Source organism: Amborella trichopoda, chromosome 5 (assembly GCF_054954075.1).
Source record: "Amborella trichopoda isolate Santa Cruz 75 chromosome 5, AtrichopodaSantaCruz75HAP2 v2.0, whole genome shotgun sequence".
Classification (NCBI taxonomy): Eukaryota; Viridiplantae; Streptophyta; class Magnoliopsida; order Amborellales; family Amborellaceae; genus Amborella; species Amborella trichopoda.
In genome coordinates, this window is record NC_142340.1 from 23,459,910 (window position 1) to 23,604,088 (window position 144,179).

The following is a 144,179-nucleotide window of genomic DNA, read 5'->3' on the forward strand; positions in this document are numbered from 1 at the left end:
ATGATGAGATGCAGGTTGGGAGAAGGATGAAGAGAGAAGAAAATAAAAGACAGAGACACTTGACCGAGTGACTAGCCTGGCACAGTGGCTAGATTGACATGATGATCGACCTGTCGTAGTGGCAAGACGGGCATAGTAATGAGACCGGCATGACGAAAATACTACTCGATGATAGAACACCAACCAGCCTGGCACAACGGCAAGTTCAACGTAGCAGCAAGACACGCACGGTAACATAGACCAACACAGTGGCAATATTGCTCGACGATAAGACTATCGTGGCAGTGCTAAACTTGTCCCTTGGCCAAATGAAAGAGGAAGAAAAAAAAGAAAGAGGGAGATAAGAAAAGCAGAGAGAGAAAGAGTGAGAGAAGAAAAGAGATAGGAGAGAGAAGAGAAGAGAGAGAAAGAAGAAAGGTGAGAGAAGAAGAAGAAGAGAAAAAGGAAAGAGAAGAGAAGAGAGAGAAAGGAGAGAGAAGGGAAGACAGAGAAAAAACAAACGATGATGGGTTCTGTTGCCCATAACGGAAGAAAGAGGAGAGAGAAGAAATATGGACGGTGATGGGTTCCACCCCCAAAAATGGAGAAAAGAGGAGAAAGAAAGAACATAGATAGCGATGGGTTCCACCGGCCATGACAGAGGGACATGGAGAGAGAAAAGACATGGATGATGATGGGTTTCACCACCCATGATAGAGGAAAGAAGAGAGAGAAAGAGAAAGGGGAAAGACACACGTGGCGCTAAGCATCGCTGCTCGTGTCGTAAAGGACTTAGACACGACCCAACCCGCCACTCAGGAAAGGACCCGGTTCAGTGTCCTTGTCAAAGAATGAGAAGGAATGTTATGCACAGCGATGAGCATCGTCGTGCACAACATGGGAAAGGGGAAACTTCGACGAAGGCCCGACCTGCCACTCGGGTTAAGGCCTAGCTCACTGTGTATGTTTCCAGAGGTTAAGGGAATAATGAGAATGTCATGCTTGGCGATGAGTATTACCGGGTACGACTGAAGAGCAGAGAGAGAAAAGAGATAACAGGGTGAGAGAGAAAATAAGAGAGGAAGAAAGAGAGTTTAGGGAAGAGAAAGAAGAAAAGAAAGTAGAGAGAGAAAGAAGGTGAACAGTGAGAGATGAAAAAGAAAGACGAAAGAGAAAAGGAAAGTAAGGAGAGAGATTAGGAAAGAGTCAGAGGAGAAAGAAGGAAAGAGATAGAAAGAGGCATGCACGGTGTTGCCACCGCCTTACGTGTTAGAGAGAGAACATAAAATAAAGAGAAGTTCGTGCATGGCGTTGCCGTTGCCATCGCCATGCACGTTCAAACAGAGAGAAGCAAAGGGAAATATAGAACAGAGAGAGAATAGAGGAAAAAGGAGAAGAGAGAAAATGAGACATGCATGGTGCTTCCATCGTCGTGCGTGTTAGAGAAAGAGAAGGAAGAAGGAGGCATGCACGGCTCTGTCACAGCCGTGCATGTTCACAAAGAAGAAGAGAGAGAAGCTAAGAAAAAGAAGAAGAACAAGCAGAGAGAGAAAGAGAAGGAAGAATGAGGCATGCATGACTCTGCCACATCTGTGCATTTTCATAGAGAAGAGAGAGAAACAGAGAAAAAGAAGAAGAAAGAAAGAGAGAGAGAGAGAAAAAAAAGAGAGAAAATGGAGGAGAGATAAGAAAGGAAGAGAGAATTACCTTAGGAAAGAGGGGTACCGGCTTAATTCTTCTCTCCCCTCTCTCTCCAAGACGTGCCTATCCAACTCAATGCAAAAACATAAACTTTATTGATGAATTGAAAATATAGGGGAAATCAGGGAAGAACCCTTTATAATTAGGTTTAGCATGTACTTATAGAATTGGGCCCAAACATGGGTGGATGCCCAAAAACTATCTTAATTAATGATAATTACAATTAAATTGAATTAAAAAAAAATTCTAAAAATGGGTGTAAAATGACTGCTTTGCTCCTACCTAACAATACATGAAATTTCAAAACAGTCCCCACTGCTGCCCTAGAACGTAGGTGATATTCCATGGATGATCCGGGGTCGCTCTGGTGCCCGTTTGTCAAAAAGATGATTTCTTTATAGTAGGGCTCATTAAGGATTGTGTTTTAAGCCACGATGATGCGACTTGAAATTTAGATAGATCTTGAAAACTTTCGATCGATAGTGTGCTCATATTTTGATGTTTCTTTGTGATTTTTTTTTTGTATTGCACTGAGCATGCCGTCACGATTCCGTAGCAACGAACGCAGCTCGATTTCGTGCCCGGATGAAGATTTTGTAGCCTTGGGTTTTTTACTATAATATGAATTTTGGCAGCCGAAATTTACAACAATCTTATCGGCTTCGTATGTAAAATCCAACCGTCCATCATGTGCAAGGTTCGGACCAGATGTAGACTCGGACCTTGTGCACACGATGGAACTAGTTTCGCATCGAGCCGTTACGCGAGCACCGTGATTTGGCTGCTTGAACGAGACATGTCGCAGCTGAATTTCTTGCAACTTACTTCGTGAATCATCAATTTCTTTCTAGCGTTTCTCCCTGCTTGGACGTCGTCACGGGGCGTGCCACATATCAAAACGCTTGTCTTGATGACATGAACACGCTCACAAAATTTGAGCATGATCTGACTAGGGATGAGTACAATATGGCTCCCACAAATCACTTTTCGAGACTAGTCACCATTAATGGTGATTTGGTGCAGGGAGGGCGCACGGGAACAGTGTGCGGCATATCCCTTTTCGGTCTTTTATTCATAACTTTGTCTTGAAGCACCCAATTAAGCTGAAACTTGACCCATAAGGAATTTCCACCGTGCTGGATCCAATGGCGGTGGTCTTATAGAAATTTGACACACCAAAAATAGAGTTCTAGTTACGAGGTCCGTTTCAATGTGCTATTGACTGATTTTTTTGAAATTGTTTCTTTGTCTGCACTACCTTGGACATGTCGGATTGCCACAAAACTTGGCAACTGACCTTTTGAAGTTCTAATGAACATTTTTACTTGTTTTGGAGTAATTCTAAGACTGTAGAGAATTCTACTGTAATTCAGGCTTTATTGACCGGCTTCTCTCTTTATTCTGCATCGGGGACCCATGGTACTGAAAATATCTTCAAACAAATAGAAAAATAAAATTCAATGAGGATTTAGTTCATCCCATATGTAAACTTCATGGACATCCCGCTTTTCTATGCCATATAGACCTGCATGTAACTATTGAGAGTCTGGATATTATACATAAAGTGAATATTCCACCAAAAAGTTTTCTTTTGATTCAAAATAATCAATATGTTGAATCAGAATAAGTGATTGTTGAGATTCGTGTTGGGACATCCACTTTAAAGGAGAGGGTTAAAAGACATATTTATTCTGACTCAGAGGGAGAGATGCACCGGAGTACCGATGTGTACCATACACCCAAATATACACATGGTAATGTTCATCTCTTACCCAAAACAAGACATTTATGGGTATTATCATGAAGTCCATGCAAATCAAGTATAATGGCTTTTCAACTCCACAAGGATCAAGATCAAATGAATCTTCAGTCTATGTTGAAGAGAGATATATTTCTGACCTCCCAATAAATAATTATTGAGTGAGACACAAATTGTTTGAGTGGAATTAAAAAAGGGGGAGGGTTTCTTAATATTCAGGACCTAATCGAATCATATCCAACAGGAATTGGGATTCCATAAATCTTCTTATTTTCGACTAGAATTCTGATTTATTGGCGAAGAGGCGAAAAAATAGATTCATCATCCCATTCCAATATGATCAAGAACAAGAGAAGGAACTACAGCCTCCTTGTATTGCTCTTAAAATACCCATAAAATGAATTTTACATAGAAATAGTATTCGTGCATTTTTCGACAATCCCCGATATAAAAGAAGTAGTTCAGGAATTGCCAAATATGGGACCATAGAAGTTGATTCAATAATAAAAAATAAAAAATAAGATTTAATTGACTATCCAAAGACAATAGAGTTTGGACGAAATTACCAAATCCAAATAAAAGTAAATTGAATTTTTTTTCATTCCTAAAGAAGTGCATATCTTACCTAAATCTTCGTCCATAATGGTACAGAATAATATAATTGGAGTAGATACACGAATCTCTTTGAATATAAGAAGTAAAGTACCGGCTTGGTCCAAGTGGAGAAAAAAAATGATTGAATTGAAAATATCTTACGGAGATATCCATTTTCCTGGATAGACGGATAATATATCCCGGTACCTACCCTGTGCTTGTAGATCAGGTCTACCGAAGCTTACGAGTTGTCAATTATATTCTTTATGGAGATGGCAAACCAATTTGAGGAATTTTTCATACAAGCATTCGATTAGTTCGGACTTGCTTAGTATTGAATTGGGATCAAGATCGGGATGGTTCTATAGAAGAAGAAGAGGCTTATACTTCCCTCGCTGAAGTAAGGGTAAACGATCTGATTCGAAATTTTATAAGAATTGATTTGGTGAAGTCTCCTATTTCATCTATTAGAAAAGAGAATGATATGGCAAGTTCAGGATTGATTCCTAATAATGGATCAGATCGCATCAATACCAATCCTTTTATTTACTAGGCGAAGACTCAATCACTTAGCCAACATCAAGGAACTATTTGTACATTGCTTAATAGAAATAATGATGGCCAGGGAGAATCTCTTATAGTTTTGTCATCATTCAATTGTTCTTGAATTGGTCCACTCAATGGTTCAAAATATCACAGTGTGACAAAAGAATCAATTCAAGAGGATCCCATGATTTCAAATAGGAATTTGTTGGGTCCGTTAGGGACTATACCTAACATTTTGAATTTTTCCTCATCTTATCATTCAATAATTAATAATAAGATCTTCTTAAATAAATATACAATTCAAGAAAGACTTCCCTAGGACCTAAATCTTATTTAATGGATGTAAATAGAAGTTTTATAATATTGATCCATGCAGTAACATCATTTTGACTCCATTCAATTTGAATTAGTGCTTTCTCCATCACGATTATTGGGAAGACATATTAACAATAATTAGCCTTGGACAGTTTCTTAGTGAAAATATATGTATATCCAAAGATGGACCACGCGTAAAATCTAGTCAAATTAAAATTGTTCAGGTTGCCTCTTTAGTATTAAGACAAGCTAAGTACCATTTGGCTACCCGCGAAACAACTGTTCATGGTCATTATGGAGAAATCCTTTACGAGGGAGATACATTAGTTACTTTTATATATGAAAAATCAAGATCTGATGATATAACTCAAGGTCTTCCAAAAGTTGAATAAGTGTTAGAAGTTCGTTCGATTGATTCAATATCGATGAACCTAGAAAAGAGGGTTGAAGGCTAGAATGAACGCATAATAAGATTTCTTGGAATTCCCTAGGAATTCTTTATTAGTGCTCAACTAACTATAGTGCAAAGTCTTATCTCTTTGGCTAATAAGATCCAAAAGGTTTATCGATCCCAGGTGGTGCAGATCCATAATAGGCGTATAGAAACTATTGTATGACAAATAACATCAAAAGTCTTGGTTTCAGAAGATAGACTGTCTAATGTTTTTTCACCTAGAGAACTAATCGGATTGTTGAGAGCAGAAAGAATATGTTGTGCTTTGGAAGAAGATATATGTTACCAAGCTATTTTATTGGGAATAACGAGGGCATCTCTGAATACTCAAAGTTTCATATTAGAAGCAAGTTTTCATGAAACCACTCGGGTTTTAATGAAATCCTCTCTCCGAAGTCGTATTGATTGGTTGAAGGACCTGAAAGGGGATGATACCTGTTGGTACCAGATTCAAAGGATTCGTTCACCACTCTAGAGGACACAACAATATTTCTTTAGAAATAAAAAAGAAGAATCTATTCGATAGGAAGATAGGAGATATTTTGTTCTACCACAAAGAATTTTGTGGTTCTTACATACCAAATAATTTTCATAATACATCAGAACAATCATTCTATGGGATTTAATGATTCATAAGAGCATATTCATTATTTTATCTATATTATATCATAAGGTTACAGAATATATAGTCTAATTAATTTAATTTAATTTCAATGTAATAAGGAATATAAAGGACTGAATAGCTTAGACCATGTATCAACGGTCCATCTCAGGTAGAAGGTTCCATAGGAACAATTCTATATTTCAGATTTCAGGGTACCTCATTCCTGAAAAGAAAAAGAGGAAGTATGGGTAAAAATCGCAAGAAGATATTGGGACATCAATTTGAAAGAGATGACATGAGCAGGGGTTCATTTTGGTCATGTTACTAGGAAATGGAATCCTAAAATGGCACCTTATATCTTTGGAAAGTATAAAGGCATTCTTATTACAAATCTTACTAGAACTGCTTGTTCTTTATCAGAAGCCTGCAATTTAATTTTTGATGTAGCAAGTAGAGGATAGCACTTCTTAAGAGTAGATACAAAAGATAAAGCAGCCAATTCAGTAGCATCAGCTGCGGCTCGTTGTCATTAGGTCAATAACATCAGGGAGGAACAAAAGGTGGGTTGGTTTAATCATTTCCCAAAAAGAGATGTGGCAATATTGAAGAGACAAATATCTCACTTGCAGACATATATGGGAGGGATCAAATATATGATGGGGTTACCCAATATTGTAATCATTGCTGATCACCAAGAAAAATATATGGCTATTAGAGAATGCCTCACTTTGGGTACTTCAACGATTTGTTTAATCGATACAGATTGTGATTTGAATCTCACAAATGTTTCGATTCCAACCAACGATGATGCTATAGCTTCAATCCAATTGATTCTTAACAAATTAGTATTGGCAATTCATGAGAGTCATTATAGCTATCTAGGAAGTCATTGATTAAAAATAAGATAAGTCAAATATAATAAGATAAGTCAATTATTTCGATAAATCAAGGATTATTGAATCAGTTACTATTCCTAAATTTGGAAAAAGAGATTCAAATCAATAGTCATGATATCTGATTACTTCTTATTAGGTATCCGGAATATACTATACGATTAAAGTAAATTCAAAGCAAAGTCAAAGCCAAAGTAGGAGAGTTGAGAAAGAGATGATTGAATCAAAATAATTCCTTCTTAAGTTTCATTTCTGTAAGGGGGTAATATGAATGTTCTACCATATTCCATCAACACACGAAAAGGGATATACGATCTATCCGGTGTGGAAGTAGGCCAACATTTCTATTGGAAATTGGGGGTGTCCAAGTCCATGCCCTAGTAGTTAAAACTTCTTGGGTCATAATTACTATCTTATTAAGTTTAGCCACTATAGTTGTTCAGAATCTGGAAACCATTCCGACCGACAATCAGAATTTCTTCGAATATGTGCTTGAATTCATTCGAGACTTGACCAAAACTCAGATTGGAGAAGAAGAATATGGTCCTTGGGTTCCCTTTATTGGAACTATGTTCCTATTTATTTTTATTTCTAACTGGTGGAACTATGTTCCTATTTATTTTTATTTCTAACTGGTCAGGCGTTCTTTTACCTCGGACTATCTATACTGTGTAATTTTCTATTTCCCACTTCGCACCAAACCAAATTAGATAGATTCTGATATAAGCTCTTCGTGTGACTGTAGATTGAATGAAGAAACAAATCAGATAAAATCAATCAAATCATATGCATATAAAGGAGAAAGAGCGAAGAATTGAAAGAAATGTTCGGGAACAGAACAAAGAAATAAGAACTAGAACCAAATGGATTTCCATATGACAGTAATATTATTACTTCAATTCAGAGTTCGTAGTTACTTCTATCATATATATCTTAGTGATGGAATAATTAGCAATAAAATAATTAATTAGTTGATCATATCATTAAGCATTTCCTAATTTTGGTATCAAGAGCGTACCACGAATCCCTTGATTTCTGCTACTGGATTGGCCGTAGGACTTGCTCCTATTGGACCCGGAGTCGGTCAATATACTGCTGCGAGTTAAGCTGTAGAGGGTATCGCGAGACAACTAGAAACAGAGGGTAAAATACAAGGTACTTTATTACTAGCCTGGCTTTTATGGAAGCTTTAACAATTTATGGACTGGTCGTGACATTAACGCTTTTGTTTGCGAATCCCTTTGTTTAATTCTATAAATACATAATATATCTATTACCCTGGCCTTGCCACTTCTTGGAATTATATCAACACTTCACTTCTACAATAAATTATTCATTTTGAGACAATCTTCCCTGGGATAAGGACTGATTCGAGGAATTAGTCGAGTCGCCCATTCTCTTCCTTCCCGCTCTTAGACCAAAGGAAACATCTTTTTGGAGTGTTGCAGCGCGCGAGGTATTTCCAAAATGATACGAGATCGGGGACCTGACCTAACCTAATAAAATATTTTATCGCGAACTTAAATTAAATAAAAATAAGATATGGAATGAAGTGATACAAAAAGAACTCCGTTTGGTTTTGTTAGTCCTATCTAGAAGAGGACAATATATGAAAAATGTAACCGACTCTGTCGTTTCCTTGGGCCACTGTCCATCTTCCCGAAGTTTTGGATTTAATACCGATATTTTTGTAACAAATTCAATAAATCTAAGTGTGTTTCTTTGGTGTGTTGATTTTTTTCGGAAAGGGGGTGTATGCGAGTTGTTTCTTTCAAGAACAGGTTGGATCCTACCAGCTGCACTTTACTCATTCTCATTTATATTAGATTTCTAGATTTTATTTCTTTACTATACTATAACTATAACATATAAAAGAAAAAGAAAACTGTAAAATAAAAGAAAATCTATAAAATCTTATTTTCATATAGATTTTTTTTTTACATTTTACATAATTAATTCTAAATTAGATTAGAATTCATTTCTTAATTTGTATTAATTTTTAGAATTTAAGTAATTTATTTTATTTATTTCTTATTTTATTTGTATTTGTATTTGAATCCATTTTATTTTTCAACTGATTTTCCTTTATCTTTTATTTGATCTTTTACTTTTCTATTTTATTTATAAATTTCTATTATATTTTAGATTGATATTCTATCATTTTATATTTGTAGATTATTTCTAAACTAAAATTATAGAATTATAGAATAATTCTCAAATTAGAAAAATAAAAATGAAATAAAATAGAATTAAAAGTACAATTAAAGTTTAAATTCATCTAAAATATGTAAAATAAAAATATAGAAAAGTGGATTGAAAGACCGCAACGGACTTACTATGTCTGTTGCGATAGCATGTCTGTGGCGGTCTTTTTTCACGCGAAAAAAGGCAGGAAACTGCCACAACTCCCGTAGATCTATAGCGATTTTTAAGGTAAAACCACCATGGACATAACATATCCGTGTATGTCCATGACGGGGTAAAACACTATTCAATTTCGCCTATAGCCATTTTTAGGAGTTTTCTATATATATATATATGAAATTTTTTTTAAAACATTTTTCATAAATATGCCAACATTTTTTTTAACTATTTTTTCTTTTGAGCCAAACAACATGTTTTTTAGTGTTTTAATGAAAATATAGCACTTTTTCCCCAAAATTTCAAAAATATGCATATTAAAATGGTTATAAAGAGTGGCAATATTTTAAAACAAAATGTGTTTTTAACACAGACTTGCTAGTTATGATGAGAACCATCTACCTATCACGTCCCCACCCCCTGACCCCTACCGTACTTGTCGGAGGTGGCAAACGCCACTTAAGTGGAGTAGCTCAACGCATTTAGAAATGTGGGATCAAAACAAGCCACGAAAGAAAAAAAAAAAAACTCATTCACCAAGCTCCACAAAACTGAGCAGAATATAAAACCATAAAGATTATATATATATATATATATATATATATATATATATATATATATATATATATATGACAAATACTATACAACGCCTATAGGCGAAAATGAATAGTGATTTCTCCTACCCCCATCACCATCCAAGTTCATCGCACGAACACGATTGTCCCGTAGTATTTCATTTTTTATTTTTTTTTTACGAATCGGAATGACTTGAAATTTGGAGCATGTATTCATCAAAAATAGGGGAATCTTCGAAGATTATAAAAACAATATTTCACAAGAAAATATTGATCAAAATACCCTCGAAAATTTTCGGGGGTATTTTGGTGAATTTATTTTTTTGCAGATAATTTGTTTTATATTGTTATTAGATGCGCCTGAGTAATATGTACATAGCTTCCAAATTTCAAGTCATTCCGATTTGTAGAAAACAAATGAAAAATAAAACACTACCAGACAATGGTGACCGCTCGATGAAATTTCGATAGTGATGAGGGTAGGCGAAATCACTATTCATTTTCGAGGAAAGAATTTTCCATATATATATATATATATATATATATATATATATATATATATATATATGATCTTTATGGTCTTATATTCTATTCAGTTTTGTGGAGCTTGGTGAATAAGTTTTTTTTTTTTTTTTTTTTCCTTCGTGGTTTGCTTTAATCTCGTAATTCTAAACGCGTTGAGCCACTCCCACCTGAGTGGCATTCGCCACCTCCGGTCGTGATCCCGCACGATAAAGGTCAGAGGGCGGGGTCGTGACACTACACAATATGTAACACAATATATCCAATCAGAAACCTTGTTCAAAGAAATATGGCGTCTAAAGCAATGATTTTTATTTCTCTAAAAAAACCTCGAGACTTTCCAAAAATATCATGTTTCTTTTTTTTACCCTTTTTTTTTTTTTTTTTTTTTTTTCTTACTAAGTTGTTAGCTTTGTTATACATGGTATTATTTCTAACCCACGATATGTACGGCATATTTGGAAATACTAATTTTTATGTCTTTTGAATTATCTAAGTCCAATTTCTTTTTCAATAAAAAAAGTTTCTTTTTTTTTGTTTGTGCTTAGTGGATTTGAAATCCATCAGTTTAGTATGGATATCTCACCAAATCCAACCCAAAAAAGGTCTACTTGCTTTCATATCCAAAAGAAATAGTTTTTTCTTTTCTTTTTTATGAAAAATATATTTTTTCACAAATTTGAAACCCATCAATTAGGACATGATTTTTAGCCAATTCTTGCCCAAAAATGGAGTATTTGAGTTTTTATAAATCAAAATTTACATTTTTTATATTTTTATTTATCTTATTTTTTGAAAAATTATATTTTATTAATAAAAATGTATATTATGAAACCATTTACCATGATTACAAAAAAGTCAAAATCACCCCTAATCATTGGATGTCAAATAAAAGACTTTCATAAAATTCGAGATCTTTTTTTATTTTTGACAATGACATAAACAGCCCCTTCAAAACCCTGACTAAAATCATTGCGACCTCGTACTAAAAAGTAAATAAGAGTATATCATATTTTTTGTCTTTTTGTGTCGCTTTGTGGGTGCATTATCAAACACTGGTTATACAAAGCACAAATCCAATTGGATTTCTTACTCAACTTTTATACACTTGGTGCTTAGAGCCCTGTCAAGCATACAAATTCCAATCTAAGTCGCAAATGATATGGAAGCATCCCTAAACCCAATTTTGATTCATTTGTTCATAGATACAAATCTACTCCCCGTGCAGAGTTCCGAAAGTTTCACCATCTAGATGCAAAAACTGGGGCACGGATTACGTGTGGAGACGCACTTGTTCCAGTGAAACACCCTTCCAAAATCCATCCAGGTCCGTCCAAAATCTTACAGCAATAGCTCAATCACCACGGTCATTAATTTGAGAAAAATGATAAATTCTAAGCCTCAAAGATAACCTAATGTTGCATTATACATTCTCTGGGCGTTACTGTTATAAAAATGTATATAATAAGACTAGTTACTTTCGGTACAAGAGATCACAACTATAATTGACCATTAGATGTGAAATCGGGTAATTGGAAATAGTATTTCTGAAATAAAATTTCTCAAATGTTGCGATACACTTCAATCCATTAAACATCACATCCAATGGCTAAGAATAATGAGACATCCTTGTACCAAAAATAAAAAATCTCATAACCATTGGTGTCTTTATTTCTTCAAAGATAATCATATCTACATGGTTGTTCTCGAAGCTCCAAATTCATAGATCTGATGCAAAAATGCATTTGTAGTGATTTGCGATGCATTTCTGGTCCAAAAACCATTCAAAAGGGCAGACCGATGAAATCTGCTGGCTCACCAAATACATTCCCATAACAGAAAAAAAGGCAATCAATAAGACCAATGACTTGGCACATCATGATCTTTCTCAAATAAAAAATGTACTATACTCATGGTTCATGAACAAAATTAAACCTCAAAGGGGGCGACAAAAATCCAAGCAGGGATAGTGTAGACAATAAACCTGGTTAGCTAAATAGTAATCCCGCTATGATTTACATCTTAATGTTGAAGTAGTCGGCATCAAAGTGGTGCAGCCTCACGTAGCCATCTTCTCCACCGCTTGAGAAACTGTGGAGACAAAAAACAACCAAGTGAAAATGGAGTCAAATCCTCATTAAGCAAACATGCATCACGCACTAACACAGTCCACCAAAATGCCAATGGGAAATAAGTAGCTTACAACGCCCTCAAAAGTTGAACACAGGGTCTCGATCAAATTTCAGTATTGTCATAATTTTATCGGCAAGAAATCCACCAAGGCATAGAAGAAAAACTATATCGTTCTCAAAACCAGCACTAAGCTTTTAACAATAACAAACCAAAATAATGTATGCCCCCTGCACCTTTACCCAAGAATAGCCCTATCCTCTTAAGAGTACATCAAACTTGCAGATTGTGTTCTTGTTTCCTTTTTCTTCTTTCATTAAGCAAAGCAACCCACAACCTTGGGGAAGGATAACTCCTCCCAGGTAGTAAAGACAGGAAGTCCATTTCCCCATTTACACAAATGGGTAGCTATGGCAACTAACTGGAGGGGCTGAGTGTTAACCCCATACATGTCATGCAAAAACACCTTTTTTAGAAGTCCAGTATTTTTTATTTTTTACCAATAGTTGTTCATGTCTGGTATTTGTATGGTGTTTCCCTTCTCTTTTTCCCTGTCATATTTCCACTAGCTTTTCCCAAGCATTTCTCTTCCCATTCCCATTTTCTAGTTCCCCCTGCTCTTCAACTCAAATTCAATTTGTTTCCCATTCTAATAATTGTGCATCAAAACCCATATTACACCAGAAACCCCCGAGATACTATCTTTTTTCTTTTATTTTAGTTTACGTGAGGATATATCCTCTTTTTTTAATTGTGAACCCTGCAATTCACTTGAGGATATTAAGCTTAGTCTAAAACCAGGAACAGCTCAGAAATCATAAGCCAGCACTAGAATGTCCAAAAGAAGTGCAAACGAATTAAAGAAAGGGAAGAGATGAGACCTCCTCCCATCAGGATTGAATGCCAATGCATTTATAGGTCCAAAGTGCCCTTTCACTCCTCCAATTTCCTCTTCAAGAATCTGTCAAACAAGAACCAATTGGTGAGCCATCTTTTGATGTGTATTCAAATCAAATAAGTATTATATATAAGGAATGTCATTTAAGAAACAACAATATTCAATGGTAGGAAAAAACACCTGGTGAAAGAACTTGGCTTCAAACTTCCCAGCACGACGATCAGTTGTTGTCACATGTGATGCTTCCTGACCTCCACCAATCACAACCTGTTTAAAAATACAGGGGACAGAGTGAGCAAATGATATCTCTTTTTTCACATGTAATGCTTCCTGACCACCAACAGTCATTTCATGTCAAACAAAAAGTGACGGCAAGCAAGGTAAGCACTTGATGTCGTTCATTTACAGGAAACCATAGTGCAAGGCCAATTCCAAGTGAGTTGCCTCCACTAGAGTCCAAATTCCTGACTCTCCAAATTCCTGACTCTCGCATCCTATGAGACACCACAAGATGCATAAGACCCCCAAACACACCAATGATGGCCAATGATGGATGTTGGAGATGATCTCCAGCTCCTCTAGATGAACAAGATGGACTTTTGATGGAGTTACAGATCTTCTCTAACATCCATGAAAGACCACCGACAGTAAAGATCAGAGACCTACTCAATTCCCATATGAACATTTGCCAACAGTAGATCTCCCATGGAGAAGGAAAACTAGAAAGACTACACATCTTGTAAACACTCAAATCATTGGTGCAGTTATGAGTTTTGAACAATTTAAAGGAATCATAATCATATTGTTATGCTACAAAAACACAATGATGAAATAAGAATCCCATTACTTGTTCCTAGCCAACTAGTATTTGGATTGTATACAATGAAACTATTTACTTTTTGTATAAGGAGATCACAATTACTTACAACCAACCGATGTGAAATCTGATAGCTTGGGTGTGTCACAAAGTTCGAGAAAATTCCTTTTGAACTTTGAGCTTGGTCAATGAAATAAATGCAGCCACCCAATTTCACATCCAATGGTCAAGATAATTGTGACCACCTTGTACCAAAGGTAAATGGTCTCATCATATACTTTCCCTTGATATAAAAGATGATAACTATAGGTTCTATCAAAGGCACAAAAATTTCGTTAAGTGTCCCAATTTGATAGATTAAGGGTGTTTGGATGCTTCCATCATTTTCCAATATACCTTACATCGGTCTCAATTGGATGCAAGTGGCTCACTCAAATTTTTGACAAAGTGGAATATTAGAGCTAGTTTTGCAGGAATAAGTCTGAAAAAAGAACAAGAATTATCTGATGCATGTCTTATATATACGTGATGAACGCACCTTGAATCTTGAAAAAGTAAGAAGAGTTCACAAAGTCAAATTCTACAAAATTAAATTTCACAAACTTGCCCTTTGAATCTTTGTCATGTACAACTCTAGTTCTACAGATTCTTCGTCCTCCTATTTTAGGGTTACCACAGACTAATCATTATCAGTTTCTTTTTTGAAAAATGACATTACATAGGTGTCCTAGAGAAACAATTTTACTTTTAGGAGGTGGCTCTTCCTTGTACAGACTCAAACGCTCCCTTTATTAAACATATTAATAACCTGAGAGCCTTCAAGGATTCTGCATAAACAAATCGTATGAACATTTGCAATTTAAATTGCAATTGAAACTAATAAAGATTAATAAAACACAAATAAGCCAAACACTCAGAATGAGATTACCATCATGAAGACTGCCAAAAGTAAAATTTTGATGAGCACCCTGACTTTCTTTTATGACAAGAAAAAAACAAAAAAATAAGCCTGCATGATTACATACATGATCAAGCAGTGGAGAAATAGCACATGCATTGACTGGACGTTCTGTCACATAGGTCTTGATAAGGGTAAGGGTTCTGACGTCCCAGAGCTGAAGAAAAGAAAATATAAGCATAATGTCAGACAAAACAGAAAAATAAATGTTGCACTGTATTGCCACAAAGACCAGATCTAATACCTTGGCTGATTTATCAAGAGAACCTGTTAGGAAGTGTGAACCGTCAGAGGATTTAGATAGTGAGGTGATAGTCTTCTGGTGACCAATTTCCTTATCAGTTTCCTTGAGCAGTTTTCCAGTCTAAATTTGCAAAAACATTTCCACAGTATTAGACGCAAAGACAAACACAGAACATAATTATCACAAGCATCAAGGAAGATATAAATGGTTCAGAAGACAACATAAGGAGCATAAAATCATTCCTTATACGAGATAGCATCTCACTTCAGCAGTAATGCAAGTAATGACTTTTGAAGCTCATTCCTAACTGTACTTCAAGGTCTTACACAAATCAACTTCAAGAATTATATCACAAAAAGACAAAAGCCGGTACATATCATTAGAACTACAACACAAAGTCATCAGATGCTGCATAAAATTTCCAAGCTCAAGTCCCTCTAGTCCCAAAATTATCACCCCTATTCTTCTGAAAGAATAGGTATCATCATCTTGCTGTAGAAAGACACCAAAATTTTATCTACGCATTCAAGTGTCATATCAAAAAGGAAATGTAATGATCTGTAGCCAAATTTCAGAGTCTTGCTAAAGATATTAGCTCAGGCACCTTAATGACATCCTAACTCTGATCACACTTTGAAAGTATTTATTAAAAAATGAGATTACACTCCAAAAATAAGTCTTTGGATTAAGCTTTGACCAACTTTAAGACCCAGCCGTCTAAACAATATCCCAAACCTGAAATGGGTAGATTTAATGATTCTTGCCCTTCATTATAGTAGTAAAGCGAGTGACAATTTACAGCCGTACGAACTCTGTGTATTGCATTGTCCATCCCATCCATTGATTAGAGGAGCAGGCCATAAAGAGTTAAAAAAAACATGACTACAACTTGTTAAGTCAAGAAGATGCCCATACATTAAACTCAAAGTATTTCAGAAAGTACATTTATAATATCCAAATAAGAAGTACCATCCTCATGATATGTACAGCATGACCTGCCAAACTGAAACCATGTTTCAGAAGCCACATTACATGTAACTCAAGTATAAAAACTGACATTTGTAACAAAAGTATCTAATGCATAATATAACTTCAAATTTTACCAAAGTAAACCACTTCCGCCACATAGATGTCAAAATATAAACAATGATGGTGTGAAAATCAACTAAGAATTCAAATAGGAGAACATTCTGACAAGGAAATTACTAGAAAACATACACCAACTCACTTTGTAACCTCTAACAGAGGAATATCAGCCCATAACCATAACCAACAAGGGTACGGTGAGCAATGCTTTGAAATTTACAGTTCACACCATAGTTACCGGGATCTCTTACTTTGGTAGGCGATCCCTTCTAGAATCTCGATTATGTCGCTCCCGGAACGGATATCTTAGGGATCTCGAATTTTAAATTTTCGGATCTCGTACCCCACAGATAATAATCCCAATTCTACCTGTTTGGGATCTCGATGCCAACCTTAAAGACTAAGACGCCAACCAAACTGATGATTTTCTTTGTTTATAGCCAACTAGCAACACAATATTGCTTGCTTGTTATAAATAATGAGATCCCTACTTTAAAGAGTATACATAATCCTTGATTATCATACACTTTAAGGTTGGTAACAAGATCCCCAAAAAGTTGGGATCAAGATCCTAAAAGGTCGCGATCAAGATCCCTAAAAGGTTGGAATCTCAATCCCTAACATTTGGGGATCTCGATCCCTAACATGTGCATTGTACGGACGGCGTTCCCAACCATAGGGATCTTCTAACATTTCACGATCCCTAGCTCCCGATCCCGATACCATTCCCGCTCCCGATCCCAACAACTATGGTTCACACTATCAACAGACTCAAGTACTCCACTGAAGTCAACTGCTCTTGTGAATCAACCAAGTCAATAACCAGCTCATATGAGTTTCTAGTTGATATTTTGTAACATATTAACAGAAAATTTAGGTCCAAGATGATGGGGCAACCTAAGTTCATAGGTCGCTAAATGACCCAAGTCTCAAGCTTACAGAACTATAATCAATGCAAGACCTTATGAGTCCAACATGTTATTCAATCATGTAAGAAAGGTTCCTAGCTGAGGTAAATTGTTCACAAGGTATCTAGGGTGTAGGGAGGATCTATACTGGCTATCCAGGGCAAGGTTAGGTTCCTATAATGTAATCCTTTGGAAGTCCATTGAAGTTTTACTTGATGTAAAACATCAAATCCAAGTAAAATGTCTTTGTTTGGCAAATAGGATCCTAAGAGTTTATGTTGGATAACTACTTTAGGAAACAGTTTAATCAAAATGGGCTTGCTAATTTGGGTTATGGAAAATTTCTCTCCATTAGCAGCTCGAAAAGTTTGGTTGCATGTTTCCCAAAACTGTTTTGGTAGTAAATCAGGTGTCAAAATAGTAGCTGATGCTCCTGTATCAAAGAAGGCAAGAAGGTCAAAGGCTTGGAATAGTGTTCTTGGAGTATCTGAACAAGGGCTATTGAGGTAGGCTGAAAGGGTAAACTGCTTATGTCTGAAATTTCATCTTGTAGAGACAATATCTCTGGAACACTGGTGTTGCTTATCTCATTGAGCTCAAAATCATCAGCATAAGAAATGGATATCAATGTATCTGGGCTTTGTTCATCATCAAGAGAAAACACAGATTCTAAATCATCATCGATTTCTTCTTCTAAAACTTGTGACAAAAGATGTTTATCTTTTTTTTCTTTTTCTGGTTTGGGCATTCTTTTGCAAAATGTCCTTTCTTTTCACAGACATAGCATCTATCTCCTTTTTTGAGTCTTCGAAATCTTGATCGTCGAAGATATTTGAATATTTTGAATTTCTTCCTTTTTCTCTTTTGGTCAAACTTCTTTTTCCCTTTCGAGGCAGGTGGACATGAACACTGTTTTTTTGCATCACATTTAATCTTGAGATATGGTTTATCACAAGATGTTCCAAGTAAATGCTTATTCTTTTCTATTTGTTTCACAAATTCAACTTGATTGCAAAGTCTTTCAAGAGCATGGAGAATAAACTGATATAATTCACCAAAGCTGGTGTTTTGAATAGTAAGTCCCTGATTTTCCATCGTCTTTGTTGCTTCCTTACCAAGAGTAGGAGGTATAGATTCAAGATAAAATTGTTTCAAATTTATATCATCAATTCCTCCTATTTTATGGTATCTTTTGTTCATTTCTGAAAATGTTTTTCAAGATCTTGTCTCTTAAATGAACAACATTTGAGCTAAAAAAATTCTTCTCGGGCAGCAATTTGTTCATGTTTAATATGGCCTGAGAATTCAGATACCAAATAATTAAGAAACTCAACAATGGACTGACTATTTCTTAATTGTGTTTGCTGGTATTCTCCAAGACTTATGTACCAATCAAAAAGGCATCCTCTTAGCCTTACAATGACTTTAGAAATGGTACTGGCTAAGGTATTTGCAGCATTAAGCATTTCTGAATGCATCCATCCTTGAATTTCTCTGAACCTGTCATTCCATCTTGAAGGTGGAATGTCATCAATAGTAAACCCTTTAGATGAATCTCCATAGGTTGGGGTAGGTTCAGGTTCTTGGTGGTCCGAAGGTCTAAATTCTTCTTCCATAAAAGGGTCTGGTTCTTGAGGTGGTTCAGGAGGGTTCATCATAAGCAAATTGTAAGAATTTGAAGAAGAAGGAGAAGATTTACCTTCAAATGTTTCAGAGGAATCGGACAATTCTTCAGAGATTGTGTTTCAGTTTGAAGGTTTACTTCAGGCTGTTTGGGCAGGTTTTTTAGGAATGAACTCATGTTGTTCAAGGGCTCAGAGGAAGTTAATATCTGAGTTGGGACTGAGGAGGCTATAATATCTGACTCAGTATCATAATACTGAAACATTTGGGTTTCATCTTAGGTATTTGAGGACTAGGATGTGGGTGATCTGTTACAGGTGGTGAAGTAACAGAAGGTTTAGGTTTTGGGGTTTGTGAAGAATTAGGTACTGAAATATTTAGTTTTTTCCGCAAGGGGAAAGAACATTTCTTTAGGGAAACGTCTTTCATCTTCAAATGAAGTTAAAGCTCTAAAACCAAAATTCCTTGGAGGAATTAAACCGATAGGTGGGTAAAGGGTTCGAGTGGGTGGAAAAAGGTCAAGGCTTCTTAAAGCAGGGTAGTTATGAGTGTATGGATTGGTAAGTAGAGGCTAAAATTGGGAAGGATATTGTGGTTGAGGGTATTGAGACTTCATCCAAAGATCTTTTTCAAGGCTCTGCAACTGTTTTTCTAAAAATGCTTTTTCCTTTCCTTTCTGATTCAATTAAAATTGGGAAGGATATTGTGGTTGAGGGTATTGAGACTTCATCCAAAGATCTTTTTCAAGGCTCTGCAACTGTTTTTCTAAAAATGCTTTTTCCTTTCCTTTCTGATTCAGTAAAAAGGATTGTTCATGAATATCTTTTACTGTATATAAAATCTGCATCAACTCTTCATGCAACAGTTGAATTTTTTCTTTCAATTGAATAATTATACCAACCAATCCTTGTAACTGTGAAAACATAACATTCTGTTTTTCTTCAGGTCGAAGTAATACTAAATTCTGTGATTTAGCATTTTCAACTTGCCAATTTAGGCTTGCTTCTGCCGGAGAAATAGTCTTTTGTGCTCCGGTGACATCTCTTATACTGGGATTTTTTATCTTCCATACATGCTTTTCATTGTCTTGGATTTTTTCATAGACATGTAATGGAGGAAAATTTGAGGCATAATTTGAACTTTGAGGGTCAAAAGCCAAGCATTATGGAATGTGATTTTTTCTTCAGAAACATCATTCTGATCATCCCATCCTGTAGGGATAATTTCTGAAATTTCTGACACAGAGGCTTTAGGTTTCTGACTATCATAAGTCACATAATAATCCCATTTTCCTGAATTCTCACCAAGTAATCCAACAGTTGGATCACCTTCAATGTATCTCTGATGAAGCTTTTGTTGAGATGAAATCTTCTTTTTATTTTTCGTTTTTTGGTATTTCATCAAAATCATCTTGAAGACAAGTGGAACAATTGCAAGTATCAAACCAATTATGACCATCAGAAGTTTTCTGTTCGTAAATTGGTTTCCCTGTTTTGTCAAATGCAACCACTGGAACTTTTTCAAGAAGTCCTTGAAATTGGGTAGGGAAAATTTCGCTGGTTTGATTTTCAATAGGTCTTGGAGTTCAAAAACTTATTTGTACTGTTCCATCAGGCATTCTTGTCATTCTAGAATCTGACTGCATCACTGGCTGACTTTGATTTTGAAAATTTTCATAGTTTGTCACCCATGTGTATGAAATCAATTCAAGCAACCTTTCTCGAGATATTTGTCTAGGAATGTAATGATAGACAGGCTGGGAATTATTGTCAACTTTAATGAACAGTGCAGTATTTTCACATTCAGGGGGTAAAGGGGTAACGATATCAAAAACATGGTTCTGTAGTCTATCAATGAACAAGAGTGACGTGTGAATTTAGACTCTAACCCCTCTTTTCAAGGAGAATCTAGCATCTTAAAATCAAGGTCAACATGAAGCCAACATTAAGGGTTCATTTGACAGGGATGCATTTAATGCAACCCCACCAATCTGAAGCCAACATTAAGTGTTCATTTGAGAGGGATGCATTTACTGCATTCCCACTGATTTTGACATGTTGGTTAGCCTACAAGGACTCAAAGAGAGTGCCTACAATATGCCACAATGGATTCAGGGATAATGGATGACAAAAGACTAGATCGCAGGAAGTCAGAAAATACTAAAATGACATAATGGAAGGAATCACTCATTTCATGATAAAAGTCATGAAGTCAGATTCCTCCAGCTAATTCAGTACTGCCAGAGACCAAGATAACGGAAAGAATCATGCATTACAAGGTCAAGATACACTATGATTTCACATACCCCAAGATAATTCAATATAGTTACAGTCAAACATACCTCTGAGTCCCACATACGAATAACTGCATCTTCACCACCACTTATTATAGTACGGTTCAAGGGACCCCAAACAGCTCTATTTATTCTTCCTTGAGGCCCCCTAATAACAAGCACTGACTCCCCAGTCTCTGCAAAACATCACATATTAGGTCAACCACGTGCATAGTTGGTAGTCTTAGCAATGGGATTCATTTGCTGTGATACGATGAATAATTCAACATGTTTTATAGCAAAAGAAATCAACAAGGATGCAGCACATTTTATGGAAAAGTTTCATTATCGTGGTATTCAAATCCACTTTTTTTTAATTACACCATCCAACCCATAACAACAGTTGCATGTGAGAAGTATCTAACTTTATTCAACAAGTTAAACTTCAACATTTTTGGAAGGTCTAGATCTTCCGAGACTCTGAGCCATTACCGGACGCCCAAACACCAATAGAGATTTAGAGCCTCTTAAAGGCCAAGAAAAGGGAACACCACCCGAAGGAACTTCAGGCGAGCGCATTCAGATGCACATTTTCTAGCATGCACTCTTTAGATGCGAGAAGAACTTATTTTACACCTAATTTCACTTTTAAACAGTTAGTAAAGAGGAATTACTGCAGTTACACTTTAGAAGCAGCAGCCACACATATATGCACGTCTTTAGCAAGTTGAATTTGATGTAGGCACTAATCTTTCTAAGAACCTAATCTTGCATTCCTCCATCCAAACTTTCCCTCATGGCCCTACATATATTCTTGAAGAAGTTAGTCGTTGACCACTTTGTGAAGACCATCACCCCACCAGTGATCACTAGATGCCAAGTCTCAAGCAATAGCTCAAACCTAAAGGTCACCAGGACAATCATGAAAAGGGCTAAATATAGATGCAATAGCTTAAAATAGCATTTGATAGCAATGGGTATCCAAGAACTAGGTGGTGGAATTTAAAAAATGTGAAAATAGACGTATCAAGGGACAAATTAGTTGAAGAAGGAAAATGGAACTCTGAATCTAATATAGAATGAGATGGCTGAATGCATCTAGAAAGTGGCAAAAGAAGTTTTAGGAGAATCTAAAGGGAAAAGAGACTCTGATAAGGAAACTTGGTGGCTCAGTGATGAGATTTAGAAGGCCATTAGTAAAACATGATCATGTTATAAAACTTGACAGTGTAATAGAAACGATCAAAACTTACAATAATATAAAAATGCTACGAAAGACGCCAAAGAAATAATAAGTAAAGCTAAACTTAAGGCATATGATAATCTATATAATAAATTGGGAACAAGAGAAGGTGACACATATGTCTTCAAATATGCAAAAATAAGAGCAAAAGTGTAGATATCTAAACCATATTAAATGCATTAAGAGTGATGATCAAAAGGTCTTGGTGGAAGAATGACGAGATCAATGAAAGGTGGAGAGTTTATTTTCAAAAATTATAAAATGACGAACACAATGGGAACGTAGCAGTAGAAGGAACTGTTGGTACAAATGAGGACAGAGGTCATAGATACATTCGTAGGATTAGGATGTCCGAAGTGAAAGAAGCATTGAAAAGAATGAAGATAGAAAAGGGTTTGGGACCAAATGGTATCCCAATTGAGATTTGGAAATACATGAGGGAAATTGGTATTGACTGGCTGACGAAGTTGTTCAACAAGGTGTTGAGAACAAAGAAAATGCCAGACAACGGAGGAAACATATTATAGTACCTATTTACAAAAACAAGTGAGACATGCAAAATTATACGAACAATCGAGGGATCAAGCTTATGAGTCATACTATGAAGCTCTAGGAGAGAGTGACTGAGCAACAACTAAGGAATGAAACGAGTGTTCTGAAACAACAACTGAGGCTATTTTTCTACTTAGGCAACTGATTGAGAGTTTAGGGCGAAGGAACTTCAAATATCCTTATTAGATAAAGATTATAGAATTAAGCATAAATCATTACCCTTAGTGCACCAGCTGCAAAAGATTATCTAAGCAATTTTCTTATTAATAATATAGGGGGAAAATCCTTCATTTCGGGGGCCGTAGGAGCATTTGTCTCACCCAAATTTGGTATAGACATTATCTTGGACTTGTGACGAAGCTCATGAAAGAAATTTAAAAAAAAAATCCAAAAAATAGTTTATTTTAAATAGAGACAAGACAATGAATACAGGTCATCAATTTCGAGAATGAAAAAAAATAAAATGGGTGTTAGATCGAGGCACTAGGAAGATTTGTTTGACTCCAAAATTTGTAGCTTGCCTCACCATCACCATATCAGCATTGAAACATAAAGGGTTGTATCTAGGTCGGCCTTTAGATGGACAGTCTAAGGTCATCTAGTGCAGTAGAAAACGAAAAAACATTGAGGTTATTTTTTCAAACATTCTTTTTTTGTGTGTCGAAGAGGATGTGTGCATCAAAATTGTGGCAAATGAAATGTCACTGAGACCCGCAAAAATTGAAGCGGTATTTTTTTTTTTTTTTTTTTTTTTGTGGTGGGGGGGGACGTGTGGGGTTTGACAGCTGGCCTTTAGGGGACCAATGCTTTTCCATGATATAAATCTTTCTGGAGTCCTTGAATGTATCCATCTCATCATCATACAAAGGGCCCCCTCTAATATCATTTTCTTTTCTTTGTTTTTTAAGTGTTAATGGTGGGAATGGAGCCTAGGACATTATGTCGACACACCAGCCCCCCAGCCATTGGTGCTCGGACCCCATGCCATCTAGTATCATATTCTGTCCATTGTGAACTCTTAAATCCTAATGAAAATTGATAATCTCTATTTGTAATTGTAGACACCCCATTTTTGGAATTGGTTAATCTTTCCTAAATTCTTGCACCCTAGGAACCACAACAGCCTAGTAGACCCTAATCACCTTTTTATATATAAAACACAAACTTCAAACCTATTCAAGCCCTAAAATAATCATCCTAGAGAGTCACGAGCCCAATAAACATAGAAAACCAACCCGGACATCGATCTGACACCTTGAGACAAAGACTCGAAACAACAGCCTAGTAAGTGACCTTTTTAAATATAAAACACAAACTTCAGACCTATTCAAGCCCTAAAATAATCATCATAGATAGTCCCGAGCGCAATAAACATAGAAAACCAACCTGGACATCTATCTAACACCCTGAGATAGAGAGTCGACTCCCAAAAGTCCTATCCCTTTAGACCCCTCTAAAATCAACCAAATTGGGTTCAATATGATTCTAAATTGAAGAAGAGATCATATGCTTTCCAACAATCCAAGAATCGCCTATATCCGATTCACCAATTGAGAGTTATGGTCTGGATAATATTATTTACCAGAAATTCCAGAATGGTCCCTACAGAAATTCCAGAATGCCCCAAGATTTTCTGGAAGCTTCTTGAAGCTGTTGTGGTGAGTTATGACTTTTTGAGAAGTATAAATATTTTTTGGATAACTAAAGCCATTTTTTAGAATTATCTTTAACCTACTCCTATTTACCCCCTTAACAAACACCAAATCATGCCAAAAAAAAATACATTAATGAAAATCCAAAAATTCCAAAAAAAAATGAGAAAACCCTAATTCCAGTAAACCCTAGTTTAGGAAACCCTTAACCATACTTCCAATCCTAAACCTTCAACCCTAGAAATCTAGGAGCATAGATTTAGGCCATTATACCCTAGAAAAGCCAATCTCAAAATAAATCTTTCTTAGTCAAATTTCAAGCTAATTTCCAATAAAAGCCAATATCAAAATAAACCTTAGTCAAATTTCAACAAATTTCCAATGTGAAAAGAGAACGCAATGGCATAAACAACCCACGACCCTGATAAGGGCCCCAATTCCGAGTTTCGTTGTCCCAGGTCAACTAGCCTGGGCAAGTTAGTTCTCCATCTCCCTCTCTCTTTCAGTTTTTAGTTATTCTCAAATCTGTTTGCATTAGTTTAGAAGTGTTTTTGACGTAAAAAATCAGTTGGCGCTGCCAGCAATCTAAGGAGGACATCAATCTATCAAGACAGACTGTTCTTCTTTAGATTGTAATTCGACCAGCCCTACAATCTTTACTGATTGTCAATATTTTAACTAGTTTGGAGCTCATAATCAAAGAGGGTCTCTCCATTGGAAACTCTCTCAGATTTGGTTGTAAATAGTTTGGTGCCCACCGTAGGGCAGTCGAGCTGATTTTCGCGGCCAAATCATGTTGTATTGTCTAAAAAAAGAAAGTTGTCATTCTAAGTTCACAGGATCAAATGAGTAAAGGTGAATTAGGAAAATCACTTTCATAAGGGGGCATTGCCATAATTCCTAAACATAGTCTCTAAGCACTAAATCTGGCTAAAAAAAAAGGACCGTTTCAGGCCACCTCTTTTCTCAAGAAAGAAAAAATCACCTTTAGTCATTTCATATTCAAATAAAAAAATAAAAAAAAGCATTTCAATATCTTCTAGGCGTCTTTGTTAATATATTGGGAATCCGAAAGAGTTTCCAATGAAGAGACCCTTTCTGATATAAGCTCCAACCTAGTTAAAATATTGAAAATTAGTAGAGATTGTTGGGTCAGTCGAATTACAATCTCAAGAAAAAAAGTCAATGTCGATAGATTGATTTCCACCTCAGATTGTTGGGTGCCAGTTGATTTTCTACACCAAAAACAATTCTAAACTTAATGCAAACAGATCTTAAATAACTAAAAACCAAAAAAAAGAGATAGATGGAAAATTTACCTGCCCAAGCCAATCTGCGTAGGCCACCTGAAACCCAGAATTGGGGCCCATATTAAGACCACGAATTGTTTACGCCATTGCGTTCTCTTTTCACACTGCAAATTTAACGAAGAAAGGTTTAATTTGATATTGGCTTTTAATTGGAAATTTGCTGAAATTTGACTAAGAAAGGTTTATCTTGATATTAGCTTTTCTATGGTTTAGTGGCCTAGATCTAGGTTAGGTTTTATGCACCTAAATTTCTAGGGTTGAAAGTTTAGGCATGGGAGTAGGGTTTAGGGTCTAAAGAAACAAGGGTTTATTGGAATTAGGGTTTTCTCCTTTTTTTTGGAATTTCCAAATTTTCTTTTAGGTATTTTTCAGGCATGATTTGGTATTTGCTAAGGAGTTTAAATAGGAGTAAGCTAAGGATAATTAATAAAAAATTCTAAAAAATCGTTTTAGTTATCTTAAAAATATGTATACTTATCCTAGGGAAATTTGGTTCGAACAGATGCTTATCAAAAAGTCAAAACCCACCACAATAGCTTTCAGAAGCTTTCAAAAAATTCTACGGGGTTCTAGAATTTCCACAGGGACCATTCTGGAATTTTTGATAAACAATATTGTCCAGACCATAACTCTCAAACAGTGAATAGGATTCAGACAATTCTTAGACCATTAGAAAGCTTATGATCTCTTCTTCAATTTAGAATCATATTTAACTCAATTTCGTAAATTTTAGAGGGATATAAAGGGATAGGACTTTTGGGTGTCGATTTTAAGTATTGGGTTTTATGCCTGGAAGGTGACTAGGGTCTACTAAGTTGTAGTGGTCCCTAGGGTTCAAGAATTCAGGAACGATTAACCAATTCCAAAAATGGGGTGTCAACAGTAATATAGAGAGATGGTGAGAAGCTAGAAGCACTAAGCGCTTTTAGAAGTTTACTGCCTCTTAAATTGAAAATGATAGTTTTGAAATAAAAATTGATCTTCACATCTAGAGACAAAACAGAAAAAGGGACCTGTTGTTTCGAGTTTAGTTCTAAATTGTTTTATTTTGACATTGAATTACATATAAGTGTGATTTTTCTTTTCTTAATTAAATAGCCATAAATATAAATTTTTAAGTAGCAAATTGGAATTTTACTATGTTTTTGAGGATTCTTTTTTTTTTTTGAGAAAAGGATTTTGACTATTTGGTCCATGAATTTGAATAAACCATTTTTTCCATGAAGCGATGTTTACAATGTAAAGAACGAATATGATTAAAAATCTTTTTGGAATCCTTGAATGTATCCATCTCATCATCATACAAAAGGTCCCCTCTAGTATCATTTTCTTTCTTTTTAAGTGTTAGTAGTGGGAATGGAGCCAAGGACATTATGTCGACACACCAGCCCCCACACTACCAATGCCCCGACCCCAACCCATCCAGTATCATATTCTTTCCATTGTGCGCTCTTAGATCCTGATGAAAATTGATAATCTCTATTTGTAATATAGATAGATGGTGAGAAACTTGAAGCACGGAGTGGGTTTTAGAAGCTTATTGGCTCTTAAATTGAAGATGATATTTTGAAACAAAAATTGATCCTCACATCTAAAGATAAAAAAGAAAAAAGATCCTGATGTTTCGAGTTTAGTTCTAAATTGTTTTATTTTGACACTGAATTACATATGAGTGTGATTTTTCTTCTATTACTTAGATAGCCATATATATAAATTGTTAAATAGAAAATTGGAATTTTACTATTTTTTATAGGATTTCTTTATTTTTTGAGAAAATGAATTTTTACTTTTTTGTCAATGAATTTGAATAAATCATTTTTTTCCATGAAGAGATGATTACAATGTAAAGAAGGATTTTTTTGGAAATGAAATCTGAAGACAAAATATTATACTGTTTTATATTGTCTCTTCTTTTCTTGGATTTGGTTATTTGAAAAAGAAAGACAAAGTCCTCCCTTGAAACAATTCATGCACTACTCATCCCATATTATACTTGAGATGCTTCGAAGAAACCATGAAGGAGGACAGTGACTGAAAACTCAAACACAGGCATTGGACCAAACAAGGCCGGAGCATGAGTCAATCGGACTAACTAAGGTGAGACTCAACAAGACTTATCAGGGTCTATGGAAAAACATAAACAACAAACTCAAGAACTGGTGACTAATGGACCCAATGTTTGGCCAAACCCAAGTAACCCAAATAAGTCCAAGTAGGACATGCTGAGTTTTAAACCAGTGACAAAGGAGATACTGAACCTTTGGATGGATTGAAATTGATCAGTAAAATGAAAATTCCAAGAACCAAATACTACAATAATTTTTTTTTTTGAGAGAATTATTAACTTTTGATTGCATAGCAAAATGTTACATTACAGAGCAAGACAGTAAAGACCATGAGAAAGGGTCCAGCAGGAAAGAAAAGAGGAAAAAAGGAGACCGGGCTTATAAGTTGCCCTTCACATGTACATCATGAAGAGAAAATAAGAGTACAAAAAGGATAAACGAACAAAAAAGAGCTGCCATTGGAATAGTCTAAGGCCCAAAACCCGAGATATCTATGGTAGCTTAGGTGATGCATGTGAGCTACGGAGTTTTCCTAGCTCCGTCTTTCACTAGTAGGTCTGCAAATTCGTTTGACGTCCTCCAAATATGCGTCCAAGAGGCGTCGATATCCCTGCATAGTTGAACAATTTCATCAAAAATAGGGGTTAGATACCAGGGTGGAGGCGTGGTCCCATTAGCCCAAGATATCATGTTTTTGGAGTCTCCTTCAATCCGTAGTAGTTGCCCCATGTTGTATTGAAGGATTTAAGGCCCATAAGTAGGGCCGATGCTTCCGCAAAATGTGAGTCCTGGTATCCAATGTGTTCAGAGACTGTAAAAAGGATCTGGCTGTTATGGTCTCTGAAAATCCCTCCCACCCCTGCATGGATAGGATAACCTAATGAGCATCCATCAAACTTAAGCTTGATGGTGCCTTCAGGTGGGGGCTGCCAATTATTTGCTCTTTTTGGTTTTTTGGGCCTGTGTCTGAGGATGTTTTGCCAATGCGAGTGAAAGTAATTTGCTTGGAATTCCTTTGAATAATTTATGATTTGATACCCAGAAAATTACTTGGGTCGTGATATTAAGGAACAATGCTTGGGGGCTATGGAATTGTCCCTAAAAAATCCTGTGGTTTCTCTCTCTCTCCAGATATTCCAAATCGTTGCAGCTGTTGTCGCCCCCCACAAAGCCTTCCCTGCTTTCGGCCAGTGAGCCGCTATGTCCATGGGAGTAAAGGACTTTTAGGGATGGACCAGTGACCCATGACAAACCGAACAATTGCAGTACTAAGGACCATAGTTCATGAGCCAAGCTACAGTGAATGAAAAGATGGGGGTTGGTTTCTTCATCATCCTAGCACATTACACATCTGTTTGCCAAATGGCATCCTCACTTTTGCAGTTGGTCCACAGTTAAGGCCTTCTAAGTAATAGCAATCCAATTTAACATCTGGATTTTGGGAGGGGGATATAGTGGACCAAGCCTTCGAAAGCACTGATTTGGGGTCGAGGGGGTAAGTAGGTGGCTGGGCGAGCTTTCTATAAAAGGATGAGATAGAGTATATTCAATGGGGTCTGGGGTCCAAATTAAAGTATCCCTCCCTTGTATTGGAATAAAGAAGGAATCAAGAAGGGCCAAAAGAGAGGCAAAAGATGAGGTTTCCTCCTCATTGAGGCTTCTTCTGAAGGTGGGACTCCAAATCCTTCTACCATCGAGGACAAGCAGTTCCTCCGCCATAGTTGCGTCGTTGTTAGTGGCAGATGCAAACAGTGATGGGTAGGAGTCCTTTAGAGGTGAGGGTCCTATCCAAAGATCATACCAAAATTTAATTCTTGCGCCCTCCTTGGTTTGGAATCTGGTATGTTTTTTGAAGGAAGATGGGACAGTAGAGAGGCAGTTCCATACTCCCGAGGCATGTGGAGCTTTGTGGGTATCTGGTAGCCAGGCATTATGGGTACGATATTTGGTTCGCAGAACCGTGCCCACAAAGACTGGTTGTGTTGTGAACCTCCACCACCACTTTCCTACAAGCGCCAAGTTTTGGTATCTCAGGATTTTGATCCCTAAACCCCCTTGAGATTTGGGAAGGCAAATAGTGTGCCATGGGATTAGGTGGTACTTTGTTTTCTCTGGCTGGCCAAACCATAGAAAGTTCTGCATTAGTTGTTCTAGCCGGTCTATCACAGAGCAAGGAATCTGAAACAGGGACATCATGTATACTGGGGTGTTCGCAAGGGTAGCTTTGATGAGGGTGGCTCGTCCTACCATTGATAGGTATCTCCCTTTCCATCCTGCTAGGCGCTTGTCAACCTTATCTATGATGGGTACCCATTGCCTCTTTTTAGGCTTCCCCAGCCCCAATGGGAGTCCTAAAAAGGAAGTGGGAAGCTCTTTGATTGGGCATCCCCAATTAGGGATAAGAGCTTTGATTTTTGCAGGGGATATCGCAACTCCCATCATTTTTTATTTTTTCATATTGACTTTGAATCCTGTTGCCACTTGGAAGCAGTTTAGGAAGAACATGAGATTTTGGGTCTCTTCAATAGTGGCATCCAAGAAGACCAGCATATCGTTTGCATATTGCAGGTGAGATACTACTGGGCCATGGCTACTGCTTTGGAAGCCTGATCAAAGGCCTGCTTGGTACAGTCTTGAGAGGGAGCGACTGAAGCATTCAGCCGAGATGGTAAACTGGAAAGGGGAGAGGGGATCCCCTTGGCGTAGACCTCTCTATGAAGAGAAAAAACCTTTTGGTGTTCCGTTGATGAGGATGGAGAAGTCAGGGTGGGAGTAACAGCCTCTCATCCACTTCCTCCATCTATCTTGGAGACCCATTCTCTTCATGGTTTCTTCAAGGATAGCCCAATCAACATGGTTGTATGCCTTTTCCTAGTCAATTTTAAATATCAGACCAAGTTTCTTGGATTTGTGGCGTGAGTGTAAGCACTCATGGGCCACCAGTGGCCCGTCAAGTATTTGCCTTCCTTTGATGAATGTCGTTTGGGATTGGGAGATAACTAATGGTAGGACCTATTATAGTCACGAGGCGAGCACTTTGACAAGGATTTTGTATGAAGAGTTTAAGAGGCTAATAGGTCGGAAATCAGAAATGTCCTCTGCCCCTTCTTTCTTAGGCACTAGAGCAATAAAGGTAGCATTAAGGGCTTTATGCAAGATGCCTCTGTGGAAAATTCCTCAAAAAAGCTTAGGAAATCTTGCCAAAACAATTCCCAGAATCTTTGAAAGGGAGCTACCAAAAAGCCATCAGGCCCCAGAGCTTTATCATTGGGCAACTCCTTGACAGCTTTGAATATTTCCTCCTCGGTGAACGACCTTTCTATCCAGAGCGCCTTCTCGGTCAGGAGGGATAAAAAGTCCAAGTCAGACATGTGGGGCCTTCAGACCTGGGGGTCCGAGTAAAGGACTTGGAAATAATGTAAGATTGCTCTTTCTATGCTGGCTGATTCAGTGAGGTAGTTATCCCCATCTTTAAGGACGAAAATTGTGTTCTGCCTCCTGCGACAGTTGGCGATCCTATGGAAGAAGCCTGTATTCAGCTCACCGGATTTCAACCACCAAGTTCTTGACCTCTGGTACCAGTAGATTTCCTCTTTCCTAAGTACAGATTGGTATTCTAGTTTGGCAAAAGACCTTTGGTAGGCTTCAGAGACTGCAAGGGGTCTAGTTTCTTCTAGTGTGTCTAAATCCTTAATGGTATTAAGGAGGGAGCTTTTAGTTTGTGTGAAATTGCAACAGACCGATTTCCTCCATTCCTTAAGAGAAGCTTAAGAAGCTTGTATTCAGATCACCGCATTTCAACCACCTAATTCTTGACCTCTGGTACCAATAGATTTCCTCTTTCCTAAGTACAGATTGGTATTCTAGTTTGGCAGAAGACCTTTGGGAGGCTTCAGAGACTGCAAGGGGTCTAGTTTCTTCTAGCATGTCTAAATCCTTAATGGTATTAAGGAGGGAGCTTTTAGTTTGTGTGAAATTGCAACGGACTGATTTGCTCCATTCCTTAAGAGAAGCTTTGAGGAGTTGGAGCTTCGATTGTAACCTGTACCCTGCTCTTCTAGCGACCCAATTGGACAAAGAATTCCACCAGTTAGGAAGGAGTGAGGACAAGGATTCCTCTTGGAGCCATGCCAATTCAAATCTGAAAGGCTTTGGGCCCCTGGGGGTTGGAAGGGTGTCAATCATGATGGGGCAATGATATGACACATGCTTGGGGAGAGCCGCCGCATGAGAGCCAAGGAAGCTCTCATCCCACTGGGTGGAAAGGAGGAATCTGTCGAGTTTGGATAGGGCGGGTTCAGTGGAGTGGCTGGATCAAGTGAATCGATTTCCTTGGAGCAGAATGTCCAGGAGATCATTCCTGAAGATGAAGTCTAAAAAGGCAAACATACCACTAGACATATAGATGGGTTGTGGTTCCGTTCATGAGACCATCTAGTGATGTTAAAATCCCCTCCTATACACAATATTGGATGAGGTGCAATAGCTACCCGGTCCAATTCCTCTCAAAGAAGAGATCTTACAGAGGAAGAACTTGGGCCATATACAGCAGTGAACTTCCATGGTAGACCGTCATTGTTTCGAATCAGAGAGACAGTGACTGAAAATTCCCCTACAAGGGAGGATTTTAGAGAGTGGGTTCCAAATGAACCAAACCCCTCCCGATGCTCCCTGTGAAGATTTTGCCAACCATTAGCAGGGCGCCCTTCCCCAGACTTGTCTAACAAAGCAAAGATTTGGTTCTGGAAGCTTGGTCTCCATTAGGGCAAGTAGAGAAGGCCAATGTTTCTATGTTAGGTCTCTGACCGCCTTTCTTTTGGAAAGGTGTCCCAGACCTCTGATGTTCCATGAAATAATCTTCATGGCGTTAAAGCAGAGATTGAGGATGAGGCCAAATGCATTGAAAAAATTACTATACATTCATCACTAGATATGAGAGCACTCGTTATTCAGTAACGATATATGTCTAATTATTCTTATTTCATCAATCGACATATAAGAACCCATTGGACCAATCTTAAATGCCCAACAACAAAAATAAAGGCTTTCATTCCTCATAAGTTTATAATTGAGAATGTAATAAACTGAAACTAAAAAACATAACTTGCAATGGGGAAATGAAAGAGAACTTTAACCCAAAATTAAAACAATAAAAAAAAAAGGACCTTCAAGTGAATTATCAGGCTTTTATAACAAGTAAAAGGACTATAAACACAACATATATAAATTTAACAACACAAAGAGATACATACGCTGGCTAGGGTCTCTAGAAATCCGTTTAACATGGATGGCAGAGGGCAGCTCCATGAATGGATCAGTTGTGATTACAGCCAGCTTATCACCTTCCGCAAAGTCTACTGCTCTTGCTGGTGAATCAAAGTTAAATGAGTACAGTTGAGCACCAGTCTCAACATTCCATAACTTTGCAGTCTGGTCTGCACTGCCAGTAATAAGACGCATGGAATCCCCTGTTCACAAAATACGAAATTCCCCAAAGTGGTCAGACCCAACAAAAAACAAGCGTGAAACCTAAACAAGTTCCCCCTATTCTCAATAATAGAAAAAAAAAAAAAAAAATATTGCCTCCAATCTCGAATTTCCAACCAAATCCAATATGTGAGTGTGAAACACCATTGTGATGCACATTCTAGAGAAAATCAAAGGCATCACGAACCCTTCTCTCATGGGTAAAAAATATCACAAAAGCTCAAGAATCAAGACATCCCAAATTAAACACGATCCGATTAGTGAGTAGTTCAAAAGGCATAGACTGGAAGTCGAACATTGCATGTATGTGAAGAGAAACCATAAGTGCCCAACCATTCAAAGAGAACAACCAGTCTATACGAAAGGCAAGGCAATTCCACCAAACCATTTAGAGAAACACCAGCAGAGTATTAAAGTAATCATGACAAGGGCACTCCAAAGTAACCAACTGATGTCACAATAGAAGTTCTGAAGCTATAGAAACTATAAAAAAATCAGCTGCTCCAAAAATACATGAATGTATGATTAAATTCAGAAAATCGGCGATTTCATGAACAACTAATCCCAGAGAGCTAACTTAACAATACCACAAAAACCATTAAAAACAGTATTTTAGGGATAATCCAGCTAAAAGGGAAACACGAAACACATTCTTCATTGAGCCAGGGCCAAAAAAAAGAAAAGGAAAAAATGAAAAGAAGGATAATATAACGAGAACATCGATATGGATGGTTGAAGCTTACTGGAAACGTCACAGCACCAAACTGCACCATTGTGGCCCTTGTAAGTGCCGAGTCTCTCTCCATTATCAGCGAACCAGACAGTAGGAGTGTGATCCTTTGCACAGGAGAAGAGCAGGTCCCCCTCTCTGTTGTATTTGAGGAAGGTTAGGGGCCTTTCATGGCCTTTCATCAAAATCGGCCTCATCTCTGCAAATAGAAAAAGGAAGGTTTGGGTTCGACAAGCCCTAGAAACGGGCGTGTGAGCAAATAAATAGGAAACCCTACTACGAAGAGGACCGTCGGACCCGTACTCCATTGAGGCTCTATCTAAATTATATTAATAAGCCAAATTAATCCTTTACCTGAAGCACCGGGTTTCCATGCGGTACGGATGCCGTAGAAATGCCGCTTGGCAATAAATATATTTTTTTAGCCGGATTCAATTTTGGTACGTACTATTTGTATTTTATTTTTAATTTTTTTCTATAAATTTAATCATGTCAAATTTTAGCCGTCAATTCTTCTCATCAACGTGCATAATAAAAATATTAAAAAAATAATTCATTAAATATAAATTGACCAAAATACCTTTGAAATATTATAGATATATTTTGTTAATTTATTTTTCACAAAATTATTTTTTGATATTTTTATTAGATTTTAATATTTTTAAATAACACACACCCAAAATTTCAAATGATTTAGATTTATAAAAAAAAATTAAAGTTTAAATACAAAATGCAATCGTGATTATTGGATCAACTCTTATTGAATCTGGGCCATTGGGCCTATATGTAGGTATAAACTAGAGGGCCTACATCAGCATTTCTTATATTTTTTAAAAATAATTTGGTCGTAATTTTTAGAGAATATTTAATTTTTAATATAGAGATCACGAATATGAAAAAAAAAAATTATAAACTAAAAATAATAATTATATAAGTAAAACATTTGGACAGTTAGTTATACTTATTTTTAGATGGACCACCTATTTACATCCATCTTAAAGATGGATGCTTTATACCTTTGAATTGCATATTGTAGAAATGCGGTCCGGCTTGCATGGAACAATTTTTCTTGCCTAAAGGTATATTTGACAAAACAGGATTTACATATTCAAAATCTAAAAAATTTGAATAAAGGCACTGCCTTCCATTTTATATATTTAGATTTTACAATATCTTGACATGTGCTTTTTTTGTGCATGTTTGGCTGTCTTATTGTATTTTCTCTGATCGTCGAAATCCATAGTATGTACCTCTTAAAAGAATTATTTGTTAGAAAGATTACGAACCAAAACCCTTCCCTATAAACCTCATCTAGCAACTTGTTGTCTTCTGCCATTTTACCCTCTTTTCTTTTTTATACCATTTGAAAAACCTAAACACCGATTCTTCATCTACTTTCTATTGAAACAAAATAACAAAAATCAGCAACTCAACAAGTAGAACAAACAAAACAACATAGTCATCGAATGGTCAATCACTCGCTGCTTGATGTTTGCCTGATAAAGGACAGTCTTTGCTTCCGGTTTATTTGTCTCCAAAACTCCGACTACTCTGTCAATCATGTAGCGAAGTTTTCCAGCAGCTACAAGCCACGAAAGTGTGTCTTCCATTTTTTTAGAGTGAGAGAGAGAGAAATAGTTCCTCAAAAAGTACAAAGAAGGAGAGACAGGGCCATTCAAAGCCATTCAAGCTCTAAGTAGTTTCTTCAATGGTGGATTCTTTTGCTCACATGGCCCTGCTCTAAATTAATTTGTCTTCTAAGGCTCATGAAAAACAGAGCTAGACAAGCCTTCTTCCATCTAGGCTCACATGCCAGAGAGAGAGGTGTTGTCTCTGTTGTGAGAGAGACTAAGTGGATGAGAGAGAAGTAAAAATTTTAAACAGAGAAATTGAAACTTCAAATATTCAACTCATAATGGAATTATTAAGGATTTTGATATTTGGGAGTTACTTGGATATTAACAGATATAGTTTGAACCTATCAAACATGACATACAAACTAACATAATTAAGATCATGAAATATTTTACATTATTCTGAAATATTAGGATATTAGCATGCTATCAAACAGACCCTAAATATGTTATATTTTTTATTTCTATCTCAATTAGAGATAGAGAGAGTCTATCGGATCGAGTTTAGAATGTGGGAAAGGTCTATGTGAATATGTTTTTATTTTCCATATCTCTAATCTAAGTAAACTCCTATTTATCCTAAAGGTTGGGCAAAATCACTCCTTATCTAAACATACTACAATTTTTATTTCTATATCGAGATAGATAGAGTCTATTGGATCGAGTTTACAATGTGGGAGATAGGTCTACGTGAATATGTTTCTATTTCCCATATCTCTAATCTAAATAAGTTCTTATTTATCTTAAAAGTTGGGCAAAATCATTCTTTATCTAAACATACTACATTTTTTATTTCCATATCCTAATCAGAGATAGAGATAGCGATAGATAGAGTCTATTGGATTGAGTTTAGAATGTGGGAGATATGTTTATGCGAATATCTTTCTATTTCCCATATCTGTATTCTAAGTAAGCTCTTATTTATCCTAAAATTTGGGCATAAAACGATAATATGTAAGCCCCCTAGAACATCTCTCTCTCTCATCGCTTATTTATTTTTTCTCTCTCAATCGTTTATTTGTTCAAAGTGTTTATTTGATTTTGATATTTCAATTGTTCATGTGATCTTACATGTTCCTTTATTTGATTTTCAGGATGCAATATTCTCATATGATATTTGGGAATAGGTATCAATCAATCTAATTACCTTCTTGGTTTTGTCTAATCGCCCATGTGGGACTTTTGTTAGTAAATATTGATGAAACATATATAAGATGGTATCGTGAGACTGATGATCGCAGAGTTCGAATTTTCTATCCCTTCACTTTTGGAGAGATGTACACCTTTTTCTTATTATACGCATCATCTCTCTGGCTTCCCATTTTATAGGGAGAAAAGCGTTCCCTAATCTCTAATGGGTCTCTGAGAAAAATGATGGGTTACGATCATATGAACGTTGGACCATATGACCGTTGGATATATTAGATTCTTACATTGTAGGCTAAGACACGTAAGGCCTCATAGCCATACGTGTCAACATCTCCCACTTGGCTATGACAACCGAGCATAATAAGTCACATGCATACTCTTATTTTTAAGTATGACCTTTAAACAAATATCTTGTCATAAGGTTTTTCTCATATTTTTGCGAATATGCCTCTTATAACAAACTTCTATCATGAGGATTTTCATGCTAATGCGGATTTGTCACTCATGAAAACTGACCGACTTAAATATTTTTAAGTCTCATTAAACTAGTGTGCTTAGACAGTAGTTCAACACTTAGACCTTTTGTTAATGGATCAGCGATCATATCTGATGAGGGCAAGTAACTAACAATTACTTCACCTTTCTCAACTACATCATAAATGTAGTGATATTGGATATCTATATGTCTTCATTTGGAGCTATTTTCTTCACTTTGAATTAATTTAATTGTGGCTTGATTATCACAAAATATTTGGATCGGTCTGTCGATTATTTGCAGCTTCAAGTTATCTATGAAGCGCTTTATCCAAACGCAAAAGTACAAGCAGTGCTACATTCAATGTATTCAGCATCTTGTGTGTACCTAGCTACACACCCTTGTTTCTTGCTAGACCAAGAAACAACTGCTCCTCCAAAGAGGAAAATATGTCTTGAGGTGGGCTTACTATTATCCTTATCCCTAGTAAAATATGCATCTAAATATCTTATAATTTCAAACTTATCTGCTTGAAAACACAATTTTAGATGTTTTGTTCCCTTAATGTATCGTAGAATTCTTTTTACTGCTTTCTAATCTTTTAAGAAAGCCATAAGTGTCAAATGAAGCAAAGCCAATTGCATTAAATCGCACCTAGCAATGAGCCAAGTATGGATCAAATATTTCCTTCTCTTGAGGTGGACTTACTATCATCCTTATCCCCAATAAAATATGCATCTAAATATCTTATAACTTCAAGCTTATCTGCTTGAAAACACAATTTTAGATCTTTTGTTCCCTTAATGTATCTTAGAATTCTTTTTATTTAGGCCTTCTTTAGTGAAGTTTGATATCCAGGGAACATCTTTCTTAATAGAAGTACACGGAGGTTCACCAATTGTGAGCTTCCAATTAACAGAATGTTCCATATGAGAGGTTATCAGAAGAGATGGCATCTTCTTCTTATAAGAAGTAGAAGTTAGTTTGTTCCCTCCATTCCTCTCCATATATATATATATATATATATATATATATATATATATATATATATATATATATATATATATATATATATATATATTAACAAAGAAATTGTCATCCTTTCAAAGACAGGAACTTTGTCGATGAAGATCATCAATGACTTAGCATATGAAAGCTCATATGACGATCTGATCCTTATAAATGTCACACTAGTAATCATAAAATGGAAACCTAAGCACAACAACTTGCACTTGATTGAGTGAATTATCACTTCCAATGTCTCACTAAGATGTCCTTCAAAACAAATACAAGTTCAAAGACTCTTTAAGTGAAAATGACTTCCAAGGTTGTAACTTTCTTATCTCATTACTAATGAGATGGTTTACAAGGAAGGAGTGGTGTGCTTGAAATTTTTTGTTTCTTTTTATAAAGGCTCTTAGAGGTGTCAAATGATTGTAGTACAATAGTTTTATTGGGCCCTGGACACACAAGGTTGGCTTAGTAGCAATGGAGGCAAAACACCTTTATGAAAGATGACACCATCTCTAATATATCCCATTCTTGGCACCAAACAACCTGCACATATAAACCCCCGCTTTGTTTGGTGCTCATATGCACATCCAATTAGGACCTTACTTTATGTTACAAGAATAAAAAGAAAGTCCTCTTTCATCAAAACAAAATTGGGTTATGATCATGTGTGTTTTAAATACACTATGTTATAGTGTAAAGAGTCCCTTTCACCTTTTCTTATAAGAAATAACTTTTTACTGTCACCATAAGCCCCTACTCTCTCTCTCTCTCTCTCTCTCTCTCTCTCTCTTTACAAGTCCCAATCTATATCTTGTTGTACTCACTGAAATTTCTCTTTAGTCTCTCCGTGTCTCTCTCTCCCCCTTCATAACCTCTATTTTTTCCTCTCTCTCTCTCAAATTGATTCTTTTTTTTTTTTTACGAAGCACATAAGTAATCTATCTCTCAAGCCACACGCCCAAGTAATCTCTCCGTCAAGCCAAGGGGCATGTGATAATCTCTCCCTCAGGCCAAGGGGCACATGATAATCTCTCCCTCAAGCCAAGGGGCACGTGATAGGGACGTATCTCTCAAGCCAAGGGGTGTGATAGGTACCACTTGGGGAACGCAACAACTTTCTCTCTCGTGTAATTCCCTTCAATTGCAGGGAATGAGATTAGTTTGCTCGAAAATAAATAAATAAATTAGGTAGTCAATCCCCCTTCAATTGCAGGGAATGGGACTAGTTTACTCAAAAATAAATAAATAAATTAGGTAGTCAATCCCATATCACATAGTATAATATATCCATATCACCACTTATCAGATAAAACAAACAACATAACCGTAACCGGAGCCAAATCACCCTTAAAATTCAAACACTAAACCAAACCCATAAAAAAAATGGGATAGAAGTGATTTGAAATTGATCAATATAAAGGGAGTGCACATATACTTATCCTTTAATTAATTAACACTGTGAACCAAGATAAGATAGCAACATATGATATTTTGAGGCATGATTAATGCACAAAATTTGGGCATAGATCGTAACAAACAAATAACATAAACTCTATCGTTAAAAAATTTAGAGTAAAAATAGGGAAGATGGAACCTGGTCGCTCGGATACCATTGTTAATAAATATTGATGAAGGGTGTATAAGATCAAACCCAAGATCAGAGAAGGGTTGGTAGCGTTTAAATATAAAACCCATCATAAAGAGTAAGAAATATTTAATTATTATAAAATTAATGATTAAAAATAGTATAATTAATAAAAATTAATCAAATTGTAATTGAAAAAAAAAAAAATGTAACATTTAAAATATAAATATTTTAAAAATTATCATATTGAAAAAAGACTAACTAATTTATTTAATTGAATTAAAATTACGAATAATATTAAAGGGAATAAAAATAAGAGGATTGGATATCAAGAAACTTTAAAGCATAAGAAATCATTAAAAATGGTATTTAAAAAACATAAAGTAATATTGATAACTAATTCATAAAAAACCAAAAAAAACAAGCTTAAGATAGTTTAATCTTATTGTTGATTTTTGTCATTTGTATCTTAAGCTACGTAGATCGCTTTTCCTCTCTTATTTTTATGGTTTTCAAAGCAGCACTACCGTCATACTTAAAACATATTGTCTTATATTTCAAAGATTTATATCATGTTATATAATCCAAAACCCACATAAAACCTAACATTCTATTATTTGAAGATAGAATTATGAAATATAGTTGAACTTGAGAAAGAAGATAACACACTATATATGAGGGTAGTACATCCTTCTCTCTTTTGGTTATCTAGATTTCTCTAAGGCTTAAGTGGGCATATCTTAAAGTGAATGTATTTATTTTTTGTATCTGTAGATTATTTTCTCTTAAATCTAAAGAGGTATATTTTTTCATATTTATTCTTTATTTTTTATACAACTTCATATAAGCCATATAACTTGATAAGATCTATAGTTTATAAAAATGATTAAGGGCCTACATAGATTGTTGAGTTTCATTTTTCTTATATGATGTTCACCATTGTTTAATACTAGCATTTTTTTATGGTCATGTATTGACAATTAGATTTCATAATTTCTTTTAAACATTTATTGCTTCTTTATGCATAACATATTAATAACACATGTAATACAATTGCATGGTACTATTATATGGAAAAGTATACAATGAAACCATGTATCTTAGGTACAAGATTGTCATAATTAATCTTGGCCGTTAGATGTGAAATTTGGCAGCTACATGTATTGTATTGACCATGTTCAAAGTTCAAAAGAAATTTTCTCGAAAATTGTGACACATCCAAGCTATCAAATTTCATATTGGATGGTTATAAGTAATTGTAAGCTCCTTGTATCAATGATTAATGTTGTCATTGTATATAATCCTTATACACATATGCACACGCTACATTATTAAGCTAAAGTTAAGGAGTAGACACGTATCGCAAAAATAAGAAGGAACCCTAATTCTATAGAAGCTGTAGGAGACATTCACACCTTTAATGGAAGAGAGAGAGAGAAAGAGAGAGAGAGAGAGAGAGAGAGAGAGAGATTGGAATTTGGCAAGTAGAAAGAGATAAATATCCAAACCTATTCCAGAATAAAAAGAAAAATATGTTTTAAAGTGTATGTAGGGCACATAACTTCCAAATTAAAAAAGCCTAGGTGCCTAATCCTTATCTTTAAGAGAGAGAAGTGAGAGACACGTGAGAGAGAGAGAGTACGTAAAGAGGATTTGCAATGTAGTAAAACCATTTGGAGAGAGAGAGAGAGAGAGAGAGAGAGACGAGTAGATTAGAGAATGAGAAGAAGAGAAAATCAAGGGAAAAAATTAGGTTTCTATTTTTAAGAGAGAGCGATGGGTACGTGAGGAATGGAAAGGAGAAACTCGGTGTGAGGAGAGGGAGAGAGAGAGAGATATGTTGAAATATAATGGAGCCTTTGTTGTGTGACCGCCACCTTCCCTACAATCAGCTTGTTTATCTCTACCATCCTCTCTAAACCTTCTCTTTCTTCTGGTTTCTCTGTCTCGACCATCCTTTCTTAATCTTTTCTTCCTTCATGCTTCTTTTACCATTACCTTGTTTTCCAGTGTTTTCACCTTTTGTTACCTAGCCTTCTCTTTCTTCTTAACTTTTCTTTTTGCATCTTTGGGGCTTCATCTTTGCCTTCTACTTTTATATCCAAAGCTTTTTCAGCCATAAGATTCAATGCTCAAGGCTCTTGGGTTTATGGGGACTCATCAAGTTCTTCTTTCGGTGGTTCGGTACGTAGGTTTGACTCAAATGGTGTTGCCTCTTTTTCTTCTTCAAAAGGGTCTCTCTTATCTCATCTCCCAAGATAATTGATATTGCGCCCCAAGCTTCGATTCACTAGCTAGCTAAACTGAAAAAAGTGATGGTGGAGTCTTTTTGTTCTTTGATTAAGGATTTAAGTTGTTTTGAGTACTGGGCGACCAAGGCTTAGAGGTGCAACGTCCTTAGCAGAACCTTCCCGGGCAACAAGTTGTTGATTCTCTTTCAGAGTGAATAGGACTTTAACACGGTGACGAAACATAGATTTTGGCATATGCATCGTGCCCTCCTTTCTCTTGAATGGTGGAACTCGGGTTAACCCATCATTCATCAAGGTCATGGCGACTTGGCTTCGTATAAAAGGTATCCCCATCCAAAGCATGGACAAAGGATGTCTTTAAGACGATAATTGCTGAATGTGAGAAGCTTATGGAGATTGGTTTACCACCTCTGGTCCACATAATAGCATTCTCTGAGCTAAGGTGCAAATCACTTCAGAGTCCTCTATATCATAGACTTTGATACTTAAGTTTTATCGGTGAATTCTTTCGTGTTACCCTTGCCAAGGAGTTTGCGGGGATTCCTCACATTGATACACCAAGCTTTGTTTCATCGGTGGCTCTTGCAAAGGAGTTTTCCTCAAAAGGGAAAAAAGCAGCTTGCTTGGAAGAACAATGACAAGTGATCACCAATAATAGAAAGAGGAAAAACAACCAATGGAAATTTTTGAAAAGCAAAAATGGTAACCAAGAAAGTTTGGAAAGAGAAGGTTTCCCGCCCAGACATTTGTTCATCGGACGCTTCTACACATGGCATGGTCCCACCAAGGAAAGCAAAATCACCAAAAAAGTCGACGATCGAAAAGTCTTTTCTGATTGAAGTATCTAATGACTACAAACCTCATGGTAAGTGGGAAGTTGGTGAATCATTAGGATTGACAGCGAGAGAGGCCATCTCAAAGAATGGTCACATGATAGGAATGACATTGGGACGGAACATACCTTCTCCAAATGTTCACCCTAAGATTTCGTTGGCTAAGGTGGTGCCACAGGCCTTACGTGGCATCATAAAAACAGAACCTCCTATCCTTCACTTTGATGGTATTTTGGGCATGCCTCCATCTCTACCAGTGACTGTTGCATCTCCTCTCAAAGCAATTGATCTGACAGTCACAACTCATCAGCCCAAGATTGCTTCCCCTTATGAGGTGGCACCTTCAACAGGTATGTCCCTCCCCTTTGTACGTTTTAGTATGCCTAATGTGCTTATATATAGTGATTGGAGGGAGGTAGGACGACCATTAGACCCTCTAACTCTTTGGTTGATTCTCTCTTCTCTAGTCTTCCTTTCCAATTCTAGACGTTGCTTCCCGTGTTTTAAGCCTGCTAAGATAGCTAACCAAAGGATTACCATTACTGAATTGGCTCAAGATGAACCATCGAGATTGTGAACCTAGCCTTGGTTGAAGAACTCCTTGAGGGGACAGCAGCAATGAAATTCTCCCAGTGGGACAAAGGTTTTACATGGGCTATATTTTGGTTTCAATTCCATCTATGGATGCTAAGCCTGAAGATCTCTCTAAAGCACTCTTTGTTGCTAAGTCTCCATATATCCTGCCCATTGTGGTCACTGAATCTTCTTGTTCTTCTTCAAAAGAACTCTTTCCTCGTACCCGTAATTGTCTTCCTAGCAAGGTAGAGAAGCAAAGAGTAGTGAGGGAGAAGGCTGCAAATATGGTACAGAGTATGGGAGTTAATTTCAAGGGAACCTTCAAAGTCGTCGAGGAGGCGTTAGAAAGAGGTGAGATGGACGGGTCAATGCAAATAGTCCCAGACGAGTGCGCTCGATGTTAAAAAAAGAGGCTCAGGCTTTCGTTACTAAGCTTTCTTTCGCCCCTTTTATTGTTAGCCCTTCGGGGGTCACTAGGGGAGGGAAGGACTATATGTCCTCATGAAGGTGCTCTCTTGGAATGTTACGGGATTAAGGAGGGTTTGAGGAGAAGATCTTTGAAGCGGCTGATCGCTTTACATCAGCCGCATATCTTGTTCCTCTAGGAAACAAAGACTACTTCCCCTAACTTAGCTCTTTTATGCTGTTTTTGGGATGGTGGGTCCATAGACTTTCTTTTTTCTACTTATCTCTAGAGGTTCATTGGTTGTTTGGGATCCTTCTATTGTGAATGGATCTTTAGTTTTATCTTCTTGTAGGTGCCTTTCGGCCAACTTTTTGTATATTGGTCTTCGAGCCCATGGATCTAGAACAATTTATATTGCCCCAATGCAATGAATGAAAATTCTAGATTGTTATCATCAAGCACTTTACCTTGGTGTGGTACAGGTGATTTTAACCAAATGAGATACCCCTCGAAATGCTTAGGGAGGAACCAGAAATCTGCTTAAAATGGCTAATTTTATAATTTCATTATCTCCAATGGACTCTTGGATATCAATATAAATGGTACTTTTTATATATGGTCCAACAATTCTACCACACATACTCAAATGTCAAAGAAAGATAGGATTCTTGTCATTAATATTTGGGACTCTTTTTTTCTGAAAGTTTTTACAAAGTCTATCTTGTGTGATTTAGTGGGAAGGGCTTTTGGGCCCTCACCTTTTTGCTTTAAGTAGATGTGGCTAGAAGATTCTTCAATTAGATGCAAGGTACTTTAGGTGTGGCATAATATCTTAGTTCAAGGATGGGGAGGACATATCGTTACTCGTAAGTTGCAAATACTATACACCGTTTGAAAGATTGGGGTTACAACAAATTTGGTTCCATTAATGATATAATCTTATCTCTGGAGCTTCAAATTATAGATCTTAATATTAAGGAACAATCGGATGGAGGTCTAACTGTCGAGGAGAAAGGTCAAAGAGAGACTTTCGAAGCTTCATTGGAGGAACAATTGAGATTTCAAGAAATCTTTTGGTGCTAGAGATCTAGATCTAAATGAATCAAAGAAGGGGATAATAATACTAAGTATTTTCATGCCACCTCTAACTTCAGAAGGAGATCGAATAATATTGAAGGTATTCAGCTAGTAGGGGTTAATGATGGCAATAGAGAAGATAAGAAAAGCACTATTATTGATTTCTTTAAACGAGCGTACTTCTCAGCCTAGACTTCCTTTCTCTTTGGATGGTTTTCCTTTTAAGAAAATTGATTGACAAAGCATTACATCTTGTGATCCCCTTCTCTCTTGAGGAAATTAAGGATGCAGTTTTTTCACTCCCAAGAGATAAAGCACCGGGACCCAATGGTTTTCAGATGGCTTTCTGTCATTGCACTGATCCCTGAAAAATAGAATTTGGAAGTGTTGCAAGACCTACGACCAATTAGTCTTTTGACATATTGCTATAAGATTCTGGCAAAGGTTTTAGCTAATAGGCTTAAAAAAGGTCAATTCCCTAGTGATCCAATGGCCCCAATCAACTTTTATTAAAGACCGACAAATTACTGACAATATTCTTATTGCTCAAGAGGTTATCCATTCCACCAGATTTTAGGGAAGTAAAAACATATAAAATTGACTTTGAAAAGGCTTGTGATAAAGTTGAATGGGATTTTCTGGATGATACTTTGAGACTCATGGATTTTGGTGATATATGGAGAAACTTGATTAAGGGGTGCCTCTCCACTGCTCATTCTCAGTACTTATCAATGGCAAAGTTTGTGAGTATTTCAAAGCAACGAGGGGCCTTCATCAAGGGGATATCTTATCACCTTTCTTTTATACTTTGGTAGGGGAGTCTTCCAGGCTTAGGATGTCTTCAACATTAAGGGCTGGTTTCTTTGATGGGCTTAGGATTCAAGGGTATGAAGAACCTATTTCTCTCTGCAATATACATATGATAGCTCCTTATCACTTGGAATAGGTGCAGAGCTTGTGGTTGTTTCTCAAATGTTATGAACTCATCTCAGGCGCAAAATTCAATCTGCACAAATCCAAACTCATTGGAATTATTTGTGACTATATTGATTTGGAAAATTGGGCAGCTTGGTTGGGTTGTGATGTAGAAGAACTTCCCTCAAAATACCTTGGTATTCCTATGGCAGATGGTAGACTTCCCCTTTCAGCTTGAGATCCTATAGTGGAAAGATTTGAGTATAAGCTTGATAAGTGGAAGAGTAGATGTCTTTTTTTTAGGAGTAGAAATACTCTCATCAATTCCACTTTAGCCAATACATCAATTTACTTTCTGCCCATGTTTAGAGCACCAGCACTAGTGACCAAGAAGCTAGAATCTCTTATGCAAACTTCATTTGGAGTGGTTCACTGATACCACAAAAGTATAATCTGGCCCGATGGGAGAAGGTGTGCAGACCTAAGAAAGAGGGAGGTTTAGGCATTCAGAAACTCAGGCATATGAATGATGCCTTGCTAAAAAAATGGTTGTGGAGAGTCTTTATACAGTCATGCAGTCAATGGCAAGAAGTCACTTTTGCAAAATATGGAACTGATGACAATGATTTTATTTCTAATAAATTAAGCACCGATTGATAAGCTTCAATGATGTGTAAAGGATTAACTCTGTGCAATCTCATTTTCTGGTTTACAACAGGATGAAGGTTGGGAATGGAGTGAAAACCAAATTTTGGACTAGTAAGCGGTTAGGTGATTTACCCCTTTGTATACAATTTCCAAAAGTTTGCCGATGGGCTACTACAAAACACGCTATGATATCAAATATGGTAGAAGGTGGAGGCTCCAACTGTGAATGGAAGGTCAAACTGATGATTAGAAGAGTTTACGAAGTCATAGAACATCAATACACTACTTTGCTTTAAACGCTTAATGCCTTTTGTTTCTTTCCTCACAGACGTATTTCTTTGGTTTGGGAACTTAATCCTAATGGTATTTTTTTGGTAAGTTCTCTGTATTATGAGGATTTTTTATGCAAGTAACAGAAACACAAAAGTCTGGGCTATTAAGATCCCCATAAGGCTAAGAGCATTTTTATGGATTTTGGAGCAAGCAAGAGGGCTTACGAGAGATCAATTAAGAAAAAGGGTAAATTTCTAGTTAATGTGTGTTTTCCTTTGTCTTCAAGCTGATGAGGATTGCCCCCATTTATTCTTGCATTTCCCTTTTGCAACTTTCCTATGAATTTCTCTCTCAAGCTTGTCAAAGTGACAGTGAATAATTCTTAGTCATATTCAAGGTTTTTTTGCTCAAGTGCTTAATTCACCTTTCCCTAAATCAGGCACTCAATTGTGGCACATTCTCATTGCTGCTATTCTTTAGGGTTTTAGGAAAGAGAGAAATCATAGGATTTTTTTAGGGGATAAAATATGATAAGGATGTCATTCTTAAGAGAGTTTTCAATGGACCCAGGACTTTCGATGCTACAAGGACTACCCCAAAGAAGCTTTTTTTCACCAATTTGGGGGATCTTCTCTTCCACATGTAGGTTAAATGCATCAAATCCTCCATTTGGATACCTCCTCCTAGTGGCTGGCTGAAGCTCAGCTTTGATGGCGGTGTTAGACAAGCTATAAGGCAGGTTTTGGGGGGTTGCTCAGAAATCATGAAGGCAATACTATTTTTTTTATTCCAAGGAGTTTCCTATTTGTGATATCAATGAGGCTGGGTTAAGATCGGTCATAGCAGGGGTTTCTCGGCTTTCAATGGAACATGGTCAAATCCTTATTGAAGGGGATTTCCGCTAATGTTATTCAATGGTGTTCACGACCCTCTTCAATCCTATGGGAATGGACCTCGATCATGGATGGATCAGACACAAAACCAGTTTTCAAATTTGGCTCATAACATGTTAAAAAAACACCTTATAATTACAACCCTATCACCAAAGCCTCAGATGAACACTAGATCACTTCCATTGGATTCAGAAGGTCCGAAAACCTACATATATCAAATTTCAGCTCATTTGGACGATTCTGGACCTTTATGGAGTAAAACTTACCTAAAAAGGGTAAGTTACATAATATTCTAATGCATCCTCGGTGAACTAGTTTCCATTTATGGAAACTGTATCTTATGATTTCGGTATCACCTTCAAAAGGCCATAAATTCTCCATCTTAAATCAGATCAAGCCCAAATTTAAGGAGGCTTTTCATCTCGTCGACATGCACATTTTGATATATGGCCTGTGACATGGCCCGGGATGGAAGAAATCCTAGAGAGAAGTTTCTTAAGAAAACTCATGCGTTGCAGATTTTTGCAAGAAAGATATCGCCTCAATCAAATGGTCATATCACGAAACCTCGAGCTCGAATCGATTTGAAAGTGAGACCGTTGCGACTGTGACGTTGAGGGCGTCAATCCGAAGTAAACATCATATATGATGAATGATTGAAAAAGTTGTATTTTGAGGTTGCAAAAAGAGGTATTTTCTGACAACCAGAATCCATATTTTGACAACTTCCCGAATTCAAAAAGTGATGATCTAGTCATCAAATCGAGCCATTCTTCCATGAATCATCACGATAGCCCATGGCCACTTCGGGGACTATCTCGTCATGTCCAACATTGTGGGTAGGAGCAAAATGGTCATTTTGCCCCCAAAACGGGATTTAATTTTAAGTCATGAAAATGTAATATTCAACAATTTAGGTTGTTTTGAGCATCTACTCTAGTTTCAAGGGGATGTTACATAATCATTATAACCCTAAGTTCAAAAGGCTAATGAGACCATAAGTTCATAAGTTCAAAATTAATGAAATTGGCTTGAGTTTCCCTTGGTTTGCAATTATCTCTACCCTTTTCCTCAAAGAGAGGAGAGATAAAATTTTCTCTACAAGCCACTACCCCTAGAACTTCTCACTCCCCACCAAGAACTACTTATTTGCCACATGGAACTCCCCACTCCCAACCTAGCCCCTAGCCTGGTTCAAGGGCCAAACTAGGTAACCCCTCCTCTCTTTCTCTCTCCTCCTCTTCCTTTCTCTCTCGTCCCCTTTCTTTTCCCTCTCCCCTCCTCTTCTCTCTCCTCTCTTGCTCTCTCTTCTCGATCTTCTCCTCCTCTCCATCTTTCTCTCTCTCTCTTTCTCTCCTCTCTTTTTATTCCCTTCTCTCCTCTCTCTTCCCCCTCTCCCTTCTCTCCCTTCTCATTTCTTTTTCTTCCCTTCTCTCTTTTCTTCTCTCTTCATCTCCCCCTTTCTTCTCTCTCCCTCTCTCTCTCCCTCGACTCAATCGAGCCGACAGCTAAGCCGCTGTCCAGCTTCTCTCCTCTCCTTTTCTATTTTTTTCTCTCTCTTCCAACCCAGTCGGGCCTACGGCTCCGCTTCTCTCTCTTGCACTCTCTCTCTCTCCCCACAGCCAACTAGGTCGGCGGCCTGCCTCTCTTTCTCTCTTCTTCTTTTCTCACTCTCCCTCTCTTCCTATGCTCAACCGGGTCGATAGTTAACCCGTCTCTCTTTCTCCTCTCTCTCTCTCTCTCTCCCTCCCTCTCTCTCTCTCACCCCATGCCCCTTAGCTGCCGACCTGCCACTCCTTCTCTCTTCTTCTTCTCTCACTCTCTCTCTCTCTCCCTCTTCCTCTTGCCCTATCCCTAACCGGGGCTTAACCGCCAGCCTGCCTCTCTTTCTCCTTCTCTCTCTCCCGCTCTCTCACCAGCCTACCTCTCTTTCTCCTTCGCTCTCTCCCTCTCTCTCGCCATCCTGCCTCTCTTTCTCTTTCTCTCTCCCTACGTTAGCCACAGGCCCCTCTCTTCTTCCCTTCGATCTCTCTCCCTCTCTCTTGTTCTCGCTCTCCCTCTTTATCTCTCTTTTCTCTCTCTCTCTCTCACTCGCGCGCTCTTTCTCTCTCTTCTCTCCCTCTCTTTCATTCTCTATCTCTCTTATCTCTCTCCCTCTCTCCTCTCCCTCTTCCTCTTCCTCTTCCTTGCTCTCCCTCTCTTTTCCTTGCTCTCTTTCTTTCTCATTCTCTCTCCTCTTTTTCGATTCTTCGCTCTTTCTCTCTTTCTTCCTAACTCTCTCTTTCTTCTTCACTCTCTCTCTTCTCTCTCCCTTTCTCGTTCTCTATCTCTCTCCCTCTTCCTCGCTCTGCCTCTCTCTTTCTTCCTCGCTCTCTCTCTTTCTATCCCTCACTCTCTTTTTTCTCTCTCTCTCTCTTCCTCTCGTACTCTCTCTCCTTCTCGCTCTCTCTTCCTCACTCTCTCTCTCCTCCTCTCTTTTTCTCTCTTTCTCTTTCTTCCTTGCTCACTCTCTTCCTCGTTCTCTCTCTCTCGCCTCCTCTCTTCTTCTCTCTTCTCTCTCCTATTCTCTTTTCTCCCCCTCTCTCTTATTACACTCTTTCTTCCTCTATCTCTTATAAGCTTATTTTTCTTTCTCCCTTGATCCTCTACTTCCTCGGCTTTTATTCTCTCTCATCTACCATTATGTTACCTTTCTTTTAACTACATGAATCATCATCTTCTAGAATCTTTTTATTTATTTATTTATTTGAGATAGTTTTCAAGGCGGCATCGAAAAGCTGTCAAATTAACAAATAGTCTCTTGTCGTTCCCACCTGTTTTCTTTTTCAACTATTCTTCCAATAAAGAACCTTGAGGCAGAGTGGGGCGACATACCTATGTTTCGCTGTTTTACAAAGATTAGAAGAATGAGGGGGCGTTACATGTTTGGAATAAGTAAGTGTTTGGTCGGGTAAGTGAATCTATCTCAGTAGTTTGGGAGAAGTTATCCGCTATGCATGATGCTCTGTGTACTGATCATTCCAATGAAATTTTGATGGTGGAGGAGAAGGACTGTACTAAAATCTTACAGCAACCATTGGTTGATGAAGAGAGTATTTGGACACAAAAGTCTACGGAACTAATTAAAGGATAGAACTCCAATACAAGGTTTTTTCATCTATCTACTGTAATCTAGAGGAGAACTGATCAGATTATTTCTCTCAAAAATCAAAATGGGAGCTCTTTGGTTTCTGAAGCAGATATCGACAATCACATGATATGATTCTTTGGGGATTTCTTTGTACATAAAAGTGATGTTAATACACATATGACTGAGCGATTTTTGCCCCCATCTTTGCTTAGTCCTAATCAAAAGGTGAAGTTGGTTGAGGATGTTACTATGAAGGAGATAAAGGAATGTATTTGGGGAATGCAATGTGAGAGTGCTTTGGGACCTGATGGTTTCACGGTGGAATTCTATAAATTCGGGTGGGAGGTGCTCAAGAAGGATCTGTTTCTAGCTCTCAATGATTTTTTCAAGAAAGGTAAATTTCTCAAACAAATCAACTCTATCTTTATTTGTCTCATTCCTAAAATAAGTTCCCTACTGTTATGAAAGATTTTTCCCAATTGGATTATGTAATGTACTATATAAAATCATTAGTTCAATCATCTCTAATCCCTTACGGGTGGTGCTCAATGATTTGATTGATCCTAAAAAACTGCTTTTCTGAAACGTAGACTTATTATAGATAACATCGTAATGACAAATGAACTTGTATATATATATGCAAGAACTCCAATAGGCCCAAAATGTGTTTGTAGCTAGATTTGAGTAGTGCATATGATAGAGTATCTTGGTCATTTATTATTGCACGTATGAATGCTTTGGGATTTCCGGATATGTTCATCTCCTAGGTCCAATATATATTTCTTCTCCTTCTTTTTCTATGTTGCACAATGGATCCCCTAAGGGTTATTTTATGGGAAAAAGAAGTCTTAGACAAAGGGATCCCTTATCTCCCTACATCTTTATGTTGGTGATGGATTTTCTAAGTAGGAAATTGGACTATCCTACCAAGCGTGACATGATTCCTAGGGCTTTTCTTTCGGTATGTGATTATGGAGTGTCACATTTGTTTTATGCAGATGATGCTTTGATTTTTTATGATTCTTATATTACTACTGTTGTTGCTATAAAATCAGTGCTCTCTATCTTTGAGGCAACTACAGGTCAGAAACTTAAGATTGTAAAAAGGAAATATATTTTTCTTTTTGGGTTTCACAGGGTAATCAGTCCTTAATTTTGAGGAAGCTTGGTTTTGGTGAAGGAACCCTACTAGTGCGATATCTAGGGTTACCTTTATTTCATAGTCATTTGAAGTATCGTCACTGTCATAGCTTGATTAGCAAAGTTATTAGAAGGATAGGCTCATGGCAGGCTTTAACTTTATCTTATATGGGGTGTCTTCAGTTGTTGAAATCAGTTATATTTGCTTCATCTATTTTTTGAATTCTCTCATTTATTCTAGCAAAACGAACCTATAATACGATTGAACAGTTGCAGAGGAACTTTTTATGGGTAGATGTAATTAAGAAAAAAAGAGTGCATCTTGTTAAATGGAAAACAATATGTTTACCTCATGCGGAAGGGGGACTAAGAGTCTGTAACATAGTGGACTTCAATATTGCAGGGATGATGAAAATGGCATGGAGACTCTTAGTCCCCCTTCCGCAATATTGAAGTCCACCAATAACATAGTGGACTTTCAATAATTATATGGAATTCTCTATTCTTGAAGAGGGTTTGATCGTAGCAGTTCAATTAAAGTGTTTTCCTCTTCAGATTGAAAGTGATTCAGCCTTGCTCGTTAATATAATTCATGAAAGCTGTCAATCTCCTTGGAAGTTGTATACAATTGCAGCAAATTGTGGACAATGTCTTTCTAATCGTGGATGGTCTATCACTCACATTTTTCGTAAGGCCAACATGGGGGCTGATATTCTTGTAAAGAGGACTACATCTCTACAAGCCATTGTTTGACGTTCTCGTCTACCAAACTTCATTTATCTTGCTTTACTCCATGAATTATCACAAGTGCCCTATTCCAGGGTTGTTAAGACATGGGTTGTAACCTTTTTTTTAATTATCAATGAAAAATGGGTAGAGGGACCTTCTCCCCCATTGGCTTACCCAAAAAACAAAAAACTTGGGATAGTTTTGGGTAATTTTGTGACAATATTATATTAGGTTTAGGTTGCGGATGGTTCACTAGGGTTTTTGTAGTCCTTCAAGCTCATAATCGAGGTTTTTAAGAGTTTCCTTAGCTAGAATTTCGATAGGGTGTCTACAATTTCAAATCTTAAATTTTAGAAAGAGAAAGTATATTAAAATTTTAGAGATAGAAACAATATCAAATTTTAGAGATAGAAACTACCTAAAAATTTTTAGAGAGATAAATATCTCAAAGTTTTCATAAATTTTAGAGAGAGAAACTACCTAAAATTTTTTAGAGAGATAAATATCTCAAAATTTTCAGAGAAAAAGTATATCAAATTTTAAGTTTCAAAGAGAGAAAGTATCTTTAAATTTTAGAGATAGAAACTATATCAAGATTCAGATATTGAAACTACCTAATAACTTTATCTAGAAAAACTATCTCAAAATTTTTAGAGAGAGAAACTATCTCAAATTTTTTAAAGAGAAACTATCTTAATTTTTAAGTATTAGAGATAGAGTATCTTAAAATTTTAGAGAGAGAAACTATATCAAATTTAGAGAAAGTACTTAAAATTTTTAGATAGTTAAACCATATCAAGATTTAGAGAAAGTACTTGAAAATTTTTAGAGATAGAAATTATCTCAAAAATTTTAGAGAGATAAATTATCTGAAATATTAATTTTTAGAGAGAGATTATTCTTAAACTTTTATAGAGAGCGTATGATAAATTTTAGAAAGAGAAACTATAAGAAAATTTTTAGAAATAGAAATTTCTCAATTCTTTAAAGAAAAACTATCTCAAATTTAAGTTTTAGAGAGAAAATATATTAAAAATTTTGAGATAGAAATTATATGAAATTTTAGAGATGGAAACTACCTAAAAATACCTAAATTTTTAAAGAGAGAAACTATCTCAAAATTTTTAGAGAGAAAAACTATCTCAAATTTTAAGTTTTGGAGAGAATGCATATTAAAGTTTTAGATAGACAAATCATATCAAATTTTAGAGAGAAACTATCTCACAATTTTAAAAGAGAGACTACCCCAAATTTTGAGTTTAGAGTTTATAGAGAGATTGTATCAAATTTTGTTACCAAACATTGGACATGGAAATGATTGTGTGGAATCCATGAATTTTGTATAGTTTACATAAACAAGAGATTTGAGGAATCCAAGACCAGAATCCTTGATACGAAAAACTATAGATTTTCTTGGATTTCAAATCTCTAAGATTCTTAATTTCTTCCTATTTACACGGGCTCTAAACGAAACAAAGTTAGTACACGACCTTTGTTGATAAAGCAAGAAATTTTGTTAAAAAATTAGCTGTAATTAATTTATGAAAGTGTAAAGTTATTAATTAAAATTAGAAAAAGTATAAAATCAACATCCTATCTATATAGAAATTAAGTGTAACCTTTAATATATATTCAAATATCATAATTTTTAAACTAAAATCTGGTCATAAACATTTTCTAATAGCACAAAAAGAAAAAAAGAAAAAGTATACAAAGAGACCATTTACTTTTAGTACAAGGAGGTTACAACCATTTTTGTCCATCAAATTTCAAATCAATTGGTTGTAAGTGTACTTGTGACTATACTCAAAGCCCAACAAAAAATTTCTTGAACTTCGTGATACACCCCAAGCCATCCAATCGGACATCTAATAGCTAGGATTAATTGTGACCTCCTTGTACTAAAGATAAATGGTCTCTAATATACAATCCCAAAAAAAATAAAATAAAATACTAAAAACTAAAAAACCAACATTACACATATAAAAGTCACTAAAAAATTCAAATGCAAATTTAATACAAAAAGAGCTTAAAGTCAGGATGATTTTATGTATATTGCTCCCTCTCAATGAATTTTGAGTCTACAGAGATTGGGATCTTTGTCAACATCTTCTCTCTTTGAGAGGAAAAAAGGAAAAGAAAAAGAAAAAGATAGTAACTCACCCCGAATTTTCAAATGAAACATAGATTCATTTCGAACCATGTGGTCCTTCGGACTTATTTTCATCGTTGTTTCCCGGGTTGTGCATATAAATAAATAAGCAATTTCTATTTTGAATTTCTAAGCACCAAAAAAAGGAGCACATCAATCTCTATGTTTTAGAAATCAATATCATAGAAAATAGGTAGATTTACTTAGGGGAAAGCTTTCTATGCTTCCCCTACAGCATAAAACTTGTATACTTTCCCTTATCCAACCCTTCATTCGGAATGGAGGGCTAAGATTGCCCCAATCACAATGTTACGTCTACACTATTTTTTTTTTTTCTATAAACTATTTTGACACCAAATTTGTATGTCCAATCCTCTATTAATCTCGCACTAGAAAAAAAATATTAAAAACATATTTTCAACAAAACAAAATGTTTCAAAGGGTATTTTGGTCATTATATTTTATCTAAAAATTATTTTTAATATTTTTTTATAAGTGTGCCCCAATGAGAAGATGGCATGTACCAAACGTCATATTCATACAATTTGTATAAAGAAAAAACTAAAAATAAAATATTTTGAGATGTCAGATCTAAAAGATCAAACGATGAGTGGCTCTCTTGATCAAAATTGGATGGCTGGAAGGTAAGGGAAACATAGATCTTCTGTACTATAGAGGAAGTATAGAAATATTTCTCTTTGCTTAATAGATTTAAGGAAATAATATAAGATTAGAAAATATTTCTAGATCATTAGTATTGACGATATTTTTGAATTAAAAAATATTTAATAAATATAGGAAAAGATATATTCTGACCTGACCCTTTTTTCTTTTCTTTTTTTTTTCCAATGAATTAGTGGGGAGAGGCCCCTACCCTAGGTAGGAATTGAGCTTAGAACTTAACATTGCAAATAGTCACGCGTTTAACCAATTAAGACCAAGCTCTTTTTTAAAAAAAATGATAAGTTACAAGGGATTTGAGCCCAACCTTTTAGTGAGAATGGAATTAGAAACCTCGTCATGAGGCTTGACAATACTAGCCTACCTATTCCTAGATAGATATGCACCTTACTATATTTCTCAACAACCCAACTCTCCAAAACAACTGCCCCACATCCTCTCCAGATATGAGAGTACACTTTACTATTGCAATATGTGTCCGCCCTCTTAACTGCAAACCTCAAATCACCAGATTGGCAATATTTTAGATGAAAGATAATTTCAACAAAAGGCAAGGCAGCTAAATAGAGGAGTTGGAAGATCCCATCCTTCTGAGCATATCATCCCTCCAAAACCCTAGCAATCAATACTACCCGCTGATGCCTCACCTTTACAAGCTTTTAACACTGCCTTCACCCTACCCTTTCTTTTCCCAACGGGCGTTCTAGCCTTGCCTCCGTTATTAATCCCAGAGAGAGAGAGGAGAAAAGTAATAGAGAGAAAGGGGAAGAAAGGGATCAAAGCAATAGACAGAGTTAGGGGGAAAATGATAAGGAAAGATTTGATGGGGAAAGGGAAGGACATTATAGTAAACAGAAAATTAGTTGAAAATCAATAAAATTGAATCAATTAATGACTTTCTTTAGATGAGAGAGTTTAAGAAGAGAGTTCAAGATGGACGATGCAAAAGTCTCAGCAACTGGTACACATACACAGGATCATTCCCCTATTAAGTCAAGAGCTTAAAATTGCGCTCATTGGATTTACTACAACCCTATTATAACATTTAGAGGATACAGTTGCCCATTGCAATAAATACACAAATATCATTTAAACCTGTGAACAGTATTACTGAGGAACTACAATTGTTGCAGTCTTGATAATGGCAATTCAAGCAACATGTACTTGAAAAAGTAGTTTATACACTTTCATTCCAGCTGATAAGCTGTCAATAAATGATTAACCTTCTCGTTGATCATTAACATCTGTAACCTGTATAATCAAACACTCCATCAAGTTATAATTGCACTGTAATTCGATCCCCATGGTTATAATTGCATTAAATTCTGGACAAAATTAATCTTGTTCTTGCACAAGATGGTACTTGCTCTGACTGCTGGTTTTCTGGTTGATAACCAGCTTTTGTGAAGTCCACTACAGTGGATGCTAATTCTGACCGATGAGAGGAATAGACATGGTTCGCTCCTTCTATTATATGCAGTTTATGGTTCGAGATTAGCTTGTCAAACTCTAGAGCATCTTCCACGGGAATAATTTCATCCTTTGTGCCATGAATGGTCCAGACACTGGACAAGATTTTTCAATCATGCCCATGCATTAAATGGGGATTCAAAAAATGAATAAAACATGAAAGATCATGATTGAACCAAACAGAATTACACTTAAGATTATATTGTAAAGAATCTTTACTAGTTCTGCTTTCCTATTAGTCTAAAATTTTTATGATACATGTGACACGAGCACTAATGCCATTCTCTGCCTCAAGTTTTTTAAAGCTCATTGTTTTTTGTTCGGTCATATCAACAAGCACATCCCCACATGCTATCAAAGATTTACTTTGTTCTTAGTAGATCCAACGGAACCAATCATATTGTAAATCCATCCCATCCTAATACTGTTTTTAAACGAATTTACTCTAATTCAAAATCCTGTAGAGTCAAACATGCGTATAACAAAAAACAATGTAGACCAGCATAGTCCGGCCTAGGTCCTACTTCTAACCCTAATATATGATTAGCAGTGCCACTGTTTCAAGTGGAAGAATTGCCACTCATGCAATTTACAGCCGTAAGTGGATTAAGATGATTCTAGATATGCCCACATACCTGCTTCATGTTCAACATAGTTTCCAATTTTCCCTACGTTGGATAGTTTACCCATTACAGCTCCTATGGCGTGGAAAGGATACCCAGTGTGGTGACTTTGGTGGTGAACTTCATACCACTGCAGGTCATAGGGAATCAAATCTCTGAATAAAACTCATTGATTTACTAGTAAACTGAGAATTTTGCAACCTGATCTTGAAAGCTAATCTCTATGTATTGGAAAATGGGTAATTTATTTATGGGGATAAGCACATAATAATCTCATTCATAGGCTAAAAAGTTGGCTGCCAGCCAGGCTCTCAAAACACCGAGGCATTGCCCTAGTTGGGCAGTCTAGGCGATCTTGCTCCTAGGCACCCTAGGCGGTGCTGGTGCCTCAATGCAACTCAGTCGAGGGTGGAAAAAGGCCTTATGCTAAGAGGAAAAAAGGTACCTTTTTCCGATGCAAACGGGGAAAAGGGCTTTGGGGGCCATTATAGCCCCCAAACCCATGTACGCCACGTGCTGCCCAAAAAAAGGGGGGAAGAAAAAAGTGGAAGCCCTTTTATAAATTAAAAATATAATTAAGGCCTATAAAAATGGTTAACTACTTGAGACCCTTCTCTCTTGCTCATAGGCCCATATGCCCTCTCTCATCGTATGAGAAGAAGAAAAACAACATGACATCCAAGTGTTTGAAACGTGGCCTCTCCCTCTTTCACACAGTCACACACATACCTAGACACACATACGGACCCATATGCTCTCGTTATACATATAAGAATTAAAAAAGAAGATGACCGAAGTGTTCGAGGTGAGGCCGCCCGCTCTCTCATGGACTCATATTCTCTCTCTCTCTACATATAAAAAGAAGAAAATCTCCAAGTATTTGATGAGAGACTTCTCTGGCCCATGTGTGTGTGTTGATCTTGTTAAAAATCTTTTATTCAGTTATGCGAAAACTAAACCAAATCTAAACTGTATGATGCTATTACAACCACATAGGATACATAAAAGGGCGCCAAAGAAAGAACTGGAATTGAACCTGCAATGTTTAGCAATCATGGAGAAAGCTACACCCATATCTGTATTTAGGCGATCCATCAAGCTTTCTTCTGTAACACGGTAGTCAAATTTCCCTACAAGTTTAAACAAGAAAAGCAATCAAGGACTTGATCAAATGGTTTGTCAATCACAATGAATCAATTTATAAATGTAAAAGAAGTGAATGAATCTGATTTCCTCGTAATGTATATCAAACAAGTTATAGATGAATGCCCATGCAACTATTGTGAAAAATAATAGCCAGAACATGGAGGTTCTTCAAAAGAAAAATAAGGGCATATTCATTTGGGAAGCGTTAAGAAAAAAAATAAGAAAGAAATAAATAAATTAAATATCTACACAAGATGGGGCACACTTACGAAGTAAAGAGCTTTAAAAAAATTATATCCAAAAAACTTGGGAGTTTTAAGATGCCAATTTGGGAAAACTAGTGAGTTGATTTTCTGATGCTGTAGAACTGTTTGGCCGTTCTATAAAACATCACAAGTCAATTTTATTTGCCTATAATGCCTGTTTGGCCCTTATATAGAATGTCGAATGCTTATCTTGGGTTCAGTTTAACTTCAAAAGTCTGACCTTGGAAAACAAGCAATTTTAACCATGTCAATGCATTGAGTATTCTTTTACACATGAATAAACTGGACTTCTGAAGATTTTATTCATGATTCGATCATCTATCAGACAAAATTTGCTCATACTTCCTTATTATCAAAAATGGATTTCATAGATGAATCAAATTATGAATCCAAGTGTAGTTCAATAATGCTTCAAGTAGGACATTGAGAGAAGTTTCAAAATAAATTTTTGCAAATATAAGAATGTATTTTCTGTATATTTAAAACCTCATTTATACTATGAAGAAATTCCCTTCTCAAGGACTCTTTCATGATAACAAGCACTTACCATTCCTGTCTTTGACATCAATAAATTCGCTGTTCTTGATCTTTTCCATGAAGCCTTTACCTAAGCGACCCTCAATTCCTTGACGCAAATCAAAACGCCCACTAACATTAACCATAGTGTCAACATCATGATACTTGGAAGCATATAAAAGCACCGCATTTCCTCCTGCAACAGAATTTACCACAATGAACCCATCAAACATGCAAAAAGTAAACAAGTCTGTGCCACACAAGAATCTCATGCCTAAACCAAAAAAGAATGGATTTAATATAACTATTATTGAACCGTTTAGCCATGATGAGTAACGCAAGTCAGAATAAAGAAACCATTTTATGTGAAACACAAGAGTCTCGTGCAAGAAGCTAAAATCAACGAACATAATAGAACCCTTATTTAGTGGAAATGAAATATTCCACAATAGAAGGACCAGATGCCAATCCAAGAAAGAATGGATAAGTGAACTCATTCCAATTGTCAAGAGTAACCAGTTACAAAAAAATGATAGATAAATGGAACAGGTCTCCAATCTTAAATCCAATCCCATAATCGTCATTAATACGACAACTTGTGAGTAGAAATAGATCACATCAAAAAACATCAGACCCCAATAATGTTCAATTAAAAAGAATGGTATGCATCAAATAATATATAATACAAGTCATACAACAAAGAGGATTTAGAGAAAAAAGAGAGATGTAATAAAGAGGACAACAACAGGCGAAAGGACACCTTAGTCCCTATTCACACATGGGGAATATTGTGAGCATCATATGCTGAACTCGATAAACAGAAATGAACAAACAATCAAAGAAGAAACAAGAAGGCAGCAATGAAGATGGAAGTTGTAAACACCGCCCCCTAAGGCATGCACATTTATAATAGGCCAGGAGAAAGGCCACTCCCAATTGGCATTGAGATTCTCTCTCAATTCGGTAGGGGGGCTTTTCTGAAGCACATGTTGTAGAAGGTTATCCACTTAATGTTATGAAGTGTTAAGAAGGGCTTTCGAATGCCTTACATAGCTCAAACGATGGGTCATATATAAAGGATCACAGAGATCATTTCTGGAAAGATTTGTGTTTTGGATATTCCTCGCTGGAAAAGTATGGCCAAACTCCTTGCAAGCAGCCTCCAGCCCAAATACTTCAGTGGAGGCATCTTATGAGGTATCAGGGGGTGTTGTGGGGGCAGGAAGGTCAAAGTATGGAACCCAACCTTTAGGAGGGACGTAAGCGATTCTGTAATTCAGGAGCTCAATATTGCTCTCCCTTTTGTTCTTTTCTCTGCTTTCTTTTCTTTTATTATTTTGAAAGCATCGACTGTATTTATATTATGCATGAGTTACATAAATGTTGAAAATGGCAGCCCTCAGGTCCAGTGCTCACTACAGGGTAAGGAATCACAAAGTTGGGCCTATATAAACTGTGGGATGTACACTCTCATTGTTCCAAAAAAGTGTGAGATGAGCCCTCCCATGAGTAAAAGGAACCAAAAACCTGCTACTCATTACTACTTTGCCTCCCTGTTGCACCTTCCTTGGGTAAAAGAATCAGCAACGTCGTTAGCTGCCTGCCAGATGTGTTGGAAGGTCACTTCTATCTGCCTACAAAAAGAGAATAAAAAGGGACTGTAATCTCCAAGGACAATGGGCAGTTTTGGATGCCCAACTGACAACATTTTAGGAGTCTCCCTCAACTATAAGCCCAGTACCTGTGCTCCAAGAGATTGGAACCTTTTGATGGTTTCACCCACTGTCGAGACCACAATACCCTGAGAATGACATTGTGGTCTTTCCTTGTTCATCTCTGAAGACTACTCCACCGCAGCCTGCAGGACCGGAGTTCCCCAGGGAACAGCAATCCACATTTACGTGTGAACAGACATCCACATGTTCCGAGTTTCCATGTTCGCTACAGCTCCCTGGCTAGAAGTAGTAAAAACAGGGTGATTTGGTCACCAATAGGGTCAGGAAGGTTTCCTGTTTCCTCTTTCAATCACTCCCAATTCCCTTCTTCCCCAAACCTGAGCATTAGCGCCATCAAGAAGAGCACATACAGTTGATCAGCAAAGGGTAGTACAACTGTCAAACAGATGCATCATCTGCGAGGCAGCAGAAAAGACCTCTATTCATCTATTCCTGCATTGTACGGCGGCCAGATAATTCTGGGGTTCCTGCTTCAAGCTTCTGACTGGTAATGGGAGATTCCTAAAACTGTCCAAGAACTTATTTGTGCCATGTATTCTCCCCCTACCCTTCAGCAGGCCTAATCCTTCGAAGAGCCTCAGCTATGGCTGCAATCTAGGTCATTTTCCTAGAGAACAATATTTTTGAGTGCTCAGGGGGAAGGGGGCGGGGGGGAGCAAATTTACAAGCCATCCTCAATAGACAGAAGGCCCCAAAAATCATTGGGCTGAAGGAAGTAAACACCTCGAGCATTTCTAAGTGGAGGATTCTGAGGCAAACTTGATGGCCCTCCTGATCTTCAGACCTACGAGGATTTCATAATCTAGTCTTTCGAGACATCTGACCACTCAATGATGCTCAATATTGATGGTTGCTTGCACTTTAGGAAACCCAGGGATCAGCTGGCTTTAGGGGAATCTAGAAAAAGCCTAAGGCCAGGTTCTAATGCCAATTTTAGGCTACATTGGCATTGTCGATTCAACAATGGCCAAGTCTGTGGCTCACTCGAGCAATTATACTCTGCTCGGGGAAATTCCTCAATTGTCAAAGGAATTTCAAACAAGTTGTTCTTTAGGCATCTAATATGTTTAATGCCCAAGGAGATTAGAGACTATTTGACACCATATTTGACCTTTCTAGTGCAAGTAACTTTCCGCACACATGGCCTGAAGCCAACACATTCCACTGACTCACTTGCCAAGGTGGCTGCAGTGGGTGGCCAACCCCAATTTTTCCTGTCAGTGAGTGGAGTACTCCCGCATTTTTTGTAGTTCACATGTATGATCCAAGTACTCTGTATATGAGATGCCATTTGTTGGTGTCATACAGATCTCACCAGAGTTAATGTTCTCAAAAGTCTAGTCCAAGGATTATGAGGTTTTATTAAGAATGTCACAGGAGAAGTACAAAAAAGGATCTGGATAGTGACAGATGTCATGGTGGAATCTCATCAACCCCCAAAATACAAATATATCAACTCACACTGCAATTCTCCAAAGACTCCAATTCAGCATTGGCTTCCCCAAGTATATGGAAAAGAAAGATACATCAACATGCACTTGCACTTAGATAACAGTTCTCCACAAAGAATATGCAACAAACAGAAAGGTATCGAGGACCCTACACATGCTCTCCATAATGAGTCTACTCTACCAAAACAAAGCATATGACCGAACACGTTGGCTTTAGCTTCCACACAGAACAAATCAAAAAAGGTGACGAGTCCCAAATAAGTCAACAAAGAAAAACCCTTGGCATCTATAAGAAGTCCCTCAAGAGCCTCTCAGCCCAGGATTGCCATGAGAAATTCCATAAAAGAATCATAGATTTTGGGTTAGATAAACTTTGGCAGCTTCTCAAGGAAGCTCATGACCCTAGATTCACCACCTTTAATTCTCTAGAAAGGAGCGAATACCCCTAAATTTCAGCCTTGTAATGGCATACAAATTAGACTTATTCAATGTTATTATATTTGATTCAGATGGTTATTAATTTTGGCTGGTGAAAATAAGCACTATGGCTCCTTGGCCAATTTAGGGGAAGACTTATGACTTTTTTTAATAAATAAAAATCTTATAAAAAATTAATGTAAAGTAGGCATTTTTCAAATATATTTTCAATATATCGGATATATACTTTCCAAAACTTTAAACATATTGAACATATTTCTTACATTTTGAATTTTTTGATATTTTAAAAATATTACTGGTATATACAGAATACCGGGATTGGATTTGTTAGAGGCCCAAGCCCAAGATTTCAGCCAAATTAAGCAATCTAATAACATTGGCCTGTTGATGGAACCTCTCTAACAAACCTTCTTTGTGGCCCTTAGACCTTGAAAATATAAGTGAATATGCCCCACATGAACCAACAATGATTCATGATAATGGCGTACATATTGAAAGCAGAATGAAAGGGAATCAACAAATGATGGACTTAGAATTCTCACTGTAAATGATGCACATGTTGTTAACGTAGCACCTCTCCCCTGAAGGCAATCCAATACCTAATATTACCCATACATGATACCCATACATGATAGCCATCCACACAAGACCATAAAGTACTAACTTAACATGATCACCCCTAAGAGCCCTGTAGAAGGATCCTGCCAAAGAGACCCCTTGTGACTCAAGCATCCCAAGCCTCTTGTCCATGCCTCTTACTGGTACATAAACATCATGACGAAACCCATAAGGGCCACAAATACCATCAACTAAGCATACTTGATATCTCTTGGAAAACGGAACACTCCAACATATACCCTCTCAAAATAATCTAACACATAGCCTGAGGATCAATAAGAAGCCTGAAGAGTGTAGGGTAGGTGATTCAACAATCCATCACCACACAAAACAAGGGACCAAAATCTGGTACAAGTGCCACCCCTAGTGAACCCAAGATATGAACTCAATCCACACATACTACTAGTCGAAGTACCCTGTCACAGGCAAGATATCTCATACTTCACATAAATCACAGCCATCCACAAGCCTCCATAATCCTCCACAAGTATGTAATAACAACTCATTATTGAATCACTTGAATATCTTTAATACAAACATCACCTTCCCTCATTGCAACATTCAAAAGGAAACTCACCTGCAACGCTAGCAGGCATATGAAAAGAGAAAGCAAATAGGAAAATTGGCTAATAGTTGCCTTAATGAAGGTCATTTTGTGCCATAGTCTTCCAAGAAGCAAGTCAGCTGTCCATTTTCTGGGAATCGAATCATATACGCCATTCTTGGGTTTACGAATGTACATGGGAAGTCCCACAAAATACAACAGAGACACTTGGAAATCAAATCTGCTAGCCAGTGTTCTTGAAGAACACACACACAGATGGTGGTTTAGAGAGGAGAATTTGAGAGGGAGATAGAGGTATGATAAAGATTGCCAGACAATTGAAAGCTTATAAAATGGTGGGATTTGAGGGGGTTACATGTTAAATTAGGCTTTGGCTGAGAAAAAGGGTGATTGTTATATAAGCACTTACATCTGTGTTCTATTTTGTTTTTTCCACTTTTGTCTCGTATGATATAAAGTAACTAACTGCGTGTTCAATTTTCAATTTTGAGTTAATTCCCAATTGAATTTTTTGCAAAACCACTCCAAGTTGTTTTACATAAACCAAGTTCTCTCTCTTTCCACTCCACAGTGAACGAAAAATCACCAAGTAGGTTGGAATTGTCCAATCCGATTCAGAATCAAGCAAACACCAGTTCCAGATGCCCACAAACTGGTGAGGCACCCTGCTTTACAAAAATTGTCCGTAGTTCAATGTAGTGAACTAGGCATTTTCATCTAAAATTCATGAATCAGGCGATTTTTCAAAAATCGCCTGATTTTCCTGTATTGCATCATTGACTCCAGCATAAAGGACAATTTCCCTTTTTATGCCATTTCATTGGTTTCCCTCTAATTTTAATCCATTTTTCTTTCAAAAAATCTTGATTCCAACAATTTTTCACAAATTCACATGATTGATACATTTGTTTTGCTCTTGCCTTGGTTTTTGTTTTGATATGGGTTTCACTTTGAAACCTAGCATTTAAGAATGATATCTACTTGGTCACAGTATCAGGAAAAATGAAAAAAATTTTCCTTTGTGAGTTTTGATTTTCAAGGAATGCTTGTCATTCTTCAAGTTGGGTTTTGAGCTTTAAATCCAGGGTTTAATGGTTTGTTTAGCAGAGATCAAGGACAAAACAATTCAAATTTTAGCCATGTAGGTTTTGATTTTCAGGGAATACATTGCCACTTTAGGTTAGGATTTGATCTTGAAACTTAGGGCTATGGTCTTTTAATTAGAGTTTCAGAATATAACATTCACTCTTTGGCCTTGTAAATGGGATATAATTGTGTTGGCCACTTTTATGCCCCAAAGCTGGATCTACAAAGAATGAGAGTCCAGAAAAAGCTTCAATTGAGGTGCTGTGGAAGCCCAAGTCAGGACAAATTGGCAAGTTGTCGCAAATGCATACTATATAATGCATTTGTTTTTCGATAAATAAAAAACAATCTATTTTATCAAAATTTTCACCATTTTCTAAGGTCAATTTTAGTGATCTCCCCGAATCAAATAACCAACTAAGATTTTCAAGCGACCAAGTTGAACCATGGTTCCTGTTTTTCAAACACTGAACCACCACACCATTGCCACCACCTCGCCACCACCACAACTGCTATAAGTCACTCCAACACCAATACACTCCACAAGAACACCAACTCAATTGCCACCAGTACCTCAACACCTCCACCACTGCTACCACCATCACTGCCTAGTAGGCGCCACCATCACTCAATGAGCACCCAGCTGCCACAACCGCTGCCTAGCCACCACCACTACCGACAGCTAATACCATTGCAACATATTCAGACATGACCCCCCATGCTGTTCCCACAATATATGGTGATGGAGTAAAAGTGCGACGACCAGATTAAGATACGACCTCTATGATGTTCCCACTCTCTGGCTCAGCATCACTATCCATCAGGACTTTGACTAATGACCCGCTGAAGTATGACTTCCGCTGGATTCATGGTATAGTTCCCTTTGCAAAAACTTGTCCAATGAACTTCTTACTGACATCACAGGATGCTCACTCAAACGTAAGTGATGAGATACAAATGCAACCCGAAGCACCCATAACTGACATATGCATCACATGGTTTCTAACTTACTAATATGTCAAACCTTACACATACCAACAATGTTCCCGTTAAACAACTGGAGGTCACCTTTACTGTGCCCAATAATAGCTCTAGTTTTACGTTGAGCCCCAGAAAAGTATTCAACCACAGAACGCAAATCCTCCACCTCTTTCCAGTAATTTCCATATTGAAATGATCCTTCACTTTCCCTGGAAAAGAAATGTCCTTGACCTCAGTTTGATTGATCTCTACCCAGGCAAACAAAAGGCACACCTAGCAATTCTGTAACAACCATGACTGTTTTTGCGAGCATGCAATAATGTGAAAAAAGCAATAATTGAAACAAATATATTTGACTCAGAAGTTTGAAAATCCTTTGACATGGCACCTAAATTCCCAGAGCTATGAGTACAAAACTGTCATAAATCAAAGTGTTACTTTGGTGTACATAATTAGGATTTTTAGATATTCTATTATTTTTATTTTCCAGCTTTCAAACAAAGCAGTCTGCTTCTGCTTTTTATTAAAAAAATAAAAATAAATGTTCGGTCATTTATCCAATTTTTAATTATTTTTTTCATGCTTTATAGAGTGGTTGAGAGTCTTATTATCATATATTGAACATACACTTTCCAGATTTCTTAAAAGTTTAAAGACATTGCACTACTGTATAATTCTTCCCAAATTTCCATGAGTAGCAGCTTTTGCAAGTCTGCTAACTTTTAGTTATCTATTTGGGGTTCTTTTCTAATTAATCAAGGCCAATCTCCTCCTCCTCCAAAGTTCAACTCTATATAAAGTCACCTTAGTTCCCAGATGCTCTCATCCTCAATGACTGAGAGCTGCTGGAGAGAGGATGTAGAAGCTAGATGAGGTCAAGAATTGACTACAAAGGATCCTAATCAAGCTTTTGTATCAACTGAACATCCATATGCAAAGGACGATCATTGTTGGACTGGCCATCATATTTTTCTCTGTAGCACAAATCTTATATATTGAAGACCCTAGGCTTTCTTCAAAAGTAAACCTACGGAGAATATTGTTACACTTACAATCTAGAATATATGAACCACAGACCATAGTCCATGCTAAGAAGCATATTGGCCAACACCTAATCCATGATCTATGGCTCAAAGCCCCATTTACGGGATTGATAATCTGTTTTCCACAATCCATTCCAATTAATTTATCATGGGATATGCACAGGAGATTTATTTTTATAATAGACAGAGAACTAGAAGACTTTGGCTCCCTTGAGGAAGTTTTCTCTTTAAAAGCAAAATTTTAGTGATTCTTCTGATGCTTTAAGGTTAAATAATCCATCTCTCAATATCATGCAAGTGCGCACGTGCACAGACACAAATACTGAGGTTTTCAGATATATTCCCACCTTTTACAGCATCCCTTTTACTAACGGAAATTCTATGGTTAACTATTAATGGACTATGTCCCCTCTGCCTTTGAGCGAACTTCTCCTCACCAACTCCCTCCCTCTCTCTCTCTCTCTCTCAACCCATGACCCATGGGATCACAATCCCATAAAAGAGGGATCGCATCCCCAAGGTAGATCCACTCATGGAGCATGAAAAACTAGTTTCGGAGCATGTCCATCCCCTGGGGGTTGAAGTGGTATGCTCCAAACAATGAATGGTATGCTTGCCTTGTGGACAATCTTAGAAACTGTATATAGCCGAAAACAAAGGCTAAAAAAGTTATAAATATGTCCTCAAAAAACATTAAAAATGGGAAACGAGGTTGACAATGAACAAATCTACCCCATGATGGATAGGTTTCCAAATTATTCCTAGGTTGAGAGTCTACCAAGTTATTCCAAGGTTGAATATGTTGATCTTTCCTCACTCAGGCATGTTTTTTCTTCCTGACTAATTGCTCAGGAAGATAGTTATCGATGAATTAAAATGTATGTTATTAATGATGCTTTGTGAATTTTCTTATTTTGTGCATTAATTTTCTATTTTTCCCCTTTTTGGATTTTTTTGAATTTTTCAAGCTAAAAATTATTTTTTTAATATCCATCTTCTATGTACTTTTTTCCATATCACTTAGTCTTTTAATGATGTTTATAACTCTTTTTTTTAATAATTTTATTATTTTTTACAATTTTCTAGGTTTATTTGCAATTCTTTAGCCCTTTTTGGGCTCATGCAGGACTCAGCACCTCCATTTACACTCGTCCCAAGTTACTTGACTTGGGCAGGGACCAAGTCCCAGGCCAAAGTGGAGTTTTTTTAACATTGTTTTCTCTTGAGCGACAACAATACTTTAGCCAAAGAAAACGGTTTCATCTGGTTGTTCCAACTAGAACAGACAAACACAATGCAGAGAGAGATAGAGAAGTTGGAATAGAGGGCAGGCCAGAGAAGAGATCATAAGTAGACTATTTCATCAACCAACAAGTGGAACCAAATCAGTATTTTTCAACTATGCTTAACCAAATTGCCAAACCATTGGTAGCCACACGCTGCCCATCGTTAACATGAAAAAATTTCCATAACATAATAGTGTTAGTGAAATCTCTCTCTCTCACACACACACACAAACACACACACACACACACACACCTCATCCGCATATAATAAATAATACGGTCTGTTCATTTTACTGCCTGCTGTTTCTATTAAAATATAGAATATTTGAACATTAAGATAACCCGTTTTATTTTTTGCAAGCCATCAAGAACGGTTCTCATAGTCCACATGAGAACTTTCTTTTTAACACCAAGACATAATCATAAGATACGACATGCATTACTAAAGGAACATAGACATCCAAAGACAATAAATGAAATATTTACAATACCCAGTGAAAGAAAATGTAGTTTACCCGTTTCCTGAGAAATCAAAGCGAAATGCACTGATTCCTTCTCTAGTTAAAGCTGTTGTGAGGGCCTTGATGGTACTGTCATCCTGATAAAGGAAATTTTCCAAGATCCAAGCTTAAACTATGACATATTAAAAAAATGAACTAACAGCTACTCCAGTAAAAAGAGTAATCAGCCCACCATCCCAAAAAAGAAAGGACCCCTGCAGTGGCAGGATGATAAGAACTGAAAAATCACCAAACAAATTGAACAGCAGCAGCATAATTAAAAAAACATGAAGAAACCAAACTGCATGTCAAACATCCATAGAGGATTCAATAATCTCCACTTAAACAATATGTGCCTGCCAAAGATGGCAGGCATTGAGTGACATATTTCACAAGAGGCCACCTTTTTCAAGTTCTGAAAGATGTAAGGTAGCAGACAGTTGAAAGAACTTAGCATATACATGTTGATCAAACTGAAAAGGTTCATGAACATAAAGAACATAATAGGCAAAATGATGCCTAGAAGGTGATACATTTCCAATGACATCAAAAGTATATTTATTATAGATAGTCATATTTAAATTTATTTCATTCAGTGAGAACATTTTTTGAATCAAACTAAAATATTTGTACAATGATACTAAAGGCCACTACTCTAGAAATAATATCCACTAATGATTATTTTAAATACTAAGAACTAACAGTAAACCCATATACTTATTGCCCTTTTTTTATGGCAAATAACTTTATCTAAAATTAATATATTTTGGATAATATTATTTTGTTCATTGTTTGCTACATATCTTGTATTAAGTATAATATTACTTAATTACTTAATATTTTTGGTGATTTCCAAATATTTTGAGCTATTCCTGGCTGAAAATATGTGCCGCCTAGGTAGCACATCGATAAAGGGAGACCGAGGGCTGAAAATGGCCATCACCCAAGGGGGGAAAGAGTTTTGGGGAGCAGTCTCGTTCTCCAGAACTGCTCTTGTCTATGTTAGAGAGAACTCCTCTTGTGAATGTTAGCGAGAGAAAAAATCTAAAATACCTTAGCATTTAATATTGTTCTCAAGATCGAAAAAAAAAAATATTCAACTTTTTCGATTTCTTACGAAATCAAAAGAAATACTTCGTGATACTTTTTGGAGCTTGAAGTGGTCGCATATGAGGCCTTGGTGACCAAAGATCACCGCTTTGGGCTGATATTGGTCTCATTATGAAAAGGTTAGTGCATTACAATACTTGAATTAGGGTATGGTATTCGGATTTTTGTATAATGTATTATAATTTGAATCATTTGATATTCTTTTGTGAATATTCCCTGGTTTGGACTTTGGACCTATAATGAATTCATTTTGAAATGCTTAGTGCAATGCATGTTATGTCTTCTTGTTTTCTTTTGTAGGGATATTTTTACATGTTCATAGATAGAATATTTTCTGAGTATTTAATGATTTGGATATATTTTTTTTTTCTGAACATGATGATTTGGGCTTATATCAAGTGAATAGTTTGAAACTTTGAACTACATTTATATTTGGTGCATATTTAGATTGCAAAACCAAATCTTATGGATATTAATATGATTATAATGCCATGATCATCATATGTTATCTGATATTATGTGATTATTTTTTAAAATTGATATCATATTATGTGATTTTTGTTAGATTCGAAAACCAAATATTACATAATTTTTTTATTTCATTTGGTTATCAAATATTATGAAGTTTATTTTTGATTGGTTTCCAGTTCCTTTCCACATATTTTTAGTGTTCCTTTCTAGTTTGTTTTGTTTACTTCATAGTCTTCATTTAAAGCTTGAATTTTTTCTTAGTTTTTTTTTCTTAGTACTTTCATCTTGTGTACTTTTCAGGTATATTGAGTAGGTGACACCTTGTGAATGACTGTGAGTCTGTGAGTTGTGCTGTAAGTCGCATATCGTAAGTCATGACAATGCCTTCAACTAGATCAAGTAAGCAAAGTTATCCGGGTTGGAAATACGAATCTTGTTCAAATCTCCTAGACAAGAATAGGGTGGAATCTAAGTTTTGCAAGAAATCTTATAATATGGGTATTAACAGATTAAACAAACATTTAGCTGGCATTAGAGGGGATGTGGTCCCAAGCACTCAAGTGCTAGCAGAGGTAGGGAGAGAGATGTTAGAGCACATGGAGGGGGTTAAACACAAGAAAGAGGAGGTGAGGAGAAGACATGAAGAAATTGTCAAAAGTGTAGACATTTTTAAAGTTTGGAAAAAAGAGGATACATACTTTGAGGTTAGATCTTCTATTAGGCCAGCCATGCATAAGGGGCCTCAAAGAAGGGTGCCTATAGATTCTTACTCTCCCCTGCACACACACACACAACCCCCCCCCCCCCCCCCCCCGATCCTGAGATTTTATCATGTGAAAGGGGGCAAACAAGTCTGGAGAACCACACAAAGAAAGAGGATAAAGAAAAGGTAGCACAATATGTGGCCAGATAGTTCTATTTGCATGCATTTCTTTTAATGCTGCTAACTTGAAAAGCTTTCAAAATTCAAAGTCCAGACTATGTTGGAAGCAGTTTGTCAATTTGGGACAAGGTTTAGGGCCCCAATTGCTTATGACCTAAAGGAGCCATTGCCTAGAAAAGAAGTTGAGCTTACTAATAACTTTTTGAAGACCCAAACAAATGAATGGGGGATATACAGTTGCACAATTATCATGGTTGGAGTGATAAGAGAAATAAAAGCATTATGAATTTGATGGTGAATTGTCCATTAGGGACAATGTTCTTAAGGTATATTGATGCTTCCGACAAGTCCCATGATGTGACCTTCATTTGTGACTTAATGGACCAGTGCATAGAGGAGATGGCTGAGAACAAAGTGGTCCAAGAAGTGACCGATATATGCTCAGCCAATCTGGCGGCAGCTAAATTATTGATGGCTAAAAGACCACATATTTTTTAGTCACCTTGCACAGCACACTGCATCTTGCTCGAGGCGATTAGTAAGAAGAAGTTGATGAAGACAACCATCAAAAAAGCCAAGACCATCACAATCTATACTCTATATATACAGTCACACTCAGGCAAGAACATGAATATTATATTATGCTTTGTATTACTTGTTTTGATTATTCTGAATACATACACGTTATGTGATGTCATTGTAAGTTTGTAACTTAGGAAAATTTATGTTGGCCAAGTCTTAGCCATTATTAAGAAGTTCATTGGGGGGTAGAGACTTGGTGACAGCTGGGGTGACTAGATTTGCCACCTCGTACTTGTCGTGCAATCTTTATATAAGCAATAGGAAAAGCTTAGGTTAATGTTTGTGTCTAAGGATTATAACAAGTCCAAGTGGGCTAAGAAATCAGAAGGGTAAAGTAGTCATGGAGATTGTCAAGGACTCACGATTTTGGATCAAGGTTCAGTATGCCTTATATGTTTTTCGGCTATCAATAAAGGTACTCAAGATGGTTCATGCTGAGAAGAAACCCACGATGGGTCACATTTACAAAGCTATGGAGGATGCCAAAGAAGAGATTAAGAAAAATTTTGGCAATGATGAAGCTAAATAAGGAGAATTTTTGAAAATTCAAGAAAATAAATGGAATTACCAGCTTGGGAGGCCCTTACACTTAGCAAGGTACCACCTTAACCTTGCTACTTTTATACTTAACATAAGATACATAGCAAGGAGTTCATGGAAGCAATCAACCAAAGCAATCTCAAACTCAACCCCGATCCTGAAGTCCAAGGCAAGGTCACAATGGATTTAGATAAGTATAGGTTCTTTATTAGATCTCTTGGAAAGGAGTTGGCAATAAGGCAGAGGAGCAAGATCGCTCCTAGTGAGTTTAGCTTCTTTATGGTTTCATGATTTGAGTATTAAATTTCAATTTCACAAATACCTTATATACTTCGACTACATATGAAATAGTTGCATGGTGGACAAGCCACGGGTAAGCACCCCACATTTGCGACAAATGGCCATGCATATATTGAATCTGACTTGCAGCTCGTCTGGATGTGAACGTAACTTCAGCACATTTGAAATGGTAATTTTATTTACTTAGAAGGTAGTTAGTTCATTAGCCTAACCTATATTATGTTTCTCTAAATTTTAATTGTTCATTCGACATTTATCTAAATGAACTTGTCTTCATTCAGTATAAGCAAAAGCTACAAGAGTGCCATCAGAAGCTGGAGCACAAAGAAAGGGAGGCTATTGAAGTTGATGACATGAATGATACTAGTAATTGGCTAGTTATGCTAGGGATGATGAGGTATTCCCTAGAGAAGGCTTGACCTAGGGCCAAGTTCGTGAGGCTGTTGGGACACCATTGAGCCTCATGCATCCACTTGATCTCAATCTCTGAGCCAAAGGGAAGTGGGAAAGCAAAGGAGAAGGGGAAGAGGTTGATGGGATTGAGACAGGAGAATGCAGAGGATGAAGCAAATCCAGAAGAGACGAGGGATGATGCTCAATATGCTGAGGAGGTTGAGATGACTCTGATGATAATGGCATGGCATCATCATCAAGTTCTATGCAGAGTGGTGATGACATAGAATTGCCATTTGAAGTAGAATGTCGTTCTAAGTTATTCGGAGTGGTGATGACTAATGACATATTATTGTTTAAGACTTTTGATGGTTGCGTAATTAGTTTATGTAAATGTAACATGACATTTGAGTTTTGTTGCAATTTGATGGTGTTTGTGTCTCCGTAATTATTTAATTTTGTATTTTCAAGGGCTTTGGGTTACTCTATCCTTGTTCCTAGGCGCCTGCCTAGGTGGGTGCATCTGATTTTTCGAGCATTCCATGAGAGTGACTAATCAGAGCTTGAAGAAGAGAACCCTTCCACAACTGAGGGATGAAGCTCCACTTACTAACCAGGGGAAGGACCTCGAACGTACCCCTTGGGGAGCATCTAATACATGCCTTGGAAGGATTGGATAGAGGCATCCAGTAGATGTGCCTGAGCTCTCTAGTCGTTATAACTACATGACTTCTTAGATTAGCTTGCCAGTGTTGAGACATTTTTTGCATGGAAGGAGCTATCCGAGCATAAGAAAGTGATGTTAGTAGAAGGTGATGTTAGTAGCCACCCAGATGTCGGGGCGTGCCATCATCTGAAGGCAGCAACTACAGGCCAATCGCTTGTGGAGAAAATCATGAGTTAGAGGAAAATGACATGTTTGAAGGAGTTTGCCCCCGTCGTTTACACCCAAGATCCATACCAAAGTTCCACCACTTGAGCCGGAAGGAGAAGAGTGTGCAAGAATACACAAAGGAGTTTTATCTGTTGATGAGACAAAATGAAATTCATTCAAACAATGATCAACTTATATCCCTCTATGTCAGTGGCTTGAAACCCTAGATTCAAGATGAACTCAACCTACACAGGGCAACCAATATTTATGAGGCGTATCAATTTGCCTTACAACCTGAAGCAAAGTTGAAGAGGAGAACTGTTGTTCTCTTCTCTAACTGAGGGTCCTCCTCGATCCCCAATGGCTTTTGCACTAATTTAAGGCAGTAGGAGCCAGATGACCCTAATTTTTGACCCAGTATTCGGGTGACAATTGAGGAAAAACTGGCCGTGAACAAGCCTTTCCAGGCTCGAGATCAGAGCATTAGGTGTTCCAAATGTGTTGAATAGGGCAACTTCTCTTTCAAGTGCCCCAAGAGGCAAGTTGTTACACACCTTCGAGAGGCAGACGAGGAGTACGAGGGGGATATTGAAAAGGAGCATGTCTATGATGGGGCAGCCTATTGATGTACCAAAAGAAGCAACAGAGTTGTACCCAGATGAGGGAGAGTTGCTCATGATTAGACAATATTGTCTGTCCCAAAGGTAGTTGAAGAGTCATGGTTGCAAATAAATATCTTTCGCACCAAATGTGTCTCAAAAGGCAAAGTTCGCGCCCTCATCATCAATCAGAATGTGGTGTCGTAGGAGATGGCGGACAAGCTCAAATCGAAGTGTGAACAACACCCTTAGCCCTAAAAAATCCCCTAGTTTAAGTAAGGTAACAAAACCTCTGTTAACCATTATTGTTTGGTCAATTTTACCGTTGGGAAGTCCTATAAGGAGTTTGTTTGGTGTTACATATGTATGTCACATTTTGTTGAGTCACTCATGGCAGTATGGCCGATCTTGCACACGCCATGAGTGACACAACACATATACCTCTAACTTCGTATGGCAGGATGGATTCCTTCTCCAAAGGAGTAAACTATGCATCCCTAAGGTATCACTTTGTGCCAAGATCATTGCCAGAATGCATGAAGGTGGACTCACTGGGCACTTTAAGGCGAGATAAGACAATTATAGCCGTGGAAGAGAAGTATTATTGGCCTAGACTCAAAACAAAATGTTAGCTGGTTCGCAAAGAGGTGTCAAACTTGCAAGCTGACCAAAGATCAAGCCCAAAACACCTACTTATGGACCCCTCTGTCCATCCCTTCCAGCCCTTTGACAATCATTAGCATGGATTTTGTGTGGGAATATGGGACTCCCTCACACAACTAGAGGTTTAGTTGCTGTCATGGTGGACTGGTTTGCAAAGATGGCGCACTTCATCCCATGCAGCAATACTATTCCTCAACACAACCCATGTGGCTGACATATTCCTTGAGGAAGTGGTTCGCCTCCATGAAGCTCCCCAAACCATCACCTTTGAAAGGGATACATGCTTTGTGAGTCACTTTTGGCGCACTCTGTGCAGGATGCTGGGCAACAAGCTTTAGTACAACAGTGCTTACCACCAACAGATGGCCAAACCGAGGTGGCCAACCAAAGCCTGAGAAATCTCCTTCGGAGTGTCATTGAGGACAAGCCCAACCAATGGGATTAAGTCCTAATGCAAGCCGAGTTCGCCGACAACAGAAATTTCAATAGGTCGACAAGGTGGTCCCCTTTGAAGGTCATGTATGGTCAGCAGCTGAGAAATGTGCTCAACCTAGTTCCCCTTCCTGAGAAAGAATGAGCTAGGGATAATGCAGAAGCTCTGGCCAAGCTCAAGACATCCATAAGCAGATGCGAAGAACCTACACGTGACCTATGTTAATTATAAAGACAACACTGACCAACACTAGCTACACGTGACCTATGTTAATTATAAAGACAACACTGACCAACACTAGCTACAAGTGACCTATGCAAAGGAGATTTGGTAATGGTGTACCTGCACTTTTTGGTTGGCAACTATCATAAGCTGAAGTACAAGCATATTGGTCCTTGTCGAGTGCTACAAAGAATACGCAGCAATGCTTACAAAACCGAGCTTTCAAACAAGTATAACATACAACTTGTTTCCAATGTTGTTGACCTTTAATGGTATCATGGAGCATGTGCTACCATGGGCAAACCGAAATGGGAAACCTAGCTGCCCAAGCCATTCATGGGATTTTGGATATTCTGACCATCACCACTCGGTGTGGTTCATATAACTAATACCTTGTTCAATGGAAGGGTAAGCTTAAGTCAGAGAACTCTTGGAGCTCAGAATAGGACCTAAGGTGGATCGATGAGGAAGCATGGAGGAAGTTCATGGCCGAGCAGACCTGAGGGCAAGTCCTCCCTAATCAAGGGGGATTGATGTGGTCGACTTGTGAGCAATGTGCCTTTGAAATTGCCTAACATTTTGCTCCTAGCTCAAAATTGGGCTTATAGATACTCAACTAAATCCTCTTTCTGAGACCTACAACCAACCAATTGCACTGATAGCGGAAAGCGATTTTGGCAAATAAAATGACTCTAGAGGCCCAAAAATGGCCTTAAAAGCATGAAACACAAGTTCAAGGGTAGTTTCATCATTTAGGGCATTTTGGACAAGATTGTCTTTTCTTGCTTTTTTATTATGTGTTTATCGTCGTGATTTAACGATTGTAATAGATGGTCTGCATTGTGCTTTGGAAATGCCTGGGAACCCGAATCATTTTAGGAATCAAATCACGAAATCCTGCCGGCTAGAAGATTCTTGTTTTCAGAATTGACATCCGTACAATGGGAATCTCGGGGAGCAAGATTCCTATTTTTTGATAATCGAGAATTGACCAAAATGGAATCAATATTCAGCCACATATGGAATCAAGATTATGATACCCTTGGAATTGAGATTCCTACCTCCTTGAAATCGCCAAGGAATCGAGATTCTGAAATCTTAGGAATCGGGTTACCAACGTATGTGGAACCAAGCACCAGTTTGGAATAATCAAGATTCCAACATATTTAGAATCGAGTTTCCGACGTATGTGGAAGCGAGACTCCTGCCAATTTGGAATCGGGATTCATATTAGTTTATAGAATCCAGATTGATACCAACTGGCAATCGAGATTCGTAACTCTATAGAGTCAAGTACAATGCCCAATAGAAACAAGTATCCTATATCAACGGCATCACGCGCTTATCAACTTAGAATCAATTTAAGCAATCGATATCAAATGTCTCTTATTAGACTTGTAGAAGGGTTCCTCAGATTTGAAGTCAATGTATTGATTATTGAACTTAGGGTCAAGTAGTCCAGTAGGGAAATTATCTACAAAATATACAAATGTTATCCTATGTATTTCTAAATTATGATCTTGATTTCATTATTATACAAACAAAATAGGATTTTCTCTGTGCCATGGTATTTATTGTATGTGTTGTAGTTACCAATTATACTTTAAAGATAAGGTAGTCCATCCTAGCACTATTACAAATGTGATTCGAGCATTCCTAACACTCTTAGAAGCATTTGAATCAAATAAAGATCTCTATTCCAAATACCTTTAAAAAGTGGTAACCAATCAAAAAAGTGGACATTATGTATGTACTTCGTATTGTTTCTTTATTATTATTTTTATTTTATTTTATTTTTATTTTTATTTGCTTGCATTCACATTACGCCATTGTGCTAGGGGATAAATTCGATCAAAACATCAAGCACACACATGGATACATTATTGCATGAATTAAAAACAAGAAGTCAGTAGAGAGAGATTTTGACATCAAACAGGTATCTTATGGAGGTCGAAGCAAAATTCTATGTCGATTGAATCATAGTTCCATGCTCCTACGAACCGAGGTATTTTATGTTGTAGATTCTAGATTCAAAATCATAACGAATCAAGATTCATCGCGTGTGGACGTGAAATCAAGATTTAATAAATGCTAAAATAGAGATTAGAAAAATTTGGGGCCGCGATCCCACAAATAATGGGATCAAATGAAACAAGATTCCTGAAAAGGTATGAAACAAGTTTCCTAACTTATGGAGTCTAGATTCGTAAGTTCTAGGAAACAGTTTCTATGAAGATCCCTTGTCGGAATCACCAAATCGGGATTCCGAACCAGAATGGCAACCTCGGCAAGGAGATTCGGGCAACCTATGGCTTAGACATTAAATAGGTTATGATTTATGGGGGAGGGTGAGTTCTATCCTTAGGTTTTCCTAGATTATCCAAAGGTGTGGCTATGGAACTTGGCTTTTAAGCCCCTTTTACTGTTTTCAATAGCAGGTTTCCCTTGTTTTCCTTCACTTGATCCTTTTCTTCCATCACTATATAAAAAGCATATGGTATGTGGTATTCATAGGTCAGTAAATTTTACAAGTCAAAAAGAGATCGCTTTACCTAATAAATACAAAGATGATGGAATTCTTTCAGTTCAAAGACAAGAAAAGAAGTAATCTAAATGATACCAAAGAACGTTATTTTATTACTAATATAACAGAAATAAAGACTAGACAAAAAAGTGTCATTTTATTACTAACATAATGGAAATAAAAGCTAGACAAAAATCATTATCTAGTGGTCACCTTTGATGATCGAAATCCATGGCACAAGACAATAATTGGCCTCGACTCAGCCTCATGCAACAGTCCAACCAGCCTTTCATTGCACTTGTTTGGAATAATCACCGTTTGCATTGAAATCACTAGAAAATATATGTTTAATTTATTAAATTGCCATAATCACCACCCAAAGTTGATAAAAGCAAGATACGAAGCAAATATCAAATTAAAATTTTATATTGCCTCGTTGAGGACAGCACAAAAAAAGGGGAATAAGGTAAGACATTAGGAGGTTTAAGATGAGAGACTCTTCAGTGGTTAAGGAATAATCTTCCTCAGCATGAAAGAAGTTACAGGTATCTTAGCTCTTACAATTAGGACACACAGCAAGTAAAACATACCTATGATATTATAGACAATCATAGAATGAAAAAAAACAACAGCATGTTCTTTATGATGAGTGTCATACAACAAATATACAATACAACAATAAGAAACAAATGTAAGACAAGACTCTCATTTGTTTGTTTCAATATACTACAAAGAATGCAATTAAATGAAATTTATACTATGACAAGTTAATTGTACTTTAGTTAAAAGTGAACTTCTCATGTCTTTTAGAGTTGTTTCAAGAGCTCACACCATGATTGTTCAAGCTTGAGTCATCGGCCATGTTTGTACCATTTTGGCATGTTTAAATGGCACCGTTTCATAGTAATTTTTGTTCTTTTGAGATGTGATTTTGTTATAATGATATGATAAAGAAAAAAAAGGATTTTTTTTTAATAAATTAAAAAAATCCCTTTATTCATGTTATTCCTTTATGAATATCCCGATGTTTCTTATCATGTTCTGTGATTGAAGCACGGTACCATTTACACTCCATCAATCATTATTCCTTGCTCGCATCCTAGCATCAATGTTGTCATATTTTGTGAACCAATTGAAGAGTCACAAGTTCCATGTAATACAAAATTCCTTAGTGCCACATAATCCATATATTATTTCACCCTTACATTGAATTTACCAGGGAAGACAAAAGGATGTACTGACAGAGCCCTCTGCCCCCTCTCTCCACACGGCAGAACCCCAAAAATCCTCCTCCTATGTAGTGTAGAATTACTCCCGCTTCTCCTGGTTATGTTCCATCTTGTGATTATCATGTTTTTGAACTAAGTGTTGCAGAAATGCAATGCAAAATGTAAACTCCGCAAGACACTCATACATAGGGCAAAAGTCGATCCTACCAAGAAACCAACCCATAACCCACTGGATGCAAATGCGCATTACACACAAGCAGATTACACTTGACAACTTTAGCTGCTTAGTTGCCTAGGGTTTCCAAGGAGCTATTTATGTCCTACAAGTATAAGAAACAACAAACCATCCTCAATTCCAGGACTAAAGCAAAGTATGATGCAATGTCATATTTCCTAAACTGAGGTTGAGTCATCTGCCCATTGGATTTGGTTTAGGGAAATCAGCTTCCAAATTTATTATCATTAGTCATGCCTATAAGTAACTAAAAATATAAACTAATCCAAGAGCATCTGCATCCCTTCTTCCTATTTCCTACTTCTACAGCAGATTCTGGCTAGGCTAGTTGTAGATTTATAAGGCATGCACAAAATCATAGATGACAAGGCCCAAATACCTATTATCAATAAAAGTTTCACAATATTAACTAAGCATCACAATCTTTTCAAATGTGGATATCCAATCACCAAACTAATTTTCTAAAAGAAGATGATCCTAAGATGATAGATTAAACAATTTATGAAGGAGATAATGACTTTCTCAATTTATTATATGGGGCTTTACAATTACCTTGTCCTCATGAAAGGAATGATGAATGAAAACTAATATACAAAAGATTGTACCTTTTGGACACTACTAATATACACAACATCATGATGAAAACAACATATCTAGACGTATAAAAGGTTGCAGCCTTGTACTACTGAAGTAAGGTGAACTTCAAAAATCCTAAAGAAGAAAGTATTCCGGCGTTAAAGAACCCTCCAATTGATCATCTCAACCACAAGATGTATGGACATAAAAGAAAAAAGAATTCCAAGTCAAAAAACTAGTGCGTCCTGTAACAAGTTATAAGGACCGTCTATTTTCAAGTGTTTATTGATCTGCTCGATCTGTATCAATTTTGAAATTATAGCTAGGGATGAAAGTAGATTTTCAATCTATCATAAGGCCTACAACACCAAAAATGACATCTCTAAGAAACTTTTAGAGGTGTGCCTTACTTCTACAGTATAAAGAGGCAGCCATATAAAAACCTCACCCTTACTTAAAATATACAAATTGTTCAAAATATTCCCTAGAGCAAAGGACATTAAATACATTTCCTGTTAATATCTTTGAGAAATAAGAATGAAAGGGAATCGAATATAATTACAAGAGTCAATTGTAAAAAGTATAAAATCTCAAATAGGTATGGCTTTAGTTTTGGTTCATATCTTATTTCGTTTTGTTTTTAAAAAAACAGTCTTCTATACTTCATCTTATAGGTTCATTAAACACAAGCATGGAATATTAATTCGTAACAAATTTAGGGAGCTTCCTATGAAGACAAAAGCTGTTGCAAGTTAGGAATGGGCTCAAGCCTAAGCGGTTCGATGGCATGGTGCCATAATGTGATGCCTTGAGTTCATTCCCACCACAGGTATGGGGTCCTCCCCACTGAACTACCTAAAAACAAAAAAGTGCACTTTAGGAATGGGCTCAAGGCTAGGTGGTCAATGTAGTGGGGCACCACAATGTAACGTTTTGAGTTCCATTCCGACCACAGGTAGGAGACCTCTTCCTTGTTAAATTACCCCAAAATGAAAAAAAAAGGCTGTTGCAAGTTCAAATATCCCAAAAAACAACTCATAAAATTGAACTTTTCTAAGTCCAAGTACAAATAAGAACACTATAGTGAAACCCTATAACATTATATTATAAGAATAATGTAAAAACAAATTAAAATAAAAAAACTAGCCAACAAACAGAAACTCTAAAGAATCCACCCAAAAACAACTATCTTAATCACATTAACAAAAAAAAAAAAGAGTCCTTTTAATAAAGTTGGTATTTCAGGGTGAAACCCATCACCATCAAAACCATTAAAGAAAAACTAAAGTATATAGTTAGCATTTTTTTTGGGGGGGGTAATTCAGTGCAGAAGGGTTCCCTTACCCGTGATAGGAATAGAACTCAAGGCATCACACTTTGGCGGCTTGCCATTCTGACCACATAGCCTTGAGCCCATTCCTACTATATAGTTAACAAGTGATTTGGAAACGCCCGAATCCTCAATAGCACATTACTTTTTCTATGTACAGAGAAAGGAAGTTACTTGCAAAAAAGAATTCCATGTGCTCTCTCCGCAAAGTATATTCGTTAGATTATGTGAAGAATAATTGAGTGGCAAATGGGGAGAGAAAAAAGAATCTTACCACTGGTAATAATTCATTTAGGAACGTCCAATAGCACAGCTTTGATGACCCAAAAAACTAATCACATTTAACAAAGTGACATAACGATAGAGAGAAACACATAGAGACAGAGGTGAAATTCATTTATCAACAACCAATATCAATTGATTACCCACCAGTTTGATTGAAGATTTTATTTATTCATAACTCATATCAATTAACCTTCATGTAATTTTTTTGGGGCTAGTTTGTCAAGATCAGATACTATAATTAGTAGTGAGTATCTTATTGGGTATCCATGCCCAACATCCATTCTCTATATTTGGACTTTAAGCAATGGAGTTCACTAAGACAGTACCACATATTATGTTTCATGAATATTCAGATACACTAACTCAACATTCATTGTTCACATTTTCATGAGCAGTGGAATTCACTTTTTTAGTGAAAAATTAGTAAGCTATAAAAGTAGGCAAGAACTCATCAACCACCATCTTTGGATCAACATTCACCATGGATGTTCGGTCTAAGTATTCTATTGATACTCATACCATTGGAAGATTTTATGAAATAAATCATCCCCCTTAAAAATACAAGTGGCTTTAAAAAAGGACAATACATTAACTCCAAAACTCAAGGATAAGTCTGAACAGTGGATGTGAGTTATGGAAGATGGATGTTAGGTTAACCTACCACTGCACTTTGTACATAGTACATTATATTTTTCGTAGTTGTATAAGTACTCTTAGGCCAAAATTTATTGTCCATGCTTCCATGGGAAGTGATGTTCAAGGCTAACCTTGCTCCAAAAGAAATGTGTGTTTTATCAAAGTGGGCAACACCTCCTAGCCCACTGCCATTAGTGGAAGTTGAGTTTGAGTATCCCAACCAATACACTCTTAAAAGCAATGTTTAAAAAAACGGACCGCCCGGCGCCTAGGCACCCAAAAACATTTTTCCGTAGGCCTAGACTTGAGCGCCCCAACACGAACGGCTGTACCTGGGCAGGCGCCCAGCACAATTTGCGATTTTTTTTTTAACTTCGCCCAAAAGGGCAAAGGGGGTCATTTTGACCCCCAAGTTTGTATAAAATAAGTTTAGGGGTTTATTTTTAACCCCAAACTGAAAAAAAAAACAAGAAACCCTCAATCTTAAACTTATTTATGAGAATCTAAAGCAATTGCTGAGAATCGAAAATATTTCTTATGGATTGAAAAAGTTTGTTCTTCTAATTGAAATTATTTTTAAGGTGCTATTGGTGGTATTAGAAGACTTTTAAGTTGATTCGTAGCTCGACTAAGATAGCCAACATCGAAGATCAGAGATTGGGTAAAAAAGGTCAGTCTATAATCTTTATTTGAGATTTATTTTTTCAATTTGAGATGTCTTCTGCGAGATCTACTAGGGCTGGAGATTCGGGATGGAAATATTGTGCTAACCTGGATAAGAATGACATAAATAAAATTATGTGCAATTTCTGTGGACATGTTTCTAATGCCGGCATAAATAGATTTAAAAAACATCTTGCCGGTATTAGAGGTGATGTCGTCCCATGTAAGAAAGTCCCAGATCTTGTAAAGAAAGAAATTTTGGAGTACATTGAAGCTGAAAAGAGTAAAAAAGTTGCAAAAAAAAAAGATATAGCAGAATTATAGTCAAGGGTTCATATTTTTTATGATAATATTGAAACTGAAGAAGATGATGATGAAGAGGGGGAAGAAGAGGTAGCCATGGTTGGTACTCAGAGATCTAAGACCAAGAGGGCTTTTGGGTCTAAGAAGGCTCGTACGAGAGGGCCTATAAATAGTTTCTTTACACCTAGCCTTGAGACAGTAATTGAGAAATGCAAGGGAAAGGGGAAAAAACAGGTGACAATTGAAAATAGGTTTAAAAAGGAAGATAGAGAGTATATTGCTCGGTGGTTTTACCATGCAGCTCCCAATCTAGCTGCAAGTCATTTGCTTAGACAAAAGAGGCCTCGTATATTTTGGACTCCTTGCGCTGCACATTACGTAGATCTTATGCTTGAGGCAATTGGTGAATTGTCTCCTATTAAAGGAATTATTTTTAAGGCTAAGGAGGTTACAATCTTCATATACAGTCACATACTTACCCTTAGCATGATGTGCAAGTTTACAAAAAAGAGAGAGCTAGTGACGCTGGAGCTAATGAGGCCCAGCGTCACTAGATTTGCCATTGCTTACCTTAGTCTACAGAGCATGTATAAGAGGAGGATCGCATTAAAGTCTATGTTTGCTTCAGTGGAGTGGAGTAGGTGTAAGTGGTCCAGAGATGCCAAGGGAAAGGAGACACGAGATATTATTCTTTCGAAATATTATTGGCGTGGGGTGGAGTATGCGATATTAGTATTTCTCCCCTTGTTGAAGGTCTTGCTCTTGGTTGACGCTTATCAGCCCTCCATGGGCTTTATATATGATGCAATGGAAAGGGCTAAGAATGAGATTACTGAGAATTTGGACGATGATGCAGCGAAGTATGCCGCAATTTGAAATATTATAGATGATAAATGGGATAAGCAGCTTTATAGACCATTGCATGCAGCGGGGTACTACTTGAACCCCAAATTCTTTTATGCAGATGCAGATATTGAGTCAAAAGTGGTAATTATGGATGGTTTTAATGAGTGCCTTGAGAAATTAGTTCCTGATCCAAATATCCAACATAAGATATCAATTGAGGAGCTAATTTCGTACAAGTGTTCTTTGATGTCATTTGGGAAAGATATGGCATTAAGGCACAGAAACAAAGACGAACCAGGTAATATTCTTTTGACTTATGTACTTTTATTTTATAAAATATAAATTTATAATTTTCTTTCAAGTTCTGATAGCGTCAAATACCTAAATTAATTATAAAGGTTTTCCACATATTGCAGCCCAATAATGGAGACAACATGGGAGTAGCGCTCCAAACCTCCAGAAGATGACTAAGTGGATCTTGAGTTTGACAACTTCCTCTTTTGGTTGTGAGCACAATTGGAGTTCGTTTGAGATAGTATTTTACTATTTTACTATTTTAAAAGAATAAAATTTTATATTTTTTTTTGTTTATAAGTTCATATTCATTTTGTAATATAGATTCATAAAAGGTAAGAAGATAGACCTATAGTAGTTACTTATGCATTATTTTTCCTTACAGGTGCGTACAAAGAGAAGAAATAGGCTTGAGCAAGAAGCTCAATGACTTGGTTTTTGTTAGACAGAATCAAAGGTTCAAGGAGAGGAAAAACCAGCCAAAGAAGGACCCTATCTCTTCGAAAGACATGGAGAATGCTTCAAATTGGCTAGTTAGTGACCCTGGTATCGAGGAGGTCTTCCTTGGGGAGGGTTTAACATGGGAAATGGTCGAGGTGCTTCAGGGCAAGCTTCTGATCCTAGGAGGGCCACTCGAACAACTTCTTGTGTTGGTACTTCACGGAGGGAGATAGAGAAAGAGGAGGCAGATTCAGAAGATTCTCTGGAAGAAGAGGAATATGTTGAAGAGGGTGATGATTCTGATGATGACGGCCTCAATTCTGATGCAAATGAAGGCAATGAAGATGATGATTCTGATTCTTATTGATGTCTTGATTGTCTTCTCTCTTCTTTTGAAGTAACTTTAATACTTTATTGCACCATCTTGGTTTGGGCTTTAGACATTTGGAGTTCAAACGATTTTATTTAGTTATGTGGTTTGTAATTTTTTTGCCTTTTTGGACTATTTCGTTGTGTAGTTTACTGGTTTTTCTATAGTTTTGGAAGTCAGTTTGTTGATGACTTGGAGAGTTGGAGACTTGGAATCTTGGATGTTATTATGGTTTACTTTATGGATATGGAATAAGCCAATATGGAGAATTTATGAATTTGAGAGTTGGAGACCTTACAGCAGCCTATTAGACTTTTAAATGCTTTGTATGGTTCAAATTTTGGAATAAATTACAAATTTTGATACAAATATATGCATATATGTGCATTTGGATAACAAATATAAAAAATAAATAAAGAATTTGCACCGCAGGGTGCCCGAGGTTCTAAGCGCCCGCCTAGGCGCTGAGCGCTAGGCAGGCCACCTAGGGTCTAGCGTTTTTTGAAACCTTGCTTAAAAGTACAAGGAATATTTTTCGTAGGTAATTCGTCGCTCTTGAAAACAAGATTAGCTTTCAATGCAAACAATAATTCGCAACCCGAGGATAAGCATATACAGTAGATGTGAGGCACGAGCACCTTACAAAAGTATAATATATTCTCCACAGTTGTAATTAGTCATTCTCACCACAGGCAGTGAAGCCAATTAACGACTCTCGAATTTCTCACCAATAAAACTAGGTGGCCATAAAAGTGGGAACTCATTATAGACCATCAACTAAGTTTGAGAACCAAGCCCTCGTACGAAGTACACTAAATTTCCCTCGTTCTAACAGCGAGTTCGAATACTATAGTCCTTAAATTATTCATACCTATCCTTGGTTGGCGGATTTGAGTTATTATTCACTTTTAAAGTTGCCCTTGTTTTTAAGTAGAATGTTACTTCAGAAAGATATTACATATCCGATACAAGTATCAAATAGGATACTCAAACCCAACATCTGTCATTCATATTTATCCAGACATAGTGGTTGTTAAGTTGTTGCCTCCTCTCACAGCCGCACAAATTTTTTTATGATAATAACTACTCAACTCTACTACCAATGAAAGCATGAATAGTAGATTTTGGGTAAAAGTATCTATACAATTAGGCAAAGTATAGTAGATGCTAAAACCTAACATCTACTATTCATATCTTGCATCCATCATCCAACCTCAACATTGAGTGAAGTTAAGTTAGTGCACTTGTAAAATCATTCCTATTTTTAAGGGGGGGTGATTTACTCAAAAAATAGTAAAAACTCAGTACAAGTACCAAATACGATACTTACACCCAATATCCACTGACAACATTGATCAAAAGATGGTGGGTGATGAGTTGTTGCCTACTTCTATAGCCAACTAATTTTTCACAAAAAACATTAATTCTACTAACACGAAAATCTGAATTATGAACATTGAATAAGAACACCCGAATACTTGTACAAAGCATAGCGTTCCCTCTCAGCTTCGCCAACTCCATCCACAAAACCCAAATGTGGATAATGGATGTTAAGTGTGAGTTCCCAATAAAATACTCCACACTAAGTATAACATCTGGTCCTAACAAACTAACTCTTCAAAGAAAAGAAAAAATTCATGGCTATCATTTGATATTGGTTATTTATAAACAAAAAATATCCAATCAAACTAGACAACAATTAATAAATATTGGTTCATCATCATCACAGACTTTTCCCAACTATTAGGGGTCGACTACAAGAATCCCAATCTGCCATTCTACTCTATCAAGGGCCTTACCATCAGTGAGGCCATAAGTCCTAATATCTACGCCCTAGCATAAGCAAGTAACTTAGATTCAAGATTCATGGAAAGTTTTGGCAAAGTTTTACGCTTGGGGCGAGTTAAGGGAGAGTTTAATGTCCTCGCCCTTCTTAGACCGATTAATTGATATTGGTTATCATAGATATATTTTTCATGTCTCTCAATAAGTTTTTTTCTCTATCATCATGCCACTTCGCTAAATGTAAATGTTTAATAGGTGTTCGAAGCTATGTTCTAAATATTTTTAGATAAAATATTCTGAATTATAAGTTCTTTTCTTTCTCCATTGGTCACTCAATTCTTCTCCAAATAATTCAAATAATATACTTACTATTTAGACAAAGAAAGTAAACTTTTTTACAAGGAATGAACCTGTAAAGAGAGAAACCAAAGTGTTTTTAGGGATTCGGGCATTTCTAAATGACATGCTAGTTATAAACTTGTTAAAGATCCTTTTCCAAAGATTTCAGGTAGTGACAGTCTACACCCTGAAATACAAACTATATTTAAAGAGTGATTTGTTATTGTCAATCTGATTAAGTTATTTGTCAATGTGATTAAATTATTCTCAATGTGATTAGCTAAAATTAGGTAAAATATCTTCGTAGACCCTATTTTTAGGTTTCATTTCTCTATAGACCCAAGGTTTCAAAACCTATCTAGCTGCCTTGAGATTTTATCTATTATATCTTCTAACCCCCTGAAACAACTTTATCTATTTTTACCTCAAACAAATTTAAAAAAGGCATCTTCTTCTAAACCCCCTTCTCTCTCTTCACGTGTTTCTCTCTCTCTCCCCGTAACCCCTCTCTCCGAATTTCCCCCAACTCTTTCTCTCTCTCTCTCTGCCCGATGTCTATCCCAACTTTTTAAAGAGGGGTTTAGGAGATTCATTATGAGAGAGAAAGAGAAACACATAAGAAAGAGAGGGTTTAGAAAGGATTTTTTAAAAAATTTATTTGGGCTAAAAATAAGTCAATTCGGTCTAGGGGATTAGAAGATATACTAGACAGAATCTCTATGCTTCAAGATAAGTTTGAAACCTTGGGTCTACGGAGAAATAAAACTCAAAAATAGGGTCTACGAAGATATTTTCCCATAAAATTAACCTTGTTGGTTAGCCTTTTCTTATTTAATTTTTTTAGTTACGCGTCCAATAGAATGTTTTTAAGGCTCCATTGCAATTTCTTATTTTACTTGAAGTTCATAGAAAATTTATTTTATGAGTTGTTTTCCAAATATCCAAGTTGCAACAATTTCTTCTCCAAAGGAATCTATGCTTAATATGCTCTGAATCCTCTCTAGAGGGATCTCTCCATAATACGTTCTAAAGAATTTGTCATTCACATGTTTAATTAACCCATAAGATAATATATAGACAAATGGTTACTTTTAAAAGGTAAATAGATTAAACAATACGAAATAAGATATGAACCAAAACTAAGGGTACACAAACTTAGATACTATCCTTCTTATGAATTGACTCTTACAATTACCCTTCAAGTCCCCTCATATGTTTGTTTACCAACAAAATCCGTGATAAAGGTATTTAATTTTTTTGTGCCAGTGAACATCTTGAACAATTAATGTCTTCGAAGTAGTTTTATACGTGTGGACATGTTGTTTCCATCACAATCTTGTGTATAATAGTAAATCAACAAAAAAAGTACAATAACTTTGTAGACTAGCCTTCATTCATCAACCATGGATGCAAATTGGGCAATTGTGAGGCCCCCATCAATCTTATTGAAAAAGTAATTATCTCGTACATAGATCGTTATATCGCACATCATAAGGCCCAACAATGCACTATAAAAGTCATTATCTTCCTCATAGATCGTTGAATCTAACATCATGGATCATCTTGGTCTAAAAAATTAATTTGATGTATGGATATCCCATGTGGAAAAAATTTCATGCTCCCTTAATCTCATGAAAATTTCATTGGTGATAGGTACATGAGGCTTATCGAATATGATATTTTGTGAACACCCTCTACTCTACTAGCCTCATCCACCAAATTGAGCAAAAATAGAATATGGGAAGAGTGGAGATTGATGCATTTGGAATAGTTTTATATTTTTGCTTTCATGTAGTCATTTATAACAACATAAAAAAAAAAATCTTTACCCCCTAACCCAACCTCATTGAACACATGCTTGACAAAGTAGTTATCCTGATGGTGGTCAAATGCTGGTTTTGATTCTCTTATTGGGGCAAGGTATGGAAGGGGAGTCGAGAATCTATATCTAAAGATTTATATGTATGTTTAGATAGAGAATTAGCATATAATAAATGATAAAGCATTAAAATTATATAAGCTCAACCATGCTATATTTAGCAGTTGCATTACAAGTTAAAAATATGGAGAGGACTACATCATCGTCATCGTCAGAGCCTTTTTCCAACTATTTGGGGTCAGCTGCACTAATTCTAGTTTGGCATTATGCTCTATCAAGGGCCATACCCTCAATGAGACCACAAGTCTTCACATCTTTTCTCACTACTTCCAACTATGTCATTTTTGTCCTACCCCTTGCCATTTTTTAGCTTTCCACTTGAACCAACTTGCACCTCCTAACATGTGTATTGGGTCTACGTTGCACATGGCATGCCCACTTAAGTATATTTGCTCTCATCTTATCTCCTATTGGAGCGAGACCTAAGTTCTCCTGAATGTATTCATTTCAAATTCTATCCCTTTTTCTCTTGCCACTCATCCATCTGAACATCCACATCTTAGCTACACTCATCCTATGGGAATGTTGTTTTTTGACCACCAAATGTTATTTTTTGAACACCCAACATACCACCCCATAAAGCAAAGTCGGTCTCACAGTTGTCCTATAGAACTTCCCCTTCAGCTTCATTGATATGAGGTGATCACATAAAACTCTGGTTGGATCTCCACTTCGCCTCCCCAATTCTAATTCTATGCACGACATCTTCCTCAATCTCTCTATTTTTTTGGATTATCGACCCAAGATATTGAAAATGCATTCTTTTTTGTATTTCTTCATCGTCAATCTTAACTGCTTGCTCGTCTCTACTCCTATTATTACTAAACTTGCATTCAATATACTTTGTCTTAGTCCAGCTAATTTTAAAACCTTTAATTTCTAGAGCATCCTTCCAAAGTTCTAACTTTGTGTTGACATCGCTTCAGGCCCCAATAATGTCTCATCAATCAAACTATATCATCCATGAACAACATACACCACGCAAACAACATACACTATGCCACCATGGAGAGGACTTCTACCCCAAAAATATTGGAGCCCAAAGAGTGTTTGTCTAAATCATCCTAGACGGCCACGGTTAAACTTGTAACAAAGTTTTGAATCACCCAGATATTCATTGTTCTTAATAAAGAATGAATTGGAAAGTCTACGATAATGATCAATTAAGCTGAGATTTTCCAATTAAGTCGATTGTTATTTTAGACATTGGATTAAAAAAGAACCTGAACAATCCAAAAGTTTATCATAGATTTTGATACACGCTTCAATCAAAGGAAAAGTTGATAGCTCAAACCATAAACATACATGTAGCACACTGCAAAGAATAACATTTACCATGGCATAAAACTAGGGATCCATTCTAATAATCCACTCTAAACTGAACAAGAATCAGTTTCCAGCAACCACGTACGTTAATATGCTAAATGTCGAATTACAATTGAGGGCTACAGGTTGCATAGACTGATCACACACACATGACCATTTAGTGACCACTTAACATTCAGGCTTATGCTAGTGTAAAAAGCTATGGATATTCCTCATGTGACAAGCCGTAATATTTGCCAAATATTCTTCAAGACATAAGCCCACATTACACAACGAGCTAGCATATCAAGAAATTTTTTTGGAGAAGCAGTTTACTAAGGAACATATCTACTATAGAAATGGAATTCTACTTGGTATCTTTGCATATTGATAATACTAAAACCACCATATTTCTTTCCACAAACAACAATAGCATCATAAATTAAATGCACCAATAAGTTACAGCTCTATCTTTCAAATAGACTCAATACTTATCCTTTGCTAGTGTACATAAATGTCGCTTATCAATGAAGAAAAGGAAAATGCTTTCATAACTCATCAATCGATATACGTTACAACAACCCATATGCAACTAATATGGAAAGATAACCAAAATGATAAAATGAGTGGATGACAAGATTATACTCTTTAATTTTTTCAGAAGTAGAAACAAAGTGAACAATAAAAGAAAAAGGAACTAGAAACAGAGAATATTTCTTTTCTTTGCCATTTTTGATGAGTAAAAGAGTAAAAGCTAAGACAAGTCATAAATAAATACTTTCTTTTGCTTTGGCTTAGCAGATTCTTAAAATGATGATTCATGAAACACACTTACAACGATTGATATTCACAGTCCAGGAGCCAATTTCTTATGATAGATATAGTGTTTAAAAAAATCCCTGATCTAGATCGGGATCGCCCGATCCGGATTGAGAATCGTCCTAGGTAATCTGGTTCCCCGTAATATCTGGAACCGGGCACGTTCCCCTCAAACCAGTTTAAAAAGTTTGAATTTTTTTATTAAAGAGAAGTGGCAATGGGGCCCACCCCCCTTTATAATTTGAAATTTTTTATTAAAAAGAGGCCACCATGGGGCCCACCCCTCGTTATGTGTTTTTGAGCTATCAAAAGGCCCTATTTGGGATGACCTATACTATTTTATGAGCCACCCACCCACATGTGCTTAAGTGGCTCAAGCCCACGACCTTCCCTTTGCTTCCCTGCAGTTTATAACCCTTTGCCCCTTGACGCTTTGGCTATGTTGTGACGTAGGTCTAAAATGGACAGTGAAAAGAATGCCCAATGTAATGAGAGGGAGGGAGAAGGGTAAAGCGAGAAAGAGATATAGAGAGAGAGAGAGAGAAATGGGTGAAAAAATCCCAATGTAATAAGAGAGAGAAGGAGAGATATGGGTAAATAGAGAGAGAGTGAGAGGGGAAAATGAGAGAGAAAAATGGGGTTAATATTATAGTGTATAATACATATTGTATACAAAAAATTAATTGCTGGAAAAAAAGAAAAGATGATGTACTGTTGAGATATGTAGTTTTTGTTATCCATGTTGCATTATTCAGTTAGTATTTTTCCCTTGATGATCGTCCTAACAACCGCATATCAATACTATTATTTGTGGTAAGATATGCTACTATCTTAATACAACAAACACTCGACATACGACAGGTTCTCAGTATTAATATATTTTCAAATACAATAATAAAAAACCATTATTTATATATTTTCAAATACAATAACAAAAAAAACCATAGTGCAATACCTTTTTTTTTTTTGAAAACCTAAAAAAGCTAGATTTTAAAGAAATTTTAGTATTTTTTGAAATTTGTTTGAGGCCGAAACCACCCAATCAGGCCAATTCTCCGATCCGGATTGCCGATCCAACGTGGTTTTTGGGGTGGCCGATCAGGGTCATCGATCCGTTCTTTAAAACCTTGGATACATATATACAATACGACGGAATCATAATGCATAAGCATGGGGACAAACCAAATGAAACGTGCCAAAGTTTAGTATCCACAACTTTTTAAGCGAAAGTATATAATGAGACCATTTACCTTTGGTACAAAGTGGTCACAATTAATCTTGACCATTGGATGTGAAATTGGGTGGCTGCATTTATTTCATTGACCAAGCTCAAAGTACAAATGAATTTTTTTTTCACTTTGTGACACACCTAAGCTATCAGATTTCACATCAAATGGTTGTAAATAACAGCTCTTAATCAAGACCAAAAGGAGGAGGAGGGGTACCCATTTCCCATGAGACACTGATTTTCTAAAAGCCAAAATCATTAGCAGCATTTCTAAATATCCTTATGAACGCAGAGCGAGATAATCCCAAGAACATTAATAGAATCCAGAAATTCCTATTAAAAAATACAGTTAGGAAATAACTCAACTTCTGTCTGAAGAGACTGAAAACCACAAAGCCTCAAAATTAATCAAAATTTTATTGGAACAATAAAAAAAAATCAAAGGGATTCTGGAATCAGGTTTAAGTAAAATACAAACATCATAGAATAGTAAATTGTTTTCTAGCCTAGTAGAAAAACAAACATAAGATTTTTCACAAGTAAGAAGCATTCAGAACAAAATATTAGATCTCACATCAATTCATATTCAAATAACTCATAGAAAATAAGCAAAGTAAATAACTTTTTTTGAAGTAAAGCAAAACAAATAAAAAACACAAACGGATCATAGGATCTACATATAATCACAGAAAGGAAACGCTAATCAAAGTAGGCCATGAAGGACAATAGGATTGCATAAATCAAAGACTGAAGAGAGAAATCAGATGCAATAAACAAAAAGCAAAACACAGGCGAGACAGAGAGAGAGCAAAGCATTAGGTGAAGAGAAAAACATATCAGAAAGATAAAAGGGAGTTCAGAGGAGAGGGAGAGATAGGATTAACCAACCAGGATCAATTGATAGTAAAGAGAAATGAATAGGTCGGATCAACTAACCTGGGTACATAGTGAGAGAATGAAAGACCTGGAATACTCGTTCTCCAACTTAGAGAGAGAGCAGGATATCGGATGCCCTAGCTCGTTATCTAGTCTAGAGAGACAGCACAGTAGTGGCAAAATTGCAGAGAGGCTCCCTGTAAGAAACCCAACACTATCACCAAGGTCTTTAGCAACACCAAGGTCTTTAGAAAGTTTGTATCTGGTCATCAATGAAATAGCTCGTTGTAACAAAAGAAATGCCCCCAAATAAATAACCAATCCAGACTCAACCCACATTCCACCTACATATACAAGCCATCTATTGTTCAGAAAAAAGCCTTAATTCTCCCTTGTTCCCTGCTCATTTTCGCATCAAAACATATGATGGAAGTGGGTTTTCCCTTACAAGCCTTTATCAATTGGATTTTTCTTGGTTTTTTTAGTGGGGTCTGCGCGTTTTTTCTCATGATTTTCCTAGTGCGTTGGCTCCTCTCATGAAATCGATTTTGTTAAGGGGCTAGGGACCAATTATGAAATCGATTGATAATTGGACAGGCAGAAACTCACATAGAAAGAGTAAGTGAGAGGGAAGAGAGAACCAGGGTGAGAGAGAGGAGAGATTGAGGACGTGGTTTCCTTACCACTACGGCGACAGAGGAGGGAAGAGCAGAGGAGAGAGAGAGGGACGTATCTCGTTGGAAGAAGCCTCTCTCTCTCTTTATATATATGGACGGGCTTCCCTGACAACACAAACTTATATACTTTGCCCCTAGAACATAAAACTTCTATACTGCTATGCATAGAAACCTTTCCTATCTGCGGAGATGGATATAGTTTAGATTCCTGTTAGCATCTTCATAAATTTAAGTACGGATGGTCCAATTACTAAATGAGATCACATTTATTTCAATTTACGGGCGGCATCCTCTCTGAGTATTTTTTTTTTTCTAAGTTATTTTTTCTAACTTACACTCTGTATTTTTTTTTTTCCAAAGTTACCTTTTCCAAGTTACCCCTGTCTCATAATGCGAATATCGGACAAGTGGAGTTTATACTGTGTAAAGTAAAATAGTTGTTTGGTATTTGAAATACCGGACAACGATCTGCTATCTCCAAAACCAAAAAGTCATCTCTCTCTAAATATCGTGACTATATTTTTTTAAAAAATAATATCTCTCAACCCTTCTCTCTCTCACGCTCTCTCCTCCCAAACCCTTCAAACATTTTACATATTTTAAAAGGAGAAAACATGTTCGTTGTCATGCCCTAACTGAATCTCCCACATTATAAACTCAAGGATGCCATTAACGCTTCCTATTCTTCTTCATTTTCCTGCCCTTCAACCAGCTAGGGTTTCCCTATTGTTGAGCTAGGTTTTCCGGCACATTGCATGATTGGTCTTTAGTCATCGAGCCTTTTGTTTAATAGGATTTGTCTCGTCCCCGTACTTTGAGATGATGCTCAACTAGGGTGAGATCCAGTTCAGGCATGTCGCTATAAGACCATGCAAAGACATCCAGGTATTCTTTGAGGAAGCTGACCATCTTATCTTGTTCTTCAGGTGACAAGGAAATCCCGATCTTGGTTATTTTCGGGTCGTCCTCGGAACCCATGTTGACATTCAATGTCTCATCGACGACAAATGTCGGGTTACGATCGAATTTATGATTGAATTGATCGACGTGGGACCGAAGCTCTTCTAGCTCGGAATCACTTTCGATTTCTGTATTTGTTTGTTTCGAGATAGAGGGGTCTGGCTCGTCACCACGGATTTCCATTATAAGATTTTCATACCTGTTTGAGATTTTTACATCTTTAAAAGCATTTTCTCCAACAAAATCTAATTTTTTATTAGATTTGTTAAGATTTTTGTCATTTTTAGAACTGATGTCCCGTACAGGACTGGATGAGGTGATAGGAAAAGACGAGGGTGCGTGGCACGCCTGGGGATACCCCGCGCCTACCCATTTTTTGGCACCAGTGTTTGTTGGCATCGCTTGAAACCTTTCAACGCATTGAGGTCATCAGAGCGAGTGACCAATTCCGTCCTTGGCCCTCTTGAGAGTTCAGGAGAGTGTGACTTGTATCTAGGGGAATTCTCCTACTACTCAAGTTGAGTTGGGCGAGATGGTCCTTGACTGGTTGGTGTGTGCACTCACTTGAAGTTGGATATGTGTGGAGCTAAAGATATTGGGTAGGGAGGCGATACTTGTTTGTCCAATGTCCAGTAATTGCAAAGTTCTGGGAGCAATATTGTATGGAAATTGAATAATGTCTCCCATTTGTTGGGATGGAGGAACAAGGTTTATGGAATCAAGGTTTTGAATTCCCGAGAAAGGGAACTTGATCGGCCCTTCGGGCCTCTCATAGTTTTTCAGAGGGAGTGTGAGCACCCTAACCCTCTTCAATCATGTTTTTTTTATTTTTTATTCATAGAATTTGTGATTGTCATTACTGCCCCTGTTTCCAAGGGTCCTAGGCCATGCCTGACCTCAAAGCCTTGGGTTACAAGCATGTACTAGGCTTAGAGTGACCCATATTTGTATTTATCGTAGCAGAATTGGATTTGTTCGTAGTATAGTTCTCGAGAGCATGATTGCATGTTACGAGAGTGAGAGTGGTGCAATAAGGCTCATCATATATTTCGAGAGGTGCATCAAAACGTCCTGGGATGTTGATGCCCCCTGATGGGGTCTATTTCCAATAGATTAATAGCTTGGGGTGGTCAAGGTAATTGGTGATCACCTCTTAGTCTGTAAGGAACTTGAGACACTGGTGAAGTGTCGAGGCTATGGCCAGATTTTCATGAAGCCACGACCGTCCTAGGAGGAGGTTGAAGGAGGAATCTATATCTGAAACATAGAATATAACTATTTGGGATATAGGTTCTACACTAAGAGCTTTGGGCATAATGTCCTCCGCCTATCTCTTACTCCAATCGTAGGCAGTGATGGTGAGCTGAGACGGCTCTAGGTAAGCTAAGTCTATACCTATTCTTTCTAGGGTCCTAACCGGACAAATGTTGAGGGTTGTCCCATCTTCAATGAGCACCCTTGGGATTCCATGGCCACATGGAAAGTAATGTAAAAGGCTCGTTTATGGTATCGATTAGTGTTAGGAAGGATGTTGTCATCACTGAAGGTAATGAGCGTTGAAGCTGTTAATTGTGAGATTATCTCACTAAGTTGTTCAGGTCTAGTGTTGGGCGGTACATGTGCCTTTTGGAGTACTCTCTCAATTTGGCACCAGTGAATAAGAGAGCTCATAAGCAGATCTATAATGGATATGAAAACAAGGATCCTATCTAGGTGTGGTGAAAGGTCATAGGTGCTAGGAAGACTATTAGTTGTCCCCTCTTGGGCTGGTTGAGCACTAGAAGTTGGGTCATGTGTGATTGGTTGTGGCATAGGGGTAGGATCCCCCATCCTTTCTTGTAATGTGTCGCCTCTGAGCCGGGTTGGCTTGAAGTGTTGACCGTGTCTTGTAAGTGATGTAATAACCCCATCAATAAGGGTGTAAGAGTCCATGAGTCAACATCTTCACACACACCTTCCAATTGGATTGTTTTATGAGTAGGATACCCCTCTTCAACCCTAATCACTACCAAGCTATTAGGAGACATGCAATCATCTTGATCGATTTCCTCACTAGGGGTCATCTCAATGTCTTGAGGCTGTATTAGGGGTTCTTGAAGGGCAAACTCCTCTAAGATCTTTGGGGTAATTGTCATCATGATGTCTTGATGCCATGTCTGAGATTCTGAAGGGGATGAATGGCAGGCATCGAGATGAGAGGTTCTTGAAGGATGGTTTCCCTTGGAATCATTCGAGTAGCCAGTATTATGCACAGAAAGATGAGTAAGAAGGGGTCTATGATATACAACTCTTCATGGACGGTGTAGTTCACGGCTTTGCCCCTTGAATCCGATGGTTGGACTTTCGTACTTGTAGATGGTGGTGGCACATTTGGCGGAGGATCACCAGTCGACAGTGAGTCAACATAGATTCTCATATTTTGATTGGCCTCTTTAACAGGCTCACCAGGTTTTACTACCTTAATGACCCCTCTTTCTATCAAGAGTTGTTGATGTACTTCAGTCAAAGTTGTTTCAATGGGGTGAAGCGCCTTCCGGGTCTGATGGGATGACTGTAAGGTCGTATCGGTCACCACCCCCATTCTAGTTTCCTCGCTGGTCTTAGCCAGCTGGTAGATGCTGATTACTTGGATTTGCCTAGTGGAGGATAATCTGGTTTACCCGGCTTGTTTAGCTCGATGGACTTTCTTTGAGGTTTCATTAAATTTTTTATTCTCACTCGGCTTAATACCGGTCATTTGAGATTTAGTTCTCTCATATTGTGCGATCCTTTTTGATATAATGTTGAACGTTAGAGGGACACCGTCGCGACTGAAGAATGTTTTGTAGTCATTGTTATAACAACAAAAGAAAATATTATCACAAAATAAAGGAGATGAAGAATTGGGGGGAGAAGAGAAAATCTATGCTATCAAACGGGAGAAAAAAGGAAGAGACATAAATATAACAAACCAAGAAGGATATTTGCTACAAAAATAAAGAAAAGGACTATTTAATGAAAAGGAAAATGATGGAAACATAGATATATACTATTAAATGAAGGAAATAAAGAAAAGAAATAAATACCCAATCAAGAGAAATAAAAGTACACCCACTAAGAGGAAAATATCCCACAAATAAAGAGATAAAAGGGACATAAGAGGTTGAAATAACTAACCTAATACAATAAAGACATCATTAACTAAGGGAACATAAATAGGATCAAGAATGAGAGAAAATAAAGGAAAATAAACAAATATAGCAAAAGAAAATAAATGCAAAGATAAATGAGAATAAATATTAGAAAAGCAAATAAAATAGAGAAAAGAGAAGAAACACAACATTTAGGCTGAGCCCCGAGGCCCAGCCCCCAGAGTATATGCTGATTCAGATAGTAAAGTTGTACAATTAATCCCAAACTTTCTTGGTTTTGTAATGGGGCAAATAGAAATAGGAAGATAGGGGACCGGAAGGTCGTATTATCCGTATCGCCTTTGGTTTGACGTGTATCTTGAAGGAGTTTGTGTTTATAGTTTTGGATTGAAGGGTTTGGTAGGATGGGGGTTGCTCAAAATGGACTCACCTTAGGGCTCTTCTATCAAGCTCAACCTTAGGCGTAAGATCAAAAGATTTTGGGCATAGTTTTGAAACAAAATTATCAGAGTTTCGACCCATAAGCCTGAGGTAAAATGGGTTATTTATAGGTGAAAATGGACCCATAATAACCTGTAGGCTAGTTTTTTGCGATTTTTTGGTCATCAAAGCTTCGGCGGCACTTGTAATAATGACAGTAAGTAAATATTAATTTCTTATTAATGTGAGTTCTGTACGACTTGTTAGATTATGCGGCATTTCAACTACCTTCAAACACTGTTAAGGACATGTGTCACGTTCTGGTGGCTCCAATCACAGCTTGAAGCCATTCTGAATAGCGACAGCAAAATTCAAATTGTCGCCAGATGCCAGTTGCCCCGTTGTTTTTGTTGTACCTTCATCTAATCATCAATCAATGAGAGTTTGACAACCTCGCTCTGTATTAACGTTTGACATGTTAGTACGGGCCTGTCATGTTGACGAGTGCAGACTGACATGTCGACCCGTCACTTAAGTCATATCGGCTAGGCTGTGTCCCGCCTAGTGAGGGTCTTGGGACCTGGCGATGGTGGAAATGATGCTGGCAACATTGACACTACTGTCAGAGTTCTTGATCACCTTGAAGCTTGACAATGGGGGGCCCAAGTCTTGGCGTCGTTTGGATTGGCGCTGGTGCCATTGGGAATGGCATCAGACATTTGTTCTCCCAGGTCACCCATGTTGTGACTAAGGTGCCTTTAGTACCTCACTGTCAGAGTTTTGGTAGGGGTTTGGTGCCCGTTGAGGTAACATCGAATCCTTTCCTTCTGCATGCATCATGATCAGGGTGCTTTGGGTTTGTCTTGCCTTGTTTTATCTCTTAACGCCTTTGGTTCCACTGGAGCAATAAGGGTTTGGTTAAGGCTAGGTTTATGGAGAAGGGATCTTGATGGGGTGAATAGTTTAAAATACCCAGATGGTCTGCTTGGGACATTTCCACCTATCTATAACTTCTCCAGTCGAGATTGGGGGGTCTACACGTTCATAGTTATTACTTGCACAAGAGCTTGGAAGCCAAAACACTGAGATATGTCATGGCTTACTGTTTGATGGAACGGGCACCAAAGATTCTCAGTCCCTTGAACTATGTGACTCGATTGCCTTGACAGACGAGGGGAAATCACTCCTTCTTGAACCATCATGGAGAATAATGTGGGGAGAAGGTCAAATGTCAACTTGCCAGAGTGCATTCTTTGAACCTGCTCTTCTTCTTAGATTATGACCATGTGGGAGGCTTTAGCTGTCTCAAAAGCCTTCTTGAGGCTACCCACTTGTATCTGGCCTTTCTGAATCAACGCCTCAATATGATCCTCAAGGGTGAAGCAATCCTGGATTAGATGCCCCAGCATCCAATGGTACACACGATTCCTCTTATTGTTCACAATTTTGGCTTCATTTGGCCTCTTTTCCTCGGGAAGGACAATCATTCCTTACTCTAATAACATTTGGAGGAGTGTTGGTACTCGCTCCTTATCAAAGCTGTATACCTTGTTCCTCTTTTCTTCCCAATAGTCTCTTCAATAGAGGCCTTGAGATGGTTGTTTGAGGTCATTTTCCATCACTTGTATCCCCGATGTGAATAAAAAGAGAGCAGTTCATGACCTTGGTCCGTAGTTATCAAAATGCCTATGGACTACGGAAGTCGTAGGTCAATAAGCCCTAATCCAGAAGTAAAATTCCGACAATATCAGAATGACCTAAGAAGGTTCAATATTGTGCCTGAGAGTCTCATAAGAGCACCTGCCAAATTCCGATGCAATTTGACAAGTCTAAGGCAGTGCAAATGACAAAACAATTTGGAAATTCTATCTCTCTCATGCTAAAAAGGCACTTTGAACTACATCACCATTATCAGAGCGTCAAATGGTCTCCAGACCATTGTCGTTCGATTCAGAACATTTGAAAACCTCCAGGTACCAATTTTTGGCGAGTTCAGATGCTTTTGGAGTAAGTTACGGTCACATTACCCAAAATGGGTAGGTTGTACACTATTACGGTGTACTCTCGATGAACCAGTTTCCATTAATGGAAATTGTCCATCACAATTTTGGGGGGAAACTTTTCATGGCTATATCTTCCTCATCCCTTGTGGGATCGAGCCAAAATTTTGGGAGCATGTTTGTCTCGTCGACCCAGTTGATTTGATATGTGGCACGCATGATAACATGGCTCGAGCCAAGAGAAATCAAGGAGAGAAGTTCACTAGAAAACTTTCAAAAGGAGCAAGAAATTTTCAGCAGCACATCTCCTCGATCAAATGGCCATATCACGACGCTCGCGTGTTGGATCGACATCAAACCAGACCCATTATGAGCACGAGGTCAGAGGCTTCATCTGAGCCGAACCTCGCACATGATGGATAGTCCTATTAGACACATGATGAGTCTGAAGTTGCTGCAATTCCAGCCACCGGAATCCAAACTCCTGTCAAAGTTTCCTAATTTGTAAAATCATCATTCGGGCACCAAATCGAGCCATTCCTTTTGCAAGACAGCATGTTCAACACGTTACAACAAAGAAAATGACCAAAAACACTAAGGAACGGGCTGAATCCTAAATCTACGATCGCACATTTTCCCATGTTTTTGCCGCGTCATGATCATGGTCCTAGAGTCCGATCCATGGTTCAGAAAGGATATCAAAACGATCATCTTCTTGAGCCGATCAAGAAAAGGATAAACTTTTGGCTGGATGAAGAAAAAAAGGATCCTGAATGGATCCCAAAAGATCGTGAAGATTGCATGGCTATTACAGGGACTGATTCAGAATTTCACGGATTGATGGTGCAGGGTCAAAATCATCATTTAACCCCTTAATTTTCTTTAATTCATTTAATTGGTAATTTTCATAAATTAAGTTAGAAATTGATCATCCACCCATGTTTGGGCCCCACTTCTATATAAGAATGTACCCTCTACATGTAAAAGACCATTTCTTTCATCAATTAAACAAAGTCCCTTTTGCTTGAGTTTTGGGTCACGGCTTGGAGAGAGAGAGAGGAGAGAAAAATTTTGGATGGGTACCCCTAGGTCTCAAGGTAACTTTCTCTCTCATCTCCTTTCTATCATCTTTCTCTCTTTCTTCTGTCATGCATGGCAGTGAATATCGCTGAGCACGACTTTCTCTCCCCCCTTTCTTTCTCTTCTCTCTCTTCTCTTTCTCTTTCTCTTTCTTTCTCTTCTTTCCTTTCTCTCTCTTCTCTTCTTTTATTTTCTCTTTCTTCTTCTTTTCTTTTCTCTTTCTTCTTCTTTTCTTTTCTCTTTCTTCTTCTTTTCTTTTCTCTTTCTTCTTCTTTCCTTCCTTCTTTCTCTTCTTTCCTTTCTCTATCTTCTTCTTTCCTTTCTCTTTTCTTCTTTCCTTTCTCTTTCTTCTTCTTTCTTTTCTCTCTCTTCTTCTTTCCTTTCTCGCTCTTCTCTTTTCTCTATCTCGCACGACAGTGAACACTGTCAAGCGTGACCTTCTCTTTCTTCTCTTTTCTTTTGTCTCGCACGGTAGTGAATACTGCCGAGTGCGACCTTCTCTCTCTTCTCTGTTCTCTATCTCGCAAGGCAGTGGACTCTGTCGAGCACGACCTTCTCTCTCTTATCTTTTCTCTGTCTCACACATCAGTGAACACTGACAAGCGCGACCTTCTTTTTCTTCTCTCTTCTCTCTATCTTGCACGGTAGTGAACTTTGCCAAGTGTGACTTTCCCTCTCTTCTCTTTTCTCTGTCTTGCACAACAATGAGCACTGCCAAGCATGACCTTCTCTCTCTTCTCTCTTCTTTATGTCTTGCACGGCAAAGAACACTGCCAAACGTGACTCTCTCTTTCTTTTCTCTTCTCTCTGTCTCGCACAACAGTGAATGTTGTCGAGCACGACTCTCTTTCTTCTCTCCCCCTTTCTGTCATGTGCAACGACACACACACTGCTGGGCGGGGTGCTTCTTTCTTTCTCTCTCTGTCTTGCACGGCAGTGTGTGCTGTCGAGCTCCTTCTCCTTTCTCCTCTCTTTTTCTCTCTATTGCTTGTTTGACCTGAGGGCAGGTTGAGTCTTGTGTTGCGACGCCAGTCTTGTTGTCGAGTAGTTTAGCCGTCATGTTGGTCTAGTTACCATGCCCGTCTAGCTGTCGCATCAAACTAGTCGTTGTGCCAGACTAGTCAATGTGTCAGTCTTGTCGTCGAGCAGCCTAGCTGTCATGCTGGTCTAGTTACCGTGCCCGTCTACCTGTAGCGCCAGTCTTGCCACTGTGTCAGTCTAGCCCCCCTGTCAAACTTCTTCTTTCTCTTTCATCTTCTTTCATCTCCTTCCTCTTTCCTCTCTCTAAAGTAAACACTTCCTTTTCTCCATCTTTGAAGGGTCTGAGTGAAAAACAAACCAGCCTTCATTTCTCGTTTCCCTCTTCTCCAAAAAATGCATGTTATCTTTGAGCTGTTGGATGAAAGACAAACCAACTTTCGTTTCTCTTTTCTCTTTAAAATATACATTTTCTTTGGAGGACTAGTTGAAAGACATACTAGTCTTCACTCTTTTTCTTCCTTTCTTTTCCAAAATACACATTACCTTTGGAGTACTGGGTGAAATGCAGACCAACCTGCCATTTCTTCTTTCTTATTTCTCTGAAGTACTGGGTGGAAAGCAGACCAGCCTCCAGCTTCTTTGGAGTACTAGGTGAAAAGCAGACCAGCCTTCAAATTCTTCTTTCTTTTATTTTTTTGAAGTATTGGGTGAAAAGCAGACCAGCCTTCAATTTCTTCTTTCTTAATTTCTTTGGAGTACTGGGTTAAAAATAGACTAGCCTTCAATTTATTTCTCTTTCTTTTCTTTGAAGTACTAGGTAAAAAGCAGACTAGCCTTCAAACTCTTCTTTCTTCCTTCTTTTCTTGTCTCTTTTCTTTTCTCTCTCACTCTCTCTATCTCACCCCTTTTATTTCTTTCTTTACTGTAACATATGTACTAAGAGTCCCTTGTTAAGGAGACGCCGTAAGGCTGTCAAATTGACACAGACTCCATCATGATATTTTCCATTTTTTGTTTTAAGTACACACGCATGTGTGCACTCACCCTATGATAAGGTGGGCTCCTCAGACCCACTTGTCTGTATTCTAATGTGTGTATGTGTTTGCAGGTAAGAAGAAATAAGCCAAAGGAGGTGATTTCGAATCGGCCAATGGCTAGGGGGCATTCTACGTGATCTAAGAGGGCTCTTATGAGAGTTAGCCTGAGCGTATCACAGACCCACGTGAGGTAAGTCCTGCCTCATGATTAAACTCCTCTCTCACTAGTTGGTATTCATGCTCGTGTTCTCCTTATGCTGTTCATGAGAGAGCGGTCTCAGGTCCAGGGTCCATCTCGAACCTAGAGCCACGCCACCAGGTCATCTCGACCTAAGGGTGAGATCAAGGCATCTAACCAGTAGCAGCACTCGATTATGAGACTGAGGCTACTACTGACCTTGTTGAGGGATCTCCTGAGTTTTCAATGGTACTATGTCCCTGGAAGTATCCAAGGTTTGAAGAGGGGTTTGGTCAGCAGGTTGATTAGAGTTGGTTGTTGTGACTATAATTGCTGCAATGATCTCACCCTTTTGCTGGTTGCCCTAAGGGTTAGGGTGATTATTACCAGTGTTTTGGTTTGTCCCTCCACTTAAGGGTTGCGATGAGGCTCCGCTGTGTTTCTTGAACAAGCTTTCTATACGAAAATAAAGGTGGGGTTTGAAGCTTCAATGTGCAGTGAGATCTTGGGCCTCATATTACAAACACAAATTTGTACTCCATCAATTTTAGGCATGAGGTTATTTTGGTACATGGCCAAGTCTTTCCATTTAGCGATGAACTGATCAACGGGCCGATCCGGGCCATGATTCATAGTAAGGAGTTCTATGGCCTGCACTTCCCTCTCAACCTCATAGAAGGATTTATGGAACATGTGCTCCATCTCCTCTCAGGAGTGAACAGAGTTCGGCGGAAGGCGAGCATACCACCTGAATGTTAGTCTATCTAGTGTTCCACAGACTGACAAAGAAGAAGTCTGCCATATGAGGCTGCCTCTTGACATGCAGACAGAAAATGCACGATATGCTGGTGGGGTGAGCCTGTGTCATTAAATATTAGGAGTCTACCTTTATGGTAAGAAGCTTGGAACGACAACAAGTTAATGAAAGCAAGGTATGGCTTGCGATAGAGGGTTATTTCTTGAATCTATTATTTCATAGGTTGTGATTAACCATGGCATCAATAGCTGCTTGTGTAACTAGGGGAGAAGGAGCCTGAGGTGTCGTAGGGAGAGAATGAGCATATGAAGCAGAAGGAGGTGGTTGCCTATGCACCTCGTCCGCATAGAGTGGTACTTGTGGTGAACTAGCCCTATGGTGGGACGAGTTTTTAGAATGCCTAACATTCTCAACTTAGTTAAGCATCTCCATCATTTGGTTGATGATCTCCTCAAGGTGGGCTAGGCGATCTTGAGGCTCATCATTGGTTTGATTGATGCCATGACTTCAGCCCTCTCCTCGGGGAAGGACGTCTCGAGCATAGCAGGGGCTTTGTACTGCCAGGTGACTAGAAGGGGTTGAGTGTGCCCCAACTGAGCTTGGGCTCTACTAAGAGATTGGGTCATCATTGGTTCATGATGGTCTTGGGATCATGGGATTTGATGATGCGGGCCATCTTAATGTAGACACCCCATTTTAAATTTGGCAAATTTTATGATTTTCTGAACCCTTAAGACCACATTATCCTATTAGACCCAATTTAATAAAACTACCCAAATCGTATCCCAATTTGAAGTAAAGCCCGAGAGCTTTTCAACAGTCAAAGAATCGTCTGAATCGGACCTATGGATAAAAAGATATAACAAATAACAATTTGATCCCTGTGAGATCTACTCGTCGGGCAGCGGGGCAGGCTGTAACGAGCCTTACAGTCCCAGATGCGGGCTGATGATGCAGTCAATGCATATGATGATGCAGTAAACATGTTTTTTTAATTAGATAAGGCTAAAACTTCAAGATAAATCCAAAAAAATATGAAAGAAACTCCAAAAAATTTAGAAAAAATCACCAATTGAATCTTATAAATACCCCCTCTCCCTAACCCAAAAGGATAGGGAAAAATATACCAAATAAACCTTAGATATTCCTAAAATTAAGAAAATTATCCAAAAAATGACAAAACTAGGAAAAACCCTTAGAAATTTCCTAAAATTTTTGGAAAAATCCCAAAAAATTTTGGAAAAAATCCTAAAAAATTAGAGAAAATTTCAAAATTCATATTCAACCTCTAGAGATCATAAAACCCTTAGAAAACTAAGGAAATTCTCCTTTAGACCTCGAGAAAGAACGACAGCTTTAGAAAATTATTTAGATTGAAAACCTTAGAGAAGATAAAAACCCTAGTCTCCTGAATTCCTAAGCCCCAAGACTGAGAAAACCTAGACCTAGGGCATAAAAACCCTAGATCAAAACTAGAATTAGAGCACAACGATCCTAGATCTAACCCTTTACACCAGAGATCTGCTGATCAACATCTGAATCAGAGAGACAAAGAGGACCAGTTCTGATATGGGCGAGCCCTCGAATGCTTGGAAATCAAGTACAATCCGACCCCGTTTGGTATTATTTCTTCCTCTATCTTTCTTCTTCTTTTTAGTGTTTTGCTTCTTTTATTTTTTTTTGATCTGTTAACTTGTCTTAAAAATCGTAGATCATGTTGGCTCTGCCACAGATTTGAGAGTAGATCTGCTCGTTTCTAGGCAAATCTGGCATCAGATTTGAATTTGATTTGTCCCACTTTCTCTACCACTTTATTTATATATTTTTAATTAGTTTAAGGTGTTAAAATTCGAGTGATCTTCATCAGAAGATCTGTCAGATTTTCATCGTAAACAATTTGGTGCCCACCATGGGGTTATTTCAAGCTTGATCCAAGCTTCAAAATACGATTTTTATTCACCTTTCTTCACTGTTTTCAATCCCAAAAGTCAGTTGTGACCAGAATCCAGGGTTTCAGTGCTCCGAAACCCTACTTTTTTTGGGCAACACTCGCAGTGCCGCCCAAATTCAAAGGTCTTAGAAACCTTTGAAACTTTGTGGATTTGTTTTAGGGACTCTTTTGTGACTGTACAAAAAAATTTAGATCAAAATAAAATTTTTAAGAATGCAAAAAAAATATTTTTCAGTTCAATATAGGCTTTTCTATTTTACTTTATTTTAATTTATCTCATCATAAATATTTTTACTTCCTATTTCTTCCAAGTTTAAAGTAGTCTTATTTAATCAAGTTCAACAAGATAAAATATTAAAATAATATTAAAATAATAATAATAATTTGGGTGACACCAGTTGTGTCGCCCACCCTGCAAGGGTGACACCAATAGTGCTGCTTGGGCGACACCATCCATGTCGCTCAACTGCAAGTGTCACAGAAAACTTCTGGGAGCCCACATGACCATTCCAAATACTTTTGGCTCTTTGTTGACCAATTTTTTACCTAAAATAAAATTTTAAAAAAATATATAAAAAAATATTTTGCTTCAGATAGATCTGTTATGTTTATGCCATTTTGATTTTTATTTAGTTTGTTAATTTTGACTGAAATTATATTTTCTCTTCTTTCACCACGCTTAGTTTAACTGTGTTTCATCAAAATTAAAAAGATAAAAAAAATTTAAAAATTTCATTAGGGTTTCTTACCCTCCAAACTTAGACCCACTCTTGGTCGAGTCAAGACTCGTACACCATCTAATCTAGATCTTAGTCTAGGTTCTAGCATAGGTCTAAGTTTAAGAGTTGCCTCTAGAGCTAGACTAGGCTTACCCTAGTTTAGGGTCTTAACCAAAATCCATTGAGTCTAGTAAGTCTAGGTTCCAGTCTAGTCTTAGCTTAGGTTTTTGCCCTAGTGTTAGGCTAGGTTTGTCCTAAGTCGTCGAGTTTAGATCTTACCTAAGTCTAGATTTTAGATCCTAGCCAAAAGCAATCACCATGGCAGTCACTCAAGGCGACCATGATGACTGCTCCACGGCCGATTCTAAGCCTAACCTGTCTAAACCTAGGGACTAGTATGGTCAATCCCTTGGAGTTATCGATAGACCTCAGAACAATCCATTATCCAACGCCCAAGTCTCCAATTAGAGGTAGAGTCCCAAGCATCCACTCTTAATTTTGAGATCTGTGTGGCTTGAAGAACCTTGAATAGTTAGGGAGTTCGACCAGGCACCGTCTTACAGGGGATTTTAGGCAACCAAAGTAGAAGTCGAGTGAGGGAAAAAATTCATGCAATATCTAAAGCCAATTCCCGTAACTTGAACCAAGATAACTCTAAGGTGCAACGATCTCAAAACCAAAACCCACCTAGGTCTAGGGGATCTAACTCAACCTTGAGCCACCATAATACAGCTCATGATGTCCTGAACACTGTACGAAGCAGAGGTGTCGACTAAAACCCTTAGGCGAGATAGGCATCCAAGCTACCCTCAAAAGTTTAGTTGACTTTAGTTACACTGTTCATGCCCCATCTTACGGGTCAATCCCAAACCATGTTAGTGGTATTGGTCAACCCTTAGCACAGCCGAGTCAATCGATTCTTCAATCAGTCCCTCTGGTTCATCCAGTCCAACAAATCATGCAATTTTCACACCTGTGGCGATACCTATGGGTTGGTACGCCCCTCAGGCACCAATGTATCAAACTGTCCCGGTGACTGCGGCTCATCAATCTCAGGCCCATGCAGGCCAACATAAGTCTCAACTTATTAGTGTACGCTTGGGAACCCACCAATTAGTGGGCCTACTGCCATGCCAAATACTCAACAAGAAGGCACCTTAAAAGCAATGTAGGATATGCTTGTAAGAATGGGCATGCATGAAATTCTACCCTTGATGACCTATATTTATGAGACCCTTAGATGCATGGAAGAACTTCCCTTAGGATTTGTCATCCTAGAGTTTAGAAACAAGTTCAATGGGAAGAGCGATCCAGATACTCAACGCGTACCTCCTCTCTGTTCGAGCTTTGCGAGACAGGTCTAACCAACTGAAGGCCATCTTTTCACAAACATTGATCGGTGAGGCCTTGAACTTGCATCGGAGAATAATGTCTGCACGACCACGCATCACTCTAGATGTAATGTTCGTCATATTCGTCTCTCACTACCGTGGTCGACACCAAGACCTCTCTCTCTGGGTGAACTCACTACAACAAAACAAAACCCAGGAGAATCCTTCGAGGATTTCATCGGTCGATTCTACGAGGTGACAATGCGAGTCATATAATGTCCACTTACAGACCCAACCAAGATCTCCATAGTCTTAGAGAATGCTGCTCCCGAGTACAGGACCTTCTTCAGCCAAGGTCTTATCCCCCACTCTTTCGACTTCATGATTGAGCAGGTGGCACGACATGAAAGAGCCAGAGGGACACCCCTCCGCACCAAGCCCGACAACAAGCTAATAATATCTCACCAAAATAAGAACAAAAACAAGGGGAATGCTTTCACTCATGTGAATGAGATCGTTGTTAATGGATCAGCCCAAGGTTCAGCTGCTCAATGGAACAATCAGAATCAAAACCGAAGGGGTCAGCCTAGAGCCAATGCTCAAAATAATAACTAAAGGCGAGAGGATAATTTCACCCCCCTCAAAGACCTATTAGAAAAAGTGTTGGAATTGCTCTTAGCTAAGAACATGATTTATCTCCCGCCACCATCTGAACCACCATTTCAAGTCACGGATAAGAGCAGGTGGTGCAAATGGCTTCAAAACCATGCTCACGATCCTCAAAACTATATATATTTGAAACATGTGATTCAATGGTTAATCAATAGGGGGGACATCATTGTCGCACCTAGAAATCACCCTGTCGAAGAGCCTAATCAAAAGATGGGTATCTTCACAAATCCTCTCCGTTTAAATATGGTCACAACAACCGAAAAGCTGGGAGCTCAAGACAACTCAAAAGAGAACGTTGTTATTCACATGATTGAGTGTGGAGATGAAGAAGATGATCCCAGTCAGTTTATATTGGCTTGTGATCATCACTTTCAAGAACCCGAAGATCTTTTGAGCCTCCTAAGAGGAAGCCCTTCATCTCCAAACCTCGATAACCTTCCCAAATAGGACCGATATGACGAAGATGACACACTAGAGATTGATATGGTCAGAACCAATGAAAAGGTGTCATCTTCCAAACAAGGGGCCAACACCCCAAAGTCTCCCATTACTCTTGTTAGGGCTGACCCTATCGAGCTTTAGGCCGGCGAGGTCGACTCCTTAACCCGAAGTGGCCGAGAGTTCAAACCCATTCAATTAATGACCGATACTCTCGATGAAAGAATGAGAAATACCTCAAAAACCAAACAACCAACGGGGGTTGTAGATCACGAGCCGAACAAGGAAATTCAAGGATCTGCAACCACCTACGATCTACCAGCTCATCTCGGGAAGATTCAAGCTCAAATCTCCATCTTGGAGCTACTAGCCAATTCACCAGCACATAGAGCCCAGATCAAGAAGGTCCTTGCCAAGACATACATCCTGAGTAACACACAACATGATGAGTTGTGAGGAATGATCAACCAGCTGATCGCACCAACACCAATCGTGTTCACAAACGATGACATCTCAGCCAGCTAACTGATTTCACATCCAACCTCTGCACATCACCGTCTTCATGCAAGGATATGAGATACGAAAAATGCTTATTGATAATGGGGCATCCTTAAACATATGCCATATGAAAACAATGCAGCAGATAGGCATAAGCCCAGATGACTTTGAGCCATGTCAACTAACTATCACTGCATAGAATAGAACCAAACCTCTCACACTCAAGATTGTCCCTACCGTCCAAGTGATAAAGTTTTATGTCTTGGACATAAAACCTTCTTTCAACATGCTGTTAGGAAGACCGTGGTTGCATGAAAACCTCATGATCTCCTTTGCACTCCATCAATGCCTCAAATTTCTAACTAAAACCGATGTCGCAAAGGTATTTGTTGAACCCCTTACTTTTCTCAATCCTAGTATATATAACGGGAAGCTACCTGTAGGAGTCGAGCTCGGAGAAATCCCGGTCGCTTCCTTCAGGCAAGCCGACTATGCCAGCTTACGCCTAAAGGCCGGCGACCATGTTCCTCAAATTTTGCAAACTTTTGCATCGATGGATGACATTATCCAATATCAGCATCGATATGGTTTCGAGTCCCTCAAAGCTTGACACATGCTCTTCTCCCAAGGCTTCCAACTAAGCTAAGGCTTGGGTAGTCAAGGGCAAGACGCAATTGAGGCAATTTTGAATCATTCGAAGCCAAAATTGAAAATGGAGATCGAAGAGGTCTCGCGTGTTCTCTTACCTTATTGCAAAGACGAATAAAGCCTTCAAGCTATCCGGGCTTCGTATTTGGAGCCATTCAAAGCCTCGATCCTCTCGATGCCTGTCCTTCAAAACGGCTTAAGGTGATCCTTGAATCCCCAATAGGGAATAACTCTTCTTCCACATCTTAGCACACACAAGAACTGGGAATTGAAGACCTTTTTACTGACCTGGATTTGAAGGTATGCACAATCGGCTTTAACACAACCAAGCATGCTCATCCACCAATTCAAACCTAGGAACGGAATTGGTCGATCACTCCCCTATCTCGAGAATCGCTAGAAGCATACCAGCGGCACCTTCAAGTCCCGGTGCCAAAAAACGGATAGGCGCATGGTGGCCATCTAACCACCCTGTGCGTCCAGTCCCCAAAATTTCTCTCGCGAGTCCCATAAGGGACACCTCTTGTGTTATTTCAAAAACTATTGAAAAATCAAAACATGATAAAACTGATAATAATGAAAAAGAATTTAAAAAAACGATGAAGACTCAAGATCGCCCGATAACGGTACATAATACCCAATATTATGAATTGGATGACTAAGACGAAGATCAAGAGAGTTAAGAGTCTGAAGAAATCCCTCAACCTGAGGAACTCACTTTCCATGTTGAGCAATTCAAGAAGAGGTTTGATGGTGACCCAACGGCTATCATCGAAGAGACGATCGACATAAACCTAAGAACTGAGAAGGACGTTAACCAAGATTGGAACCTCCCTATTTCCCGAGGAGCAGGAAAATATGATTTCCTTTCTTAAGGAATATCGTGATGTCTTTGCTTGGTCATACGATGATATGCCAGGGCTAGATCCCACATTGGTGCAACATCACCTAATATTCAACGAAGGGGCAAAGCTTGTAAGGCAAAAACTTCGATGTCAAAAGACCCACCTTGAGCTCAAAATTAAAGAAGAAATCGATAAACTGCTCAAAACAAAGTTCATTACCTCCGTCAATTACTCAAAATAGTTGGCCAAAATAGTGGTCATACCCAAGAAAGACGGGAGGATCCAAGTGTGTGTTGACTACAGAGACCTCAACAAGGCATGTCCAAAGGATAATTTTCCATTACCAAATATAGATGCCTTGGTCGACAACATTGCGGCGCACGAGATGTTGTCATTCATGGATGACTTCTCAAGTTACATCCAGAACTTCATGGCAGAAGAAGATCAGACCAAGACTTCGTTCATAACGCAATGGGGAACTTACTGCTAAAAAGTTATGCCCTTTAGCCTAAAAAATATAGGGGTAACTTATCAGCTGGCAATGACTAGCATCTTCCATGACGTAATGCACACCATCATGGAAGACTATGTCGACAACATTCTGGTCAAGTCAAAGAGCAGGCTCGATCATCTCACCAACCTGAGAATCATTTTCGAAAGGCTTCGAAAACATCAAATCAAACTCAGTCTTAAAAATGTGCCTTTGGGGTTAAATCCAGCAAATTATTAAGTTTTATAGTAAGCCAAAGAGGCATTGAGGTGGACCCGTTCAAAATATGAGCTATCGCTGAAATGCCCTCTCCCTAGAACATCAGAGAAATTCATGGGATGCAAGGTCGCATACAAGCCATAAGGTGTTTTCATCTCACAACTAGCAGACAAGTGTGCGTTATTTAATAGACTACTCAAGAAAGATACCCCATTCATATGGGATAATGAGTGCCAAGAAGCGTTTGATCAATCAAGGAATACCTCACAAAACCTCCCGTCCTTAGCCCTCCAAGTTCAGCCCTTGTTCCTATACATTTCAGTGAGAGACAAGACCATGGGGGCAATGTTAGGACAATACGATGACCATGGAAAAGAACAAACGATATACTACATCAGCAAGACTATGTTGGACTATGAGATAAGATACATGGATGTGGAGAAGCATTGCTTGACACTTGTGTGGGCCATGCAGAAGTTAAGACACTATGTTTTATCTAATTCAGTCAAGCTCATCCAAAAAATAGACCCACTCAAGTACCTATTGGAGAGACTAGTCTTGAATGAATATTCGACGAAGTGGAGAATGCTATTGAGTGAGTTCGAGATCAAATATTTTCCTAAAAAATCAATCAAAGGACAAGTCATTGCTGACCACTTAGCTGAACACGCACTGCCAGATAACACTCCCGTCAATACGGATCTCCCTGATGAGAACCTTTTCACAATTGAGGAATCAATTTGGGAGCTATACTTTGATGGTGAAAGGAATGAATATGGGTCAGGTATAGGAGTCATATTATGCTCACCCGAGAAGATTTTAATGTCCACAGCCATTAGAATGAATTTCTCATGTATCAATAACGTTGCTGAATATGAAGCCTTGATAGCCGGGCTCGAGAACGCCATGCGAATGAAAATCCAACAAATAAGAGTGATTGGTGACTCCTTACTCGTCATAAACCAAGTTCAAGGGATTTAGAAGGTGAAAGAAGAAAAGCTCAAGCCCTATCAAGAAAAGGTGGAAAAGATGATCCCATATTTGAAGAAAATCACCTTTCATCATGTAACTAGGGAAAATAATCGGTTCGTCGATGCCCTTGCGACCCTTGCTTCAATGGTTGATATTCCTCCATAAATCACCACACTGCCATTTTATATCAAGAACAAACATAATCCTTCCTTACCAAGGATCGAAGAAGAAATAGAGTAAGAAAATGAGAACGATGGGGAAGTGTCTCTCGTGGCTTCAGATGCGCTAATTAAGGCAAAACCATGGTTCCACGATGTTCTGTCCTTGTTGAAAGATGAGTTATACCTTGAAGGAGCCATCAAAAAGGATAAAGAAGCCCTTCGAAGGTTTTCTATGGGATTCTTAGTAAGAGGAGATCTCCTGTTCAAAAAGTCCTTCGATGGCATCATTCTACGGTGTCGTGATCAGCCATAAATAAACCAAGTACTGATAAAGTTACACAATGAAGGAGGTCATTCTGGAACAATCGCCTTAGCTCAAAAAATCAGGCGCCAAGGCTATTACTTAACCATCATGGCTGAAGATTGTTGGAACTTCGTAAAGAGGTGTCCCAAATGTCAGCTTTATGGAGACCTCATCCATGCACCGTTCATACCACTCAACTCAACATCGCCTGTGGCCCTTTGCCATGTGGGGTCTTGATATCATCAGAATGATTTCACCGAAAGCTTCAAACGACCATCGTTTAATATTAATGGCTACAGAGTACTTCACTAAATAGGTAGAGGTCGTATCATTTGTCAAAATTGAGGGACAACATGATGCATATTTCATAAAAAACAATATTATATTCAGGTTCGGTGTTCATGAGTATCCAATCTCAAAAATAAAAAGGTCTCTAAGGTATGCAAAAAGTTTGAGATAACATAAAAATTCTCCACACCTTACTACTGTCAAGGAAATGGACAAGCAGAGGCTACAAACAAATGACTCCTTAGAATTATAGACAGAATAATATAAGGTGGCAAAGATTGACACGAAAAGCTAAATGACACGCTATGGGCCTACCGGACAACTGAGAAGATTCCTACAGGCATGACCTCGTACTCATTAGTGTATAGTATGAAAGCAGTGGTATCCATTGAAGTTGAGATACCGTCTCTAAAAGTGCTCATTCATAAAGATTCAGATGAGGAACAAAAGATCGAAGCACGAATCGCTGACCTCGTTAATTTGGATGAAAGGCGACTACGAGCAACAAAAAATATTGTTGCTTACCAGCGGAGAATCAAGAGGGCATACCAAAGTAAAGTTGTTCCTCGATAGTTCAGGGAAGGGGACATGGTACTCATAAAAATCTTCTACACTCCTACAAACCCACACCCTTTAGACAAGTTCAAACCTAATTGGGAGGGGCCATTCGTGGTCACCCAAGTGCACGCAAGCAATTCTTACAAGATCAATAATCAGGAGGGGTGCGAGCTCAACGACCCCATCAATGCGACGTATCTCAGAAAATACTACGCATAACGGGCTCAAAAGAGTGGTGAAATCCTGCAAAGGAATAAATTAAAAAAAAAAAAAATGGACGTGGTGAAAACTCTAAAGGGCGTCATGGGTAAAAAATAAAAAATAAAAACTCCAAGAATGAGCTTCTGATTAAAAACCACTCAAGTACAAATAAGTACTTACAAGTTCCAACAATACGACACAAGTAAACCTTGAGGTCAAAGACTCCTAAACCCTGCAGGTTCCCAATAGAACCAAATCAGAAAGATGCGGTAGCGTGATATGCATGGACAACCGAAGTGACTTTGACGAATCCTAAAAGAAACATTAAGACATCTTCAAGATGGAAGCTCAGCAAGAATCCAGAGAACCCTTCATGGATTCGCGAAGCAAAGGATGAAAGCTCTAAAGGTAAAAAGACAACTTCGAGACTTTTGAGTTCTCACGATCCCACAAGAGAATCCTTTCATCATCTTTGGGTAAAATAAAATAAAGAAATGACCACCAAAGGGGCCACAGGTGACAAAACTATAAGGTCAGTCCCTTTTAAAAGCATATTTTCAATTTGATTGTTAAAACCCTCTATTTCCAAAACACTTTTAGAAAGGACTTCCTCCATCACTACAAGAGGTTAAACTGTTAGTCGATCTGGCCTCATTCTCGAAGCCAACTTCCTATGCTTGTTATGAAGGCTTGAAACTAGCCAGACACTCCATGGTTGTATGAGTATAACTATCAACTACCACATATTAGAGATGGGTGAACCTCGCCAATGGCGATATTGGCTTAATCTGAGAGTTTGTTTCTCTCGACTGGATCCCCTAAAGTGAAATGAGGCAAGCTCATCTCTCTGTGTGGGTACAATGTCCTAAAGTTCAATTCAAAAAACGTCAAACTAGTGGGACATAAAAGAGCCGACAAGAAAAACATAAAACTCGTGAGATGAAAAAGGGCCGAGACAACATAAAACGTCAAACTCGTGTAACATAAAAGAGCCGAGACAGGATAAACGTCAAACATGTGTGACGTTAAAGAGCCGAGACATAATAAACGTCAAACTCATGCAACATAAAAGAGCCATGACAAGATAAACGTCAAACTCATGCGACGTTAAAGAGCCGAGACAAGATAAATTTCAAAACTCGTGCGAAGTAAAAGAGCCGAGACATGATAAGTGTCAAACTCGTACGACGTTAAAAAGCCGAGAGTGGAAAGATATCAAACTTGTGTGATGTTAAAGAGCCGAGAAAGGAAAAACGTCAAACTCGTGCGACATAAAAAAGCCGAGATAGGGACAGTCTAGCCCCGTATGACGTGAAAGGTCGGGTGTATCCAGGGCACAACCACCATGTTCAATAGAAAAACATCAAACTCATGCGACGTAAAAGAACCGAGACAGGGACCGTCCAACCTCGTATGACGTGAAAAGTTCGTTGTATCCAGGGCACCACCACCCTGTTCGATGGAACAACGTCAAACTCGTGCGACGTAAAAGAGCTGAGGCAGGTATCGTATATCCCTGTATGATGTGAAAGGTCGGATGTATCCAGGGCACAACCACCCTATTTGATGGAGGAACGTCAAACTCGTGCAACGTAAAATAGTCGAGGCATGTATCGTCTATCCCTGTATGAAGTAAAAGGTCGGGTGTATCCAGGGCACAACCACCCTTTTCGATGGAAAAACATCAAACTTGTGCGACGTAAAAGAGTTGAGGTAGGTAACGTCTAGCCCTGTATGACGTAAAAAGGTCAGGTGTATCCAGGGCACAACCACCCTATTCGATGGATTCCATCTATCCCTATATTGACATAAAAGAGTAGGGTGTATAGTCCATCGCTGCATGACGCTAAACTGCTTAGAGAGCTCTATGGTCAAAATATCTTTCTCTTTCAAAATTTTCACTATATGGCTTGTGTTTTTCAAAAACTTCAATTTTTTTGTTAAAATCGTAACATGTCATTGCTCCGGGTTCTATTTCAAATCTCCCTTACTTTCAAAAATTCTAAAAAAATCTTAAAAAAACGAAGGAGCTTGGACACCCATATATGATGATTACCGCGTTGCCGCGATTGCCGCGTTGCTGCCTCGTTTCTCACTTCAGATTCGGCCAGCTCCTATATAAAACGTTTTTCTATAGTCAGCCTTAAGAAACCTTAAGGAGATTAAAGAAAATGCCAAGGTTGAAAAATTTAAACTACAAAAACCCTTGAAGTTAAGTGGCATGGTTAGAAAATCCAACTCGAGTTTCAAACTTGTGTAACTCACCGACATCTCATGCCGAAAGCCCTAGGAGGAAAAATTCCCTAGTGGGTGAGCTCAGTGAGTGCAATGACTTGGGGGGATAGTTGGTGTGCCCTCTGACTACGTGACCTCAGGAAGAAATTTAAAATATCTACTTTATCTTTGACATTCACATGTCTATCGAAGGACAAGAAATGCCAAAGTGTCTACTTCTTTGCCACTCACCTATCCCTCAAAGGAGATGGAGTGCTAAAGAAGGGCAACTGTAGACACCCCATAATGGATTTCTAAAAACTTAGGACCACCTTATCCTAGTAGAACCAATTTAATTACCTCAAAACTACCCAAATCCTATCTCAATTTTAAGTAAATCCCAAAAGCTTTTTAACGGTCCAAGAATCGCCTGAATCGGACTTATGGATAAAATGATATAATAATGACAATTTAGTCCCTGTGAGACCCAACTGTTGGGCCACAGGCCGGGCCTGACAAGCCCAGAAGAGGGCTGATGATGTAGTAAATATATATTTTTTAATTATAGAAGGCTAAAACTTCAAGATAAATATAAAAAATTATGAAAAAACTCTAAAACATTTAGGAAAAATCATCAATTCCTTAACCCAAAAACAGAGGGCAAAAGAGACAAAAAAAAAGAAAACTTTAGAAATTTTCAAAAATTAGGAAAATTATCCAAAAATACCAAAAATAAGAAAAACCCTTATAAAATTCCTAAAAATTTAGAGAAAATCCCCAAAAATCCCAAAAACTTAAAGAAAATCTCAGAATTCATATTCAACCTCTAGAGATCACAAAATCCTTAGAAAACTAAGGAAGTTCTCCTCTAGACCTCGAGAAAGATCGATAGCTTTAAAAATCTCTAGATTGAAAACCCTAGAGATGATAGAAACCCTAGCCTTCTGAAGTCCTAACCCCCAAGGCTGAGAAAACCTAGACTTAGGACACAAAAACCCTAGATCAAAACTAGAATTAGAGCACAACGATCCTAGATCTAACCCTTTACACCAGAGATCTGCTGGTCAACATCTGAATCAGAGAGGCAAAGAGGACCAATTCTGATACGGGCGAGCCCTCGAAGGCTCGAGAATCTCGGGCCATCCGACCCAGTTTGGTATTATTTATTCATATCTCTTTCTTCTTATTTTTACTGTTTTTATTCTTTTATTTATTTTTGATCTGTTAACTTGTCTTAAAAATCATATTTTAATGCTCTGGATCATGCTGGCTTTGCCACATATTTGAGAGTAGATTTGCTCGTTTCCAGGCAAATCTGGCCTCAGATATGAATTCAATCTGTCCCACTTTATTTACATCTTTTTAATTAGTTTAGGGGGTTAAAATTCAAGAGATCTTCATCGGAAGATCTGTCAGATTTTCATCATAAACACTTAAGTGACCTCAATGATCATGCATTGTTATTTCCCCTTCGCTTCAGACTTTATTGTTGCCTGCAATGAGTAGAAGGGATTCACGTTTAGAAGGTCAAAGGGTTCAGGTGCCATCGGTGCCTTGGACTTCTTCTTCTAGGGGATTTGCACACCCTTTTTGTGCTTGATCCTTAGATTTCAGTATACCCTCTCCCAAAACTGGAATTGGGAGCGGGATTGTAGGCAGTTGACCCTCTTAAGCAGGCCAAAGCCACTTCCATTAATTGAGGCAGGGAGTGAGGTCCTAAAGGAGTCGGTTCTACAACTCTCTTGGATGGTCCTTGCTTGATTGGAAAGGATGGGGGATGCCTGATCTTTTTATCATCAGGGCCTTGCCTCGAGCCCGTGCTCGGGAACCAATGGGCACATGGGATTGTTGAGGGCAGAAGAGAAGGGTACTCAGTGCTAATGTCTTGAAGTACCATATGGTCATTGGTTTTGGTGGAACAAGTGGATTGAAGGGGGGAGAAGGTGCACACCACTGGCCTTTACCTTTAGAGCTCAGGATAGTCAGGGGATCGGGCGTCTGTGCACAACTTGGGAAGGGCTCTCGGGTGACTTAGGGTAGACCCGGGCTCAGGCAGAAAGCTCGGCTTTGGAAATGCCGATCTTACGAGCTGGTGCGCGTGATGAAGTGGCCTTGTGACCACTACTCACAGGGTGTACAGGCATGTGCAAGTGGGGTTGACAAGAAGGTCGTTGCTCGTGTGCTTGCCGGGGTGTGGCTTTTGAGTCGTCTGAAGCAGAGTGATGAAGATGCATCATGCTTGATGGAGCGACCTTCGAGTTGCCCTTGCTTGTGGGGCCAGGTCCAAGGAGACCTAACGTGTGATGGTGGACTGGGATAGCTTTGGGGTGCCCCAAGATGTGGTCCCAGCAGATGAACCACTAGTCTTTGTAAGTGGGTGATAGGGAGTAGCTTTAAAGCCTCTTTTTTGCGTCAACTGGCAGGAAGATTGGCTGTTCGAAGTGATTGAGAGTAGGGGGAGGCTTTATGGCGACCCACAAAGGCAATGGAGGTTAATTTTCCAATTGCGGAAGAGCAAGGGGTGACGTTGCCCCTAGTAGCAAGACCTGCAAGTGACTTGTCGGTTGTGGATGAATGCAGTAAGTGGTGGTGTTTGGGCCACCAGTGCAAGTGATGCCAACGTCTGGGCCGTTGATGCAAGAAGATGGGGAGTAAGGGACTTGAGAGTCCTTTCTCGCCTCAGGTAGGGTCGAAGCCTGAGAGTATGAAGCATGGTTTACGATCAAGAGGAAGATAAGAAGCGAGGTTCGTGAAACCTCCTCCTTGGAGGACAAGCTTGCGAGCGTGGGGATTACAAAATCCCCAACTCAGACATAGTGGTTGAACAACCCAGAAGCCATGTGTGTGTAGTGGGCAGAATGCTTAATAAGCAAACTAGGCCGACGATGGGGTAGCGATGTCCCCAGAGGAGTCGCCAAGCTGGTTGGGCCTTGATCTCGTTGGGTTAAGGTCCATGAGCGGGGACCTAGATATGGAGTCCGACCCAAGATCTCTCTCTCGAAAACCGCAGTGCACGTGGTGTGAGTGCGAGTAGGTACCAACTAGTCAAAGAGAATTAAGGGTATAAGGTGGGACCTACCTCATGGTGGTTTCGTGACAACTCAGGCATGTGGGATGACCTCTTAGATCACAATGGAAAACCCCCTAGCATGAAGCTGGTTCGACTTTGGCTCCCTTGCTCCACTCGTCACGTTATGAATACACATGCTTAAGATGGCCCGACAAGTGGGTCGAAAGACCCTGATTTTTCGTTAGATGGGTAATTTATTGAAAGTAAAATGGGGGGAAAAGATGAAGAAGATTAAGAAAATGGGTAGAAAATAAACGACCACTTGTCAGTCAGACAGCCTTCTGGCATCATCTTAGCAAATAACCTTATAGTGGTAAAAATAATAATGATGATATTAATAATAATAATAATAATAAAATATTTCATGAAAGGAATAAAGGAGGAGAAGGTGATGATATGTATAAGCAAAAGAGGAATAATGCAATAATAAAAGGGCAATACCAAAGATATGGGGGTAGAGGAGAAGTAGAGGATAAGAGAGAGAAAGGTGGGAGAGAAAAAGATGAGACAAGGGGGAGAAATGTGAAAGAGGGAGAGAGATTAAAAGAGAGCATGAAAGAGAGAGTAAGAGAGAGAAGAGAGAGAGAGAAAGAGAATGAGAATGAGAATAAGAGAAAAGAGAAAGAGTGAGTGTGAAAGAGAGAAGGGGGAGAAACCCGAGAGAGAGAGAGAGAGGGAGAGAGAAAAGAAAGCGAGAGAGAGAAATTGAGAGAGAGAAGGAGAAGAGTATGACAAAACCGAGAGAGGAACAGAGAGAGGGAGAGAAAGTAAGAGGGGGAGAGAGAGAGGAGAGAGAGAAAATGAGAGAAGACCGAGAGAGAGGAGAGGGTGGGTGTGAAAGAGAGAGAAATAGAGAAGATGAGAGGGAGAGGGAGAGAGGAAGGGAGAAAACGAGAGAGAGAGGGAAGATCGAGAGAAAGAGAGAAGGAGAGAGAAAATGATAAAGAGGGAAATATCAAGAGAGAGTGAGAGAGAAAATCGAGAGTGAGAGGGAAAGAGAGACAGAAAATGAGAGAGAGACGAGAGAGGGGAGGGACCGAGAGAGAGAGAGAGAAAATGAGAGAGGGAAAAAGAGAGGAGGAATTGACGGCATAGCCACCAGTCCAAGAGGGTTGGCACAAGAGAGAAAGAGGGATGACGAGAGAGAGAGGGAGAGAGAAAAGAGAGGGACCGACGGCTTAGCAGCCGCCCAAGAGGGTAGAGGAGAAAGAGAAGGTGAGATTGAGAGAGAGTGGGGGACCGATGGCTTAGCTGTCAGTCCAAAAGGGTGGAAAGAGAAAGGGAGAATGACAAAGGGGATCCGAGAGGGTTGGCGAGAGAGAAAAAGAGAAAGAGAGGAAGAGAGAAGAGAAAGAGAAGAGAGATATCAACGGCTTAGATGTCGGATCAAGAGGGTAGAAGAGAGAGAGAGAGAAAGAGAGAGAAGAGAAAGAGAGAGAAAAGAAGAGAGAAAGAGAGTAAGAGAGAAGAGAAAAAGAGAGAGGGACTAAGGGCTAAGTCCCCGGTCTGAGATCGAGAGAGAGAGAGAGAGAGAGAGAGAGAGAGAGAGAGAGAGAAGAGAAATAAAGAGAGAGGGACAGGGGGCTGAGCCCCAGGTCCAAGACTGAGAGAGAGAAAGAAGAGAGTAAGGGGTAGAGACGAGAGAAAAAGAAGGGGATCGGAGGCTAAGCCCCCGGTCCGAGACTGAGAGAGAGAGAAGAGAAAGAGAGAGAGAGAGAGAGAGAGAAAGAAGAGGGAAAGAGAGTAAGAGAGAAGAGAGAAGAGAGAGGGGCCGAGAGCTTAGCCCCCGGTCTGAGACCGAGAGGGAGAGAAGAGAGAGAGAGAGAGAAGAGAAAAAGGGGGAGACAGAGAGTGAGAGAAGAGAGAGAGAGAGAAGAGAAAAAGGGGGAGACAGAGAGTGAGAGAAGAGAGAGAGAGAGAAGAGAAAAAGGGGGAGACAGAGAGTGAGAGAAGAGAGAGAGAGAGAAGAGAAAAAGGGGGAGAAAGAGAGTGAGAGAAGAGAGAGAGAGGCTGACTGGGGGCTTACCCAGCCCATGACTGGGAGAGAGAGAAGAAAGTAAGGGAGAGAGAAGTGAGAAAGAGAGAGAGGGACTGGGGGCTTATGGGGTAAGAGAGAGAATGGAGGAGAGAGAAGAGGAAGAGGGAAAGAAAGAGAGAGAAGAGAGAGAAAAGGAGAGAAGTTTAGGATGGGTTACCTAATATGGACGATGAGTTCGGACTGGGGATTATGTTGGTCCTAACCTTCTTGATGTGTCCTTCAAGGTGGGTTGTGTCGTGGAAGTGAGGGTGTAGGGTTAGAGTTTATGGGCTAGGGTGTATGGGAGTAGGGACTATGGAAGATAGGACTAGGGTGTATGGGAGTAGGGACTATGGAAGATGGGACTGAAGGGTTCTAGGTTGGAAGTGCAAGGTTCTAGGTAGGGAGTGAAGGGTTCTAAGTTGGAGGTAGAAGGTTCTAGGGGTAGTCCTTAATGGGTGAAATTTTTCTCTCTCCTCTCTTTTCGGTTAAGAAAGTAGAGACCAAAATATCACAAACTAAGTGGAAGCTCAATGAATCTCATTAATTTCTCAACTTTGCAGGCTTAGGGTTACAAATGAGCATAAGGTGCTTATATATTATCCCCTTGAAATAAGGCTGGATGACTAAAAAGAAGCCAAATTGTAAATTATTACATTTTTCTTGAATTTAAGTTGAATCTTGTTTTTGAGGCAAAATCTAGAATTATGGAAATGACCGGATGGTCCCCAAAAAGGTTCCATAGACTATGGTGATTGATCAGTCCCTTTTTTGAGCACTTCCGGTGACTTTCTGGTGACAATAACATCGTAAAAGTGACATAATTGATGAGATGATCATTGTGACATATAATTTGATCCTTGAATCGAGGTTTCAAACCCTCCTTGAAAATCCGGCGAAAGATGATAAACCTGAAATCTTTAATGCTCGATCTTTTCTGTTTCTTGATGTTTTGGATTGACCTTTTCATCACAGGTTGACGGGGAAGCCGCCACGATCATTTCATGATAAAAATCGCTCGATTTGGTTACCAGATCTTCACTTTTCGAATTGGAGAAGTCGCCAAAAAGAGGGATTCCAGTAACCGATAAATGTACCCTTTTGTAACCTCAAAATACGATGCTTTTGGTATTGCATCACATATGATCTTTACCTCAAATCGAAGCTCTCGATGTCACGGTCGCAACGGACCAGTTTTCAAGGCGATCCGAGGTCGAGACTTCATGATATGACCCCTTGATCAAAGGGGTCTCATTCTTTCAAAAATCTGTAATGCATGAGATTTTTTATGAAACTTCTCTCTAGGATTTCTTCCATCTCGGGTCGTGCCATATGTCAAAACGTGCTCCTTGACAAGACGAAGAACTTCTGAAATTTGGGCTCGATTCGACTTAAAACGGAGAAGTTATGACCATTGGAAGATAATCCCGAGTTCACGTAGCACAATTTCCATTTCTGGAAATTGATTCATCAAGAGTGCACCAAAATAGTGTGAAACCTACTAGTTTTGGGTAAGTTGGCCCTAGAATGGTCTAGAAGCTCCCGAATGAGTTGAAATTTGATATCTTGGGGTTTTCAGACCTTCTAAATATAATGGAAGCAGTCTGGTACTCATTTGAGACCCTGATAATAGGGATGTAGTTATGAAGAACTTTTTCAACATGTTGGGAGGTGGATTTGAAAACTGATTTTCCATCTGATCTGCTTTAATTTTATCTGATCGTGGCGAAACTTGGTAGGTATTCTTAGGGAGTCAAATTCCACTTCCACATGATTTTTGGGGCCAATCTGACATCTTTCAGAATTAACTAAAAAATCAGGGTTTATTTGATCAATGCTTTCATAGTCTACATGCATTTTGATACCTGTGGGCCTAGGTTGTGACTGGCTTCCTCCTTAATCGCATCGGGGATGAAAATGTTGAAAAAGAACCTACAAAATGGCATAGTCCATCTTCTTCATGATTTGATGAGCTTGGGGATTGTAAAGGTCCCGTTTTAGTGGGACCATGGCACTTACAGAATTAGAGCCTTGGGAGAATCCCTGTGTACTGATATTTTAGGATTTTGGGAGTGGAGGCAATGCTTCTTTCACCTTGTCTTTCCCTTTTCTCATGGTCTCTATTTGATGTAGCAAGCCTTGTGCCTGCATCTTAAGTTCGTCGATGTTGGCTGCCTGTCAGCCTTAGATTAGGAGGCGGGAGTGTCGGTGAAGACTTTAGTGGAGTTGGAACATTAACTGTTGTAGCTTGGTGGGCCATGTTTATCCTTGGCAAGATAGCCGAGACTTTCAAGACGTTTTGCTCATCATAATTAGACACAACAACAAGGCGGATGGCCTCGGCTTGCAGCAAGGGGATGGGAATGTGCAACAATTTTTCATCATTATGGGTATAAGTGACTGCGGGAGCCAAGGTGGTGAGATCAATTGTCTCTTATTCTCTCACTACTTGCTCTGTCTAAGCCAGTATAGGGGGTGGCTCTTGGAGGTAGAGGTGGAGGTGATATGACGAGGCTTGCATCTCATGGTAATGGGGCACTATCTCCAAAAGGGGGTTGGGCAGATTCGCATCGATTGGAGTCAAGGGAATCATCTTGCCATACTGTTTCTCTTCTTGGAACATCTCCATTAATGGCCCTGCTATATCTTCAATATCTTCATGAGAGGTATTAACAACTCCTCTCAAATATCAAAATAATTAAAAAAATAAATTTGATGGGAATTGGACATATCTAGGTCTAGAACTTGTAATATTGCCGAAACACTCAATCTTCTACTGTAGACTATAATCCACACTTACTTTTTCAACTGACTCAGCAGTTCCCATGACCCACTAACTACTGCAGAGTGATGTACTATAAGAGCAAGATGTGATGTACAATAATAGCACAAGTGGGAAAGAATAGCTACCATGCGTGGATTAAAATGACGAATCGTCTTCCACTAAGAGGGGATGCACTCAAATGCACGAGAGAGGAGAGAGAGAGGTGGATAGTTGTCTCAATTGTATTCCACATTCCATTCCATATGGAAAAAAGAACAAGGTTCTATGACAACAAAACTTGCATCCAGATGAGAGAGAGAGATTGCATCCCAAAAAGACAAACTCTAGGCTGTTGTGCAATATAACTTGCACCCACTAAAGAATAGCTGGTTGAACTAGCACAAGGTGGAGTTGGCTTTTTAGGTATGAGGGGGGCAATAATAGACTATGAATTGGAATCCACGAGGAAAGGAAACCTCGAGGAAATTGGAAAAATATTCAAATACCAAACATGAGTAAAAGAAACATGGGAGAAGATAAACGAAGAAGCCAAAAGATTTTATACTCCCTTAAAAACATTTTGTTCCATTTACTCCCTCGCATAAAATCCAATATAGGAGTAATTTTATGATTTTAAGTTATGGGGATGTGACCTCTTCAACCTATAGACTAAATTCATTGAAAAAAAATCCAAGTTGAAGCTGTATATATAAAAAAAGAATATTACTCAAGATTAAACGAAGCTATCCAATTTTTATACGCTTTAAAATTCAACTTTTTTTTTTGTTGAAAATAATTATCTTAGTGCCCAAAATTTTAGAACGAAAAAATACCTCCCAAAAGAGCATAGCTCAAGAAGGCATGAAGTGTCAAAGCCTTAAAAGAAAGAGTAAAGATACTATGAGACCCTCTCATAACGTGAGTAAGATCTTAAAAGATTACCATTAAGTTTTGACATATCTTTAAAAAAGTTATCAATAAACCCATTCACTCAAGTCCTACACCGATTTGATAACTTTTTTAAGAGATCTATATCAAAATTTAATGATGATTTTCTTAAGGTCCCGTTACGAGAAGGTCTCGTAATGTTATTACCCTAAAAGAAAATAAGGTCACGCATAATTGCTTATACAATAATGCAATTGAAAGGTACAACTACAAAAAGAACCATTATTGTAGAGAGATGATTAAGAACTACCATTATGTAATAGGTACAGAAATGATTATATTATTGTTTATTATTATCATAGCGTGAGAATGATGGCAAGTCCTCGTTGTTGTGCGCATACAAAAAAATAGAAATTTCCTCGTATGAATATTATGAGCAAGATAAAATGAGAAACAAAGCCGTAATGGAACTTCTATCATAAGGGGAAGAGCTCGTACGGGGGAATTGGAGCGGTTTCCCGGAATAATAAGAGGCCCAACCTTGTTTTTCTCTCCTCCTCATCTGACTCCCAAACACACCCACAATCGAAAGCTGAAGTTTTTTTTTTTTTCTCTGTTTAGGAGTTGCAGTAGCTCGTCCTCTTTCTCTGTTACTTTTCTTTGGAGCCTGCCTTTAATCGAGTAAGTCTCTCTCCTTCCATTTTGTTATGAAAAATCATAAATCGGTGGGTTGGGAGTAATGATTTGATCGGTAGATTGGAGTGATAAGCTCAGATCAATATCTCTACCCATCTCAATCCCTTCCTATTTTCTTCGAAAATTCACGTGTTTGTTTTAATTTTTTTTCCCAATTTGTTGTATTTCTTCCAACAAATAAAACTTATTTAAGGAGAGAGAGACATGAAATTTGCATGATCTCTCCAAAGTTTTCCAGGTAAAATATTGGAAAAAATATATAAAAAAAAGGGTAGAAAAGGAGAAAAATGATCGTTTTCGGATACCCATCAACTTTAGCTTTTGGTGGGTTTACAGGAGAGAGGCGTTTGATCAACTGGCACAAATACAGAGAGAAGTGGGTTGTAATCAAGAGAGAGAGAGATTTGAACCAACAGAGATACAGAGTGATTGAGAGAGGAAGGGAGGTGGGGGCATTTAATCAACTCGCAGGTAGAGGGGGACGAGAGGAGCGGGGTGTTGAACAGACAGAGAGAAGCGATTATTTAATCAACAATCAGAAACAGGGAGAGAGGCGGGGTTGTTTATTCAATAATCAGAGAAAGAGAGAGAGAATGCGTAGCAACAAGGCCCTCTTCGTGCTCGAACCAGACAAAATTGCTCGTTTGAAGGCTGAAACAGGCCTGAGCGATCCCGATCTCCTCTGTGCCCTGGTGCATGATACCCAGAGTCAAGCCCGCCCGCCCATCTCCAACTACCCTGTTGCTGCAGTCGCACTCGGCTCAAGTGGCCGCATCTTTGCAGGGGTAAATCTAGAGTTCCCGGGCCTCCCCCTCCACCACTCTGTTCATTCTGAGCAGTTCCTGCTAGCCAATGCTGCCCACAACAATGAACCCAGCGTCAAACTCATCGCCATCTCCTCTGCGCCTTGCGGTCATTGTCGCCAATTCTTTCAGGTAAAGTTTTATTGCAGCCAATTTTTTCTTAAATATTGGAGATAATAGCAGATGAACATTAGGACGTCGTATAATAAGTGGTGCCCAACATCACTGATTGGCCTAAGTGGTTGAACCGGGAATTCGTCTTTAATCGCCCCAGTGATTGAACTGGCTAGTCAGACTTCTTTCTTTTCTTAATTTTGGAGATTATTTGTGAGTTTTTTTTTTTTTCCGTTCTTTTCACCTTAAATGACTGGTTTGGATATTTTGTTTTTTGTTTTTTTTTTTGTTTTATCTTATAGTTATATAATATAATGCTATGGTATTAAGCAAGATGGTAAAGCTGTTTGCATTTTGCTTGTACAAATTTTCATAAACTTAGCTAAGCAAGGGGAAGAGAAAGGGGTGTAGATGTTACGAAATCCCTGTACCAAAAAAGTCGTAACAGAATAGGCACCAAAAAAGACATAACAGAATAGGCTGCACAGTTTTAGGAAAAAGGAGGAGGTGGAGAGAAGGAAAGGAGAGAGCAGATTGTTTTTCTTTATGTTTTTGTTTTTTTTTTGGTTTTTTGTTTTTTTTTCTCTTTTTTTGGGGCGGTTGGATGGAAGGGGGGAAGGAGAAGCGGTCAATCACGGGTCTCGAACTGAGGCTTAAGAACTGCCACTTGCATCATTCATCACAGCCTGTTTAGCTAAAGCATATGCATTTGCGTGGGTCGCCAACTGAGGCTTATGAACAAGAAGCTGCATCCTACGTCACAGCCTGTTTGGCTAAAGCATGCGCTTCTGCATTGGCTTCTCACAATACATGTTTGAAGGCAATATTTATCGAACTGGTGATGTCATGGAGTCAGTCCAAAAGAGGCTGTAATTATCAGGGCGTCGCAAAAGTCGCTCTTGAAGCCCAAAAAGTGATATTGTGAGAATGTGCCTCTACTAAAATAGAGGTTCTCCAACTATTATAAAATAGTTAAGGCGTTCCAACTGGGCAGGACCTTCAACGGTGGCTAAGTTTGTGTACCCAATGGAACTTGAGAGTTTGAGTTGAACCTGGGATGAGGTCCTCTAAACTTTCGCCAAGTGATTAGCTGTTGAAATTCCTCTGATAATTCAGAGGAAATCAGCGGCTGATCACTGGTTGCACATGGGCTGAGGAAACAGTATTTCTTCCAGTTTAACAAGTCCTCTTTAGAGAAAAAGCATAGTTCTTCTCAATTCTTAGCTCAAATGGTTATCTTTGCTACTATTTGATCGAACACTTTTTTTTTTCATCAGAACAACCCTTGAAAATGCTCATGTCCCATTCTAGCCAAATACGCCAGACTGAATCCAGGCTCGAAGCCTACCACCGGAAGAGAACCGAGGTAGGGAAGGGTTGGGGAAAATAGGCACGACAAGTTTCTACGCCGACCTTGGAAGTTTCCAACACCATCCGATCCATCTGAGTGGGCTGGCATAGACTTTGCCCACACCTGAGCAATGTTGGAAAAGATGGTAAATCGATTTTCTATCTCATCATACATGGCACATCGATTAGGCAAAGAAATGCCTCCACGTTGCAGCGGATTGCACATTATAGCCATTTGGGATAATACCACTTATTTGAAAGCTTGAACCTTGGGTAGTCGGAGGAGAGCCAGGCTTTAGAGAGGCCACTTCTGGTGTAGAACTGGCTTGTCGGTGAGGGAGTGATAACAGGATGCTACTGTGAAAGCAACACTAGGCCCTATAAGGGCCGACCCTATGGGGACTAGGGCTGGCCCAGCCTAGGCCCGATGCATTGCTAGCCTAGTTCGTTTTAGTCCCTAAGCAGCCACCCAAGATCATGTAGGCCATAGCCTTTTAAGATCCACCTGCTGCCATAAGCGGCTGTCCTAAAAGCGCCAGCACCACTTGCTAAGGAAAGCAATATTGACTCCTCATACTAGCCGTTTTCTTCTTTTGGTTTATAGACCTGGTACCAAGTGAAATTTCTGTTCTTCTTTTACACCGGATTATAAAAAGCGTCCTATCATACACTCTAAGCTATTTGCAACAGCTGCAAGCATTCTAAAGGGCGACATGTGAAAGAATGAGGATTATAAGTATACTGAAGGTATAACGTAGAAGGCCCCCTCTTACTTGCTATAAAGCCTTGCTCCATATTTTGGTTGCATATGATGGAGACTGAATGGCTAAAACTCTCAGGCATAGTGGGGAATAGAAAATGGGACAGCCTTCTGAAGGTACAAAGAAGTCTCTTCTAGTTTACTAGTTGGTAAGACCAGTCCACTTACTGGTTCCGCTTTTGTTAACAACATGGTTTACAATGGCCTACATCTGCTCTCTAAACCTTGCTCTTAATCGCACTTTTTTTCAGAAACATTATAATGACTGGTATAGTGATACAAACGATGGGAGTCGTCATGCCAATTTTTGGACCTTAATTTCAGGAATTGCGCGATGCATCCTCTGTGGAGATCATCATAGCAGCTGCTGGGGAGGATTGCAACCCGCAGCCCCTCTCCTACTTCCTCCCACATCGCTTTGGCCCCGACGACCTCCTTAGTAGCGATGTCCCCCTCCTTCTCGACTGTCACAACAACCGCCTCCAATTTCTTGACAAACCAGACCATGAAGAAGAAAATGAAGAACTCAGGTTCAGCAAAGAGATAACCCACAGAGAAACGGTCGCGAACAACGATGACTTGTGCCACAATGGCCTGTGCAATGGCAATATCAATGATGTGGAGGAGTTTGACAACTTAAAGAAAGCAGCATTGAAGGCAGCGAATGGTGCTCATGCACCGTACAGTCGGTGTCCATCTGGGGTGGCACTGATGACAGCAGATGGGGGGGTTTATGCAGGGGGGTATATTGAGTCAGCAGCATATAACCCGAGTTTGGGACCACTGCAGGCAGCACTCGTGGCTTTTGTGGCAGCAGGGCGTGGGGGGTACGGGGAATTGGTGCGGGCGGCACTGGTGGAGAAGTCCGGTGCAGTCATCTCGCAAGAGAGCACTGTAAGGCTCTTGCTTGAGAGCATCGCCCCCCATTGTGAGTTCCACACATTTCGCTGTTGTGTCATGTCTGATTGATGGCACGCACTCTCTCTTTCTCTCTCTAACATTGTTCATAGCCTCTCCCTACCATCATCACTAAGCTATCATCATTTTATTGAATTCAGTCTTCTTGGGGGTGGCCTACTCTGCAACTACCATTGCTCTCTCTCACTTAACTCTCTCTGTCTCTCTGGGCCACTAACTTAATTTTTTTTCATAATTTACCGTCTTTTGAGATTAAGAGAGACTGATGAGATTAAGAAATACTAAAAAGGATCTTCCTTTTTCCTCCAAATGCTGAGTTACCAATCCATTATGTTATGCTGCGGAAACTTTCAACTATGAATGAAAAACTGATTGGAGCTGTTGGATCTCTACGGAACGAATCATGAAAAGGATCACTACTTCCCTTTCAATATATACATATGCTAGAAAACAAAATCAGGATATTAATACAATTTGTCTCATTCCTCTTTTTTTTTTTTTGTTCTTTATAGTATTACAAGTTTAGTAGGTTTAGAGTCGTATACAGTTGTGTTCAGTTTTAGTTTAGGCTGTTAATTCTGAAAAACCGTCAACCTGACTATTCTCTTTCTCGGGAGACTCTTTATCGTTACTTTTTTTTATCTTACGTGAGAATTGGGGTATGGATTTCCGTTAACAATGGTGAATGGATTGGAATGTTGATGAGAGATTAAAGGGTCATTTGTTGAATTGTTAGAACTTAGAATTATAATGACATTTAGAAGGCATTTTTTTTAGGGTGTGGTGCGTATAAGGTTTCAACTTTAAACAGTCAAATTAAGGTGCACCTCTATATTTTATTATAAATATAATTTTGGTGTCAAAAATTGGTATAATGGTTTGATAATCTATTTTATCTCTAATTATAAAAGCTTAAAGTCCAAAAATGGTTCAAATCAAATAAATCTATAAATACTTGAAAATCTTGAAAATGAGCTGTCCAGATAATGTGTTGCAAGATACATTATTTTTAAGACATGAAATATATTTTTTTGTTTTTTATTTTAATATTCATATATCTCGATGTCGAGATGATCAATTAGAGAGTTTTCCAACATCATAACAACCTTTTATGATGGATTTTTGAACTGTACCTCAATTCTATAAGGTTGCAACTTTATATAAATGTTTTGCCTTATTTTAAGAAAAAGTATTTTATGAGTCAACGGACACATTAGCCTGCACAATCACAAATGCCCCTCTTTAAGATAAACATCCACCACTAAAGATTCTTATCCAATGGATAGGAAAATATTCAAATAAAAATGTTTTAAAATTTTATTTTATTATATTTTAATTTTTATATTCATAGTCATCATAGAGTAGATTATGGATCACTAAAAATTTAGATCCAAGATCGATTTTTTTTTTTTGAGAAAATATCTCTTTATCCTCTATTTTTAATTTCCATATCTCATAAGGCGCAAGAATTGCAAATATTACTTGTAAGCAAAAGGCTTCCATTTTTTTTATCTTTTCGATCTTACAACCCCTGGATCCAGCCAAGCAAACACTAAAATGACATCCTATTCAAACTTCATCTCTCTATCTAAAACCCCATCTTTCTCTCTTCACTTCTCGGTGAGTTTACCAACCAAGGGGTTTAACTTGAGCTCGAACACAAGTACACCTTCTTATGTGTGTGAGAGAGATGGAGTTTTAGAGAGAGAAATGTAGTTTGGGTTTAGAGAGAGATAGAGTTTTAGAGAGAGAAAGAGATGGAGTTTGAGTTTTAGCGAAAAAGATGGAGTTTTGAGAGAGAGATGGAGTTTGGGTTTTAGAGAGAGATAGAGTTTTGAGAAAGAGACAATGATGTGAGAGAGAGATAGAGTTTTAGAGAGAGAGAGATATATAGTCATTTTATAAGTTGTTGAGGTCAATAATACATGGTCAAAATGGTTAAAGGGGTTGGAAGATATAAAAGATAGAGTCATTTTGCTTACAAGTAATATTTTCAATTTTTGGGTCTGATGAGATATAAAAGTTAAAAATAGGGGATAATAGGATATTTTCCTTTTTTTTATTAATTGAACATTTTCGGGTTGATAAGAAATTCATGATGATCTCTTGCTTTTAATTTGATCGAGTAAATGGTAGGCAATTTGAAATTAGATTAAAAGATAAAATGACATGTTAAATGGTTCAACACTTGGGTATGATGTGATAAATTCTGCCAAATAATTAAGTAGATGCCTTAGTTAAAATACCTAATTAAATTTGAACCAATTTTATAAGGTAACTTTATACTATCGAAGTAAGGCACACGTCAAAAATTTATCAAAAAAAGTTGTTATGATGCTAAAAGTCCCTCAAATTGATAATATGAAGCCTCTAGACGTTCACAACTTAAGGCTTCAAATCACCAAGGATCTCGCTTTTTGGATAGGGAAAGGTTTCTATACTTTCCCTACAGCATAGAAGAATTATACTTTCTTTACCATCCAACCGTCCAATTTTGCAAGAGAGTCACTTACCGTTTGATCTTAGATCCGACGTCTCAAAGTACTTTATTTTTAGTTTTTTTTTATACAAATTATATGAATATGAAATTTGGTAAGTGCCATCTTCTCATTGGGGCGCACTTATAAAAAATATTAAAAATAATTTTTTGATAAAATATAATGGTCAAAATACCCCTTGAAATTTTCATGGTATTTTGGTCATTTTATTCTATTGGAAATATGGTTTTTAAGTTTTTCACTAGTGCGAGTTTAATCGAGGATTGGACGTCCAAACTTTGGTGTCAAAATAGTTTATAGAAAAAAAATTAAAAATAAAATAGTATAGAGACATGACATTGTAATTGGGACAATCTTAACCCTCCATTCAGAATAGACAGTTCGATAAGGAGAAACATATAAGTTTTATGCTATAAGGGAAGCATAAAAAGCTTGCCCTTTTGGATATATGTGATTTGAACGTCCCACATTCCTTAAGATTTGGACATCTCACGCTCCTAAAGGAGCCGCACCACTAGTATATGTACAATTAACTGATTGTAAAATCAATTTACACCATTATTTTTTTTGACAAAGAGTACTTACTCTCTTTCTTTTCTTTTTTTTGACAGAGTAAAAAATAAAAATACATAGCTCAAAAAGAACAGTAGCAACAACTAGGGAGTCTAAAAGATCTCATTTCTTAATCAAATTATCTGCCATGTCATATGCCTACCGATAGACAATATGAAAACTAACCACCATAGAAGACAGAAAATCCATCACCCACAGTTAAATGGATCTCAGGTGCCATTGCGGCTTAGAGATTTTTGAACACCAATGGATGACATTAAGCGAATCTCTTTCAATGATTAAAGTATCTCCCAAACCTCTCTCCCTTCATGTAAGAATACCTTGCAACCCAGCAGCCAATTCAACATGATTGGCTGAAACAACTCCACCCAACCCAACATAGTAAAGTACAATCGAACCCTCAGAATCTCTACATACCCCACCCACACCAAACGCCCTTCAAGAGGAGGCTACCACCTAAATTTTTGTCTCACCTTTGAAGTCCCATAAGATATGATATTTGCTAAATTGAAAAAAATATCCACCTTAGAGACTCCATACCCTTCTTTAGTAGCACTGAACCAACCCCAAAGAGTATGCAGAATTTTATTTTGAGGCCCTTGAATTTCCAAAGAAACTCCATTAAAACTTTTTCTATTCCGCTCAAGCCATAGCTCCCAAATAGCTCCTCTAAAACTGTCCCATATCATCCATCCCAGTTTGCACCATTGTTTAAAGATCCGGTTTGCGTGAGTCAGCCAACTCATCAAAATTTGTGCGGTCGGTGTGGATTGTCTACTTTAGAGATGGATATCAAAGAAAAGGTTCCTCAATTGAAGGTCAAAATGAATGATAAAAATAGTAATAATAACAACCTTTTTAAATTTTCAAAACGAAAAAAAATTCTAAATTAAGATTATGAAACCCTAAAATTTTAAATCCAAAATCCATGTTCATAATGGATTTTGAAGGTGGCCAGCCTATTAATTGGTGAGTCGGTTGACTCACCAAATCTTATTTAAAAAAGTGGATCGGCAAGTCAAATAAGCCACCCACCAGCCAACTTCAGATAAGTGAATTAAACCAATTCAACTGGTTTGGTCATGCGGAAATAATAAATTAATTCAAAAAATACAATAGATTTCTAAAAATTAAAATAATTATTTTGTACAAAATATTTGATGAATATGTTATGATGAAATTATCAATGAGGCATGAGTATTGAGAATCCGATTCTAGTATAGAGGCACACACTTGTTTGACATTGTAAACTGCAATAAATCTCAATAGTCACACTTATATCGATTAAATATCAACGTTACGTTAGATGAGGTTTACATGAAGTGCCCTCCTACCATAAAAGTAAGGCGCGATGCTAACTTTTTTTCCAGAGTTGTAGTTTCAATATCAAAAAGCTTATGATGGATTAAAAATGGACTTTTATCCCTAGTTATGAAATTAAAATTTCGAAAATAGTATAGATCAAGTGTATCTATAAACACTTGAAAATCAATAGTCCAGATAATTTTTTACAAGATCCAACTATTTTTAAGACTAAAAATTCTTTTTCTCTTCATATCTATACATCTCAAGGCCGAGATGCTCAATTGGAGGTTTTCCAATATCGAATCATACTGTTGGGTTTATGTGTTAAAGGCTTTATGAGTGTTTGTAAAATGAAATGATATAGTGAAACATGAACTCAGTGGGAGTGTGGTCCCTCGTCGACCATATTAAGCAAATGATGTTGCTGATATCAAACTGTGTTTGGTGATCTAGGCCAGTCGGTTGGAAGAAACCCATATTACCGGAGCATAGAGAACAAACCAAGAAGGGTTAGAATGGGTCATCCCTTGATAAAGTCGGAGCATATGCCCGGATGAGTGAGCCGAGGGATTGTGTGAACCTTGTGTGTGATGGTGGCCTACAGAAACGGGGGCCAATGCCTCATCCATTTATCATCACATAGCATGTATATTGATAAATCGTTCGGAAAAGCAAGTAAGCCACATTTCAAGATGAAACGTATACATGTGCAAGAGATACCCTTATGCACCATAGGAGTTGTGGTTGCATCAGGTCTAGGTGACCTTGACTCATCTCTAGGGGATGACCTGTAATTCACAAATTGAGATTGCAACCCCTTGGCTTATCGGCCAAACTTTGGTGACCCGCTAATGAACCCCTGCTTGGACTGTAGGTCATGGGAAATACTGGATCGGTCTGATAAAGTAAGTGTGGTCTGTAGTCTACAGTTGAAGGTGGAGTGCCCCCATGATTGTTGATTTAATTCCTAAACTATATGGATCATTTGCTCATCAAATTAATTTAATTATGTTTGTTTTATGAAGGAAATTATTTTAGAATTATTATTTAAATTTTTATGAACATTTGGATATTTTATTTATAATTTTTGGATTTATAACATTAAAGATATTGATTTTTCAATAGTTTAAATATTCAAATAATATTATAAAATTATTTTATTAATTTTAAATATATAAACATATCATGGGGGCCCATTATGCACATGGGCCCACCATATTTCTAGAAGCTGGGGCCCATGAGTGCCTCCCTTGCGTGGCACGGACCACCCTTTATTCTCTTTCCTATTTTTTAGTGATATGACATGTGGCCACAATGGTTGGAAGATATTGATTTGATATATCTTTGAAAGATTTTGTTGAAAGATTGAGTTTTCTTGTGCTATTTTATGGTATGCACAATATTTTGATTAGATTTAATTTATTTAATTTCTATTGATAGGAAAATAATTTGGGAAATGATGATAATGGTTTATGCATATTCCATAATGTTGATGGCCCATCTATGACATGGATGACTCAAATCTATTAGCCCACAAGTCACCCAAGATCAATGGTTCATATTTAAACTCACAAGAACAAGTCACCCAAGATCAATAGTTCATATTCAATCTCACATGAACAAGTCACCCAAGATCAATGGTTCATATTTAATCTCACAAGAAGAGGCAAGCCAAAGAAACCCTTAATCGTGTTCAAATCCTATAAAAATGGATTGTCTCTATCCAAAAATCTCTATACTTTATCTCTTGTACCTAATTCTCATCTTTCTCTCTTATATCCCACAAAGGGGCACGTCTCACTTAGAATTTCTCTCTCTCTTAAAAAAAGTTTTTATCTCTCATAAAAGCCCAAAAAGGGGGCACTCATCTTTGAGATCTCTCTTTCTCCCACCTTGTAAAAAGCGGCCAAGGGTTTAGACTATGGAATTCTTCTTTCTTCCATCTCTCAACTGTATATTTGTGGCTAAGGGTTTTAAGGTGTAGCAAAAGAAAATCCATCTCGCTTAAACTAGGTTGCTAAGGGAATTCACATAAAGTTTGAGTTTGTGATCAAAGGGGTTCATGTTCTATTGGTGTGACTTGGCCCAAACTTGCTTTCCCGATTGAGATTGAAGGTTGATCATTGATCTCGTACCATCGGATTGTGGTGACTCGGTGTGACACGTAATAAGTTCGGTTGAGGTAATATCTGGCATTTTTCACTTTTATTATTTGTAATATTATCTTTATATTCTCAAGTATAGTGCATAGTTATTTCAATGGCATCAAATTTTAAGATCTTGGTTTTATTGTTATGTTGATTTATTTTAAAGCATGTGTTATTGTAATAAGACCACTTGTAAGTGATCTTTTGATAAAACAAAAAGAGTGAAAAAAAAAAAATTTATATGATTTTTCGGTAAAACATCACATATGTCTTTCTTTTATTGGTATCAGAGCTATTGATACTTGATGCCATTAGTAATCTTTTCTCTTTATTGAGTCTAGGTCAAGTTTGGGAATGAGATATAAGAAATCTAATGACCTTTGTGGTCAAGTAATATACACCAGTTAAAGAATTATTGGAATATTCAAACATCGAAAAGACACTATGCATAATGGGTATTCTCGGCTATTTTGAATCAGTGATACGAAGAAGATAATGATGTATTTTTCTATTGCACACTTCAGTGATATTGTGTGTATTTGAGATTAGGACATACCTGCAAAATTTCAGTGGGAGATCCTAAGGGAATTGAGAGTTATAGAATCATTAATAAAGGGTATCAGTTTTGACCCTACAAAATCCAAGAACTGTCTATTGAGTTCCGTAATTTTCTCCACCCCTCATATGATTTTATTTCTTTATAAAATTTTAATGTGACTAACAAAATTGAGTCTAATTTAAAAAAAAAAAATTCATCAATAATATCTTTGTGGTTTGAAAAATATGATCAATTTATTGAAGGGTACTCAAATGTTGTTTTCTGCAACAAAAACTATTTCTATGACTTGGAAGTCATAATTTTGTTTCTATTCTTAACATAATGTTTTATAGTTCACACTAAGTTTTTAGACTTTTATTCTGAATCTAGTTTCTAATAAAATTTATTTGAGAGAGAAATATAAATGAAAAAATAGGAATAAAAATTTTTGATTTAAGAGAGGTTATCTAAATTTTTTTGCAATTTGGTATGTTCTTTGTTGAGATATGAATAACTATATTTATTAAGCCTACTTAATTGAGTGATAGAAAGCTTCTGGGAATATATGTGATACTATTATGTGTCTACTTTCAAACAAAATTGGTTTGAAAGGGAAACTCCATGAGGGTAGGGAAAAAAGACAATTTTACTAGCTAGTGCTCATCCTAGAATTCTGCAGTACGATTTATTTTGTGACGTGAATGTCACTTATTTATTTCTATAAAGAAAAGTATTATTTGGGATTCACACTATGATGTTACGATTTGGTTTTGAGTGTAGTTATCAATACAAGAGATTTCAGGAAGAAATTTTTTGAGACTTGAGATAAACAATTTTTTATTGAGAGATGCTCAACCTGATTTTTTGCTTAAAAAATTGCATTATGATGTAAAAAGCACTAAAAGGTAGACTCACTAAATGGTGTGATTTAAGGATGGAACTAAGCAATATTTTATATTTTTTGAGTCTATTTTAGTACTCAAAAGGATTCGGAGAGAAACTCTTTATAAGTTGAGAGATATCATATTTTTATTGTGGGATGCTCATGGTCTATACTACAGCAAATTAAAAGATGTGGCATGTTAAGGCATATCTTTAGATTCTTAATTATGAAGACCTTTTTAAGGCACATTTTAAAAGGTTTTATAGTGTGTTATGAGTATGGTTTATTATAATACAACTTCAGATAGATGTACTACAGAGTTGGAAAGATAAGATACTCTATATGAAGAATGTTCGATTTGAGAATAGCAGAAATAAGAAGAAACACAATACCTATAAAAGCATATTGGTTTTTTCGAAATGAATGGATATATAGAGAGACTTGGTGGTAGCATAGAAACGCTAATGATCAATAAAAGAATCGAATTGTGATATTTGAAATCATGGGATGAAGAAGATTATTTCTTCACGGTATGAGACAGGGAGAATCCAAGTGCCAAAAAGATGGACACTTCATGACATATGAAACTGATGACCATTATATTCTACATTAGTTGTGTGCTCTTCCAATATCACAAAAGCTTGTCAAACAAATAAAAACAATAAATCAAAAAAGCCCAGGTACCACACTACATGCTTTTGTGGTATGAAATCTATCCCACATTACATAATAAGGTTATATAGGGAAAGATGATTCAATATCTTTCTATTTTTTGTGCTTTGGTTATATTTTAGCTAATTATTTTATGAATATGTATATAGCGTATAGACATTAAGTGATAGGTACTAATAAATTTGAAAGAACTAATGTTTTAATACCCTGTGTTTTAGTGCCTCATTGTGCTAGAGTATGAACTACTTAAGGTAGAAATATACATGGAGATGTGATTTGATCAAGGGCTTTGAGCCTTAAGGATGAAACACGAGAGATAGGTGTAGCTCATTCAAATATGTAAGAATGAATGGAGTGTTCTGATAGAACATCCTCTCAATAATATCTATAATATGATGTGTTGCATGTGATGATGATCTCTTGATAAATTCTCAATATTTTCAAAAAATGAAATATTTTGTCTAGGTTTTAATAGACATTATTTAGTCATGTTTTCTTTTCGATAAAATTATAAGATGGTATTTATAATTTGTTTTTGTGGCCATGAACTTGACTTGGTAAGAAATTAAAAGTGAATACGGTAAAATGATTTATGAAGGCTAAGCATGTATTTTAAAATTAAAATTGGATGATTTGAGAAAAACCTAAGTCTATAAATATGGTTTTGAGAAAACCACATAATCTTGTCAGGTCCACGAAGTCTTTATGAAAATCATTTTAAATTGTTATACTATTTTATAACTATTGCTTGTGAATGCATATATATATATATATATATATATATATATATATATATATATATATATATATATATATATATATATAAGTCAATATTTTTATGTATATATACATATATACCTAGTCAATATTTTTTTATTTAAGAGAAAAACATTGTGTCTTGATGGTATTTATTAAAAAGTTGGAGAAAAACTGTCATGCACTAGTTTTTAAATACCCAATGTATATTAACTCATGTTTCTAGTTATTTAAAATCATCAATTACTTAAGACCTTGAACCATAGGGAATGTTGAAGGAATGCCATCATGCTAGGCTTCCTTGACACATGTTGTGTTGATTAGATAACTTGGTTTGTATGGATTTACTACCAAGATGACTAGTGTAGTTGAACCTTTGTGGTTCATGAAGGTTTTGCATATTGTGAAACCAACGGGTATTGAATTACATATTGCATAAGACTTGTTTTGCTACCTCATGTTATATGCATAAGAATGTTGAGAATGTATATGCTGTATGTGCAATAATTGAGTGGGAGACGCTACAGTCCCACTTTTTTTTAGCTGCTTGGATATTCCGATATACAGGTGCAAGCTATCTCACTGATCCAGATGATGTGAGGTCTACATCTGGATATGTGTTCATGCTTGGAAGGGGTGCAATTTATTGGATATCAAATAAACAAGATGTGGTGAAATTGTCCACCATGGAGGCAATAAGGATTTTATGTGACAACATGATGGCGATATGCAAGTCAAAGGAGCTACGATTCTAGAAGAACTCAGCATCTAAAACCATGTTTCTATTACTTGAGGAATGAGATGTGCGGTGTTGGTTGTATGATTACAAAATGGAACAGCTTATTTGAAAAACTCTTTTGAGCCCATAAACATATGACCCCATGTGATGAATGTACGTGATGGTCTTCTGCGACAACATGTTCATGATTCGCGATGTGATGTGAAAGATGTGCTACAACCACTTTTAGGATATAATCCAAGCATCAAAGAGAAAAGAAAAAAAAGAGACGTTGCCTTTATAAATCCTTTTGTGAAAAAAATTGATGGTGAAAGCCATGATTAATGTATTGAAAGAGAATAAGTGAAAATACATGAGAGAGATTGTAATTGTGAGAGAGAGATGAGGATGAGAGAAAGAGAGGAAGAGAGAATGTAAGGCCTTCAAAGGCCAAGTGTGAGATGTTGGGTTTATGTGGCCTTTAAAGACCTTATGAGTGCTTGTAAAATGGAATGATCTAGTGGAACATGAGCTCAGTGGGAATGTGGTCCCTCGTGGACCATACTAAGTAAATGATGTTTGCTGATATCGAACTGTGATGAACGATCTAGGCCAGTTGGTTGAGAAAACCCATGTTACCTGGGCATAGAGAACAAATTGAGAAGGGTTATAATGGGTCATCCCTTGATGAGATCGGAGCATATGCCCAAATGAGTGAGCCGAGGGACTGTGTGAACCTTGTGTGTGATGATGGCCTACAGAGACGGGAGCTAAAGCTTCATCCATTTGCCATCACACGGCATACATATTGATAAATCGTTCGGAAAAACAAGTAAGCCACCTTTCAGGATGAAGCGTATGCATGTGCGAGAGATACCCTTTTGCACTATAGGAGTTGTGGTCGCATTAGGTCTAGGTGACCTTGACTCATTTCTATGGGATGACCTGTAATTCACAAATTGAGATTGCAACCCCTTGACTCATCGGCCAAACTTTGGTGACCCGCTAATGAGCCCCTGATTGGACTGTGGGTCATGAGAAACACTGGGTCGGTTTGATAAAGTAAGTGTGGTCTGTAGTCCGCAGTTGAAAGTGGAGTGCCCCATGATTGTTGATTCAATTCCTAAACCATATGGATCTTTTTCCCATCAAATTAATTTAATTATGTTTTTTTTATGATTGAAATTATTTGAGAATTATTATTTGATTTTTTATGAACCCCTAGATATTTTATTTATAATTTTGAGATTTATAAAATTAAAGATATTTATTTTTCAATAGTTTAAATATTCAAATAATATTATAAAATATTTTTATTAATTTTAAATATATAAAAATATCATGGGGGCCCATTGTGCATATAGGCCCACCATATTTCTAAAAGGTAGGGCCCATGAGTGTCTCCCTTGGGTCGCACGCCCTACCATTTATTCTCTTTCCTATTTTTTAGTGATATGACATGTGGCCATATGGTTGGAAGATATTGACTAAATATTAGCTCGATATATCATTGAAAGATTTGGTAGAGAGATTGAGTAGGCTTGTGCTATTTTGTGGTATGCACAATATTTTGATTAGATTTAATTTATTTAATTTCTATTGATGGGGAAATAGTTTAAAAAAGGGGGATAATAGTTCATACACATTCTATAATGTTGATGGCCCATCTATGGAATAGATGGCTCAAATCTCTCAGCCCACAAGTCACTCATGATCAATAGTTTATATTCAATATCACAAGAATAGGCAAGCCAAAAAAAACCCTAAGAATCTTGTCCAAAGCTTATAAAAAAATATTGTCTATAGCCAAAAATCTTTATACCTTATCTCTTGTTCCTAATTCCCATCTTTCTCTTTCATATCCCACAAAGGGGCATGCCCCACTTAGAATTTCTCTCTCTCTCTTAAGAAAAGTTTTTCTCTCATGAAAACCCAAAAAGGGGGCATGTCCCACTCTCCCGTCTTTTAGATCTCTCTCTCTCCTATATTGTAAAAAGGGACTAAGGGTTTAGGCTATGGGGTTCTTCTCTCTCCCATCTCTCAACTATAGATTTGTAGCTAAGGGTTTTAAGGTGTAGCAAAAAGAGAATACATCTCTCTTAAACTAGGTTGCTAAGGGAATTCACTTAGGGTTTGAGTTTGTGATCAAAGGGGTTCATGTTCTATTAGTGTGGCTTGTCCTAAACTTGTTGTCCAGATTGAGATTGAAGGTTGATCATTGATCCCAAACCATCGGATAGTGGTGATTAGGTGTGGGGTGTAATAAGGCCGGTTGAGGTAATCTCCGGTACTCTTCACTTTTATTACTTGCAATCTTGTC

General features: G+C 37.8%; 3 protein-coding genes across 21 annotated transcripts; 1 reads left to right on the plus strand and 2 right to left on the minus strand.

Moving 5' to 3' along the window:
* Positions 1–11,835: 11,835 nt before the first annotated feature.
* LOC18444759 (eukaryotic translation initiation factor 3 subunit I) lies at positions 11,836–34,511 on the minus strand. 3 transcript variants are annotated; one of them, XM_020673909.2, is made up of 9 exons: positions 34,293–34,511; positions 33,315–33,530; positions 21,309–21,436; positions 15,351–15,470; positions 15,174–15,263; positions 13,512–13,598; positions 13,315–13,394; positions 12,288–12,394; positions 11,836–12,110 (listed from the first exon to the last, which is right to left on the minus strand). In XM_020673909.2, exons 1-8 carry the CDS (start codon positions 34,474–34,476, stop codon positions 12,319–12,321), a joined length of 981 nt encoding a protein of 326 aa, XP_020529568.2. In that variant the 5' UTR covers positions 34,477–34,511; the 3' UTR covers positions 11,836–12,110; positions 12,288–12,318. The 3 variants fall into 3 exon arrangements, with proteins under 3 accessions (XP_020529568.2, XP_020529569.2, XP_020529567.2); XM_020673910.2 differs by having other exon boundaries at positions 11,836–12,113; XM_020673908.2 differs by lacking the exon at positions 11,836–12,110 and having other exon boundaries at positions 12,150–12,394.
* Positions 34,512–56,829: 22,318 nt separating this feature from the next.
* LOC148782026 (uncharacterized) lies at positions 56,830–95,503 on the minus strand. 16 transcript variants are annotated; one of them, XM_088867686.1, is made up of 8 exons: positions 95,343–95,444; positions 94,720–94,856; positions 79,374–79,492; positions 69,582–69,664; positions 66,792–66,946; positions 59,894–60,058; positions 58,971–59,064; positions 56,830–57,406 (listed from the first exon to the last, which is right to left on the minus strand). In XM_088867686.1, the coding sequence occupies exons 2-8, from the start codon at positions 94,727–94,729 to the stop codon at positions 57,160–57,162; spliced, it is 873 nt and encodes a 290-aa protein (XP_088723812.1). In that variant the 5' UTR covers positions 94,730–94,856; positions 95,343–95,444; the 3' UTR covers positions 56,830–57,159. The 16 variants fall into 16 exon arrangements, with proteins under 16 accessions (XP_088723812.1, XP_088723814.1, XP_088723819.1 ...); XM_088867688.1 differs by having other exon boundaries at positions 66,825–66,946; positions 94,720–94,921; positions 95,343–95,442; XM_088867693.1 differs by having other exon boundaries at positions 56,830–57,092; positions 94,720–94,921; positions 95,343–95,442.
* Positions 95,504–127,560: 32,057 nt separating this feature from the next.
* LOC18444764 (cytidine deaminase 1) lies at positions 127,561–132,159 on the plus strand. Of its 2 annotated transcripts, XM_011628962.3 has the most exons (3): positions 127,561–127,809; positions 128,161–128,759; positions 131,176–132,079. In XM_011628962.3, exons 2-3 carry the CDS (start codon positions 128,418–128,420, stop codon positions 131,818–131,820), a joined length of 987 nt encoding a protein of 328 aa, XP_011627264.1. In that variant the 5' UTR covers positions 127,561–127,809; positions 128,161–128,417; the 3' UTR covers positions 131,821–132,079. The 2 variants fall into 2 exon arrangements, with proteins under 2 accessions (XP_011627264.1, XP_088723829.1); XM_088867703.1 differs by lacking the exons at positions 127,561–127,809; positions 128,161–128,759 and adding an exon at positions 130,019–130,968 and having other exon boundaries at positions 131,176–132,159.
* The last annotated feature ends 12,020 nt before the right edge of the window (positions 132,160–144,179 follow it).

Excerpts from the sequence above, each read along its gene's own strand:
- LOC18444759 (XM_020673909.2), bottom strand. The coding sequence starts at position 34,476 with ATGAGGCCGATTTTGATGAAAGGCCATGAAAGGCCCCTAACCTTCCTC. Across the intron at positions 33,531-34,292 it reads TTGGTGCTGTGACGTTTCCA|GGGATTCCATGCGTCTTATT; the intron begins GTAAGCTTCAAC and ends TTTTGTGAACAG. Across the intron at positions 12,395-13,314 it reads TTCAATCCTGATGGGAGGAG|TTTCTCAAGCGGTGGAGAAG; the intron begins GTCTCATCTCTT and ends TTGTCTCCACAG.
- LOC148782026 (XM_088867686.1), bottom strand. Across the intron at positions 66,947-69,581 it reads TTTGATTTCTCAGGAAACGG|GGAAAGTGAAGGATCATTTC; the intron begins GTAAACTACATT and ends TTTCTTTTCCAG. Across the intron at positions 60,059-66,791 it reads GTTTAACGGGAACATTGTTG|GAGGAAATGCGGTGCTTTTA; the intron begins GTATGTGTAAGG and ends ATTCTGTTGCAG.
- LOC18444764 (XM_011628962.3), top strand. The coding sequence starts at position 128,418 with ATGCGTAGCAACAAGGCCCTCTTCGTGCTCGAACCAGACAAAATTGCT. Across the intron at positions 128,760-131,175 it reads ATTGTCGCCAATTCTTTCAG|GAATTGCGCGATGCATCCTC; the intron begins GTAAAGTTTTAT and ends CCTTAATTTCAG.